At 48.6% G+C, this 141,692-nt stretch overlaps 4 protein-coding genes across 8 annotated transcripts; 2 read left to right on the forward strand and 2 right to left on the reverse strand.

Moving 5' to 3' along the window:
• Positions 1-13,455: 13,455 nt before the first annotated feature.
• Positions 13,456-24,979, reverse strand: LOC116820740 (caspase-7-like). Its single transcript, XM_032773412.2, has 4 exons — positions 22,780-24,979; positions 21,039-21,211; positions 15,022-15,151; positions 13,456-13,946 (listed from the first exon to the last, which is right to left on the reverse strand). The coding sequence occupies exons 1-4, from the start codon at positions 22,976-22,978 to the stop codon at positions 13,702-13,704; spliced, it is 747 nt and encodes a 248-aa protein (XP_032629303.1). The 5' UTR covers positions 22,979-24,979; the 3' UTR covers positions 13,456-13,701.
• On the forward strand, positions 15,104-82,346 carry ELMOD3 (ELMO domain containing 3). Of its 3 annotated transcripts, XM_032773408.2 has the most exons (12): positions 15,104-15,185; positions 18,672-18,755; positions 55,993-56,073; positions 58,385-58,454; positions 59,639-59,701; positions 60,659-60,750; positions 61,845-61,968; positions 62,454-62,576; positions 70,895-71,025; positions 72,174-72,250; positions 76,538-76,665; positions 78,474-82,346. In XM_032773408.2, exons 3-12 carry the CDS (start codon positions 55,996-55,998, stop codon positions 78,695-78,697), a joined length of 1,110 nt encoding a protein of 369 aa, XP_032629299.1. In that variant the 5' UTR covers positions 15,104-15,185; positions 18,672-18,755; positions 55,993-55,995; the 3' UTR covers positions 78,698-82,346. The 3 variants fall into 3 exon arrangements, with proteins under 3 accessions (XP_032629299.1, XP_032629300.1, XP_032629302.1); XM_032773409.2 differs by lacking the exon at positions 15,104-15,185 and having other exon boundaries at positions 18,268-18,755; XM_032773411.2 differs by lacking the exons at positions 15,104-15,185; positions 18,672-18,755 and adding an exon at positions 53,980-54,052.
• On the reverse strand, positions 26,521-53,875 carry RETSAT (retinol saturase). Of its 3 annotated transcripts, none has more exons than XM_032773404.2 (11): positions 53,803-53,875; positions 48,803-48,985; positions 41,289-41,530; positions 40,570-40,771; positions 36,115-36,312; positions 34,532-34,651; positions 33,203-33,341; positions 31,930-32,039; positions 30,749-30,915; positions 28,544-28,703; positions 26,521-26,814 (listed from the first exon to the last, which is right to left on the reverse strand). In XM_032773404.2, exons 1-11 carry the CDS (start codon positions 53,843-53,845, stop codon positions 26,669-26,671), a joined length of 1,710 nt encoding a protein of 569 aa, XP_032629295.1. In that variant the 5' UTR covers positions 53,846-53,875; the 3' UTR covers positions 26,521-26,668. The 3 variants fall into 3 exon arrangements, with proteins under 3 accessions (XP_032629295.1, XP_032629293.1, XP_032629296.1); XM_032773402.2 differs by lacking the exon at positions 53,803-53,875 and adding an exon at positions 51,677-53,764; XM_032773405.2 differs by lacking the exons at positions 36,115-36,312; positions 53,803-53,875 and adding an exon at positions 51,677-53,764.
• Positions 82,347-111,236: 28,890 nt separating the features above from the next.
• On the forward strand, positions 111,237-115,414 carry ADRA2B (adrenoceptor alpha 2B). Its single transcript, XM_032773414.2, has one exon. It carries the CDS (start codon positions 111,565-111,567, stop codon positions 112,873-112,875), a length of 1,311 nt encoding a protein of 436 aa, XP_032629305.1. The 5' UTR covers positions 111,237-111,564; the 3' UTR covers positions 112,876-115,414.
• The last annotated feature ends 26,278 nt before the right edge of the window (positions 115,415-141,692 follow it).

A 141,692-nucleotide genomic window follows, 5' to 3' on the forward strand; every position in this document is an offset into this window, starting at 1 on the left:
CTACAGTAGCAGATGGGTGCTCTTTTTGTTCTAAATTCCAAGAAATAAATTACATTCAAACCACTATTACCGTTTCTTTGCAAAGGGCTAGTCTACCCTGAAAACTTACATCAGCATAGTAGCTATGTCTCTTGGGAGTGTGAAAAATCCATCCCCCTGAGAGATATAGTTAAGCCGACCTGACCCCCATTGTAGACAGTGCTAGGTCGACAGAAGAATTCTGTCGACCTAGCTACTGCCTGTCGGGAAAGTGAATTGACTGTAGTGGTAGAATGCTGTAGAATGTCTATACTGAAGCGCTACAGGGGTGAGTGCAGCTGCAGCTTTGCTGTTATAGTGCTTTAAATGTAGACATAGCCAAAGATTTTATACCTTTTTAAACCCCAAATGTTAGAAATTCTGAAAACAAACGATAAAGGGGTTTTGCCTGGTCCTTACTCTTGTACATTCCTTCACTGCTCACTGTCATCCCATTTAACGCGTCTTCTAAGAAAATGTGGAAAGTAGAAAACAACAAATTAAAAAAGCAACTTCATTTTTTTTATTCAGGGGATCCATTTTCCATAATCTAGCAACTTGTGTTCAACCTTTTTGCATGTTTCTGTAAATCATATTGGGAAGCAGTGTAAGCTGAGTGGGGCAGTAGTGAATAAAGAGGAATTATACGGCAGCGTGGTACTGGCTATATCTCTTAGTGTAATAGCTGGTAATGTTCTGTGAACTCCTTTTGTTAACAGATGGAGTTGGTCCCCATGGAAGATGCATTATTGTCAGTCTTAATCCTTCAAAAATAACTAGATTGACTTTCAAGTCATTATTTTAAAAAATAAATCTTGGGTTCTTATTTGCTTTCTGATATGTGGCAACCTTTAGGTTCACATTTTCAAGCTTTTCACGACAATCATGGCTAGAAAATTATTCTTTAATTGCAATTCTCATGTAATATGACTTGGCAAGACATGGGGGCTTAAAGAAAAACATATCTTAAGACTCTGAGAATTGGCAACACAGGTTCCTGCTGAGTCATTGTGTATGGTGTCATCATACCCAGATAAAGAATGTGGGGGAGGCTTTCTGGAGAGTGACGAAACCTCTGGTGTGGGTTAGGCAGTCCTGAATTCGGAAATCTAGGAGCTGCCAATGCTGGGGAAAATAGGCTTTGGTCAGGGAGATGTTTCATTGCTATGAGAGTGGAACACAAGAGCAAAACTATCTGTCCCTGAAGTGGGAAAAGAGGATACTTATAATGCCAGTAGTTCTGCGTCAGCTCTTTTCAACCACCACAAAATTTGGTAACCTCTCGGGATTTGCTTGCTGATTTATTTCCTTCTCCTCTTTCTGTCTTCAAAGATCATTGCTTTTGCTCTGGAAGGAAAACGATCAAAACTACCTCGGCGGCCCAAATCCAGTGAATATCAGAGACTGGATCAAAAGGTAAGAGTGAATCGGGTCTTGATATAACAGCCCATCAGATAGGCAGGGCTTGAAAATGAACTCAGCTGTCTTTTGCCAGTAGCCAGGAAGTTTGGGGAGTAGGTGCAGCACTGCCTATTGTTGTTTTGTGCTGTGCCAGCTGAGAAGCAAGTGCAGCAGCTGGACTCCTTCAAGCCAGGGCCAGTCATGAAGCTGATGGGAAGCCAGCTTTGGCAAGAAGGTTTTTGGTAATGGCCCTGCCCTTAGTCTGATGAGGCTTTGTTCTGCCCATTTAAGTTATCTTTTGTTTTCAACATGCCATCCCTGAAAAGGGAAGTATCTGTGCTGATGGTTGGGCTTGTGGGCCCTATTGCAAAGAGCCTGATTTCTCACCTGATGTAAATCAGCAGTCTACACCAACTGAGGATCTGACCCACAGGATCCTGGAGGCTCCTTAAGGCACTGGAGGCTGATGGGGATCAGCCTGGCAGGAGCTGCTAAGCCTTGCTGTGAAGCCATTGTCATAACCTTTTCCAGCAGATGGAAATGCACTGAAACCTATTTAGTAGGTCCCCATCAATTCAGCGCCCCCATAGTTTTGCCCCCCCCCCAGCCCTCACCCCTCTGTCCACCCCACACAGCTCCCAGCCCCCCATTAGTTCTCCCCCCTCAGTCTCACTTCTGATCCTTGGGTTCTTCACCTCCTCCCAGGCTGGGGAGGGGGTTTTCAGTTCCCTCTCCCCCTTGCAAGCTGTGGGGGGGAGCTCCAAGGGCTCTGTACCTCCCTCCCCCTTCCCTGGCCATATGCTGCAGGGGGAGGGAAGAAGCAGAAGAGCCGTCCCTGTCCACAGAAGGGGAGTGGGAAGGAAAGAGTGGAGCTTTCCTGAGCTCATTCTGCTCTCTCTGTCCCCCTCCCCTCCTGTTAGAAGAGGGGAGGCGAAGAGGTGAGAGAGAGCGAGCACTCTGCTTTTGGAAACCACTGCCCTAGATCTAGGGAAATTTAGCACTACACTGAACTTTGCTTACCCTCGTATGGTCAAATATGAAGCATGTATAATGAGTCAGGTGCAGAAAAAAGGAAAAGCAGAGGAAAACTGCAGAACAAGAAGAAGCAGGAAGAACTTTAGAATGTTTGGATGGAAACCGGGGAGTGGGGAAGGAGAGAGAGACTGTAATCCTCCAGGTCCTGGCCTAGATGAGGCAGTGGAGGAGGATGAACATGAGCCATCTCATTTTTCTGTTGAGAACATTTGTTCCAGTGCAGGGCCTGTAAAACAGGATGGCATTGATAGACTTGTGCTTCATGACTGGAGATGAAAAATCCATCCAGAAAGGGATACAAAAGGAAAACGATTTCCCAATATACTTCTCTCCTGCACTCTTCCTAATGGAGAAAAAATGGGACGTGACTGGATAGCAGTGATACAGCATGCTGTTTGCTGCATTCCATGTTTACTGTTCCCCTGGATACAACAACTCAAGGGAGTTCTTCCAGGCTTAGCCATACTAACTGGGTAGACTGCAGATCGCAGCTGGCACCAGCTATGTAAGTGAATCCCTGATCATGAAAAAACAGCATCATGCAGAACATGCTATGTGAAATGGGTGGAAACAAGAAGACTGAAAGGTGATAAAACCTTCCCCTCGTTGTTGGAGACAAATTTTGGAAATAAAAAAGAGAAGTGGAAGAAAGTTCTGAAGCATATTTTAGATCTTGTGTTGTTCTTGGAGAACAAGGATTAGCTTTCTGTGGCACAAGTTACAAGCTAGGTGATAAATCCAAGGGTAATTTCTTGGGTCTTATTGAGTTGATAGCCAAATATAACCAGTTTTTGGGTGACTATGTGAAGAAGGCACAGGTGCAACATCAGAGAGTTCAATCCTACTTACCCCCTGAGACCCAAAAGGAATATATTCAAGAATGTGCAGGGCGAGTCATGAAAACAATCCTGGTATGAGGTTAAAGAGGTCAAGTACTTTTCAGTAATTTCCAGTGTAACTCCAGACACCTCACATGAGGAAAAAACACTGTTGATCAGATATGTTCATCAAATACCTGCTGGTAACTTTGTGATTCAGGAATGTTTTTTGTGCTTCAGATTTTACCAAGAAGACTGGTGAGGAAATAGCAGAAATGATTCACAATGCTATAATCAAACATAGATTAGATTTCCAGCGCTGTTGTGGACAAGCTTTTGATAATGGTGCTAATATGGCAGGAAATACTCCTGAGCTCAGGCAGTGCTTCAACAGACTCCTCAGGCATTTTTTCCCCCAGTGTGCATCGTGTAGGCCAGTGGTTGTCAACCAGGGGTATGCAGATGTCTTCCAGAGGGTACATCAACTCATCTAGATATTTGCCTAGTTTTACAACAGGCTACATAAAAAGATCTAGTGAAGTCAGTACAAATTAAAATTTAATAGACAAAATGAGAAAGTCAGCAATTTTTCAGTAATAGTGAGCGGTAAGCAAGGAGTTTTTAAATGAAGAGAAACTTGGTGCTACAACAAGACAAATCAGACTCCTGAAGGAGGTACAGTAGTCTGGAAAGTTGAAACTCACTGGCGTAGGCTGAACTTGGTAGGTGCTGGTTCGGCAGAGTCATTGATTTGTAGTATGTTCTTTGGCTGTCTTCAGTCATTCTACAATATTCCGTGCAAGTCCACAGCGATGTGAAATTTTGAAGAAAAATGTTTGATTCGCTCCATTCAGTGTCTGGTACACAGTGGGCTGCATGTGTGCCAAGAACCTGAAAGACTTACAGGTGGCATTGAACCAATTCTCTGAATTAAGCCTGGCTTCCAAAACCAGAAATGATATTGCTGGTCTAGTAAAATACATGTCAAAATTTAAATGTGTTCTATTTGCCTCAGTTTGACTGAAAATTCTACATCCCATCAATGAACAGAACCTGCTTCTTCAGCACTGAGATGCTGCACTTGATGTTGAAAGATAACATCAAGGGCATCTCACTGAATTGGCACAATTATTAGAAAAATGGAACAAAATTTATATTGAATGTGTGCATGTTGCAGCTAACTTTGGCATCAATCCTCCAGGGGAAACACACGCATCCAAAAACAGAGGTGATGACTCAGGTGATCAAGACAAGCTTGGAAAGGACTATCTTTGAGACAGTGTTTTCTTTTGCATTATGGACTCTATCATAGGTGGGCTCAAAGTGGTTTGCTGCACTCACCTGAATCTGTCAAAAATTTGAATTTCTATTGACCTTTCTTGAAAAGGTTGAAGTTGCTCTTAATGACGTTCTGACTCTTTATTCTACTTCTACCTCTGGTGATATAAAAAAGGAATTAGTGTTTCTGAAATGCATTTATAAGGAAAACATTGGCCCAAATACTGTCACCACTTGGTTTATTAAATAAGTTGCATGAAGTCTCTGCAGAACCTTTTCCCCAACCTGATGGTTGCACTTTGTATATTTTGCTTCATACCAGCCTCTGTGGCCAGTGCAGAAAGTGTGCTCAGACATATGAGGAAGTACCAGCATGCAACTATAGTTCAGTCTCGAATTAATGGCCTAGCAGCTCTTGCAATTGAAAGAGCTCTGGCAAGATTGGTCAGTTTCAGTTATTCATTTGCTATAAAAAAAAAAGGAAGAAAAGCACTGTTATAAGTTGAAAATTGTAATAATACAGAAACTATTTATTCTTCTAGCTTTACTGCATTCTTTGTTATCATAGACTGACAAGTGTTCTCTTTGCTGCTATGCAGCTTGTTCTTCAGTTTTGTATTGTCTCTTGGTCTCCACTTCCACTTCACTTGTTCTCTGCTTCTCCCCATGTCCCTCTGTATCATGCACTCTCCTTTTTCCATGCCCTTGTTCCATATGTCTGTCTCTTCTTCATTGGTATCCTTTGTCCCCATGTGTCCCCCCGAGCTCCTGGTGCATGTGTCGGCCTATGTCTTTTGTCCCATCCCTATCGATGCTGCAGCACTCTACTGTCCCCTTCTGCTTGTCCCAGAGTATCCTTAATCTGAGGCCAGGAAGTACAGCTCCAAATCCCCCTCCCCCATCATGCCCCTCTTGGATTCTTGCCCTGCCTCATTTTCCTCTAGTTTCCTACTCATGCCTCCCTGCCTCTGACTCAGCCCAGCAGCTGCTGGGGAGAACCCTGGTTGGCAACAGAGGAGTTCATAAACAATACCATGTATGAACTTTGTACCTAGTAATCCCATCTCTAGTCTCCACCAGAATACTCTGATCTCACCAGGGAGGTTGATGGGAGAGCTGCAGGAGGAAGGCAACAAGCTGGAGACTTCACTCAAAGGGGCCCTGCTCCTTCAGTCCTCTCTCTTCAAGTGGCTTCACCTTTCTTGCTGGTTCACTCTCCCCAGCAATTTCCCGTCCCCTCAGCAGCTTCCTGGCAAGCTGAGGCCTGGCTTCCTTTCTGGAATTGGAAGCAGCAGGTGGCAGATTTGATTCAGCTCCAATCCCAGTTTTCATAGCTGCCAGCCGCCAATCCCTGGCAAACAGCGCTCAGATCTTTGTCCCTGGGGCTGCAACCAGGAGGTGCGTCCAGTGTGGGGGTTCAAGGGAGACAAAGATTAAAAAAAAAAACCAAACCCAAACTTTCCCCATTTCAAAACCTGCAATATTCAGATCACAACCTGAATATGAAAAGTGTCACTGGCATGAAAAGTGCATGAAGCACACTTGAAAAGACAGTAGTCCAGTGAAAAATGTCACTTCACTCAGTGGGTTTGTTCCCTCACCAAGCAGCCAGGGCAGTTGCCTTTAGTGCCACAAATAAGGTGGTATTGCTCGTTGCTCCACAGAGCTAACAAGGAGCAAATGCAGTTTTGAGAATCAGCTGGTACCTCTTCCTTATTGTGCAGCACTAATTGTCATAAGTCAGAGCAACTGCACCTGTATTTCCCCTCATTTGTCCAGCAAGGGCTCCCCCTCTCAGGCTTCTGGCTCCCCAGCAATTGGCTGTCGTGGGTGGAGACACACGTCTGTCTCCCTTCTGACTGGGATGTTTCCAGGCTGCACAGACCCCAGGCTGGACTGTGAAATCCCAGCAAAAGACAGGCTGTCTATGCAGGTTTTTTGTGCCTTCTCTTCAGAGATGGTACACCATGTAATTGCCAAAGGTATAAGTTACCACTCAACTCTTTCTAAGCAAGCACATTTTACTCTTAAGGTAAAAGCATGACAGAAAACATTACAAACAATAAAAGAACCTGCACGCATGCTAATAAACCTACCAGAGATCACCCCTTCTTCTGGTTGGTGATTAGTCTTTCAGACCTAGGGTGACCAAATGTCCCGATTTTATAGGGACAGTCTTGATATTAAGAGCTTTTTCTTTTATAGGCGCCTATTACCCTCCATCCCCATCCCGATTTTTCACATTTGTTATCTAGTCACCCTGTTCAGACCCCACACAGGTTTTTCTTGTGGTCACAGTTCAGCATAGCTGCAGCTCAGAACAAGCACTCTTGAGTCACTCGGTTATCCAGTCTGGGTCTGTAAAGAGTATTCCCCAGCAAATCTACTTCAAATGTATTATCCCAAAAGGTCCTTTGAAGTTCCTAATACTTCCCAGGGATTTCATTAAGCATATTTCTTAGAGAAGTTACATACAGTTCCACAATAACTCATAAACTATTGCATTTTTAACATGACGGACTCCTAAAATACTTAATTCAATAAGGTTGAACTTCATTCCTTAAGATTGTTCAGGATATTGTCATATCTGTCACACTAATAAATTCCTTACTAGGTTCTAGTCATTCTCAGTGGGCTTACAGCCCTGTGTGCCTCAGTGTTGCACACATCACCAAGGGTGTAATTTGGCTTGTTGAATCTTTATTACTGGTGAGGATGCGCAGGAAGGAAATCACCCAGGTTAAATCTGCTGGGCTGCCAGTTAGAAAAGTCATCTCTTTATTTGAAACTGAATCAGAGAGTGGAGAAATCCAGAGCCCCATGCTGCCATTTTTACAGTAACTTTTCAGAATAGTGTGTGCAGAAAAGCTGCTCTGACAAATGATTGAAAACTCTCTCCTTTTTGTCTTCAGATCTAAATTTTCCCCAGAAATTCCTCCACACTGCTGACTCGGGTAAGCACCGCTGAAAATGAAGATACAAGGAAGTCCTGTGATTCCCAGCAGAACAACTTTGAATCCCTCCAGGTCTTGGAGTGTGAGAAGAAGAGAAGTGCTTTTAGTTTTGCACCTGCACTTTGGTAACATTGACTCCTCAGTCTCTAAATATTTTCCCCCTTGCCAGCTGGCTGATGATGAGCTAGTTTCCAGCTCTGGTCTCTTGCTTTCATATTGTGATGTCAGGAAAGCCAAGGGAAGACCCAACCAGTGGCAAAAAAATTTTGTGCCCAGACGATATGGATTTTGCCTTCTACTGTATTGACACACGGGTCTCTGTTTAGGAGACCTGCCTGCTGAAAGAGCCTTCTGATTCTCTTTCTCTAGAGTCATGGAGCAGTCTTTATAACCAGCATGGTTGGTCTTGTAGCTGGCATATGAACATTATCCCTTTCTGTCCATTGTATTTGGACTCTAAAGTTCACATCATGTTTGTTTGCACGAATTCAGAAATGTTTTTGCCAAGGACTCTTATTTGATCAGTTGTTTGTTCTCTGTGATGAAGACAGTGGTGGAAGTTAACAGCTGATTCTCTCTTAATGCACATCTTTGGAGATGGGGGTGGAATCAGCAATCCCTGACCCTTTGAATTTTCCTTGTCCACCTTAAATGTGCTAGCGGACTTGCTGATGGTCTGTTTGTCCTGATGTCATACCCAGAGTTCAGGTGATTGCACTAACGATGAGGAAATATTTAGAGAGTGGATGCTGTGAAAGAATGCAAGGAGTGTGTATGAAGCTCTGTGCCAAGCCTCCATGGCAAAGTCTTAATGAACTTTGCCTCTGTAAACCTTGCCACCTCCCCCATAGCACTGTGACAGGAACATGGCAATGTTCAGGTGGAAGAAAACATACCCCCTTACCACAAGTCTGTTCTTCAACCCCTAAATTTTCAACATAGCCTATTCTATTCAGGACTGAACGGACTGTCCTGCTGATAGAGGTCAGATCAATTGTACTTGCATAAGTTGAACCTACAAGTGTCAATTCCCACTTTGTCTCGGAGGTCCGTTTTCTTTATTCTTTGTCAAAGTGCAGAGACAGAGTGGAAATAGGGCAAGGATGGCTGGCGACTTGGTGCTTTGGACAGATGCTGGCAGCATTTCATACCTGTGGTGCGTAGCAGCAGTATGGCTCCCTTAAGCAGACAGCTGTGAAATGGATGTCTTTACAAGGCATTGTATTTGCACAGTGTGGAGAGCTGTGCAGTATGGGCTCTGGCCTGTGTCATTTATTCCTCAAGCTGGGAGTGCTGTTATGCCGTCGTGCATGGCAGCGCCCCCACAGAGCCCAGGAGAGAGGTTTGTTGGGCTAGTGCAGAAATATTTCCTCCCAGGTAGATGGCAGATTGAAAATATACAGAAAGGGATTTGTTCGGTGTAACAGAATATCTTCCTGCAGAGTCATCTGCAAGATGTCCCCTCTCCTCTTCCCTTTGACCTTGGCCTTCCTCAGCTCTGAGTTGTGCTTTGTTTAGTTGAACATACTTATAACCAGCCACTTCATGCAGAGCTGTTACCTGAGTGGTGTTGTGGAACTCTTAGATTCCTTGTCTGCCTAAACCAGGGACTGATGCATACTGATACTGCTCATATTTCTGATACAAGGCCGGGAAAAAGTATTGAATGAGACCCACTATGTATTCATCTCTTTATTTTCATATTCCACAAGGCCTCTATGTTTGAGACAAGGAATGTTTGGGAAATCTGTGTATGATGGCTGGCTGGCTTGTTCTTTGTCTGTGGCTGTTTTCTTTATTTCTTGGTTCTGAGTTTTACAGAAAAATTGCTGTGACACACAACTGCATAGGAGGAAACTTAGAATACATATCGAAGCCAGGATGTGAAAAGCCACATCTTCATTTTCAATACACTTGTCAGCTGATTGAGGCACAGGGAAAAACCTTGCCTCCATCTTGCGCAAATTGCTGTTTAGTAGTCGAGTTACTTCCCTTGGCATGTTGCAAAAATGGTGGTTGAGGCAAACCTTCCCCTGTCTCTTCCTCCTTGGTGTCAGCAGCATTTGGTGCCCTGCAGGAACACTACTAGACTGCAGTAATACTTAAGACTGCATCTGGGCTAAGAAATCTCCACATTTGGACATTAAAGCCATGGCTGATATTTTCAGTTTCATTTTCCACAGAGGAGGGAGAGGGATGTGTATGCAGAGCTTAATTTATTTTAAAAAGACAACCAAAGCAACTTACTTTTACTGAAAGACATTAGCTGAAGTGTGTGTGTGTGTGTGTGTGTGTGTGTGTGTCTTGGGGGGGACGAGGGGGAAATCATATGTTTGTTTAAATCTATTTGGAAGCTGCCCCTAAGAAAGATGACTTTTCTGGACTCTGATATGGGAGATCCTCACAGGAGCCATTTTTTGAGAGGTGAGGGGGAGCATCCTGCTTTCAGGAGGATAAATAGGTCCTGGAATGTAACCTCTGAAGGAAATGCACCTTCTCAAAGGCAGGGAACTTGTGTGCAACATAACTGCGCTATTTATTTTAAAGACAACACATAACGTGTTTCAGGACGCCTGTGATGCTGTGTTCTATGGCCCATTTATTTAAGGGGTGCAGAATTTGAGGCTGTGATTTCTCATGTTTTTATGATAGAGGCAAAAACTTGAAGACATGATAAACGTTGCAATTCTCAGCCATGCCTGCTTGCTTTCCTGGGAATTCCTGTTTTTATTTTTTACCTGCTTTGTCCCCCTTTGAATCGGAAAACATTTTGGAAGGATTTGTACCAACCTGTTTGTTTTGTCACAGAATCTGAAGGCGTCCTTACTTCAACCTCTTCAACTGACTGTTTGTTTTATTTTAATCTGAAAATCTGCTTTGTTTTGGAAACGCAGCCTCATAAATGTTCTTGCAGGCATGGGCTAACGAGGAGCCCTATGCGAGCCAGGTTCCTTCTGTCTATGTACTGTTAGCAGCACAGTCTGGTATGTGCAAAGAGAACTAAGATACAGGGATAGTTCCTATGCTTCTGTCAGACTAACGAGAATGTCCATAGCTTGTGTATAGAAGCATTTTCCAGTTAGCAGCAGTTTGCCATGTGTCTGGCGTGTGTGCTGGCTCAACAGACATGCATAGCATACAATACGTGCAAACTTCAGAGGGTAGTAAAGACACCGCATGTGGCCAGGAACAATCGGTATTTATATGACCGCTCTTAACATGGATCTCTGCAGCTACTGTGCTGTTCATACCCGTAGAAGCAGCTCTTCAAATGCGGTGCAGCTCTGTACATTTGCAAGCTATTGGTGAAAGATTCAAATGTAGTCCCCTCCTGCTATCCTTGCAATCTGAGTGTGTGCTATTACTAATGACAGTTGCTGTAATTCTCAAATTGTACGAAGTCTCTGGGAATGATCTCCATGTTTCATTGATTTCTGTGGTATTAAACTTTTATGTAAGATATTCTACAAGTCTTAAACAGGTAAAGGTACGAATAGTTTCTGCTGTGTTCAGAGATGGCACAAACTTCAAACTGACAGAGTCTGCTGGACACATTTCTTGCAAAATGTCATTATTCTGCTAGGCCAGCTACATTCCCAGGCTGACTTCATGAGTTGTTTGGTTTCTACTGCGGTAAAATGAGACTTGCTTTGAAGAATCAGAATTTTCTAATCCTTTGTACTTTTCTGTGTGGTGAAGTCAATAAATGGACACAATAAAGAAATGTAATTTCACTCTATACTGCCTGCCTCATTTAAAACCTCAGAACAGCAACACGGGTTGGGTTATTGTATTGTCTGAATACTAGGCTAGATCTGATGCCTGTCAGGGCAGTTGGATTCCCCATCTGCCTTCTGCCTGTAACAGACTCGATATTGGTTGTGAACACTTTATTAGGGTTGTTTAATTTATTGTATTCTCCTAGCACTATGCAAAATCAGTATTGTCTTGCTGATCCCAACCACCTACTGAGTTGAAAATAAAATCCAGTCCAACAAATTCTCATGCTCTAACCCCTACATTCCAGTCTTTCACCCTCTTGGGTTGCTTAACCAAATAATCCCAATTTTTTTTATCACAAACTCAGTAATGCACTAGAATTTACACTACACGTAAACCTGGCTAGGGCAGAGCAGGGCTGGACAGAGTTTACCTTAAACACATTTACTTCTAGTTTCAACACAGTGTACAACAGAACCACCCAAGACAAGACTTGGCAATGAAGGGGCTTTGATGGATGGCACACTACACTGACGGTAGTGGATACGTGCTCTCCTTTCATGTCGAGTTTTGATCTGGCGAAGAAATCTTTCCCATAGTGCTGGTGGTGGTAGCTCTAGGGTGAGGCCATGGATGAGGGGGTTGGGGTGCAGGAGGGGGCTGAGGCAGGGTATTGAGGGGAGTGTGGGCTCCAGGGGGGAATTTGGGTGCAGGAGGGGACTCTGGGCTGGGGTAGATGGTTGGGGTGCAGGAGACAGTTCGGGATGCAGGGTCCCGGCGGCCTCCTAGGAAGCGGCCACCAGGTCCTTGCAGCCCCCTAGGTGGCTCCATTAAGATGTGCCACCTAAACCAGGCTTGGGGTGTGCACCCTAAAGAGGGATGTATGTACCAGCGTGGCCCTTCCTGCTAAACTGAGAGTTCAGACCCTCCTGAACATCAGATGAAGGGTGCAGTGTGCTTGGGTGAAACTGCCACCTGCTTGTTTATTTGATTTCAATTTGCACAAGCTAACCACTGGCTTCCTGCAATAAACAAGACGCAAACTCACTTTAAACAGGAGCCCTCTTAGCAACTTGCTTATCTCCCATGCAAACAAAACCATTTGCACTTTGGTGCGGTTTGGCTGTAACTAGCCAAGCTCAGAAAGAGCTGATCAGGTGTTCCACAGTCACAGCAGATGGCAGCTTGCCTAGCAGAGGATACTGCTGATCTGTGTATTGACCACACAGCTGAGCTGAGGAAAATAAAGCTGAAGCAGAGCATTCAAGTAAAAACACTTGGTTGTGAACCGCGTTGTGCGCTGGAAGCTGCCGGCTTAATTTTCTGGGGAGCTTTAGGGTGTAAAACCAAAGAGAGCCTGGGACAGGGATCCTTATTCCCAGAAACTTTATAATCATATTTATGGCTGCGGAGCACAGCTAGTGTGAGAAGAACAACTCAAAGATAAGGAAGAAAATTTCCGCTTGCTCACTCAGCTGTGTAGAGCCAACCTCATGAGGAACTTGTGTGGGGCCCTGGTAACTGAAATGTAAGTCACTAAGGGCTAGGTGGGCTTCTGAGATACATTGAGCTAGACCCAACCGGTAGCACTGGGGTTGCACAGAGGCCCTTGGGTTTTGGCACACATACAACCAATCAGCACATGCTGTAGTCTTTGATCCTCACATGCAAAAATGTTAAGGTTCAGGCACTCAGCTGAGCCCTGAGCTCCTCTACCCCCTCTGGAATGGGAGTTTACTTCCCAAAATGCCTGTTGGAAAATGGGGAAATGCAGAGCAAAGGTGACACATCACACGCACCGCTGCCTCCCACCCTTAAGTCTGCCCCCTCCCGAATGCCAAGAGTTACTGGGATCATCACAGCACTGTACACAACCCTTATTATCATCCTTAGTATCAGGTACTAGAGTTCAAAGGAGGCATTCAGCTAGAAGTTTCAGATGGATCCTGCCTATAGATTTTGCCATCTCTGGAGAAAAAAAAAAAAAGAAAGAAAGTTGAAAGAGTTTAAAATAGCTGGGTGGCCCCTAACTCAGGAATTCCTTAACCAGATAAACTCAGATTTACTTCACCTACTCTACTTTGGGCTTGGAACTGGGCCACCAGTTTTCAAACTGCTCTGATTGTGTATGTGGATATTAGAGGTTGGAAAATGTAGTTCTAAACAGGCTGTTGCAACTTTTAACGATTGTGCAGCTACAAGCTGGCCAAGAATCAAACAGCTCAGTCTCTAGAACATGTTTTAAATAATAGTGCAATGTTCATTTTATTATCCATAGAGCACTGGAGAGGTGCATGGCCCTTCATTTGCTCATACAGCACAAAAGTCCTAGTCCCGTGGGCTCGATAAACTGTTGGGACAGAAATGCTGCTGGCCCTCACGTGCTCTGTGATTCCCTTTGCAGTCACTGACCATGCACAGCACTCCTGAAAGGGTTGGAAAGCAGCTGGTGGCTCCCTACGGCGAGATCCAAGTTCTCAGAGTCTGCCAGGCTCCGTGATTTGGGTGGAGAACGGATAAACCTCTCGCACCATGTTGGTGACAAAGCAGGGCATTTCCTTGTGCCCCTGGTGTGGCCCTTTGGCTTCGCAATGAAACGCGACTTTCCAGCTGATGCGGGTCATTAGACGTGCAAGTTCAAGATGCCGCTCATCGCCTTCCAGAAACTCCAGCAAGGTCTGGAGAAACATGGAGCCCAGCGGATTGAGGAAAGCGCTGTAGCCTGAAAGTACCAGAGAAGGGACATCGTCTCTTGCAGGTGTAAATTCCCAGAGGGCTGCTTCATTCAAATACCAATGCAGCTGCTCTGCTGGGGACTGGGAGGAGACTGGTTGACCCACTGTTTCCATGGCCCCATCTACACTACAGAATGGAATCAGGACTCCATCGTGCCAGGCGCTGTACAAACACAGAGCCAACAGCAGAAACGGCTGCACCTGTTTGCCAGCCATGGTGCGTTGCCCTGGTGCTAGAGGAGAAGCCTTCCTGGAGCCTCGTCTCAGGTCTTTCCAGCACTGTGTCATGGAAACCTGCAGGTTTTCAGTTTAAATTAACCTGCATCAAAAAATGTCTCCCTCCTTCCCCTTCAGAGGCCTGGTGGGGGGTGCAGGGCCAGCGTGGGAACAGGGGCAAGTGACTGATCGGGATGAGGGGTACACTATACCCATCTGGCTGAGGAAAGCCTTGGGTTGAAGGGCACCTGTGGGAGCCAGGGGTGTGAAGGGAAGGAACAGTCACTCTCTTCTTTTTTCTGTGTCCGCCGTCTCTGTGTCTCACCCCCCAAAAGCAAGCCAAGAGCAACTTTATTCCCTTCTCGGCCAGTGTGGGGCCCGGCTGGGCCCTGGGGCAGGGGAAGCAGCATGTAAAATGGCTGTGCAGCTAGTGTCATGACTCCCCCATCAAACCCCACATCATGGCCCCCCTCTTTGAACAATTCCCCCTCCGAGGATCCTGGGCTGAGACTCGACTCTGTTTCCCTATAAGCCTTTTCCGTGGGATTCTCCCCACCTCCTCCATATTTAACTGAGAAAAGTTCAATGTTTCTTTCCCAAAATAGCGTGAAAGGGGGCAGCTGTTGACTCCGGCACCAGAGCTACAGAGTCAAACTGGTGGCTGTTGCTGGAGACTAGACGGCTCCCTGTTGGGCAGCAGTTCTGCCCTGCGGCCATTGTCCGAAGGGGATGGCTGGCGCAGTGCAGACAGGTCAGAAGGGTGTTGGAGCTGAAGGAGCAGACTCGCCCCTGGGGTGACAGCCCTTTAAGGCCTCCAGTCCTGGGGCTGTCTCTGCGCTCACTCACCTGGACTGCAGGCGAACATCACGGCCGTGCTGTCAGGGATGGAGAGGTAGTGCAAGAAGCTGTCTGCTGGGGGCCGGCCGCTGTCTGTCTCCACCCACACACCTGGATCTGTCACATTCCCACGGCAGGCCTGGAAACACAAGTGCCACAATCAGCCAGCAAAGGTCTGTATTGGGTGCTGTTCATTCCACTGATATCCCCTCTGGTCTCCTCTGGGGCAGGAGTAAGCCCCTGTCATCTCCCCCTTCCCCCAGGCCTGGAGCTCCTCTTCATCTCCCCCTCTGCACAAGCCTGGCTGGAACCCCTAGCTATCTTCCCCTCCTCTCCAGGCCTGGAACCCCACTTCATCTTCCCCACCCCACAGGCCTGGAGCCCCCAGCCATCTCCTGTTCTCCACAGGTCTAGAGGCCCCATCTGTCTCTCCCTTCCCCTCCATGGCTGGCACAGAACCCCACACACCAACCCTTCTTGGCGGCAGATTGGGGGGGATCTGGAAAGATCAGCAATCTGGGCAGGGGCTAATCGAAGGAGACAGCTTGGAAAATGCCTTCCTTGGAGCAGACCCCTGCCATGCAGCTGCCAGGCTCAGTCTGACACTGAGGTAGTTGGCGGTGTACATTTATTACCTGGCTGTCTGGACTGCAAGCTCCTTGGGGCAGAGACTGGATCTGTCTAGGCTCTGTTCTGCAAGCGCTCAAAAATAGACACCACTGGCCGGATCCTGTCCCTGCTTCCAGCCACTCTATACTGCAGAGTAGCCAGAATCTGCCCTGGATCTGTCACATCCATAGTGAATGAGGTTCATTCACACCCTATGGCTGTTTGGTGGCCAGTTACCAAGGAACTAGCCCTTTAAGGAGTTTGTGGCTCCTCTGGGCCTGTAGCAGTCTTCACCCACCTCCCCAGGTGAAAGGAATGAGTTAAAGGGGCAGATAATGGGAGCATGTGATTCAGACCCATAGGCTAAATGTAGAGAGATGCCTCAGAGAGCAGGAAGGTCGTGTGAGGTTCTTACAGGGGCTCTGGAAGGGTCTGTCTACCAGTGAAAAGCAAAAAGCTGGCTGAAGTCCCCTGCAGTATGTGTTGGGGGCAATGGATTGCTAAGCCCGGGATGCATATAATGGCTTGGCAAGCCAGTCCCCACCAGGGGAGAGTAACTACAAAGCTCCAGGCATGTGGTCTCCTTTCCCTGTGGAAGAAGGGAAACTGAGGCAGTACCAGAGTCTGATGCCAGATGAGCCCTGGGTACGTGGCCCCTATGTGACACGTGTGTGGTGTCTGGGAATGGGTGACAGAGAATGGATCACTTGATGATTCCCTATTCTGTTCATTCCCTCTGGGGCACCTGCCATTGGCCACTGTCGGAAGATGGACCCTTGATCTGACCCAGTATGGCCGATCTTATGTCTCATTTGTTATATAGTGGGATGTGTGTCAACATGAGTCCTCATTACCAGCAAGGATGCCAGTCTCAGGTGAGAGGCATCCCAGGGGTGGAATGAGGCCTGTTGGCAGGGGCTTGATGGGGCAGGGGTTGCATTGCAGCTGTGCAATGCAAACAGGACCTTGGCTGCTAGCACTAAAGGCTTACACGTGGCTGGCATACTCTGTGCACTGCAACCTGCATAGCCTGAAATTGCCTCCCCCTTTCAGTGACCAAACTCTCTCTGGAGAGTCTCTGTTGTTATTACGCATGGTTATAATACTGTGGTCATGCCCAGAGGTTCTGAGCAGGTGTTTATTGCGCTAGTTGTTGTACAAACACACACATCATTAACAAGCTGACTTCTGGTAAACTCCAGCACAAGAAGCCAGCTCAACGCAAGCCGGAGCAGGCAAGTGGCGTGGGTGTGTAAGTGACCTTTCGGTACTGAGCAGGGGCCTTAATGGTGCGGCTCGTAGCGAGGGCATTTCTTGTACAACAATGAACGTATTCAGTTAATCCTGCCAATGGCATGGGCAGGGAGCGGGCACCTCCTGGGACTGTTCTGCAGTGGAGTCACTGCAGACACTCCAGCTCTGATGCTGCCTGCACTGTTCATTGCAGGGTGAATGCATTAGTAACCTGCGTTGCTCCGGCTTACATCGGAGGGTTCCTGTCAGGCAGGCCTATCCTTTTGACCCATGAGGTGGCATGTGCTGCATCATTTAAAAAGGCAAATCATATTTAAAAAACGGAGGGCTTGGAAAGTCACAGATGACACAGGCTACAGCCAGGTGCTATGCAAGTGTCTTCCCCGTTTGTGCTGAATGATAGAGGAACGACTCTCCCTGCTACTGCCTCTCCATCATGCCTTGCAGTCTCCAGCGCTCCCCTAGCCCCTCAGCTTGGACCTGCTGTGCCCCTTGCTCTTCCAGGCCTGGGTGTCTCGAACTGAGATGGCCAGTCATGCAGAACAGTGCAGTGACTTGGCCCCGGCTGTTGGCCACCAGGATGATTCTCACTTGTGCCTGGGGTGGGATCCGAACCCAAGATAGGGTTCCTTGGCCCTCTGTGCCCCCTCTCAGCAATTAGTTCTTGATGCCCCCCATCCCCAAGTCCACTTATTACCGGAACCCCCTAGGAGGTGATTATTTCTCCCTGTGTTTTGGGGAGAGAAAACGTCATATACTGAAATGCTGCACCTGTTCTCTCTGCAGTAGTAATCTGTCTCTGAGCTCATGGGCATGTGTTAGCTAAACGAGGTTCCCTCAGGCTACCCCTCTCCCTCCCCCTCCCAAGTCCTGTTCGGAGTGGCATTGGGGATGCCCTAAAGTGGAGCTCTTCTCGGATATTACTGAATGGATGCACCTGACTGGCACTAGACGGCGCTGTAGCTGTCTCGGAGCATGGCTTTCTGTCTTGAACCACTGAGTTCATGAAAAATGCCTTGACACGTTTTGAAAGAGTTGGCACATTAGCCCTTAGGCCCTGGACTAATTCCAACTGGTTAATTACTTTCCGCCTCTGTAAACTTCCCCTTAGTTTAGCAGGTAAACAGAAATCATTGTCTCTTTCCAAGTGGAAAAACCCAACAATCTCCCTGAATAGTGCGATGTTCTGCAGGAGATTCTTCCAACTGTTCCTAAGTTTCCAGCTCCCAACTCCTAGGCAAACAGACTGCAGACCATGGAGTCTGTGCAGAGCAGAGAGATTGCCTGCTAGCACTAAGGGACTAATGGACCAAGGCTGTGGGTGAGATTTTCTAAGTCACCTAAGGCCTCTTTTTAAAACGGATGTTTTCACAGGTTGCACTGAAGAGCCTCTTAGACACTATTGAAAACTTTGCCTGATCTCTCTTTGCTCATACTACTACATCCCACTGCTGCTTTCAGCACAGTGTCACAGAATATCAGGGTTGGAAGGGACCTCAGGAGGTATCTAGTCCAACCCCCTGCTCAAAGCAGGACCAATTCCCAACTAAATCATCCAATCCCCAACTAAATCATCACAGTAACTGCTGTGATTTAACTGGAGTAGATGCCACAGCTCTATACTCCAATTGTTCCTCTCCAACAGGACCCAAAGAGTATGAGGGGTCACGGGGAGCCCATCCCACCAGGACCCATCCTGTCTTTACTGCTCATCAATATCTACATGAGACCAGGTGGGGACACCTTCTGCTAAAGATATGCCAATGACATCTGGCTGCTTATCTCCTTGTTCACAGATGCGACCTGAAGCATCTCCAGGAAGCTGGAATGCCTGTAGATCAGCACCAGCATGAAGAATTCCTGACTCCAGGTGAACTCAGGTAAAATGGAAAAGATGCTGTCAGAAGGGTAGGGAAGGCTTTAGGGAATTAGCTAAAACTGTTCTTCATTTCCACTAAAGCAGGGGTGGCCAACCTGGGGCTCCGGAGCCACATGCGGCTCTTCAGAAGTTAATATGTGGCTCCATGTCTAGGCACCGACTCCGGGGCTGGAGCTACAGATGCCAACTTTCCAGAGTGCCCGGGGGGTGCTCACTGCTCAACCCCTGGCTCTGCCACGGGCCCTGCCCCCACTCCACCCCTTCCCGCCCACTCCCCTGAGCCTTCCATGCCCTCGCTCCTCCCCCCAAGAGCCTTCTGCACGCCACGAAACAGCTGATTGGGAGGTGCAGAGAGGGAGGGGCAGGTGCTGATTGGCTGGGCTGCTGGTGGGTTGGAAATGCTGGGTGTGGGTGGGGAAAGCTGCTGGGGGGCTGCTGACATATTACTGTGGCTCTGTGGCAATGTAAATCGTTATATTCTGGCTCCTTCTCAGGCTCAGGTGGCCACCCCTGCACTAAAGCCATCCATTGGCCATTCATGAGGTCTCAGGGAGCTGTTTGATTGCTCACTAAGTCTAGTTGGTAAGGTAGCATCACGGGCAAAACAATACCTTCTTCATCCGCTAGGTTACTAGGACACCCCATGATGAGGAAGTGGCCACGATAACCCACATGTTTGTTACCTCTGGATTGTGTAAATTGCAATGGGGAGTAGGAGAAGAAACCAGTGACATGAGTATATTCTTAATGCAAGTTTTTTGGTCATGCTACAGCCACCAGTCCCTGAACAGAGGTGGTTGCAAACAGCATGTAGGATGGGATCTCAGCCCAAACACCAATGCCAGTTCCCAGGGAGCTGAGGCCTATGTGAGGCAATGACTATGTAAGCCTTTAGCCACTAGACAGAGAACTGAGACTTGTGATGCTATCACGTATGCCACAAAATATCTGTGATCTGTGGAGCACTTTGGATCATCATGGAGCTGGTGGCAGACTGGCAAGATTGAGGCAAAGTGATCTGTTAGCCTCGGTCTCAAATGTTCCGTCCCCAGATTCACTCCAGAGCTACAGGAACTCCTTGGTGCAATGTAAGCCCCTCTCTTTGTTAGTGAGACATTGATGAATGACTCCGTCATTCATGGGATGTAAACATTCTCTGAATTGTTTGGATGGATCATGCTGTGGTCTCTCACTATTTGTATTGGGTGGCTGTTCACTGGCATTGTTTCTGCTTCTGGATGGACGACTGAGACATCTTCACACACAAAAATAATGAAGAACAGGCAATGCATTGCACGCTTTCGGGAGCTGATTATCAGCATCGTCCTGTGTAACATCTGTGAACCTTGCAGAGCCACAAATGCTTGCACAGATGGCTGCTTGTTAGAATACGTGTGGTTATCCAATGATCTGACCCTCCCTATCAGAGCTGAACTTGATTCTTCTGGTTGTGTAAATGTTTGTGAATTGGGTGCATTACTCTTCCACCAGCTCCAATCTGCCTGTTGAACACAGCTGTGAAAGAGTACGATCGCAGCTCGAGCGGACGTACCTGAGCATGTAAAGCCGGTACTGACCGCATCGTACCAAACGGATTAACGTACTGATGACAACGACTTAGTATAATGCTAGGCAAGCTTAACAGAATTCCATCAAAATCCACAGCACCATCCCGAGTCAAATGCACAGCACTATCTAAGGACCTGCTATGTCCAGAGGAATCAGTAAAATGTGCTCAGTAAGTGGGTTTTCCTTTTCTTTTCTCCTAAAGCTTCTTATGCTTCTCTCTCCCCCACTGCCCCCTTTTCCCCCCAAATACTTCCATGTCCCCCAGTGTGAGAACCTCTGGTCTAGAGACAGGTGGGAGCTTCTTTTCTCCCTGTCTGTAATAGGAGGACAAGGGGCCATTCAATTAAATTAAAAGGTGAGAAACCCAAACCTGAGAAAAGGAAATAGTACTTTAGACAGCATGTGATTAGCCTGTGGAACTCACTGTCACATGATGTCATTGAGGCCAAGAACTTAGCGTGATTCAGAAAAGGATTGGACATTCATATGGCTAAGAAGAATATCCAGAGTTGTTCTAAGTAACGACATAAGTTCTGGAAGGGATGTTAAATCTCAGGCTTAAGGGCTTAAACCAGGATGAGACCTAATGTGAAGGTCCCACATCTGCTGTTATGAGGCTCTTACACCTCTCTCTGAAGCATTGGTGCTGGCCGCTGACTGAATACTGGGCTAGATGAACCTCGGGTCCGATCCTGTCTGGTGGTTCCCATGTTACCTGTATAAAGAAGATCTTGGGCTTTCCTGCCAGCACTGGGCACCTTTGTGGCGATAACATCTGGAAAATCCTTGTTAGCTTGACCAGCTCTCCCCAGCAGTCGTATATGGCCCCCTCCTCGCCATGGCTGGACAGAATGCTGACAAAGCAATCACCATGCTCTTCTCTGCTCTCTGTAAAGACACATTAGTGCAGCAGCTCCTTAGAGCAGCCTGATATCTGGCTGACACACACGAGGAGAAAGGATGGGCCTGTGGGTCAGATACGAGCCCGGGACATAGGGGAGCTGGGGTCAGTTCCCTGCCCCTGACTCACTGTGTGACCCTGGGCAAAACACTTAGGGAAACAGAGGCCCAGAGAGGTCTGTAAAAATGGGAAGAATACCTCTTGCCTCCTGGGGTATTGTGGAAATAAATACACTTGCTGGGGTCCTCTTTAGGGTATGTGTATGCCCCCCCTTTCCATGAGCTCCTCAGTCCTTTGCAGTGGTGGAACCTGTCACAGATAGCAGAGGACTCTTTAACCTAGTGTACAAAGGCGAGGCAAGACCCAGTGGTTAGTCACTGAAGTTAGATAAACTCAGAGAGGAGATAAGTCATCCTAGTGGCCTAGCACCCTCTCTGTGAACATGTCATCTAGGGATGTGGTGGGTTCTCCATCACGTGGAGTCTCTCAATCAAGATTGGACATCTTTTTCTAAAAGATCTTCCCCAGCACCATCTTGAATGATGGGGTCCGATGTAGGAATCCCTGAGGGAGACTCTGGGGCTGGCATCTTTTCAGCCTGGAGGAAGGGTGTGTCAGAGAACGGAATGGGCAGTAGCTGTAATGCACTGGACTCAGGTTCTCCCCTGATGGAATATAATGATCCCTTAGGGACCAGAGCAGCTGGCACAAGCTAGAGCAGCCTCAAGACTGCTCTAAGCTGGGCTGGGGCAGAGAATCAGGGAGCTGTACGCAGTTGTTGGTTCTTAGTATATCCGGCTCTTTCTCCCTCTTGGGCTGTTGAGGAGGGGAGCTGTCCTCAGCAAGGAGCTCCCTTCGGTGCAGATGGAACCAGCCATGCTCCTTTCTGCAATCCCTGGGATCGCGCAGCCTGGCAAGGGAGCGGGCATTGCAACAGCCAGAACTAGTCTGTTCCCTCCTGTGATGCAGCAGGTCACCAGCTGGGCAGGGACAGCTGTTCCCTGCATTGCCATCAGGAGGTAATTGAAAAGACAGCGCAATGGTGTGGCAATGGTGCTGACTAAAACCCTCCTGTGTGGACTTGCTAGGAGCTCATTTTCCACCCCAAACTCAACCTTTGCCCCTTAGCACGGTCACTCTCAAGGGATTCTGTTTACAACCTCACTTGCTACAGGTTGGTCACCCCAGGAGTAAGTGATCCTCATGGCCCTTTCTGGCCATGATGTTTAGGAGTCTCCCCCTCTCATTCTTTGGTTGCTGTCCCGCTCCCCAAGACGTCCATCTCAGTCACATCTCTCCTGAGAGTAGGACCGAGCAAGGGAAGGGTTTATAAATATACCCTCCCTAAGGGGCTGGGGGTTGTGAGTGGCATGTGCTGCCTGGGATATGCCAGCCCAAGGGGGGGGGGGTGTCTGTTCCCCCCCCCCACACACACAATGACAACTGTGCACAATTGATGTTCCAAGCTGCAACAAATGTAATGCAAGCCCCATCCATCCACTGCTCCCAACACGCAGCTTCGCACACTGCCAGGAGCAAAGCAAGGGACACGTACCTTGCTGGTAGATCTCCTCTATGTCTTTGGCTGCCTGGTCATAGTACAACTTCACTGCATAGTTGAGTTTGGATAATGCTTTAAACAGCTTGTCTGCTTCTCTCTTGGCCCCTTTCCTGGGTTGCAGCGGCTCAGTCCTGCTGCAGAACTCGTAATTGACAATTATGACAGCCCTGTTCTTTCTCTGCTGCAGGGACATGCTGTGAAATCCCTTTGGCAGTGCTCAGATGAGGCCGGCTGGCAGCCCCTATCGCTTCAGCAGGAGTGATCTCGGTTTCCTCTACCTGCAATATCTGTCTTCTTGCTCAGCGAGGGTGGAGTACTCCTAGAAAAGCATATCCTGCTTCACGGGGTGACTCAGTGCCAACACAGCTGTCCTACCCAGTCCGCTCTCAACTCTGCAGAGCTCAGGTCATGTGCAAAACAGGGCCAGACTAAGGCATAGATGGGGCTGTAGACCTAGCTCCAACTCCTGGAGTCAGGAGATGACATTGGTGTCATATTACCTTTTATTTAAGTAAAAGGCTAAGTTCGTTGTCAAGCTTTTCCTCTGCAATGTGTAGGAAGTGTATCTAAAGCAGGAAAGTCTGTCTGAGTCTGCAGCCAGCGTGAAGTGAGCTCTGTGCGGCTGAAACATCTCATGTTCTTAATGGGGTGTTGGCACCAGGACTTGATACAAAGGCAGGGGGTGACCCTGGGGTCAAAGAGGTGCCTTTTGCTCATCCTCTGGAAAGCTGTTTAAATTTGGCCAAGCTCTAATCCTCTGAATGTAAATGTTTGCATGTGCTCAGAGCCTTAGAGAAGGCTCAACCTTGGAAACTACATTTCCCACAGAGAGACTTCTCCTCAAGGGAGAACCATCAGGGGTGCAGGGGCTGAGCCAGACTTTCCCCACCATTGCTGCTCCTGGCCACTGAAGCGTGAGAGCAGTGAGATTGTTCATGTGCTGTTAATGCTCCTGCTAGTTGCTTCCTCCTTCTCTGTTCCTCTCCTCTCTGCTTTCAAGGTGGCGGACAGGCGCAGAGGAGAGGGTAAGGAAGGCGGGGCAGGGGATAGTAGCTGTGGTGACAGGGACAGAAGGGGATGGGGTTGTAGGGATATGAAAGGAGCTGGCTCATGGGGGAACGGGGGTGGGGGAATGGATCTTTAATCACTTGAACTCTCCCTTCCAGAATATAAAAGAGAACAAGATTTCTGAGTCAACACTCCTCTGCTGTTTTGCAAATAACTGAAACCCACTGGCAAAGTGTGTGTCCGTGCCCCTTTTGTGGTGGTCTGCGTAAGAGAACAGCCTACTACTGCTACCGTTCCATTAGCTCAAGGGGCAGAAGTCTGTGCTGTGGATCTAAAGGTCCCACCCTTGCTGATGATCCATGTGTGATCAATATGGTTCCAAGTGCTGGAGCTTTTGTCTTGTCAGATTTACAGTTGTGCATGTCACCTGAATGAGGCAGGTGAGGGGGTATGGAACAGGATGTGGTTGTGTAATTAGAGGCTGTATAACACATATGCACAAAGCTGTATGCCTGCAGCTGCAGCCTTCTGGTAGGATAGCTGCTCTGAGTGAGAGATCATTGCTAAGTTCAGCCCCCTCACACCTGAGCCACCTCAGAACTCCCAAGTGTATAGAGCGACAGGGGCCTGGCCTGTGACTTGCTTCTGCTATACAAATAATGGCCTGGTGACTTATTGTGCCACCACCGCCTTGTCTGGGCCCTCTGGCTTTAACTGCACTTCGGCTTCATTACCCGGAAAGAGCAGGTCTGAGGTAGATATTCCCCGAACAGCCATGGCGATGCAAAGAAATCATTTAAGTTCTCAGCAATGTCCTTATCTTCCTTCCTTGCTCTATTTAAACCCTGTGATCCAGCTGGCTCAGAAATTCTTTACCAGGCTTCCTGCTTTGGATGCACTTAAATAATCTCGTTTAACTCTTTTGGCTGAGGAAAGGATTTTGGGGGCAGGAAGTGGGGAGGATTTTGGGATCAGGCTTTCCCCTTTATTCACTCTTTACTCTCCTCAACTTTTCTTTCTCTATCACCAACCCCAAGTGTATACAAACCATGAGCCAGGCCTCTGAAGTCAGGAGATTGGCTTTAAAAGAAAAAATAAATTTGGAGTTCATTGGGTTTGCTTTCTGAGCGTTCAGGGAGTTCTTGGGTCATGCTTTCAAGCTTGTTGTTTTCTGTGAAACCAGGAGGGCTAGAAACTTAAAAAAAAAATTGAAATCTGATAGTCTCACCTAATCACATGACTCCAGGAGCTGGGGCTTTAAGAAATGCACCAACTAGTGAAGTGGGCTTGCTTCAGGGCATGAGAGGAGTGGTGGGCAGCAGCCTCTCTGCTGCGGGGCAGGATCTCACAGACACGGGTCTTGTTTAGATTCCAAGTCTCACAGGCTAACTAAAAGCCTGGAGTATGCACAAAGCTCCTCCCTTTTAGGCAGAGGGGCGATTTTTTGTTTTTAAACTGATGTAGTGAAACCTGAGACAGCTTTGCATGTGGAGACTCCTAAATTGATTTAAGTCTGGGTAAGATGGGTTTAGCTTGCCCATGTGTAAATTTTCAAGGACAAGCTAAACTGCTCTAACCAGGTTCAAAGTGCTCCACACAGCTGTCTGCACTGGCTTAAGCAAATAAGCTAAAGGACCCAGTTGCAACTGTGTGTGTAGATGCCTGAAAAGACACGTATGTTAAACCAATGCAAAACCCTGTGTTGACACTTATTAATTAAGCTAAATCAGATTTTAAAATTTTGAATGAGGGAAGCTACTTTAGCTAAGTGGACATTAAATCAAATGGGGAGCGGAAGCATCCATATGGGGGTTTTGCTCTAGTTTAACTGAACCAATGCAGTTCTGATTTTGACAAAACCTTTGTCTCCCTGTATCCCTTCAGTTCTCCGGTGGCAGGATCCAACCGGTTCTGGCACCATGGTGAGTTGTGATGCAGGCAGGGAGCAGACACAGGCTGGGGAGCAGGGAATAGAGGTAAGGGCTTTACTAGTAACAGACCCTGTAGTGACTCAGAAGGGGCATAAGAGCAGCCATACTGGGTCAGACCAAAGGTCCATCTAGCCCAGTATCCTATCTTCTGACAGTGGCCAATGCCAGGTGCTTCAGAGGGAATGAACAGAACAGGGAATCATCAAGTGATCCAGCCCCTGTTGCCCATTCCCAGCTTCTGGCAAACAGAGGCAAGGGACACCATCCCTGCCCATCCTGGCTAATAGCCATCTTGGCAGAGCTATTCCTGGCTATAGGGAAGCCCTTGAGGGTAGCTTAAAATACTTCCCAGCAGAGGGTAAGGCAGGAGGGGGCCACAGTCCGTGAGAAAGGAAGGAACTGTGACCGTGTACAAAACGGCTGGCACCATTTGGTACTGGCCATCTTAGAACCAATTTCATAGGACTCCATGTTGCAAGGTGCTCAGCATCAGGCCCATTACAGGATCCAAACCTGTTGCCCTTGGATTTCTTGCCAGCTGATTATGAGCATAGGAACAAATCCCACTCTGGAGAAGGTCAAACCAGAAGCCGGTGAATGCTGCGGGGTTTGGACTCTGCTCCCTGGTGCGTCCTATGAATGAGATAAGGGGCTTGGGCATTAGGTGTGCAACTAACAGCCAAGGCTGAGAGCCGTTTGTAGATACGGACGGAGTGGCAGCTGGGTCTGTGCACCGTCGAGGTGGCAGTTACGTCCCTGGCTTAATCCACAGAGTTGAGCCTTTAAAATTTGTAGGTGGGTTTTTTATGGTTAATTTTTATTTAAAAACAAAAAAGTCTTACAAGTTACGCTGTTACCAAGTGCCTAGGTCAGGGCACATGCAGAGGGCAGAGCCATGGGGGACGGGGAACGAGGCAGAGAGGCGCTGGGTGGGTCCCAGGAGCTCAGTCTTTCTTCTTGGAGTTGTTGGCTGGGCTGTTTCTCCACAGACGCAGCATGTCACTGTAGAGGTTGCGCTGCAGGACAGCGCTGGCACACAGGACGGCTCCTTGCAGTGCTCCCATGAAGCCACACAAGCATATGTCCTGCCCTAGGAGACAAGCGTGCGCCGTCACAGCCGCTTTCCTGGGACCCGCTCCAAGGGAGCCCCTCAGCCTGGGGTTGTGCTGAACCCAGCGAGGCTGGTGGAGAGCCTGGCAATCAGCCACTCCTGCAGGGGGTTACCCTGACAGCCAGGCGCTACAGCCAATCCTGGGTCCTGCCTGACCTCTGCCTTTCCCCAGAAAACTCCTGCCCTATCTGCCCCCTGCTGAGAGCAGTGCTCCAGGACATGCACCCTTTTGCGTCTGCCTTCGTTGCTGCTGTATTCAACCTGCTGTGCCCTTGGCCTTCCCTGAGCTACTGGCATCTCCCTCCCGCCGCACGGCTGAGCCAGCTCCTCTCCTGGCAGGTGCTCGTCAGCATTCCTCCAGGCTAAGTCCTATGGGCACGGGAAGCTCCCTGCTGGTCACAGCTCCCCAGCTGAGCCGAACACATGCACTTAGGGCAGTTCTCCAGGTAGCCCGTTCGCTACTGGAAGCTGGGCACCTGGCTGCTATTTGTGCCTTTGGACTGTTCCCCTGCCTCCTCTTCTAGCACCTTAACTGAGGTATCAGGGAAGATGAGGCCCTCACTAGCCACTTCCTCCAACACTGATCTGCTCAGACTCACGGTGGAGACACCTACTTGCCAGAGGGAGACGCTAAGTGCCAGGTGGGCAGAAGGCAAGGTCCAGGGCTGCTGCTCCCAGCAGGTACTAAGGGGCAGGGTGTCCAGATTTCTACCCGGGTGCTGTCCTGTATCTCCTCTGGTGATTAGGTGCCGTTAGCAGCTGGAAGGAAAGACTGAGCCTCCAGTACTCCCTGCTGCTGCAAGGGGAGCGGGTCTGTTCTACTTGTGCCCTTGTCTCCATTGGGTGCCATCCTCCCCTTGGCTAACACCAGGCTCTGCTGCTCAGAGCTTCAGCAGCATGAAACAGAGGGGTCTTGATGGTTTCCCTGCTGCCTTTGGGGGCTTTGAAGAGCAGCAGCAGAAGGGCCTTGCTGTGGTCGCTCTGTGGCTTGGCAAAGCTCTGAGCAGCAGCACGGGAGCCGCCTGCCTGCTGGCTCAGTAAGACAGCACCGTGGCCGGTGGCCACGCTCAGCCCCTCTTCACTTGCTATGGTTCTTGCCAGAGATTTTGGTTTGCTTGTTTCCCCTCTTCCTTCCCGCTCCCCTGGCACTAACCTCAGCACTGCTCTTTCCTTACCCCAGCCCACCTTGCCTAAGACCCTCTGCTCTGACATGCTTGCCTTCCCCCAAGTCTCAGGTCTTGGAGCAAGTCTTAGTAGCTCACACGACATCCCTCCTTTCTCAGAGAAATCCTGGTCTGCTGTGCCCTCACTATCACACCCTTCAGGGTTCTTTGCTAGTGAACTTTAACCCCTTCATTCCTGGTTGGTTTTAAAAATTCAGAAAGAAGGAAGGGGTATTGGCAGTACTTGCGGGGGCGCAGTGGTGTCAGCTACATGAGATGTAGGAGAGCTGTTAAGAGTTGCTGGGGAAGCCTCTGGATAACTGAAATTCAATTTCCATACCTTCTTTATGGAGCATTGTCCAGTTCTTTCGCCCTAGCCCTGAAGACACTTTGAACATCACCCTCCGCTAGGTGAGGCATTCCCCAGTTTGAAAGTCAGCCCAGCAGATTGGTTCTGGGAGATGGAGGTGAAAATACAGCCATGGTCAGGGAAACTGAGTCAGGAATGGGGCCATCCAGTCAGAAACCCCTTCAGTGTAACATACCTGTCAGGTAGAGGTTTGGCACACAGGTCTGAGAGCGTAATATGGCAGTAGCTTCTGCCTGCAGGCGAGAGATGCTATGGGCAGCTCCATATAGCTCTCCTTTGGGGGAAGCTATGTAGTGCTGGTTGGTGAGCGGAGACCCGGATGATATGCACTCGATCTGTTGAAGAGAAAGGCATTAGGGGAGCCCCCAGTCACTGTGTCCTGCGCACAGGACTTGAACAGGACTCATGTAGATAAGGGGGCCTCTAGAGGTCTGCAGAAAACTGAAAAGCCGCTTCTGCCCAAGAAAGTGCATTTCCTGGAGTTGCTGCTGCTGCAGCAGCCAGGAACTACGTGGGATGATCTAATCAGGCACTTCTTATCCCTACTGATTTGATTCTCCCCCCGTTTCTCCTTGGGGACTTGGTTTTCTCCTAAGTTTTGGATGGAGCTAGGATGTTTGTTGCTGCTTTCATTGCTCCTTGTAGGGCACGTCTGGGTGTCTTAGCACCTGCGTTTCTGCCATGCCAGGTCCGCTTTGGGGAGAGATGTTGGAGCAGCTGTAGAAATGGTTGGGAGGGGGGTGCCTGACAGTCTCCCTAAGGGCTACAAAAACCAAGCAGCTGCTTTGCATTGTCTTCTTTTCACGGTGAAAGAGCAATAGAGTTTTAGAAAAAAGAAAAAAAATATTTTGGACCCCAAGGGTTTTTTCCCCATTGGCTGGTCCCTTCTGGCCTTTAAAATAGAGAGTCATAGATTTTTAAACATTTTCCAAAACCCAGGCACTTCAAACCATGTGGGGAAACTAGTCCAGGTTGCTAAAGGACAGCAACTCAAAACACTACCCCACCAAGCCTGGAAAGGCCATGTAAAGCTATAAATCCATATATATGCTGTCCATTCTCCTAGCCATTCAGCTTTAATTAGCCACTGTCACAGAATATCAGGGTTGGAAGGGACTTCAGGAGGTATCTAGTCCAGCCCCCTGCTCAAAGCAGGACCAATCCCAAACAGATTTTTGCCCCTGATCCCTAAACAGTCCCCTCAAGGATTGAGCTCACAACCCTGGGTTTATAGGCCAATGTTCAAACCACTGAGCTATCCCTCCCACCACAGCTATCCCTTTTGGGGAATACCATGCAGAAAGAATGCACAGGTCTATTGGATAATACACCATAATAAGCATACCAGAAATCAACATGTCCACACAGCTAAGGGCACATAGATAGCAGTGAGACTCAACTGCCAAACTAAAACCATTTATACACCAAAGCAACTCTGCATAACAGCTGGAGTTCACAATGCATAGTATACACTAGCTGTGGCGTACAGGGGATCACATTGCCAAAGCATTCCTTTTTGTGCAATTATTGCTTTCCAAAAGTGCAAAAACACCAAAACCTCCCACTATAAATACGCTGCAAAATGGGCTGTGTTGTGATAACCCTTAGGAGTCAGTCATTAGCCAAAACCCCACTGTGGTTAGTGCTGTACAAACACAGAACCAAAAGACGGTCCTTGCCTCAAAGAGCTCACACTCTCAATAATAAAAATGTGTCTTAAAAGAAGGTCAATGGGCCACACATCTGAAAAAAAAAATATCAGTAGCATATTCTATTTCCCAGTATTACAAATGTGTGTTGTAACAGGTGACTTTTTCTAACAGGGAATAATGCTGAAATCCACACCACAGTGGGGCACGCAGATAATACCACTGGGATACTGACCTCAAACAGTGGGCAGAGCTAAGGTTATGTGGGGTGACCTTGGCAGCCGTGATGGAACAGGACTGAACTGCTACGGGAATGGACCGTGTCTGTAGATTTTAGCTGTCACACTGTTCTCTGTTCTGGGGGGTGGAGTTCTACGTTGCTGGCCTGGGCTCACAAAGAGCCTCTGTGCTCCAATACAGAAGTTGGGATTTTTGTTTCCCCCCTCAGTACAGGTGGCTGGCTGGTCGGCCTCTTGCCACTCAGACCTGAAGAGGTCCCTGCACTGCGTCAAGGGAACTAGGAGGTTGACTCCCTGCAGGAGGTTTCCCCGATCTGCCAGCTCCCCGCTGCACTGTGTGTGGAAGTCAGTCTGGTGGCTCACCTAGGACATATCCAGAGGCCCCTGAGTCCAACATGGTCCTTTCCTATAGAACAGACTCTTATGCCATGTTATCCACAACGGAACACTGCTGACCAATGGTGATTGGGTTATAAATAAAGGTTTCCTTACCTTATCCTCTAGGTGAGGGTAGAGTTTCAAAACTGTCTTCAGAATGGACTCTACCATAGCGTTTTTCAGGCTCTCATATTCCGCTCCCCTCTTCTGGACCGTCTCCTCTTTCCATTCTTCAAACCATTCATACTGTGCCAATGCCAAGATGCACAGAGTCGACTTGCCTGGAATGATAGAGCGCTAGGTGTTAGGTGCATTGTCACCACTGGAGGGCAACCGTAGCTATGGCAGGTGGTAGCTCCTGCTGTCAGGTGCCCTGTGTCTCCACTCAAGCCTAACAGACAGCTCTCCCTCTGCCCAGACTGATGCTTCCATCAGTGCCGACATCCCTGCCTCTTCGGCTTTCCACGTTTCAGCTCCTTGGTTTCATTATTTCCTCTGCTTTTACCCATTCGTCTTGAGTCTCATCTGTAGATATCCAGAAAATGTCAAATAATTCTTCTTGGTGCACCCTCTGTGCCTGCTTGGACCAACGACATTGGTGCCATCTCAGCTCGGTGTCTCCAAGACAGAGGAGCTCCTCTTGGCCAGCAGGAGCCCTCGCCATCCTCAAGGACAAGGCTCTTTCCAATCTCTCATTTGCCTCCACTGCCGGGGAGCTTAACTTCTAACGTCCCCTTATAAGCTTATTAATTCCCACAGCAGAACAGACCACCTGTGTGATGCCCTGTCTCCAGCAATGGCCCATTCTAAATGCTGCTCAGGTAGGTGCAATGAAATGTGGTGTGAAGCAACTATGCAGCAGAAGTAACACTACTGGGGTAAGCAGCTAGGGTTTTGCATTTAACCCCCATAATTCCAGCCCACCCAGCTAATGATTCATTCTAACCCCATTGGGGTTTGACTGTGCTGTTGCAGGTTAATTTCCAGTTAAACCTCCATGGGGGTGAGCAATTGAGGGCAACGCAGTGCCGAACTGTCTCTTCTCGTGTCCCCTTGCTCTCTACATGAGCAGTAAGTTCTAAAATATCAGCTTCTGATGGAGAAAACCAGCTCCCCCCTCCTCCTGCCCATGGAAGACAGTTAACTTATTCTGCATTTGCAAAACTAGAAAGCGTCTGAAAAGACTGTCTCAAATGTCTGAGAAAAATCTCTCCTTGTGGCTGAAAACAAGGGCTAGAAACAGGCTCACCCCTATTGCAGAGTTGTTCTGGCCATGGTACAAAGACCATCCTTACCTGGGTATCTCTCCTGCCAGGTGGGGTCCTTGGAGGATGGAGATGTAACAAAGAGTATAGGAATGTTCTCTGCAGCTTCTTCTCTGGAGGCAGTAAAGAAGCAATTCATGCTGCAGAGAGACGTAGAGAAGCCTTTCCGTGAGTTTTGGCTAACAATCAACCAGGTTAGTACATGTGCACAAGGAAACAGGCAGGCAGCACCTCTCAGGCCATTCAAGACTCAGCAGCACCAGCCTGCTGCCAACACCATCCTCCTGCTCTGGGATCTCTGCAATGACTGTGCTGGCACTACTTCTCTGGGGTGTTTTATGCCGCACCAGAGCAGTCCCCAGCATGGTTGGGGCACCAGCAAACAGCGGCTCTCCTGCTGTTTAATTCACATCTTCCTCCTCTACAGCAAAAGTGGAGCCTAAAACCAGCTTGTCGTGCCCGGTCTCAGACTGATCATCACTTGAAGGTCTCACCATGCATGGAAGGCGGAGAGTTTTGTTTCATGTCAGCGGTGTGCTCCCTCTTTATCAGCCATTAGCAACTAACGCTGTGGGATTGTCTCTCACTGGTATTTATCCATTTGTTTTATCAGCTTCCTTTCTTGTGCTGTACAAAATCCAAAGACAGACAGCATCCCCTCAATGCCAGAATCAGCAACTGCACAGAAGAAAACTGAGGGCTTTGGTTGACCTGAGCGGGTTATATTTATAAGCCTTGGGTGTTCTGCTGGATACTATCCTCCTAAACATTCATCTGTTGAGTTCCTTGTCACAGGTCAGACTAGGTGACCAGCATGGTCCTTTCCGCCGGCATGAGGCAACCGTCTCCACCTTCCAATGTGTGTGACACTCATCCTGCTGTAACCTTCCCTGAAGTGGTGTTGCTATCCTCTCCCTGCAAGTCATCCCACATCTGAACTTAGCCAGGTGATAAATCAGGGGACCTGGGCACTTCTCTAACTTGGACATTATTGGAATCTCTACTGGGCCCCTCTGAAGAGATTCATGTCTTCTGAATTGGAGACAGACTCCTGGGCAAGAACCCAACAGTTTGCTCTGAATTCTGTCCATCACGCTTAACCCTGAAGTTGAGAAGGACAATTTTACAGCTGGGGACTGGGCGGACTTGGTCGCTTGCTCCAGCAGATCATGTAGGTGGGTTACAGTATTGTGGCAGTAGCCAGGGCATGCATAGGCAGCATCCTGGTAGTTAAATGTAAAGTAAATTGAACGCCAACTGGGGAAGGGGCATGCTGAGCTGCAGAAGCAAAGCTTCTCCTTACGCTTCATCCAGGTTCTGATGCGAGTAGATGAAGTAGTTTGTGCCTTCCAGTCCCAGTTCTTCCTTTGAGCCGTTGAGTCCTATGAAGACACTGAGCCCTGATATGCCATGATCCACCATGTGAAGCTGAGCCTGAATATCTGCACATGGGGGGAGCAAACAGAAGATTAACCTCCCATCCCCCATGGCTGCATCATGGAGAAGTAGTAGCTTCTCCCTAGTGAAGACTGAGCCCAGTTTCCACACCTAACTTAAACTCTCCCCTCTTCCTCCATAACTTTGGCTTTTCAAATGGGATTGGCCTCAGATTTACGCCAGAGGCAAAGGAAAAGGTTTCTGTCAAGTTTGAAGAATCTAGTCCAACTATTTGAGTTACAGGACAGTAACAGAGACCCTAATTTGAAATTTTGATTAATATTTGCCTCCTATTAGACCAGTGTTTCTCAAACAGGGGTCGCTGCTTGTGTAGGGAAAGCCCCTGGCAGGCCGGGCTGGTGTGTTTACCTACCCCGTCTGCAGGTCCGGCCAATCGCGGCTCCCACTGGCTGCGGTTCGCCACTGCAGGCCAATGAGGGCTGCTGGAAGTGGCGGCCAGTAAGTCCCTCGGCCCGCGCTGCTTTTAGCAGCTCCCAGTGGGAGCCGCACCGGGCCTGCAGACGGGGCAGGTAAACACACCAGCCCAGCCCATCAGGGGCTTTCCCTACACTAGTGGAGACCCCTGTTTGAGAAACTCTGCATTAGACCCTTGACATTTTCCATGTACTTAAATCTCCTCGAAACTTCAAGTACCAGAAGATCTAGTTCAAATTTTTTGCATAGAAGTTTTGTCAATAGAAAAATAACCTTGTTTCCCCCCAAAACCAAAAGACTTGGCAAAAACTTGTGGGTCATGCTTTTAAAATCAGTGTTTTTATCACAATGTGTTGAAGTCATTTTCAAAGTTTTTCACATACTGACAACCTTGTTCTTTAGTGTAAAAAAAAATGCAGTTTTTGATCAGAGATATGATAATTCTATAACTGGTTTTGATACAAATGTGATGAAAACAATGGGAAAAAAAAGGAAAATGGGTGATTTTGAACTCTGCAAAACAGAAACAACTTCAAACTTCCCCCCCACCCCCAAAAGCATTTGGAATGAAAACAGTTTTGCATCTTTAACTATAAGATTTGCTATCAAGCAACCCTCCTCTAATACTATGTGTAAACTCTGGTCCAGTATTAGCAGGGAACTGATTTGGGAGGAGATTAGTAGAACAAGGATTTTTAGTACGTTAGATCTCAGGAGCTGCCTGTTGTTAAGTGGAGCGGTAAAGCTTATGGTGTTTTACCAGGTAAAGTTCTTATCTCTGCTGGCAATAGCCGCTCATAGGTGTTAAATATTCCAGCGTCAGAAATCACAATAGGAGCAAAGATGTTCACGAGATCTTGGCCTTTCTGTACGCTAACACCTGAAAGGAAAGGGGGAGATTAAAAAAATTTAATAACCCACCCCGGGCCACTTTCCTCTGCACTGGACCAGGGCAGGAGCCCTTTATTCTCATGGGGCTGGAGTGACAGACCCAAACGGTGTGTGATCAGGTCAGATGCAGGAAGGAGGCGGGATCGAGTGTGGGGCAGGGCTTATCACAGGAGCATTTGGACATGGGGGAAAAACATAAATAACCAGGAAGAGCATTTATAGGCTTTTCGACGGCACTCCTAGCATTTCCATGGCGTTCACAGGTTGGGAAGTATTAGATCCATTCTCTAGATGCCAAGATACTGCTGTGGTGGATGCTATAGAAAACCCTTAGGCCACTGACGCTCAGAGATTAATGAGAGGGTTTCGTATCTCTGAAGCTGACCTTGGCTTCCTTGCCGCTGATGGGAGTCAAGGGGAGCTGGCATCTAGGAGGGGAATTGATTTGTGTGGATGGTTGTCAGAAAAGGGCCTTGGCTGGAGTTGTCAGGGGAGATGCTAGGACTGGGCAGTGGGGAAGGGGTACTTGTCACAAGGAATGGGGTGGGGGGTTGGCAACGTGGAAACAGTTCAGATCAAGAGCCGTTGTGGGTGAGATGTGTCTATTGGTGACTTATCCCTCCTTCTCCTCACACCCATCACCATTCAGGCTTTGCCCTCCCATCCTTCTGGTAAAAATGAGCTCAGGGCCCAGCTGCATCTCCATGGGGCCCCAACTCCTTTGTGCCTGTGCTGGGGTGCAGACAGAATCTAGCAGGCTCCAGATTCCCATCTCAGAGTAACCGAGACTCCACTCTCCGTCCAACAGGGTGCTGCTCACTTGCTTAGCCATGCAGGTTGCTATGAACACCCTGCCCCTGTGCTCTGCTCTCTATACCATCCTCATCACCACAAGAGCTGAGTGCCAGCTAGCAGTGCATTAGGCGACATATCTCTCACATGCAGTTCAATGCCTTCGCTATGAATACTGAACATATTCATTCAATATAGAGTCCCGCGCAGTGTCTGAGATTTGTATTTTTAAATACTGGTGAGGTGATCAGAAACCATGGCGATGGGGTCATATCAGCACCTAGATAGCTTGGAGGCCTGCATGGGCCCAGCTTACACGCAGCTGGGGTCAGAGCTCCTTGGAAGTAGGCACGGGGCAGTGTCAGGGGAGGGGAGAGATGATGGCCAGCTGGCTGTCTGCACTGAAAACAGAACAAAGCCCCAGTCTCTCTGCTCTGCCTGCAATGCGTTGGCCCATCTCCAGGAGCTGGTCAGCCCTTGTAGTGCTCATTGGCTCCTCTACAGGGCAGGCTCTTCACGTGTGCATATCCTCCCCCCGCCCCAAACACACACGCTCTGTACACTCAGCAGTTTGGGATCTGTGCAGAGTGTACCTTGTCCCGCTTTGATATATGGGCTGACTTGAGCTCAAAGAGAGAGGTTTGATCCAGCCTCACTCACCACAGGCTTTGCCGTCTGCATTCACCAAAATGCTCTGCACCGCCGCCTTGGTTAGAACAGCCCCGCCAGCCTGCTTGATCACCGGGATGGTGTGGAAGGCGATTTCACTGGGGCCACCTCGGGGATACCAGGCCCCTTCCATATAGTGATCCACAAGAATGGCATGTAGGGAGAAGCTGGTGCTGGCTGGAAGCACTCCTGGAAGACAGAGCAAAGAAGAGGGATTGTTCCCACGCAGAACTCTTTCATTGCTGTGTTTCTCCTTCTGGCAGCCTAACCGACGAGAGAGCTGTACTAAGCTGTGGAACAGTCTCCCATCGTTGGTGCTGTTGAAACCAGACCATGTGCAAGGAGAACCCAGTGCAAGGATCAATGCTGCAATGAACAAATGACTCTAACAGCTCTTTTCCTGCTATGGTTTTAAGGCTAAGGGAGACCATCATACTAATTTGGAGATGACACCAACTCTATCTACATCTCCACTGACCCAATCTCAGATGCACTCTGGTGGAGGAGGAGGAACGTCTTGGGTTAAAGCTTATGCTGAGGTTACAGGCAGTGGAAGCTAATGGAAGGTGCAGACTCAGAAAGGGTATGCAGTTCTCAGGGGAAGATGTCCCTTTTTTCTAAGGGGGGTATTCTGCTTTGGTGACAGCTGAAGGAAGCGGAGACAAACCAAGAGGTACATAGAGAGTGGACAGGGATGGAAGAGGGGATGAAAGGTGTGACCCATTAATACCAGCAGGGTAAACCTGCTAAGTGTAGAGATAATAGGTCAAAAAATTAGGCAGAGAAGAGTAGAGGGTCAAGAACTGCAGCACTCCAGAGAACAGAGGGCCAGACAAAGGAATAGCCTCCATCAGAGAACAAGCAGTTTGATCAGCCAGAGCACAGCCACCATAAGACGGTTCATATTTTCAAGTTTTTCTGCCCAACCTGGGGGGCGACAATTTTTGTTAAGTGAAAGCTAGGCTTAAGATGTTTAAAGTTACCTAATAACCTGATTCCAGGAGCTGGGGCTTTAAGACCGCCACCAGATATCACAAGATTCCGGATAACAGTGAAAGACTTGGCAACACTATCCGTTACTAGTTATAACTAATACACAATTAAACCTTTATAGAAAAATCTGGAGAAATGATAGAGAGTCCTAGGGCTAACTTTGTCTAGAACTTAAAGCCAGACAGATTCAAATGAGAGAGAAGACACACATTTTTAACAGTGAGGGTGATTAATCATGGAACAGATTTCCTAGGGAAGTGCTGGCTTCTCCATCTCTAAGTCTTCAGATCAAGACTGGAAGCTTTTCTGGCAGATATTCTTAGGTAGTTGAGTTATGGGGCTCAAGACAGGAGTTAATTGGGTGAAATTCTATGGTCTGTAATATGGTCAGACAAGAAGATCACAATGCTCTTAGTTTTTTTCATTTTTTTTAAATCTATAAATCTCTAACTAAAGGATGCCAATGTCTGAGAGCAGATATGCGTACTGAGCCGGAAGTTTTAATAATTTCCACAGCTACTCTGGTAGTAGAAATCTATGTGCACAGATGGCAGCTGGGTCTGCTTCTCTTTCTGTCAGGCTGGGTCATCCTGATTCATGCCAGGAGAGCACCGATTTTGCAGGCAGCTGGGGATAGGAACTTGCACAACTCGAACTGACAGTTGGTTTTCTCCCGATTTTAATTCTGCAGTCATCTGGAAATTTGCATGCTAGCACATTTTTTGTCTGACCCAGCCCAGCAAATGCCAGCATGAGTATGGGAGTCATCCCAACCACTAACTTGTATATTGCTGTCATTGTCTCTTCTCCAACCCCTGCTGGAGGTGGAGTGGAACCTAACATGCTCAGTCTTTGCCTTTTCTTTAAAAATAGGGTTTCACATGGTTTTTACTCTCCACTGATCTTCTTTTCTCACGCAATAGGGTCCTGATTCTGTTGTTGAATGGAGTTGGAAATGAACGTGACTTTTTAGTAGTTGATAATGAACCTTGACGTGTGTATATAGCACCTTTCATCTGGAAATCCCCATATGCTTGGTAGATCTGACAAAATTATTACAAACTCTCTGGTATAAAACATGTTTTAAAATGCTACACTCAAAGACTCATAGACTCATAGACTTTGTCAGAAGGGACCATTATGATCATCTAGTCTGACCTCCTGCACAACACAGGCCACAAAATCTCACCCATCCATCTCTATAACAAACCCCTAACCTATGTCTGAGTTATTGAAATCCTCAGTTTGAAGACCTCAAGCTGCAGAGAATCCTCCAGCAAGTGACCCGTGCCCCATGCTGCAGAGGAAGGTGAAAAACCTCCAGGCCCTCTGCCAATCTGCCCTGGAGGAAAATTCCTTCCTGACCCCAAATATGGCGATCAGCTAAACCCTGAGCATGTGGGCAAGACTCACCAGCCAGTACCCGGGAGAGAATTCTCTGTAGTAACTCAGATCTCACCCCATCTAACATCCCATCACAGACCACTGGGCATATTTACCTGCTGATAATCAAAGATCAATTGCCAAATTAATTCCAAAATTAGGCTATCCCATCATACCATCCCCTCCATAAACTTATCAAGCTTAGTCTTAAAGCCAGATTTGTCTTTTGCCCCCACTACGCCCCTTGGAAGGCTGTTCCAGAACTTCACTCCTCTAATGGTTAGAAACCTTCATCCAATTTCAAGTCTAAATTTCCTAGTGTCCAGTTTATATCTATTTGTTCTTGTGTCCACTTTGGTACTAAGCTTAAATAATTCCTCTCCCTCCCTGATAAAGTCAAGCCCTACAATGTTAGGAAATGCCAGATTTACAGTTGCCCATCCCACCTTAATTCTGCTCCCTTGTGTGTCTATCCTGCTCACTGAATGAGGCAGGGATCCTGGGGGAAAAAGATAGTATTTAATCACGTAATTAAAGACTGTCTCATATATTGTACGCACAAGGGCCAACTTTTGTTGGCGCCGGTGGGTACTTGTGTTCTCCCGGCCCTCCCCCGATTCCGCCCCCTCCCTGCCCCATTGGATCCCTCCCCAAATCCCCGTCCTGGCCCCACCTCTTCCCCAAGCGTGCTGTGTTCCTCCTCCTCCCCCCTGCCTCCCAGGCTTGCCACGCAAAACAGCTGTTCTGTGGCACAAGAGCTGGGCGTGAGGGGGGAGAAGCAGGATGCGGCGACACCCTCGGGAGGAGGTGGAGGTGAGCCGGGGGGGGGGGGGTGGGGAGCTGCCAGTAGGTGCTCCGCACCCACCAATTTTTACCTGTGGGTGCTCCAGTCCCAGAGCACCCACAGAGTTGGTGCCTATGATTGTACACATGAGGATCAGAATAAAGGTTGCCCAGCAACCTCAGTTTTAGCGTTGTTTGAGTGCTTGGCTTTGCAAACTAAATAACATAATTTTGATGCAGATTTTTATATGTGATTTCCTAGGTTTCTTTAAAGGGGGAAAAAAAGAGTAAATACAAATTCTGGTATGTACAACTATGACAACCCCTGAATCATCAGGAGAGTCTGAACCCTGAACCTTTAACACTGCGGCATGGATGGCTTCCGCTCAGCTACATTCACCGACAGCTGGAGAAAGCTGTTATTCCAGACAAGAGGATGGTCTGATGGGGCCAGAAGCTGGAGCTGGGGAGTGGTTGTGGGGAATCTGGCATCCCCTCCTCTGGTTCTGGGGGTAAGTTTCTGCCCCATGTGAGGCACCTAGAGGCAGGATGGGACACTGAAGACAAGTCCCATGTGTGTGATTGAAGGGGGAACCAAGCCAGGGTCTCCCCCAGCCCTGTCCCAGCTGCTCTGATAGCTTCCAGACATTCCCAGTGCAGTGTGGGGGAGAGCAGGAGCCCAACTCTGTAGAATGCTCAGGTTTGATTATTTTGACAGGCTGCCCACTTTACCTTGGGAGCACATGTGACAGAAGGGAAATGGTGGCATTCAGAAGTTTAACCTGAATGGAATTTCACCAGACAAAGAAAAGGCACTTCTCTAACCTGAGGGCTTTCCCTGCTGAATTTCAGAGGCCTGCTATAGACAAACTAGATGTCAGAACTTCTTAAAAAGAGCTTACAAGAGTCTTTTATACTGGAAAGTGTTAGACAACCTAAATATAAAGCTCACTACTAGCTCCCCATACAAGCTAACTGTTCCACCCACCTAAATGCAGCCATCTCGGGGGTTAGCAGCTCAAAGCAAAAATAGGCGTTCAGAACAGGATGTGAAGAAAATTGTGCCTGATGGAAACTGCAAGGAAAACTCAGGGCTGCAGAAAGTAAAGGTCTGAACTGGACTCTGACCAGCACCCCAGAGCTAAAACATGGACTTCTGCGAAAGGGGACAAGGAATGGACAAGATCCAGGTTTCCCATGCACCACAGGGCAGTCCATGCAGGATATTTTCAGAGAAAGGGGTTTATACCAGAAAACTGGTCTGTCTGCTAAAAACAAGTCACCTACCATAAGTGGGAAAGATATAGCTAAATACCGCTCTGAGCTCTTCATTTGTGGTGAGTTCATTGACCACGTCTGTCAAGCTTCGGGATGTCATCTTAAAGAAAGGGGAGAACCATGCCAGCAGGCCGGTGCGGCTCAGGAACTTGACCAGGGGCACTGGCACCATTTTCAGAATAACCATGTGCGTAGTTCCTTGGGCAACTCTCTGAAAGGGAAAAATGCAACGGGTGTGAAGAAACACAGATGGCTTCGGGGACTGAGCTGGAGCAGAAGCTCAGTGAAGTTTTGCCATCGCAAGGCAAAGGGCCAGAGAACTTGGCTTCATCGAAAGAGACATTGATCACACAGCGCTCACAGACTGCCCACAAGCTGCCTGTTGCCAGTCACCTGATAAAGTACTAAGAGGCCGGGAGTGCTGCTCAGTTACCCAGCAGCTCTGACATACAGGACACCCCAGGGATCTCTGATAACACCTTGGCCCAGAGGTCATTTCCTCTTACAGGATGTGCTTGCCCTTAGGCAGCCCTGGTGGCCGTACCAGCTTGAGGACAGTTATCGTCTTACACCCAAAAATTCAATCCTTGCTAAACCACGGCATCCCAGTGGGAGGAGCAGGACACTCATGTAGCCCTGTGTTTGAAGTGCAGGGTGTTGTTCTAGCTAGATGCCCATTGAGACTCTGAGAGGAGGAGTTAATGTCGTAAAGACAAAGCCACGATTACCTTTACAAGTCTCACAAATTTCTCAATAGCCACGGCTTCATCTGGAAACTGTTTCTTTAACCCTTCGACATACTCCTTATTCCCGCTGTACAGGCGATACGTTTTGCCATTTCCAGGCTCCCCCAGAACTACTGCATCAAAGACAGATGGCATCTTGGACCACTGCAGCTGCCCTTCCGTGAGCTGGTCCACAAGGAAACGCATCAGGGACCTCTCTCCTAGCTGCCCTATGTAATGAATACCTGGAAGGCAACGGCAAATGGTTACACAAGAAAGCCGCAGCTCAGAGATTAGACTGCAGTGGGATGTGGCTATGTGTCACGCTGGATACAGCAGAACCTCAGAGTGATGAACACCTAGAGAATTGAGGTCGTTCAGAACTCTGAAATGTTCGTGACTCTGCACAAAACGTCACGGTTGTTCCTTCAAAAGTTTACAACTGAACATTGACTGAATACAGCTTTGAAACTTTACTATGCAGAAGAAAAATCTTTTTTTTTAAATTTTCCCTTTTAGTTTTTAGTAGTTTCCATTTAACACAGTACTCTATTGTATTTGCTTTTTTATCTTTTTTTGGTCCCTGCTGCCTGATTGTGTACTTCTGGTTCCTAACAAAGTGTGTGGTTCACCGGTCAGTTCATAACTCTGGTGTTCTTAACTCTGAGGTTCTACTCTACATGCAAAAGGCTAGAGGGGCTTTTTAATAAATACATTTGTGACATGGAAGGCTGCAACAGGACAAACTCCACCCAGTCAAATCCTCAAAAGAATGGAAATAAGAAGGTAAGGGTAAGATTTCCAGTTTTTCTTGCCCCACACCTCCTACGACTCTATTGAAAACACTCCACTTCAACCTCTAACACCTACTGAAAAGCAGCATATACCCCACCTTCATCCCACTCACTGTCACACAGAACCTGAAAGGTGACCTCATACTCATGTATCTCAATAAATCAACACACCTGACAACATCAGAGCCCGTACCTTTGGAAAATTATTCTGCTTTCACATTGCTGAGGTCTCCGTTACAATCGTAAGTCTAATGTGTCTTTAAAAAAAATAAGTGTCAACTGAATTGAATTTAGGAACACAACCTGATTAAGGGTAGGGTTGCCAGGCATCTGGTTTTTGACGGAACACCCGGTCGAAAAGAGACCCCAGTGGCTCTGGTCAGCACTGCTGACTGGGCTGTTAAAAATCCAGTTGGTGCAGGGCTGGTAGGCTCCCTACCTGGCTCCACACGGTTCCCCACAAGCGACATGTCCCTCGGCTCCTAGATCAAGGGACGGCCACGAGGGCTCCGTGCACTGCCTTTGCCGCTCCCTGAGCCCTGGCTCTGCAGCTCCCAATTGCCAGGAACTGCAGGAGTGGCACCTGCGGGCAGAGGTAGCACGCAGAGCTGCCAGCCCGTGCCTCCGCCTAGGAGCCGGAGAGACATGTCACTGCTTGCAGGGATGAGATGAGCACGGCCTAGAACCTGCACCCCTCCCCAACCCCCTGCCCCAGGCCTGATCCCCCTCCCACACCCAAACTCCCTCCCAGAGCCAGCACCTCTCACCCCTCCCAGGCCCCAACCCCCAGCCCTGAGCCCCCTCCTGCACCCATACTCACTCAGAGCCCACACCCCAATCTCTGTCCCAGCCCTGAGCCTCTTCCCACACCCAAACTCCCTCCTGGAACCTGCACCCTCTCTGTGCCCCAACCCCCAGCCCCAGTTCAGAGCCCCCTCCTGCACACCAAACCTCTCATCCCTGGCCTCACCTCAGAGCCCTCACCCCCACACCTAATCTCCTGCACAAGCCTAGGTCCCCCTCCCACATCCTGAAACCCTCATTTCTGACCCCACCTCAGAGCCCACATTCCCAGCCCAGAGCCTGTACCCCCTGCCTCAGCCCAGAGCCACTCCCACACTCCGAACCCCTCAGCCCTACCCCCCAGCTCCTGCACCCAAACCCCTCATCCCAAGCCCCACCCCAGAGCCCACACCCACAGCCAAAGCCTTCTCCCCCCAATACACACCGCAACCCCCTGACCCAGCCTGGTGAAAATGAGTGAGTGAGTGAGCGACAGAGGGAGGGGGGATAGAGTGAGTGGGGGTGCCGGGGCCTCAAGGAGAGTGTGGGACCTTGAGGAAGGGGCAAGGCAGGGGTGTTTGGTTTTGTGGGTTTAGAAAGATGGGAACCCTAATTAAGAGCTGGGCTGGATTCTCCAGCACTGGCCATTTTAAAATCAAGATTGAACATTTTTCTAAAAATAGTCCAAACTGGAATTGTTTTGGGGAAGTTCTCTGGCCTGCACTATACAAGAAGTCAGACTAGATGATCACAGTGGTCCCTTCTTGGCTTTGGAAACTGAATCTACAATTGTCTGGTTATTGCATAGCGTCACTGCAAGGCGGAGTCAAGGTTGTTTGAGTGACTTCACTGTGCATTTCTTACCTTAATATGTCTGGATTTCTTTGAAGTTTAACCTTACCTGTGAATTCCCTGGGTTTGACGTGCTAGCTTTGGAGAGAAATGCAAAATCTCTACTGTTTTTACCTCTAAGTGACTTGTATGTACTCTCAACCTTAATTCCTATTAACTATGTTTTTAATCCAGGAATTAAAAGGTGTAGCACCAACATTAGTGTGACTAAGAGAAGTAGAGACATTCCCTGCTGGGTATTATTTCTGGCACTTCCTGCGTTTCTCAAATTCTGTTTGCTCCTATGAAAACAAGTCAGTATCTGAATCACAGTCAATCGATTATCTAGCTAACAGTGGGGAAAGGAAGAGTAGCAAAATCCATACTCAGAGCATCCAGGCTTCTCAAAATCCAGATCTAGGAGTGTGTTAAAAGCAATGCTTACATAATAATCATGTGTCAAACACTTGCACGTTCACAACTAATATGAAGACCTTGTACAGGGATTTTAACAATACTCTTACTACATCTACAGTTAGAGGGGAAAAAATTAAATTTGAATGTGAAATCAAGCATCAATACCTGTCTATTTTAAAAAAGGCGGGCATATTATAAAAATGTACCTTAACGTCAGGTGTTCGTATCTTGAAATCTTTCTTACTTATATAATTAGGTCTTGAAGAATAGTTTTCAGGATACGTATAAAATATGTTGCGTTTAGACAGGTGAATATATATTGTTTAAACAGTTCAAACTATTTCCTAAATTCTTGGTAAAATGTGTGTTCAGGAAGGCATGCTACATAGCATAGATATTTATAGTTATAGGGCCCAATCTAATTTTCATTTTAAACCAGTGGGAACCTTCTGGAAAAGGGTATTACTAGAGACGTGTTATTTGCAATTCCTTTTAAGCGCACACCAATTAGTTCCAAGGAAAAAAATATAATGGTAATAGGACCTTTTAGACTGCAAATGTCAGCATCTAAAAAGGAAGAAAATGCCATGATCAAGGCTACAAAGCTGATCATCCTTGCTGGGCACCTCCTTATGTCATTTACCTCTGTGCCAACTGGGCATAAGAGGCCCCCAAATCAGATTTCGACACTTGTTCTACACAGGTGTAAATGACACACCAGGTGCAAGGCCGCGGATTCAGATCCTGCCCCTGCTCCATGTGTGTATTCACTACAATTCAGTCTTTTTAAGTACACGAACTCGTTCTCAAATAATACAATACGAGATAAGCTTTTCTACAACCCCAGCCGGAGATGTGATTGCAGCATGTGTCGTACTAAGAGCAGCGAAGGAGCCTGAGGGGGCAGGTAGTCTGTGCTGCACAGCTTCAACAGCTGTTGGTATATCTTCAATCACACCCCTCGGCTGCAGCGCAGACTTACCCTTAGACACACACGGAGCTTCAGAGAATACAGTTTCATTCTTGAATCCGTAGACCTACTGCCAAATTCTCAGCAGCACCCAATGAGCAATGGGTTGCAACAGAGCCATTTGTATCTCCTCACTCACAGGACAGGATTTGGCCCCAGCCCTGTCCCCAGCATTTTTGTAAGCAGCACGAGGGCTACTCTGAGCTATGCTAGTTGCCAGTGACCTCCAGGAGCCATTCAGTATCTGCCGATTGCCAGAACATTTGGAAACCGCGTACTACGCATTTCTTTTCAGCCCTACGGCGCTGCCTTGCTCAGGGCTTGCAATGCAGGCGATGGAATAATTAAGCACGAAGCTAGCTTCCTGTGCCTACACCAGAGCCTAAGCTGTCTGCTACCACAGTAAATAGACATATATTCAGGGTGTTACTCCAGGGAGTGAAAATTTTGGCTTCCTTTAGCGGTGAGATGGGAAAACTGAAGGAGTGTCCTACCTCCTGTTGAGCTCCTGTTGAGCTATGCTTAGGGGTCGGTTAAAACCTAAAATCACTGATACAACACAGCTCACACTAAAGAACAGGGTTTATCCAATAAGCACTGCAAAAACATTGGCAATATCTATGCAATTCATGCTCCCTGGCTTGTATCTAAGGGCTGGTCTACCCAGAGCAGTGCTGTGGACTACAGGGATATGATTTCTAAAGGGCAGTAACGTGCATTAATTAATTGGACCATCTAGATCCTGCTGGTGCCCACTGTTTGAAAGAATATGACGTTAAAGCGCACTAGGGAACATTAGAGATTACTCATTACAATCAGACATGCCAAACCCGCGGGGGGAAAAACCCACAGAAATTGGGCTTGTTTTTGGCTTAATTGGCTTGTGAGTTGCTTGTTGGCTAGTTTTTGGCTGTTGCTTTTTTTTTTAATTAGCTCCTGGCAAGCAGTGGGAAGGGGAGGAGAGAGTCAGGGGTACACAGCAGGCCCACCACAGTCCCAGGCTGCATGCCGGGGGGGATCTAGTCACATAGAGTGTTGGGATTCTTAGGAACCGGCTTGTTTTGAAATGGAATTAGCTCGATTTTTGGCTTATTGTGAAAGTCGGGGTGCTTATTTACCGTGTGAAAGTTGGCAACTGTGATTACAATATATATACACGTTACTCATTACGGTATATATGAGGAGTGGCCAAACCTACTGACCCTCTGAGCCGCATACAATAATCTTCAGAAGTTCAAGAGCTGGGTGTGTCTGTTGGGGCTTGGGGCTTCTGCCCCATGGGAGCCGTGGCAGGTATGTCCTGTGGGGCTAAAGTGCCAAGACCCCTCCTTCCTGCTCAGCAGAAGCCCCTAGCCCCATCACAGGGCAGAAGCCCCAAGCTCCCCACCCGCCTGGTAGGTGGAGAATGCCGTGGGGGAGCCTCTGCGAGCTGCACTTCAACTGTAAAAGAGCCACATGGGCCTTGCGAGCTGCAGTTTGGCCACCTCAGTATATACAAAGAGAAAGCCCTGAAACATCCACACACAACTCAAAAATTGCTACAAATAAACCCTGAAAAACAGAAGCCTACCGATGCTGCTGTCTGGTTTCCCCTTGGGATGGGAGAGAGTACACGGCATTCTGGAAAGGGGTACCACAAAAGTATTTAGGTGCCTAACTCCAGAGAATCTCAGCTGGAAGTCCTTGAGGATCTGGACTGAAGTAATGTATTCCCCCCCACCCTGCGCTTCTCCTGCCCCCGCACCACAAGCAAGAGTGGAGTAGGGAGGGCGAATTGTGCCCCAAAGCACAATCCCTTCCCAGAGCTCCTTCTTGAGGCGGGACAGCGACAGGCCACCTGTCAACCCATCTCAATCTAGTCCTTAGGGAACATTTTACAAACTCAGCTAACAAGCCTCTCCCTGTGCTCAGGGGGTGATTTTTCAAAGGCGTGTAATCCAAGCAACATAAACCTGTTTGCCTCTTGAGTCCAGCTATGCGCTGGTGTGTGAGGAGGGCTAGCTTCACGCCAACTTCGCCTTTCGGCACCCCAGCCAATGCATCCGCAGGGAGCCTTGGAAGAGTCAAGAACGGTTTTGTAACTGGGAAGCCGGTTGTCGGCCACTCCTCTGGCTCAGAGCCGGCTGAGCTGCTACCGCACCCATCACCAGATTTCTCCAACTTTATATAATCCACCTTTGACGAACAAAATGTCAGTCCCAACAGCGAACATTTCAAATAGTTCTGGGCACACTGCAGGGGAAATCCTGCAACCTATTTGTGAATAGTCCAGGACAGGGCCAGTGCAAGGATGTTTCGTGCCCTAGGTGAATTCCACCTTGTGCCCCCCCCTGTGCCCCCGCCCTGAGGTGCCCCCCCCCACAGCAGCAGCTCTCCCCTCCGCCCTGAGGTGCCCCTTTACAGCAGATCCCCACCCCCCACCGCCCCTGAGGCACCCCCCCTGCCCCAGCTCATCCCTGTTCAGCGCACGAGCACCCGGAGCACTCTGTTGCTGCTTCACTTCTCCCGCCTCCCAGGCTTGCGGCGCCTAAGCTGATTGGTGCCGCAAGCCTGGGAGGCGGGAGAAGTGAAGCAGCCACGGCATGCTCGGGGAGGAGGCGGAGCAGGGGTGAGCTGGGGCGAGGATTCCCCTGCATACTGCCTCCCCCCTTACTTGCTGCAGGTGGCCCTCCCCGCGCTCCCCTGCCGCAGCGCCCTTCGCCTCAATGCCGGCAGTGACCAGGGCAGCCGAAGATTCAGTTGCAGCGGTCGCTGCTGAAGAAAATGACCCCCCCCAAATACCAGTGCCCTAGGTGACCACCTAGGTTGCCTAAATGGTTGCACCGGCCCTGGTCCAGGAATCTCTGTTTTCGTTTATTAAAAAAACCTTCCAAACTGCCGACATGCTGTTTCTGCCTCTTCCCATCACCATTTGTAATATGTTTGCCTGAAAAGTAACTTAAAATAAAAGTAATTATTTTTATAGTTATACTTTTAACTTTTACTTAAAAGTAACATCCTATAGTGTTTCTGTAGCACCTTTGACTGGTTGGCCTGAGCTGTTCAATATCCTCTATGTAGCAAAAAAAGAATGCAGGATTACTTTATCCCATGCACTCACACACAAGCCAATGCTAGTCTGGGGCCAGTGAGGTGGGTGTTAAAAATCACAGACCTACTTATTAGCAGGGCAGGTTTACACAGCGTGTTTAGAGTGAGTAGGAGGGAGCTAGGGAATCGTATGCACAGAACTCACTTCTGGATGGATGGGCCAAGGAGCATACAGTGACTTTAACAGAAGTTGAAGTTTAGAGTCCAGGACTTAGAAACTCTGCAAGGCAGGACCTCCAGCTGCAGGGCTTACATGCTCACAGAAGTCCCAGTCACAGACTTTCTCTGCTCTTAGCTTGCAGAGTTTATTGGCACCATATCTGGACCAAGTGGGTCTCTGTGCTCTTGCAGATAGGCATGTTCCTTGCTTTCTCCTTTCCCACTCCTCCTTGGGCTTGAGAGGATTTTAATACAGATCAAATATTGCCCTTTCACAAACCAGCCCTCTATGTGACTGACTGTTCTGTCACACACTTCCTTCTGGGAATGCTCAGGAAGAGTTCTCTCAAGACCTGGGCCTGTTTGTTCGCAGTCGCTACCGAGGAAAGGCACTGCCTGCCCCCTCCGCTGGGGCCCATTTCTCAACTGGTGCCATCTGATTTCCCTGCTGGCCGGTTTCTGAGCACACTTACCTACATCAAACTCAAAGCCCTTCTTGCTGAAGGTGTGGCAGCAGCCGCCCGCCTTCCCATGCTGCTCCAGCACCAGCACTCGCTTCCCAGCTTTGGAGAGGAGCACAGCTGCGGCCAGCCCCCCAATGCCACTTCCGATCACAACAGCATCCAGATTCTCGGGGACCTTGGCAGCAGAGAAAGCTGAAGAAGATAGAGAAAGTTGTCATCAACACATGGCCAGCTCCAACAACTGGGTCAGGAACTCTCCCGCTGTCTTCCCTGAGTCATTCCTAGGACCAAACCTAAATTGGGCCATTGTTTACGTTCTAAAGGACTTGTGTGTTCGAGGCAGGCGCATTAGCATTCTCTGGCTGCTGTACAAATAAGTACAGGAACTGCTGTTCTTTCCAAACCTGTTGGGACTGGGAAGTGCATGGTGGGTCATAAGGAAACTGCTTCTCAGGATGGAGGCCCAGTCCCAGCTGTGCAGGTCCTGCACTCTCCAATTTTGGGGAGAGGCATTCTTGTAACAGGGGTGTGAGACTCTTGGCAAAAGAGCTGGGTTACATATTCACTGTGTAAAGTGCAAGACTGTAAGACAGTTTTGTGATGGTCCTGGCTAAGCTGGCAAGATCAACCCATTATAAAAGATGGGGCACTATCATGTATCCTGGCAGCAGATTACCCTCCAGAGAGCGGAGCTACGAAAGAAGCTCAGTTTTGTCACCCACTGGTAAGGTCATTACAAATTGCCCCCAGAAAAAGCCAGGGTGACATCAGCCTTTCACAGCCAGGCTCAAGATCAACATTCCTCCTGTTTCACCAGTTAGTTTCACAGACAGAATCAGAGCTAGAAGAGCATCCAGACCATCCTCTAGGGACCAGTTAGGGATTGTTCCCTACAGGACATTAATAATTATTTATATTTCAATAGCACCCCCAGGCCCGATGAAAATCAGGTCCACTGGGTGCTGCCTAAACAGTCCTTGCCAAAGGGCTTATCATCTAAATACACTCTCCAGGCAAGCTGTAAATGTCCCATACAATAGGATTGTCCAACTGGTCCAATAAAATTGGTCCCCCTCCTTGTCTCACATTTCCCCTGGACAAACCTTTCCCAGAGGACCTTTCTCTCTTCTCAGTTTTACCTTTATACTCCTAGCACCCTCATACCACACAGTCAACTATTTCTCCAGCTCTTTGGTATTTATAGCTTTCATCTACACAAATAACCGGGGGCAGAAGTAGGCTGTTATCTTCCATGTGGAGCAGGCTGCTGAGGAAGACCTGATCCACTGTCAGTGGGTTACACAGCGGGGAATGCTGAGCATTAGGATTCCTGGCTCTGGGAGCAGTGTGTTCAGTAGCTGGATAGCGCACATCCAAGCACATAGTTTGGCACATTCCTTCTGAAAGGCAGCGAGGCAAAGTGGGGAGGACTTGGGTCTGTTATATTAGAGATGGGTGTTCTATCGCAGCTCTGTCTGACGTGACATTGCATAATCTCTCAGTTATCTCATCTGTATGATGCAGCCATGATAGTTATTGCCCCTAAAGTAGTGGTCTGAGGTCTTGGTTAGCAATGGTTATGAACTAATAGCAATGGTTAGGAAGAAATATTAACAGCAGCCCCAGGGGAAGAGAACTCATGGTGTCTTGGGTTGCAGCTCAGTGCAACTTCTCCTAGGAGATCTCCAAAGCCATGGGGTATTTTGCAATGGAATCTGACTCCCTTGACATTTTTTTTGGATGTTGGCACACATGATGCTTGGTAAATCTGATGAAAGATAACAGACAAGCTTGGGGCAGTGTCTCTTCCTTCCCCATGATGTGGAGAGAGAAGCGCAATTTCCAGAGGTGAAAATTGACAGTTAATGTTCATGCAAGATTCTGTTCCTAGCTCTGCATTCCCCCAGAGATGGAACATGCCCCTCAGTGCTTTAAGAAAAGAATCTGCCCCAGAGGCAAAGGTGGAAGTGGGCAGCTGTGCAGGAAGAACCAAGGAGCAGAGTTATAGCCTACCCTCCACAAACAGAACACTTATTTCCAGACTTTGGAACATGAGTGAAATGTATGTGAATGATTAAGCTGCATATCAGCCCAGTGATTTAGCATTACCTAACAGGGTGTGGGCATTACCTGGAGTCAGTGAGGGTCGGTTACAGGCGTGGGATCACAGAGGTTTAATTCTGAGTCACAGCTCTTTGACTACTATAGAGAAAGGGGAGGGAATGCACTTAACTTGAGGAACAGCAGCCTTAATTTCAGGCAAATTACCCAGTCAAGGGATGAATTAGACCAGCAGAAAGGGATAGGGGGTGCTTTCACCACAGGCAGAGGAAAGGCTGGAGGGTGCATACAAGTACTCCTGGCTATGGAGAGAGAGAGAGAGAGAGTGTGTGTGTGCATATATATGGGTACAGGCAGGTGAGTGTGTGTTGGTGAGTATGGGGTTTATGCAGGCACTGGCATTCAGATATTGATGGATGTGGAAGGTAGGGTGACCAGACAGCAAGTGTGAAAAATTGGGATGGGGTGAGAGGTAATAAGAGTCTATATAAGAAAAAGACCCAACAATCAGGACTGTCCCTATAACACTGGGACATCTGGTCACCCTAGTGGAGGGGTGTGAGTGGGCAGGCACTAGTAGGTATAGGGACAGAGTGTTTGTGTGTGTGTACAAAGGTGATGGAGGTGGAGAAGGAGATCTGGAAAGCAGCTAATGAGTGCCCAGCTGTGCAGAAAGATACAGATCCCAGTTCCAATCTTTCTTGGCTTGCCTCTTACTGCTAGTGTAAGGGGCTGCTTTCCCTCTCTACATCCCCCAGCACCCCCACCCCTCTTCCAGCTGTTACTGGAGCAGGTGCTGCCAGCACAAGCACTTTCAGGTACCTTGTTTGATAACCTTTTTCCGAACATCCTTGTCAGTCACCAAGGGGGCAGGTGGCCTCCTGCAGTCAGCAGAGAAAGGGTTGGGGGAGCTGCTGCCCCTGAGGAGCCTCCTGAGTAATGCGAGAAGCAGAAGGACGAGCAGGATCCAGTATAGCCACATAACTGCTGTGATTTCTCTCCCAGGACTACCCTTGAAAGCTGGGCAGCCCTTTGATAAGGGCATCTGCTCCTCCTTCCAGTGGGCTGTCCTCCGCTCTAGTTCAGAAACTTCCGCTTAAAGGCACAGTCAAGAACTGAATCTGTGTCAGAACCCCGAAGTGATTTCAGCACCTATTGAGTCTCCCTCTCTTGGGGTTAATTTTTAGGGCTTGTTTACATGGGGAAACTGACCAGCATAGTGATACCAGCACAGTATCACTCTAGCTATACCAGTCTAATTCTCCATATGGATGGTGTATCACAGGAGTCGGCAACCTGTGACATGCGTGCCAAAGGCGGCATGCGGGCTGATTTTTAGCGGCACACTACTGCCAGCTGGGGTCCCAGCCACCGACCCCACTCAGACTGCTGCCGGCCTGGATTACAGAATCCCAGACCAGCAGTGGGATGAGCTGCTCAGCCTGCCGCTGATCTGGGGTTCTGGCCACCAGCCCCACTCAGCCCGCTGCCGGCCTAGATGGACGAAACCCGGTCTGGCATGCAAAACCTTCTACTGGCATGTGAAACCTTAAATTAGTGAAGACTTGGTATACCACGTCCCAAAGGTTGCCAACCCCTGGTCTATCAGTATACTTATACCAGTGTAGCTAGGCCAGTAAAACCCCCTATGGGTATGTGGTTTTTGGGTATTAAGAGTGCCTTTTTTCAGTTTAGTTTAAACCACTTCCAAAGAGATGTGAGCTAAAGGGACTCCATATCAAGAACATCCGTCGGTTCCCCTTGGTTCAAAGTAGGGTCGCAAACAGTCCCGTCTTACCAGGGACCTCCTGTATTTTTTCATCTCTGTACAAGAAGATCCAGAGTTGCTGAGTGCTGCAAGAAATACCCCTGAGGAATGTATCAGAGGGGTAGCCATGTTAGTCTGGATCTGTAAAAAGCAACAAGGAGTCCTGTGGCACTTTATAGACTAACAGACGTATTGGAGCGTAAGTTTTCATGGGTGAATACCCCCTTCATCAGATGCATGTAATGGAAATTTCCAGAAGCAGGTATAAATACGCAGGGCAGAATCAGTCTGGAGATAACGAGGTTAGTTCAATCAGGAAGGATGAGGCCCTCTTCTAGCAGTTGAGGTGTGATCACCAAGGGAGGAGAAACTGCTTTTGTAGCTGACTAGCCATTCACAGTCTTTGTTTAATCCTGAGCTGATGGTGTCAAATTTGCAAATGAACTGAAGCTCAGCAGTTTCTCTTTGAAGTCTGGTCCTGAAGTGTTTTTGCTGTAGTATGGCTACCTTAAAATCTGCTATAGTGTGGCCAGGAAGGTTGAAGTGTTCTCCTACAGGTTTTTGTATATTGCTATTCCTAAGATCTGACTTGTGTCCATTTATCCTTTTAAGTAGGAACTGTCTAGTTTGGCTGATGTATATAGCAGAGGGGCATTGCTGGCACATGATGGCATATATAACATCGGTGGATGTGCAGATGAATGAACTGGTGGTGTTGTAGCTGATCTGGTTAGGTCCTGTGATGTGTTGCTGGTGTAGATATGTGGACAGTTGGCATTGAGGTTTGTTGCATGGATTGGTTCCTGAGTTAGAGTTGCTATGGTGCGGTGTGTGGTTGCTGGTAAGAATATGCTTAAGGTTGGCGTTCCCCTGAGGAACGTAGGTGAGTCCTGCTTGTTGTTATTAACGATGATAACAGGGTAATAACAGCATGGGGAGGAGGGCTGGGGCAGGGTGCTAAGAGTCCCTTCTTTGTGCAGTCATTGTCGTTGAAAGCAAGTCGGTGCGGCTCCTTGCACTAAGAAGCCCTTTCTCCCAAGTGTTAATAGGGCATCTGAGTGAAATGGATTGTAACTGGAGAAAGGCCCCCTCCCAAAGGGCCCTGGCAGCCCCCTCCATGTCAGTGGGGATAAGGCACTGGGGTGGCCGGGAGATGGGCCCCTGGCTGGGGCGCAGGTACCTTTAAGAGCTTCCCCGGACGGAAGCGTCGCCTTTTCGTTCATCTGGGATTGTCCCTCCTAGGACGCCGTAGATGTTGCCGTGCAGGGGTTTCTGGGAACTGTAGTCGGGCAGGGGAGGCGGCAACCTCGCCGACTGGAATCCGCGGGGTCTTCTGGGAGAGAGGCTCTTGGAACCACAACTCCCAGTGTGCAGCGCGGCACGCGCAGGCGTCTGGCGGTGGAAGGAGCCGAGGTGGGGGAGAAAGTGAGGTGAGGGAAGCCCCTGGGTCTGGGGTTGCGAGGAGGGGGCAAGGCTAAGGAACGGCCTGGGGGGAGGGAATGACTGAGGGGTTCAAAGGTCACAGGTGTCTGCAAAGGGGCAGAGAGGGGTTGTGGCTGCAAAGAGGGAGCGGGGGTCTGCAAAGGGGGAAGGGGTTGGGGGAAAGGGGGCTGCAAAGGGGCAGAGGGGTTGGGGCTGCAAATGGGTAGGGGAGCTGCAAAGGGGGGTGGGGTTGGGGCTGCAAAGGGGAAGGGGTTGGGAAAAGGGAGGCTCCAAAGGGGCAGAGAGGGAAAAGGGGGAGGGGTTGGGGCTGCAGAGAGGGAGCGGGGGTCTGCAAAGGGCTTGAGCTAGCGTGCTAAAAGTAAAAGTGTGCCTGCAGTGGCACACACAGGGGTCAGGCTCGCCAGCCACCATCCGTACATAACTAGGACCTTGGCCAGGATTGTATTCAGGCACTCAGCCTGAAACATGGCAGCCCCACTGCTATTTTTAGCGTGCTAGCTTGAGCACAGCTAGCCTGTGTATGTCTGCCTGAGCTGAGAATTACACCTCCCAGTTCCTGGGCAGACATACACGCAGCTCTGAACTCAGGCAGCAAGGAGCATGGCTAAGCTCACCCTTATCCTTGGCCCTGCCCAACCATCTGAGGGTTTTGAACCAGGGAGAAAGGATGCGATGCTGACATTTAAGAAAGCAGGAAAAAGTTGTTACATTTGCACATAATAGAATTTTTTATCTTGCTCCTTTCTAACCCCTCCCCAGTGAATTATATACAAAAACTGCGCTAAACTGAGAGTTTGTAGCCACTGACGGCCACTCAGTGGCTCATTGCAGAACTGGCTGGTGCAAGTCTGCCACTGCCATGCTTCCTCCAGCCCCCAATGTGCCCCCAGTCTTTTGCCTGGATCCTGGAATTCCCCCTGTGTTGGGGCAGTTTTGTGAACTGGAATACAAATCACAGGCCCAGGAAGCCGATTTAAGTCACAGTTTTCCAAACTTTTGCAGCATAGACTAGCTCTTACTTAAGTGATTTTTAGTAGTTATTTGCTACGTGACAACATTAATGTTTTCTCTAAGAAAACATCTTGAGGCAGCCGTGAAGCTATTTGCCAGGATGCGTGACCATATTCTTCAGCACACAGCTTTGCAAACCTAGGTTTTATTTCTGAGAGGGTGCCATGTAGTTCCCATTCACTGCTGCTGACTTGGGTAAAGTATTTCGTCTTGAAGTCTGCTACAGAAGAGAATCCTGTCTCACAGCGGCAGAGCATTGCAACATATAAGAGCATATCCATTGCTTTGGAATTCAATGGAAAATACTCCCTGCTAATGCCCAGTAAAATTCTGGAAGTAATTTTATGAATGAATGAGACAATTCACACCTCAGAGCTAATTATACTCTCTGCAAACACAGGCATGTATCACTACATGTAGGTCATGTTTTGAAGGGTTTTTGTTTTGTTTTTTTTTACAACCATAACAACTAGAGACATAATATTTTTAAAAAATGAAAGCTGAGAGTCTGAAGAACAAATGAGAGGACTGTTAGCAGACCTGGGCTAGTCCTTTGCACTTTATGCACACCCCACATTGTGGGAAACACAGATTTAAACAGACTTTTGTTTATTGTAACAACATTAGAAAGTTGTTTGTGCTTTGAACTTTTCCTTAGAGTACTTAGCTTTTACTCTTTCACTAAACACACAAACAGAAGAAACAGCAGTTAAAGCAACTGACACGTTGAAAATGAGGTGAAATTTTCATGTTAACAATTTTTCTTATTTCCTTTCCATTTGATTGTATCTGCCAGAACACCCAACTTGATGCTTGCACTGTGTCAGTATTATACATGCATTACAGGAACTTGGGCTACTTCAGGAAGTGACTGGTGGTTTGTTTCCTGGTGACTTTGATTTAATTGTTTCATTAGGGCATGAACAGATGCACCGCAGACACCCACCAGTCTGAAGAGCAAGATATCTTCCTTCCTCCAGCTGTCAAATCCGTACCTGTGCGTATCTCAGATATTCTCATACTTTTCAGCGGCCTGAAACTAAACTCTAGCATTAGACATGTCTCTCTACATTATGTGCAGAGATCTGCATGGTGGGGAACATTAGGAATTAATTGTAATTGCACAAAGAGTTGGGAAAGTCCCATTGTGTGAGTGTGTGTGTGTTCCATCAGGGGCTTTCATGGCACCACTGTCCCTGTGTATGCATTTACAAAGTGGTATGGACTGTACTCTTCCCTAACTTTCACTGTATGCAAAAGGCGTTTTTGCAATGTCTTATAGCCACGGTAAAATCATACTGTGGCTCATTGTGACATGATACTGGTGCATATGGTGCCAGTGGTGGGCCTGGGACTTGCAGTTGTCAAAAAGCACAAACCTCTTGCATACATGCTTGAATGTGATACAGTAACTCCTCACTTGTCCTGGTTAACTTAGGTTGCTGATCTATTAGGGAACAAGCTTGTTTAAAGTTGCGCATTGCTCCCTTATAACATTGTTTGGCAGCTGCCTGCTTTGTCCGCTGCATGCAGGATTCTCTGGAAGAGCAGCCCCTCCTTGTGGGGATTAGAACCGGGGGAGTGGCAGTCCCCTCCATCAGCTCCCCTAAATTCCCTGTAAGGTATGTGGCTCGCAGCTGCCCAGCAGCAGTTCAGCTGTCCCTCCCCCCACTGCTCTGCTGCTCCTGCCCTGCGCTCTCTGTTAGAGCTGCTCCCGGGAGCTTTCTGCTTGCTGGGGGATAAGCAGGAGAGGGGTGCTGATATCAGGCTGTCCCCCTGCTCCTGCCCCTTACCCTCGCTTTGTCCCCCCCCCCCACAAAGCAGAGGAGGGGGACAGGGCTCAGAGACAAAAAGGAGGGAGCTTTCTGGAAGCTGTTGCTTCCTGTCTGAAGAATTGATCTGCTTAAAAGGGCAACATACTGGAAGTGGGGTCAGCATACTAAAGGGGCAGTGCATATCTCTCTCTCTCTCACTCATGCATGCACCCCCCAGCACTTTGGAAAGTCAGCACCTGTGCAGCCGTGCATGTGCTGTCAGGAGAAGGGAGTGCTGCACTCCAGCTGGATAGCGTGGGCTCATTATCATGTTCAGTTTTTGCAGGGAAGTGTTTGCAGCTACCACCCTGCATGTCTTGTGTTTCTTTCCTCCTGTCTCAGTCCATGCTGCCTTGTAGAGTGTGAGGCTACGTTAACAACAGCGTATTAACCATTGAGGGCTCAGCCGAGTGCTAGTTCATCATTTAGCAGGAAGGCATTCCCTGGGAAATATCCCTCCCTCTGACTGCAGCACCTCAACCAAGCTTCACAATCATTCATTGCTGTGACAATATTAAACTGTTTATTTACAATTGTTTAAAACTTATTCTGTATATGTACATAATGTCTTTTGTATGGCAAAAAAAATTTCCCTGGAACCTACCCCCCCACTCCATTATGGGTAAATTGGATTCGCTTAACATCGTTTTGCATAAAGTGGCATTTTTCAGGAACAGAACTACCATGTTAAGTGAGGAGTTACTGTACCAGAAAGCACGCTAGCTTAGGCGTACCTGCCCTTCTGTGTCAGCTTTTCTGGAGGCCTAAACAAGGGCCTCCCTAGTTCTTCAAACAGCTCTCTTCACGGGGGATGTGTGGGGTAGATCCAAACTGTCCAAGGTGCTCCCCTGTTGCTTTACCGGCTTGTCTTTGGTGGGCTAACCTGTTTCCTCCAGCAGGGACACCATTCCTCTACAAACCCTTCTTATGATGAGGAGCAGACTATTTCTCCCTGACTGGCTACCCCATTCCCTGTGCAGCTTGTGTCATGGCAGGAGAAAGGGTGAACTCAAGCAGCTTCAGCATGGGAATGCTGGGGAAACCTGTGATGGGTGAGCAGGGTGGTGTCTGTGGGCTGTTCCCCAGGAGGTTTGTGTAGCTGTTGCAAGTTTGTCTCTTGGCTTGTGCAGGATCTGGGAGGGTATCACATTGTGCTAGCCGCAGAGAACCTTCAAAGGGTTCCTTTGTTTTCCTGGACACCACCCCGCACACAGTGTGTCTCCAGGCTGTGGACATCTTCTGTGGTGTTCTGGCGTAACAAGAATAGTGCGTGCTGGGATATTTCCCAAAGTGAGAACAGGTCATTATGGCTTCAGGGAGACCTCAGGTGTGGGGAGGGAAATAGGTCTTTAAGATCGCTTCTGTACTGAAGACCCCACTTCTCTGCTGCTGCTGTTTGGGGCCACTCAGCAGATCAGGCTAGAAAAAATTCCTTTAAAAACTACAGGAGGTGTAAAGGGCATCGCTCCTCCTGACTGTTCTCTCTCTGCCTAGATCTCGGTGCTGAAGCAGAGTGGGCCCCTGCAGGCTCTGGCAGAGGGACCCAATGGGTGCACAGAAGCTGGTGAGCTGTGTTTGAATGTTTCCGCTTAGTATCCTATTGCTTTCCAATTCTGGAGGGGACCGACGTGCTCCAACAGTGGCTGTAACAGCATGGCGCTGCTCTTTCTGCCTGCTGAGCGAATCCTGTCCGTTCTGCTGGCGGACTTAGCTAGAATCTTGCTATAATCAACCAGTTCAGATTGTCATGATCCTGATACTCTTGGCCAAGTATCTCTCCTCATTGTCGCTAGACTGTCCAGGACCCCTCGCGGCATTGCTCCAAGGCTTTGGTCAGGCTTTCTGTCCTGTCCGCCTGCTCTGAAATTGTGTCTCCAACATGTGGGTCTGCTGTTGTCCTGTCTCCCCAAAACAACATCCAGTTTTTCTGTCTATGAACTAAGCACATGTCTCAGAGCCATGATTCCGAGCCTTTCTGCTGGGGTGCTGTGTCAGTGGCATTTTTAACTCTGGAATCCCAATCAAGTGAATGGGGTTGTGCTCTCGTTTTTCTTCCCCCACAGTTCAGGCCTCTTCCTGTTCATGGAAGAGATATGGTACTCTGAACTTCCTTTCCTTCTGCAGTGTCCGGGGTGGTGTGGGGGAAGTCAGGCTGCTGAGTGAGACATGAAAAGGCTCTGTGGAATTCCCCTCTGACTTTCTGTACTATCCTTGGGCCTGATTGTGTCTGTTAGGCACTGGCCTGTGTTGGGACTGGGTCAGAACTGCATTGCCCCCGTGATGATGTAGTGGAGGCTGGCCAGAAGAACTGCTTAGTAGGGCCATGACCCTTCCTTCCATGCCCCCTTTGGGGTGGCTTGGACTATTGTACCTAGCCCGTTTGCAGGTGTGCAGTGGAGAAAGGGCCTTACCTGCAGCACCCCTGAGAGAGCTAACCACAATCTCCTTCTATGCTTGCTGATATTCTCTCCTCTCTGTGGAACTGGGTGAGTTTGCTGCAGGCCTTTGGATAATCAAGATAATCAAGACAGGGGCTGTCAAGGAATCTGCTGCTGTTGAACTTTATATCGGAGAGCGCCCAACCTGATCTGTGATAAAACGGAAAATTAAGTGAGATCCCAAAGATGGCCAAGCGTAAGGTCACAGGAACTATCGTGCTTTTTATCTGCTGGCTGATGGAGAAACAAAGCAAATAGCTGGCCTGAGAGTTCCAGCTTTAGCTAATCCTCTTCTTGTCTCTTTTGCCAGATCCTAGCACGGAGGTGCTGCAAGCTCAGAAAGAATGGGAGGCCGTGGAAAGTCTCCAGACAGGTACAGATAACTGCAGTGGTGCTTACCTGGTATCCTTGCCAGTTGGTACTAATTAAATCTCGTAGTGGCACTGAAGAGGGAGACAGATGGTTTGTCAATGACGAGGGAGTTGGGGAACTGTAGGGAATGTAGAATGGGAAACTGAGTCACACATCCACTCAATTTAGGCTTAATCAGTTTTGCCTTTGTTTAATACAATTTCAGATAGAATTGTCATCACTTAGTGTCTGGACATACATTTATCCCAGATAAGTAATAACAGACAAGATGGAATATAGGTAAATGGGCCCAAGTTACCGCATTCTGAGACACTGAGAAGTCCTCCTTTCCTCCATGATGGTCATCATCTTTCCTGGTCTCCTGGTCTGGTCCTGTCTCATTCCTCAGTTTCTGGTCTGGAGTTTCTTCAGATTTTGTCCCATTTTCACAAGTATTTTTAACATGCTTGATTACCTAATTTTCCTCCAATCAGCATTGAACGCATTACTCATTGATATTTAGATAACCCGTACATTCAGCATGCGGAAGCTTTAATCACCTAAGGTCTACATTTTTCCTGCTAAGTTTGCAGTTTCTGAGTTGGGTTGCCCTGGGTCCCCCCTGTTTAAGTTTTCCAGAAAGGGAGGTTTTGTTTATCATAACAGTACATACTTGTATCTCTTACTTACAAGCTGTGTGCCTGCTGTTATACATGCAGGTCTAAGTTTGGACGCAGGTGGAAAAAATATCAACTGGAGAAGATCTTAAAAGAAAAGAGAAATTTTGTGGGAAAGTAAGAGGCCTGGCCTGCCACGAGCACAGCATCTCTGTAGGGCCAACAGGCAAAGTTTAGCATGGCGGATGTGGGAGGGGAGTTGGTTGGAGTGCAGGGCTTTTTGTGGAGCGGGCTGTGCCTCTTTCAGTGTAACAAGCTTTGTCGTGAATCCCAGGCAGGGCCGTTTTCTTTCATATTTGCAGGGCTCGTGGGGACGTCTGCAGGTCACGTGCCCCTGATTGCCTTCAATGAAGCACTGCAGTATTTCCAGACAGCTGACCTGTCAGAGTGCAGGGTATGTACGAACCACGGGGATTGAACAATGTAGCGTTATGCGTGTTCGTAGCACTGTGCAGACAGGAACTCAGTCCCTGGGATGCTTCCCTGCAGTGAGTATTTTACTGAGGCACAGGGAGGTGAAGTGGCTTGTGCAAGGCCACACAGTGAGGGTAGGGTGGGCTGGGCTGAGGTTAGAACTCAGAGTTTCCTGGCCAGAGAAAGGCTTCCCGATTTTGCCCCCGTTTCCTGTTATGCTGTCTTCTGCCCAATCCCAGTCACCCCCCTTTCCGCTTCCAGTCTGTCCCTCTCTGGTCCTATCCTTCCCAGCTTATGCCCGCTACTATTTCTGCCCCTTACCACCCTGCATTTGAGTCAGGTTGCTTCCTCCTCTGTGTAGCTTGGGCGCTAAGAGAGAGAGCACTGGTAGCACAGGAGGGACTTGTCTTTCACTCACTTCTGGTGGTTGGTACCCTAGTGCCTGTAAGCTGGGAGCAGCAATTCCAGGAAGATTGGTGTCCAGCCCCTTCACTTCTGGGGTGGAGCATGCTCAGTGCAACAGAATGTAGCTGTGACAGTCTTACAAACCTCTTCTGAGCACGTTCAAATGGGATTTACAAAAGTGTGTAATGCACCTAAATCTTGGTGAATTTTCATAGAGATGACAAAAGGCACCTTTCTGACCCCACGTCTTCCATGCTGCCAAATTTCAAGTCCTTCCTGTGAAGCATAGAGATGCTATAGCTTCTTAAAGAAACAGTTGTATGAATTTTATTAATGTTGATTGACCAACCTATTTTTCTTCTAACTTCATTTTCAGAAGCAGCTGAAATGTTTTTGCTGTAACTTTCCAAAAATTTTCTGTCTGAAGTCAAGACCAGGAATGGGAAATTTAATCTTGAGAGGTTAAAGTTTGGCAAAATCAGAGGCAACTGAAAACAGGGTCTTGTAATGGAAACTGTTAGGCAACCTCAACTCTTGGTGTCACTACCCAATTAATTAACAAATTCTCTTGTGAAACAAGGTCTGCTGCCATGTTTTCTCCCAGATGATTCCAAGGGAGACTGCACCACATACCCCGACACCTCTCTTTATATATCATCCTTTTTTTAGAAAAAGATCCAGCCAACAGTGGAAAGGCGAGGACTGTCTGCCATGGCTCACTTCTTCTTCGGCCCCCCACGGCTCCATCAGCAGCTGCGAGGCGAACGGGATCTGGCCCTGGCGATAGCCCAGTGTGAGTATTCCCGTCTGGTAGCGGACAGTAGGGAGGATTGGGGTGGTCCCTAGTTTCTTGCAGAATTCTGGGTCTGGCCCCTGAGAAAGTTCAGTTTCCTGCACAGAGGCTCTTTACCCTTACTGGGGAGCTCCATTGTGCAGTCTCTCTTTTTCAACGTCCAGCATCAGCTGTGTCATCGGAAGGTGCAAAGAACCCCTGCACCAGGCTGTTAACTTACCTACAGGGAAAGCCTCTTTCTAACGCTGTGCAGTATGAGGATTGGCTTGTGCTCTAAAACTTGGAGGTTTCCATCCCTTTCAGAACTCCTTGGGTTTTTTCCTAACTGGATGTTCCTGCTATCCACATAAATGTCTAGTTCTTCTATGAATCCATTTAACCTGCAGGGTTTTTGTTTTTGTTTTTTTGCTATGTCTCCATTGTTGGTGCTTTAGAGAAGAGGGATGTTCAGTGTCACAGAGAGATGATCAGTGTTTTCCGTACAGGTGGCTTGGATAATAATGAGAAAGTGCACATGAGGATCCTGCAGACCATCTACAAGAAACTAACAGGCTCCAGATTCGATTGTCCCCGCTACGGCGCCCACTGGGAAGAGCTGGGTTTTCAAGGTATGGGAAGGCAGTGAGGAGAGGGTGGGCTCTGAAGTACAGAACTTTGAGGGTGGGGTCCCCAGCTATCACTCTGGCCCTGTGGCTGAAGTGACCCAACACCGACTTAAAGGAGTCTGGGTTTGTTGCCTCCATCCCCCTGCAGCTGCTCTACACTTTGTGCTTTTCATTGCAGCTGCTGATCTGGCATCTGTCACTGTCTCAGCCAGCTGGACAGTCAGATGCTGATATACCAGTTTCTGCTGCCACCACTGGCATACCTAGTAATTTCCCAGTGACTGCTGGCCCAGTGAGATGCCACTGGCATTGCTGGTTCACCGTGTGTTCCTGGTTGGCCACTGCTGCTTGCTTGTTGGTGATCTCTGAATAATAAGCCCTTTCTGAGGGTTTGATTTAGTTGAGAGGCACTGGTTGCAACTCCATAGCTAAGGCTGCATTTCAGTGTGCATATAAAGCAAGGATTCTACCTCTGTTTTGTATATTAAAAAAACACAGCACTTATCTTCAGCTACAGACAATTTTCTGAGACGTTACAAATAAATCCATTAATGAGAGTTGCACTTTTATTAAAAACTGGATTGTTTAAGAAATGTAGCATGTGTTAGTCTTTTCTTTGTCTGGAGTGGGTTTAACAACAGAATAACACTGACTCTTCAAGTTCTCCACATGGTTAAAGTTAATCAAACTCTTGTGCGTAGCCTGCATTTGAAGAAATGAAGTTGTAATTAAGGAAAGTTGTTAATGATTGTTGTATCTAATTGTTATGATTATATGGAATATGGACAGACAAAAGACTGGTCTGTACTACAAAGTTAGGCTGATGTAAGCCATCTTGCACCGACCAAGTTGTGCATGTGTCTACACTTAAATTTGGTTCCCATCGAGGTGAGCGCCCCATTGTAACACCGCTTCCCTGAGCTGTGTTGAGCCCTGGACAATTAACCGAGGTCGATGTAGTGCGAGTGTAGACACGGCATTACCTATGTCAAACCTAACAACCCTCTAGCAGCTGTCCAACAATTCTTGACTCTCACTGCTCTGGTCACAATTGTGAAGTCAACTGCCAGGGATCATAGAGACCGGAGGGCCGGCTTCCCCAGCACCTTAATTGAAATGCCTTTTTCTGGGGGGAGGGATAGCTCAGTGGTTGGAGCATTGGCCTGCCAAACCCTGGGTTGTCAGTTCAATCGTTGATGGGACCATTTAGGGATTTGGGGCAAAAATCTGTCTGGGGATTGGTCCTGCTTTGAGCAAGGGGTTGGACTAGATGACCTCCTGAGGTCTCTTCCAACCCTGATACTCTTTGTTTCTTTGATTGTCCAGTGTGACAATCACACCTAGCATCTCTCCATTATTGTGTGCAACTGCCCAGCCACCCATGCTGGCTACGCACTCCAGATACACTCTGGCCTGGAGTAGACAGGAGATATTGGATCTCCTGGGACTGTGGGAAGAAGAAGCTGTGTGAGCACAGCTATAGACCAGCTGTAGAAATGGGGAAATCTACGAGCAGATTGCACGGGGGATGCAGGAGAAGGGGTAGAACAGGGATCAGCAGCAGTGCCATATGAAAGTGAAGGAACTGCGGCTGGCATACCAGAAGGCCAGAGAGGCCAACAGTCATTCTAGTGCTGAGCCACAGACCTGCTGCTCTTATAAACAACTGCATGCCATACTTGGTGGAGACCCCACCAGCACTTCACAGACCACTATAGGTACCGCTGAGGAGCCTGAGATACAGACCCCTGCCATGAACAGCACAGAAGAGGAGGCGGGGAGACATGCAACTAGCAGGGTCCAGCTATGCCACAATCCAGGACCTCTTTGAGACGCCCCCACAGTCCAGTCAGTCCTGGCACTTGAGCATGGGTGACCCAATGCCAGAGAAGGAACTTCAGGTAAGTGTGTAAATGTATTTCACGTTACAGTGATGTACCGGTAGTGCTCCCTACTTAGCAGGACATCGCTATCAACTTTTCGTTCATTTATTCATACCAGAAGAGGTAGCAGAAAAACCAAGAGAGGTCGTTATCAGCTCTTCAGTCCCCTGTGGAGTTAGGCAGCGGGTGCCATGCATAGCAGTTTGTTTCATGTACGCAGGGATGGCTGTTGAATCTTCCTGAGAGATCTTGATGAAATTTTCATGGAGGTATCTGCAATCCTTTCCCAAAGGTTTCTAGGATGACGGCCTTTTTTCCTCTGCCATGGGATGCTTTCCCATGCCGATCGGCAATAACTTCTGCAGGTACCATTGCGTAAACAAGCTAGTGGTGTATGGGCTCAGGCAGCTCTGGAACACCAGCAGCAGCTGTGTTTTCTGTGCCTCTGTTATCCTCGGAAGTGAGATGTCAGCTACAATCACCACCACCTGTGGAAAGTGCTGCCAGTATCCAGCACCAGTGCCCTGTACTCCTAGTTTCATGCAACTGAGCAATTCCCTCCTCATTTAGGGTGACCAGATGTCCCAATTGTATAGGGGCAATCCCGATATTTGAGGCTTTTTCTTCTATAGGTTCCTATTACCCCCCATCCCCATCCCGATTTTTCACACTTGCTGTCTGGTCACCCTATCCTCGTTTCCCTTGCCCCTTGTGGGCCATAGTAACCACAGCTGGTGCCGTGAATGATGCTGGGCACAAGCATTCCGAAGCAGAAGTTGCAATAAGCAAGTTGTGTTTAAAACTTTAGGGCAGCAAGGGAAAGGAGTTCAGAACCTGAATTTTTGCTTTCCGTTGTGACTATGCTAACAACGGTACCTCTATATGCTTTATCTATAGCCACTACTGTGGCCTTGAGGGGTTCCCCCTCCACACCTGCAGGATGCCTGAAGCAGATGAGGAGAAAGAAAAGGACTCAGGATGACATGTTCAGCAAGATCCTGCAAGCCAGAGCTGCATCAGACTGTGAGCAGAGGGCCTGGAGGGTGAATATTGCAGACTGTAAAGAGAGGGAAAGAGTGGACAGGAGAGAGGTCCAGGAGTTCCAGCAGGCAAAGGACAGGGAGATGCACCATGACATAATGTGGCTTCTCTGGAAGCAAACACAGATGTTGCAGACTCTTGTGTACCTACAGGTTCAACAATAATGGGCTCACCTCCCTCTGCAGCCCTTGGAGAATTCCATTGTAGCACGTCTCTATGGCCCCTCCTCCCCCTCAAACGTTCCACTGGGCATCAGGGGTTGCATCCCTACCCCTATACACCAACGGACAGTAAGGACAACCACAGCTTCACATAACACTGGCCTGTGAGAGCCACAGTTGCTGCATGTGTAGCCAAAATGGATGGGAATGTTCTTTCTCCTTGTTAAGCTCTGTTCTGTTAATTTATTAGGGTTTTAATGTACATGCTTTTAAATTGCACAGATTTTTTTTGCACTGGTTTTGTTACTCAATAAAATTACTAGCTGTACTGAAAGCACCCACTTACTTTGTATGGTGTAATAGATGCCTGAAGGGTGTTCTAGTCATGGATGTACACCTAACAGGCCCTAAAACTGCAGGGCCAGGTAGAGCACAGTCCATCACAATGCGTTATTGTGGCTTACTGGCAAAGGGTTCTTTCAAGGCCTTCTTCAGCTGTATAGCTCCATGTTGGGCACTTCTAATGGGCCTTGTGTCTGGCTGTTCAAATTCAACAGACAGCTGCTCCACATCTACCTTCCACTCTGGCAGCAGCTTTTCTCCCTTTGCCTCACAGATAGTATGCAGGACACAGCAAACAGCTATAACTACTGGGATATTTTTCTCACAGAAATCCAATCAGGTGAGTAAACAACGCCAGCCTCCTTTCAACTTACATTCAGCTGTCACTCTGCACCAGCTGAGCTGGGAGTTGAATCTTATTCTTGGTGCATCCAAGGTGGCCAATGTATGGCTTCATGAGCAAGGAGTAGGCTGAGTCCTCCAGGATCACTGTGGGCATTTCAACATCACCAATGGTAATCCGCTGGTCATGAGAGAAAGTCCCTGCTTCCAGCTTTCTGAATAGTTTTATGTTCTTAAAGATGCAAGTGTCATGCACCTTCCCTGACCTGCCAACGTGGATGTCAGTGAAGTGTTTCCAGTGATCAACCAGCGCTTGCATAACCGTAGAAAAATAGCCGTTTCTGTTGATATATCCTGTGGCAAGGTGGGCTGGTGCCAAAATAGGGATATGCGTGTTGGCTATTGCTGCACAGCAGTTCAGCAACTCAGTTGCCACAAATCCATCCAGTATGTCCCGCACGTTGCTGAAAGTCACAGTCCTGCGTAGCAGGAGACAGTTAATGACCCTGCACAGTTGCATGACAACAGCCGGTCTGTGGATTTTCCAACTGCAGAATGATTTTCCCGCTGACATGTGGAAATCCGGCCTTGCAAGTTTCCACAGTGTTATTGCCACTTGCTTCTCCCCTGTCAGTGCGGCGCTCAGTCTGGTGCCACTGTGCTGAAGAGTTGGGGTGAGTGTGGCACACAGATCCAGGAATATGGCCTTTTGCAGCCAAAAGTTCTGCGGTCTTTACTCATTCTATCAAAAAACCTGCATTATGATGTGATCCCCCCAATCCGTGCCCATCTTTTGAGCCCAGAAACGATGCTCCACCATCTACAGCAGCTCTGTGAATGAAAGTAACCACCTTGAACTGGCTTTCGTTATGTCCCACAGCTATCTGTCGTCCATGAAAGCATCATATTCCCTGCTGATTCAGTTCTTCTTGCGTCTGTGCAAATACCAGAGGATCGTGTACCCTCTGCGTGCAACTCTTATGGCAATAACACAGAGCTGTGCAGGCTCCATTCTTCTGTCACAGATGGCAGACAGTGAGGAGAGACATGTGGGTTCATAGAATTTTTAAAATAAGCATGAAAATGATGGGGTATGGATAACATTCTAGAATGAAGAATGTTGCATGCTAGGAAGCTGACTCTTTGCTCCTGGCCACCCCAAAAGACAGTGCGCTGGAAGATGGTGATTTGCAAACTGAGATACCTACCCATAGTGCATTGACACAAATACTCCTGGTGAGTACGCACATTGCTGTCGCAAGGAGTCAAGTATACACGTGCACAAGCAGCATACTAACTCTGGCAGCTTTATGCCAGCATAATGTGCGTTGGCCAAAGTTTGTGGTGTAGATGTGTCCTAAGGGAAATGACTTGGGCAACTGTTAAGTGACATGAGAACTAACTCACCAATCCTCAGATTTCCTCTGCAGCTAATTTGCATGTAGGAATTCCATTGGTTGTACTTGCTGAGAGCAAATTAATTCTCACTGTCTTGTATTCAGAGATTATCTCCCTGATATTGGTTTGAGTGGCCAGTTAATTTTCTTTAGTCTTGTCTGCTTTCCTGGCTTTGCAAGCCAGGACTTACCGGCAGACATGGAATCCTTTTCATGCAATGAGCCTAAAATGCTCTTGGATGTTCCTTGTGTTTTTTTTTTTTTTTGTTTTGTTTTTTTTTAATTTTCAGATTCTTTGGGAGGTATCCATCTTCTGGTCCCTGTTGTCTGCTTTTGGGGTGGAGGTTGAAGTGTGTTTAAGGAGAGAATGAAGACAGCTTATTCTGTTGTCCCTTCAGAGCCATAGATGCCTGTTCAATACTGTAAATACATTTGCTTGCTATCTGTGCTATAAAGTGACACCAGGGAAACTGCCATAGGGTTTTTGTTTTAAGGAGAAGTTGCCACGGATTCCTTTGCTGCCTCGTACTGTGTAGATGCTGCTGTTTGGCACAGGTTGTAGCAAACAGAGCGTGCCCTAAATGAGCTTGTGTCTTGTTCTCCTGCAATAAAAAGTGCTTTTGTTTTTATACTTAAACTCCTTGCAATCTGTATGTCCTCGGATACATAACAATAATAATAACATGCTCTCATATAGTGTTTTTCATCCAGAGATCTCCAGGCACTTTACAAAGAAGGTCATTTTTAGCCTCATTTTACAGATGAGGAAGGTGAGGCAGAGACCAGTGCAATGACTTGCCCATGATCACCCTGCAGGCCACTTGCAGAACTGGGACTAGAACCAAAGTCTCCTGAGTTTGTCCAGTGCTCTGTCCACTAGGCAGTACTGCTTCTGTTCTCGTGACTATTTTCCATTACCTGAAAGTGGGTGAACGAATGAGGGGAGAATTGGACAGGATGGGACTAAGCAGCATTGCATCTCTAGCATAGTGGTAGCATAAGGAGGGTTGGCTGAACCAAAATAGGGATAGGTAATGGGTGACAGGCAGGGAAGACCATGACAGATAGTCCTTTTCTGTGGTTGGGAAGAAGGATGGAAAGCAGTGGACAGGAGAGAGGTAGAGCATTGATGACGAGAAACAGGAATTGATGCTTCTGCTTCTTCTGTAGTTATATCTGCTCATTTGCATATTCTAATCATAGTTCCCAGGAGAAAGTTTTCCTCAAACTTCTTGAAACCTTGTCCTGCCATGTTGCACGTTTGTTGGTTGATGGAGTTGCTTCAACTTGACTGTCAGCAGCAGATACTACCTTAATGTTGAAGACATTTGAGAGACAGAGTACATTCAGTGTTTTTCCCCCCCGTCTGTACGAGGCTTGGCAGTTCTCACTAGTCGCAGTGACACACGAAGGGGTCTTCGACATGGCAATTCAAGGTGGAATTTCCTGCAGGGGTGGACGTGTGCATGCGAGTATTGATCATGCTAACATGCTACAAATGGCAGTTTAGTGGCAGTGCGGGCAGTGTGACGGGCTAGCTGCTCACCTGCATACCTAGGATCTCAGACAGGATGGTACTTAGGGGCAGCTAGCCTGTCTCGCTGCCTGTGCCGCTGTGGTTACGCTGCTATTTTTAGTGTGCGAGCTCAATCAGCGCTAGTGTGCACATGTCTACCCAAGCTGGAAATTCACCTCCAGCACCAGTCCCTTCTGTGTCATGTTTGCAGTGCTACATGGCCATCATCGTCTCCTTTTTTCCAATGCCCAAGTTGGGTAGGCCAATGTTATGAGCTGCGTTCGCCTGTGTCTGTTTTGAGCCTGCTGGGGTACGACTATCTTCTTGGATGTCCATGACACACTCTCCATGCAGTCTTCCACAGAGAACTATTTTAGGCAGCTGGGACAGGGTCACTCTAGCAAGATGGCCCATTGGTTGGAGTTGGGACATTTTGATGATTGTAGTCACTTTTAGTCTTCTACAGATGTAATTATATTGTAGTCTACCAATCCTTGCCATGCCTAGGATAGGGCCCAGGCACTTCATCTCCAATGTTTGCAGCTTTTGCTCCGGACACTTTGTCAGTACCTACGTTTCATCACCATAAAGTAACATTCAACTCTCATTGTACCCACATTAATCTGACTTTAGCTGTTGTGGATGCTGAGTTAAGGTTCCAAACATTTTATTCAGGCACGCAAATGTTCTGCAGTTTACTAAAACAGTCCTCTGAATTTGTAAACTCACAAGCTTTTGCTTGAAGAATTCAGTGAATTCTTTTGCAAAAATGATCTCCAGTTATCCAGAGTCTTCCAGGCTTGATAGAATTCAGCTCTTCTCCATCCTATAATCTAAAAAATAAGCATTAAAAAACAAACTTTGAGCAACCTACCTACCAAACAACAAAATGCAATCACCTCATTAGTCGTCATAAAAACACATCAAACAAAGCACCAACCCCTTTTTTTCCCCATTTGGTCTCCAAATGGCTCGCTACTCCCTCTTTTTAATGGCCATAGGCACATCCCAGAATCCTTTGCTAGCTGGTGTGGCAACTCTTCTGAAGCATCAAGTGGCTAAAAAGCATTCTGGTGCATGCTTGAGCCTGAGCCCACCGGAGGGGAAAGTTGATCTGCAAATGATAGATCCACAGAGGAGAGAGGAAAAGGTAAGAAAGGGAGGGAGATTGTGACCCCTCTACTGCCTGGCTCCATGGAGCAGAGTGGGGAGCCAGCTGTGGCATCCAGTTAACTTCTCCTGGATGTAAAAACTAGAGAGCAAGAACAGCTGCAGGCAGGTCCTGGCAGACAAGGGAGACAATATATTGGGTGCCCAGTTGCAGCAGAATGGTGAATTCCGTGGTGGAAATGCAGAATTCAGTGGCTGATTGGGGAAAAATGCCAATTCCACAAGATGAATGGGGCAGTTCACACCACTTGTTGCAGGCTGACTGCAAATTCAGGCAGGTATCACTGCATCATTTGGTTGATATTTTTGAGGTTTTCTCAGCAATCATAAGGACTGGCAATGGGAAGAGTTTGTCAGAATATATATCATGCTCCAAAGCAGGCATGTAATAAGACAGGGAGAGCATATACTGAGTGATTCAGGACAGGAACGTGCCCGGCTTACCTGGCTGTATGTTTTTATATTAAAGGTATGGATCCTGGGACAGACCTGCGTGGGACTGGATTGCTCGGGTTAATGCAAATTCTATATTTTGTAATGGACTCTCGGACATTACCCCTAGCTCGAGACGTTTTCAAGCTGTCCCATCATGAATCACAGGCATGTCCTTCCCTCTTCAACTCTGACTCTGGATTGGTATTTATTTATTATTATTAAACTTCAGGGAAAGGTAAGTGTGGAATCCTGCTTTTCAATTGGCTGTTAGGAAAACTCTTTCACGTCCCAGATTCTCTGCTTCATCCAGTTTCTGATCAATGGTGCTGTCTTTCCACAGCCCTGAGAGATGTTGGCTACTCTCCACCTTGAATAAATCTGATGTTGCCAATTCCACAGCCTCCCTTTAGCCAAACTGTAGTCCCATTGGCCAAACAATTCTCACTTATAAAATGTTCCCCATGGTGTGTGTTAATTTTATTCCCTTGTTTTACACCCATCATTGCTTATTCTGTTTTGGTGAGGGAGCAGATGTTTTAATCAAAGACAGGCTCAAATCATATGCCAGAACCAAACCCCAGCTCTGTTTGGTCGTAGGCTCTTCAGTCAAGCAGACAAAGCTATAACCTGATCCAATGGATGGAAGTTGAAGCTAGACAAATTCAGAAGGGAAATAAGGCACTAATTTTTAACAGGGAGGGTAACTAACCCCTGGAACAATTTACCAAGGGCCATGGTGGATTCTCCATCAGTGCCATTTTTAAATCAGGATTGAATGTTTTCCTAAAAGATCTGCTCTAGGAATTATTTGCGGGGGAATTCAATGGCCTGCGTTATACAGGAGATCGGACTAGAAGACCCCAGTGGTCCCTTCTGGTCTAGGAATCTGTTAGTCCAGATCCAAACTTTATATCTTCATAATGGGAATGGGTGGAACCAAACCCTCAGATTAAAATGTGGGTTCAGTAACTGGAGCCAAACTGAGGGTCAGGGTTGATTTGGGTTTGGCCCAATAGAAAGGGGTTTGAGCGACAAACTCTGACCCGAGTCTGTATCTGTATTTATTGATATCACCAGAGTGCCTAGGAGCCCCAGTCATGGATCAGGGTCCCACTGTAGTAGATGCTGTACAGACCGAACAAAAAGGCGGCCCTGGCCCCAAAGAATTTACAATATCCAGGGTTTAGATCTGGGCCCATCTCTGACTAGAACAGAGACCCAAGGAAGGACATTGTTCGGGTGCTGGAAGGAAGAGAGACCTTAGCCGGGAGAACAAGTGTGGAATAGCTGATTTCGTTCTGTTTCTTTTCCAGAATTTCCCTTTCTGTGTCATGTCTATAAATATCACTCGCATCGTAATCCAGGTCCTGAGGGAAGAACATCTTTCTCGGTGAGTTCCCAGCCCAATGTGGCCCTAGAGCAGGAGTGGGCAAACTTTTTGGCCCAAGGGCCACATCAGAGTTGCGCAATGCATGGAGGGCCGAGTAGAGAAGGCTGTGCCTCCCCAAACAGCCTGCCCCCTATCCACCCTCTGACTGCCCCCCTCAGAACTTCCGACCCATCCAACCCCCCCTGCTCCTTGTCCCCTGTCTGCCACCTCCCGGGACCCCCTGCCCCAACTGCCCACCGGGATCCCACCCCCTTATCCAACCCCCCTGCTCCCTGTCCCCTGACTGCCCCAACCCCTATCCACACCTCTGACAGCCTCCCCGGGATTCCCACTCCTATCTAACCACCCTCTGCTCCTCGTCCCCTGATCACCGCCTCCCGGGACCCCCTACCCCAACTGCCCCTCAGGATCCCACCCCCTTATCCAACCCTCCTGCTCCCTGTCCCCTGACTGCCCTCCCAACTCCTATCCACATCCCTGCCCCTGGACAGGCCTCCCGGGACTCCCACTCCCAACCCTCCCTGTTCCTGATCTCCTGACCGCCCCCCCAGAACCTCTGCCCCATCCAACCACCTCTCTGACTGCCTCCCAGGACCCTCTGCCCCATTATCCAACCTCCCCGCCCCCTTACCAGCAGCAGGAGCTCGCAACCGCGACACCCGGCCAGAGCCAGCTGCACTCCCCATGCTGCCCAGCGGGAGCGACTGGCCAGAGTGCGGCCTGTGCGGTGGCGGAGGGACAGGGGGGAGGGACTGGGGACTAGGCTCCCTGGGCAGGAGCTCAGTGGCCTGGCAGGATGGTCCCGCGGGCCGCACATGGCCCACATCTGCCCTGGAGCCCTGTGTATAGACCCCAGGCTGCATTACTAAAGGCTCGTCTACACTTCATGTACCACCATGCTGAGAGACCCAATTACCACTTGGTTTTGACATGCTGCTTTGTAGCGCAGGTGGTTTTGAAATGTAAGCATAGGTAGAGAGGAAGGAGTTATAATAATTGGAGATATGCCAGTCTCCTAGAACTGGAAGGGACCTTGAAAGGTCATCAAGTCCAGCCCCCTGCCTTCACTAGCAGGACCAAGTACTGATTTTTGCCCCAGATCCCTAAGTGGCCCTCTCAAGGATTGAATTTACAACCCTGGGTTTAGCAAGCCAATGCTCAAACCACTGAGCTATCCCTCCCCCAACCCTGAGTTGTACCCCAGTAAAGCAGGCAGGGACTTTCTACTTAGTTGTGCATCTTGAAATAAAGGGATTGTATGTCTAAGGGTATTGTATGTGCTGGAGGATTGGTTATGTCTCTGTCTCAGACAGGTTGCTGGCGTAGGGTGTATATGTATTTAGCACTCTGATACGTAAATGTGTGTGTGTTCCAGTATCTCGTGTGGCTTGATACTGAGGAGAATTGGGACACTGCAGGACAGGGGTCATATCCAGGCTTGGGTATAGTTAGTTATCTAGGTTAGTCAAGTCCTGAGCGAACTGCAGGGAACTTCAGTGGGACTTACCCGAGTTGGGTGTGTGGGCAGCGTGGTGGCAGAGGATTTGCAATGTTGACAAATGCAAAGAAATATTTGACCCTGGAGGTAGGGATAAAATCCGAAAGGCTAAGCCACAGAATGAGTTACACCTAGCAAGGGACATAGGTGTTGATAAGAAGTTGTTTTATAAATACTTTAGGAGCAAGAGAAAGATGAAGGAAAGTGTAGGCCCTCTACTTAGCAGGGAAGGAGAGCTAATAATGGACAACACCAGGAAGGCTGAGCTGTTTAATGCATATTTTGCTTCAGTTTTCACTGAAAAGTTTAATTGTTGACCAGATACTAAATACAGTTAATATTAACCACACGGGGGAAGGAACTCAAGCTACAATAGAGAAAGAATGGATTAGAGAATATTCAGATAAATTAGATGTGTTCTAGTCAGCTGGGCCCTTTGAAATTCACCCTGGGGTATATAAGGAACTAGCTGGAGCAATCTCAGAACCATTAGCAATTATCTTGCAGACCATTTCGAGAATGGGTGAGGTCCCAGAGGACTGGAGAAGGTACTGTTTGCTCTATCTTTAAAAAGGGGAACAAAGAGAAATTACAGACCAGTCAGCCTAACTTCTCTGGGACAAATAATGAAGCAATCAGTTATGCACCTCGAGGATTATAGGGTTATGAGAGGTAGCCAGTGTTGATTTGTCAAGAACAAATAATGCCAAACCAACCTGATTTCCTTCTTTGACAGAGTTACAGGCCTAGTAGATAGGGAGGAAGCAATAGATGTGATGTATCTTGATTTTAGTAAGGCTTTTGACACAGTCTTACATGACACTCTCATAAACAAACTAGGGAAATGTGATCTAAATGAAATTACTATATGATGGGGGCAAAACTGGTTGAAAACCTGTACTCCGAGTAGTTATCAAGGGTTCACAATCAAACTAGGAGGACACGTGTACTGGAGTAGTTCACAGTTCAGTCCTGGGTCCGATATTCAACATTTTCATTAATGACTTAGATAATGGAGTAGAGAAATGCTTTTAAAAATTGCAGATGCCATCAAGCTTAGAGGGGATGCATGTACTTTGGAGGACAGGAGTAGAGTGCAGTACACAATGACCTTAATAAATTGGGGAATTGGTCTGAAAGCAACAAGATGAAATTCAATAAAGACAAGTGTAAAGTACTCCACTTACGAAGGAAAAAATCAAATACACAGCTACAAAATGGGGACTAATTGGCTAGGTGGTGAGTACTGCAGAAAAGGATCTGGGGATTGTAATGGATCACAAATTGAGTATGAGCCAACACTGTGATTGAGTTGTGAAAAAGGCTAATACCCTTCTGGAGTGTATCAACAGGAGGTAATTGTCTCCTCAGCTCTGGTGAGATCTCAGCTGGAGTATTGGGTCCAGTTCTGGGTGCCACACTTTAAGAAGGATGTGGACAAATTAGAGAGAGTCCGGAAGAGGGCAACAGAAATGGTAAAAGGTTTAGAAACCCTTACTTGTGAGGAAATGTTTAAAAACCTGCCTGTTTAGTCTTGAGAAAAGAAGAATGAGTGGAGACATGAGAGAGACAAGGTAGGTGAGGTAATACCTTTTATTGGACCAGCTTCTGTTGGTGAGAGAGACATCCTTGAGCTCTTCTTCAGGTCTGGGAAATATACTCAGAGTGTCACAGCTAAATACACGGTGGAACAGGTGGCTTAGCATAGTAGTTAACAGGTATTTCAAGGGACCGTTCAAGGTGAAATGATCCCAGCTACAACTGCATGGGGACATGAAAACAGACTTCAAACATATGAAGGGCTGTTATAAAGAGGTCTGTGTTGAATTGTTCTCCGTGTCCACTGAAGGTGGGACAAAAAATAATGGGCTTAATCTGCAGTAAGGGAGAGTTAGGTGAGAGATGTTGGGAAAAACTGTCTAACTATGAGGGTAGTTAATGTTTGAACAGGTTATCAAGGGAGGCTGTAGAATCCCTGTCATCGGAGATTTTTAAGACCAGGCAAGACAAACATGTCAGAGATGTATTTCCTCTTGCCTCAGTGTTGGGGGATGGGCTGGATGACCTCTCAAGGTCCCTTCCAGCTATACTATGATTCAGACACCTTGCAGAGTTCTAAATTCACTGGAAAGGAAAGGAACCTGGGGATCATTGCGGACAGGCTAACAGAGAGCTGTGGTCCGAGTACAGCTGTAGTTCTCAGAGTTATAGTAGTTAATGTCAGCAGAAAGAGTATCGGAAGGGAGGAAAAAAACTCATGTTTCAGGGTTTAAGCCAATCTCTGTTAGAGATCAGGGTGAGACCTGATGTGGGGACACGTCATCCCCTATCTACTATTGCAGGGTTTTTACCCCTTCCTCTGAGGCATCCATGATGCTGCCCTTGTCCATGTCAGGAAACTGGGCTAGATGGACTTGGGTCTAATTCAGTCTGGTGGTCCCTGTGATGCTGAAAATTAAGCTTTTAAAAAAATGAATTAGTGGCAGTGTCCAAGCATGGGAAACTTGTGCTGGAAAGGTGAAAGTTTGTCGAAAGTATAAACAGTTCTAAAGGGGGTTATATCAGAAAGTGTTAGGCTGATTTAATAATAGCCATCATAACTACTGTACCAGGAAATTTGTTTCCTGTGTTAACTCCCTGTGTTTGCAGGAATGTGTCTCCAGCTGGTGTAAAACTCTGTCAGGTGGATCTCTGGGGTGGTGTTTCTGTACCTCGTGCCCCTTTGTGTCTCTGAATTTGCTGGCAAGGCAGAGGGCAGAGATAAGCATAACCGTCCTTGTCTCTTTCAGAGAGTGTAACCGCAGACAGCAGGTCATTGCAGTGCTGAATGATTTGTATGTGGCCACCTCCCTGCGTCTCTACATCATCTGGAAAACACAACAGAAAACAATTTCTGACTCTGGCTTCGTTCTGAAAGGTGCGTTTCCCTGCATCTTTTCTAAGCAAGGGACAATAACTTCAATGTATGCAGGACAAACGCTGCTTGTTCCATACACCATTTGTGAGAGACTGGCCTGTCGGCACCCAAGCTGGGGGTAGAGGAGGGAGGGCCTTAAGCTACCAGTGTCCTGACGTTGTAATTGCTTACATGATGTTCAAACCCAGGGAGTCTCCATTAATACTTGCTTGAGAGTCATTGGGCTTTAAAAGATGCTATACCCAAGGTAAATAGGATTTTAATAGCCACATGGGATTGTCTATAGCTCCACCTAATCACCTCTGGTTGTGTGGTGTAATTACAGTGGCTGCTCTTTAGGGATAGGGCTTTTTAAGATTACGTTTTGGAAAAAGTAGTGTTTCTTATGGAGGGAAGCTAAGACTTCACTGCACCCTGCTTTACGCTGCACCTCTGCTCAGACAGGGAAGGCTCTGTGTGTGTTACATGATTGCAAAATATGGAGATTGGCTGCTAGCTCCAGGGGAAGAGTGAAGAGGTTGAGGTAAGCTGGCTGCTGTAGTGGAAGGTGTATGTGGGGAGAGAAGTAGGTGTTATATATTTTAGGTGTGTTGTTAACTCATTTCCTTGCTTGTGTGGTTTTCTACCAAGTATGTTTATGTGGGTGTGAAAATTTCAATGTTTCACCCTGAATTGTAAGCCAAATTGGCAGAGAGGCCTATGATTAAGGTTGCTTAACACTTTCCATTCTAAGACCCTAAGATTTGGTTAAGACTTTGCCAAGATTGAACCATTTGGGCTAAAATTTTCCAAACTAGGTTTCTGCTTTGGGCTGAATTTTTTTATTTTGAATAGTTCAACCATTTCTGAGGTGAATATTTGTGAGGTGTTCAGATATTACAGCAATGAGCACCCAAGAAAACCCAGGAGGAAATTAGCAATCGTGTGCTCCCTGCATAGTGAGAATGGTGTGCACCAAATTAGGCCTGCAGCATTCACTGAGTGGGATTAAAAAGAAATCTTGAATAGCCACCCATTCAGGCCAGGGTCCTGTAGAAGAAATAGTACGTGATCATGTAATTAAAGATTGTATCATAATGCATGTACAACACAAGGGGGCTGAATTAGGGTGTTGTGGGGCAACCTTAATTCAACCATCTCTTTAACTTTTCTGTGCTTGACTTTACAACCGTAATAATAATGTTTTAATGTATTTTTAATGTAATTATGTATGCGTTACTTGTAGCATTGGGCCTTAGCTACAACAATCAATGCTATTTTCTCTCTGTAAAAACCAAATTAGTGTCTCAGCAGGGTTGTTTATCTCTGCGTGCAAAAAATAAAAAGAAGGTAAAACCTGCCTGGTGAGCAGAGAGATGGATGTGTTTATTATGGCTGAAAAAGCATCTTCAAAAAGTGAAGCTCAGGTAACCACAAATAGATTGGGATTTCTCCCTCATCCCCACATGTGGTCTATGCTCTTCCCTGGAGCTGTGAGGCATTTCCATCTGTTATGATCAGCTGGGTGTATCACATTTGGTTTCTGGGTGATACCCCAAACTTGGACAATGGGGAAATGATTTTTCCAAAGGTGTTTTGTAGCTACAAGTTCCAGCCCTTCATAGCCATTGTGGTTACGTGCTCTGTCCTGCGAGTGAAGCACATGCCTAAGGAGACACTGGGCCAAACTCTAGGGGGGTAAAGCTTAAAAAATATACCAGAATAGTGTTCCCCAGAAAACATGTGGGGCTCAGACTGCCCCTCCTCCATCTCAGCATCATCTCTTTTCATGTGATACTAGATTTTTTTCCCCTTCTCCCTCTTCCCAGAACTGGAGGCATTTGCCAAAAAGAAACCGAAGCAGCTTCTGAGATATTTGGAGATCTACATGAGTGGAAGAGCTGTGTCAGTAATAGATGGTGGTTTTCAGCACCCTTCCTCCTCCTCCGGTGTATACCTCAGCTCTGCCATCAGCAACAGCAGCAAAGAGATAAACTTCACGGGAGTGTGCGACCCACAGATTGAGATGGAAGGAGAGGCCCGGCTGATCTGAAACCAGGGCAACACTGCTGGCTGGGAAGATTCTTGTAAGACACTGACAGAGGCTCCCGTTGGCAGAGCTCATTAGTGGCTGCTAGTCCCCTGCCAGTCTGTTCACAGTCACTTGTGAAGGGATGGGAGGTCTGAGATGGTTCTAGAGTAAGTGCAGCCTCAGAGCCTGTAGGCCAGATGTAGTGGGACATGCTGGGGGAAGTTGGTGGAGTTGGCAATGGAGATCTAGACACCCTGCTTCATTGTAGATGCTGTAATGGGTGGTAGCAAACGGTCCCCATCCGTAGTAGGCTTTTATTCTGAATCCACTGAAGTGTGGATTGACTGGGAGGCCCTTGTACATACTGAGAATAAAAAGCTGCTTCAGTTCTCAAGGATTTCCGTTCGTGAGGGGTGTTAAGAAACCCACGCTATTGTTGCTGAGCCCTGTGGAAGGTGGGCAATCAAAGCAAACTGCAGGCCTGAATTCCCTTCAGCTAGGAGTTGGCAAGCGGGTAGGAGATGCAAAGCTGGCAAGGTGTTTTAGTCCAGCCATTGGGCACCCACTGAGAATGTGGCTCATGGTTTGTATGGGATCATCGGTGTTAAGCACTAGACATGCTGGAATTGGGGTCTGCCTGTCTCTCATGGGCACTTCTGTGCTGCCACTGCTGTACCATCTGTGCACCTCACGATATTTAATGTATTCGTGCTCACGCTCCCCCGTCAGGCTGGGTAGTGCTGTTGTCCATGTCTTACAGATGGGACCTGAGGCCCAGAGAGACTGTGGCATGCCCAGGGTCACACAGCAAGTCTGTGGCAGAGCAGGGGATGGAACCCAGTCTCCGGAGTCCAAGGGTATTGTTCCAGTCACTGCACAGTAAGGTCCCGCTGTATGTGCCAGTGAAATGTTCTCCCTTGTAGTGTGTTGTGTAATGTGGTGTCTGAACAGTTCAAACCCCCTGCAGCTTGGGCTTCCCTACTCCAGGTTAATGCTGTTCTTACCATCCCTGCTTGTTATTCTGTGCAACTGCTCAGGAGTCTTCGTCCAGAGTCTCAGTAAAGAATGATGAGCTTTACTGAAACTCAGAATGGGCAAGATCTGTCTGGATTAGGGCCTGAGGGAACAGTAGTGAGACACAGACCCTTGGCTTCCAGCATTGTCATGGGCTATCAATTCAGACACTCCTGACTCTAGAGCAAAGTTCAGGAGAGTCGTGGTCATTCAGGTACATGGCATCCACCTGGATAGCTGCGGATGGGAGCTCTGGTCTATGAGGGTATGTCTGGGGGAGTCAGGCTTTTGGGCTCTGTTTTTCTAAGCTCATGCTAGAGCTTCCACACTGCATTGTAAACCTGGGTTTACAGTTGCTGGACCTGAGTCTGACAACCGTGCCAATGCGTCCATACTGCACACAACAGACCTTCTGACTTGGATCTGCGGCTTGACCTGTGTCCACACTGCACAATGACAGGGATTAGATCTGAGTCACAGTCAGAATTGGGCTCTGACCCACCTCCCTTAGTAGGGTCCTGGGGCCCAAGTGCCTGCTGATCTGAGTCCGACTGATCTGTGTGTGAATGGAAAGGGGGCTCAAACCAGAGTTAGAGCTTAGGCTTAGCGTGCCTGAGGTATACACTGCAATAAAACATCCACACTTGGCCCACGTCAGCTGACTTGGGCTGCAGGTTTATAAAATTGCCGTGTCGACGTTTGCACTTGGGTCCAGGCCAAGCCTGCATGTTTACACTGAACATGTGTAGCTCCGCAGCCTGAGTCCCTGAGCCAGCTGATGTGGGCCAGCTACAGGTGGTTTTTTGTCATGTAGACAAACCCTGAGAGGCTAAGGCAGGGAGGAGCAGAATCACGTGAAGTGTTTGACTTTATGGACTATTGTCCCCTTACTCTTCTGTACTCAGCAGTAGTGGCCTGCAGGAGTCATAAAAGCTTATTAGCTGCCTGGGAGAGAACCCCCCCGGCACAGGCACTACATAGGACAGCTGAGGGCTAGTCAGGCCCTTATGCAAGCCAGAATGGGGGGGTGAGCTGGGCCAGGGAGAGCAGTCCCCATAGGCAGCCCCGGGGGGACACATGGGAGATCTCTAGCACTACAGTTATGATCACAAGAGAATTCCCTGTATTGTTTGGGCTCAGAAATTCTGAAATTCTTTGGACCCCTGGCTGGGTCTCAGCTCAAAGGTGAATATTTGCTGGAAAGTTCCAGGAAATTCCCATTCAGACATTTTTGAATGATTGACGGAGAACAGATTTGTCAGCTTTACACTTGTCCCTGCCCAAAAACGCTTGTCCCACAGAAACGCCGGTGTTGCCTTCTCTTGTGATTTTATCGCGAGTCTTGTGCTATTTGGTGTTTCCCTTAGGTTACTATCACAACTGATCAGCACGGAGGTCAAGGGGAGGTAGGTGCCTAGGTGCTTTTGAAAATCCCACCAGCTTCCTATCTTCATCTTTAGGCACCTGAACGCCTTTTAAAAATCAGGCCCTCGGAGACTTGCCCAGCATTTCAGGGGAATCCAGGGTTTTGATGTGATCACCAGCCTGTAAGTACCTACGTGGGGAGAAGATTTCTGACAGTAGAAGTCTCTCTAAGCTTGTAGACAAAGGGATGACAAGATCTGGTGTCTGGGAGGTGCGGTTTCAATTGGAAATAAAAAGTAATTTCTGAACAGTGGATTAAGAACAGTAGAGGCGATTAAATGGATAATAATTAACCAGCGGAACAGCTTCCCAGGGGCCCTGATACCCTATATCTTCCTAAAAGTTTCAGGGTGCAATTCTGGGCGGTGGAGGTGCATGGCTGAAGGCACAGCCCAGGGGTGGGGTGGGGGGCGGGAGATAGCTCGGTGTCAGCTCTGCCATTCTGCGCTGCTCCAGTGGCCAAAACGGTCTCTGCATAAGTCACAGCACTCGGCAGTAGCTCACATTTGCAGCCCAAGATCCTGTCATGTTGGAGACCTGCCTTCCTCTCCTCCCCAGCACTGATCCCAATAGGCTAGGGAAGGGAGGGGAGCAGCTTACAGTAGTGCTGCACTGGGGAAGTTCTTCCATGGTGTGTTACTCTCTTGGAGCAGCAGGTAGGGTCCGAACCTGCCTTAGGCTGTAGTTCAACCCCAAGTTAGCACAGCAGGGAAGAATAGTCCCCTCTGCTGCAGGCATGGTCGGGTGAGAGTCTCTGGCCAGTGTTCTGTAAGAGGTCCACTGGCTGATGAGAGGGCTCCAGCTAGCCTGAGCTCTATGAAAAGGCCAGTTAGAATGAGCAGCTTATTGTAACATGCACTTTGCAGCGTAGGCAGGGAGATAAAGGGGTCCAGACTTTGTGATCCTACAGGGTGCAGGGCATGTTCCTTAGGGGATACATCTCCTGAGTGGCAGAGGAAGTAGTTTGCTTTCATAGTCGCCTTGTGCTTGATGGAAATCCAGTGCGTTCCTACTCTGCTGAGGCCCCATCCCTAAATTGGCCTTTTCAGTTGAACCTTGTGCCTCTTTAGCACAGCACATAGACCTGTTGTCTCATATCTTTGGCTTGGAAATCTCTCTGTCTCTCTGCAGTGCGGTGCATGCAGATTCTCTCCGTGTGCCGCTACTTTGGGGCCGTGGACACTAATTGTAACGGGTTAGGCGCTTTCCAATAAACCATTGGCGTACCATTTCCTCGTCTCCGTGCTTACTGAGGACAGGCTTGATGTTGTTTACATGCCCGCTCCACTCACATAGCCTGCAAAGGGAATGGCCTTCCGCCGCCTACAAGTGCCGAGTCGGCAGGAAAACAAAAGGGGAGCCCTCGAGCCGAGTCTCTATGGGCCTTTGCAAGATCTCCCTCCTGTAGGCGGTGATAAGCACAGCAGTTAATGGTGATGAGATCTGGGAACGATGGCCACCTTGGAACCCGTGGGCCCTGAGACCCTGGTTTATTTTCATTCCCTTTGGGTTAGAATCCTGAGCTGGAATTGTGTGGCGTGTCTCGCAGGGGTACAGCGCAGAAAGGCACCGCCCGGGGGATTGGCTTTAGGCCACCTTTGCCCACCCATCTGGTTCTGGGATGCCCTGGCTGTGCTGTGGCCCCTGGCATAAAGCAGAGCAGCCAGTAGCCGAACACACACAAACCCAAGCAATGGGGCCGATGTAGACCAAACACATTGCACACGCCCCAGCACCTTCCCCCTCAGCCAAGCCAGTTATGATCTATTAGGTGTATTATGGTAGCACGTAGGAGCCCTGGTCATGACAGGACCTCATTGCGCTAGGGGCTGTGCAGAAACAGAACAAAAAGATGGTCCCTGCCTAAACAGTTTGTAGTCTACCTCAGCCAGCGCAGAACATGCTCTGGGCATGGAGGTTCCCTTCCAACCCATACTCACCCCCACTTGCAATTGACCTAGTGATGTTTCTCCGAAACTGATAAATCAATTTACAGTACTCACAGCAGCTGCTGCACAGTGCTGGGTATAAATAATAGAACTGGTCAAAAAAAAGGGGGGTGAAATCTTATAGGAACACCCCCCCCTACACACACATTTTACTTGGTTTAAATTTCCCAGCAGCTCAAGGGTTGGTTGAAAAAAGATTGTGAAATTCTTGTTGAAGATTTTCCCCATTTCTAAAATTTAATTTCAAATTCCAAAACAACTTCACCCATCTCCAGCAAACAGCGCTTCCAGTAAGAGTGGAAGAATGGCAAACAGCCCCAGGACTCAGTCGCCCTTTGCTGAGTTATCGTTTTCTTCCTATCAATAGCATTCGGGTAGGGGGCTGAAAAGGACTAGGCACTGGCCCCAGTGAAGAATTACGCCTAGGCTGAGCATTTCTGAAAATTTTCTTTCCCATCAGCTGAAAAGTATCAATATACCATATTTGAAAAGGGAATTTCAGTAATTGATAAAAGATACCTGACCTTGGAGACCGAAATCCTCAGAACTGGGATAGCATGGGCAGCAGGCGTTGATTGTATTCCCATAGGCCCAACTTATTGTGCTAGGACAGTGATGCTCAGAGCTCAGTGGTTCAGGAGCCAAATTAGTGATCATCATCACCCAAAAGAGCCACAGTGATGTGACTTCATTGTTTCATTTAGTAGTTATATATTTTCTCGATTATTCTGACAAAGTAGTGTTATTTTATCCATTATGGTTGGTTAATAACATAGTAAAAACATCCTGATTGGTTAATAATTTGGATTGGTTAATAATCACACAGTGTTTTAATATCACTGGCTTCAAAGAGCCACAGGAGACACATTAAAGAGGCCATTGCGGCTCCCGAGCCTCAGTCTGAGTATGACTGTGCTAGGGGCTGTACTGTGCTAGGGGCTGTACACACACAGTAAGAAGCCATTCCTGCTCTGAAGGGCTGGATATCTAAATAGGCAAGACAGACAAATGGTGGGGGAAAGGAAGTGTTTTAGCCATCTTGTAGTTAAAGTGGAACTGAGCTTTCTGTTTAAGAGCTGGGTTTTATTTTCAAAGCCGTCTGAAATTCAGATGCACAGTCTTGAAAATTGCAAATTTGGTGTCAGATTTGATCAGTGGGCTCCCAAGATATTGTGCCTAGGGAGAAAAGGGGCTGTAGGTAAAATTTTTCCATTCTAACCATATTTTTGTGTGCAATCCTGTGACTCAAACTACAGCACTGATCCCCTGCCAGACTGACACATCTCCTAATCTGGTTTGATCTCAGCTAGTGTGCAGCCCTCACTGCCACGTAGGCCAAACAAGATAAAGTTATTTGGGGTGGGAGATGCGATTGAGCCCTGCAAACTGGAACGTGCCTGGGATCCACACCAGAGAAAACAATTTGTGTGTTGTGACACTGGTGAGTGAGAGTTCATAGAGACACTCATTCCCCAGCCAAGGGCCCTAACCATTGGGCTATTGGCTATTCAGGGCTGGTCTCTCTCTCTCTCTCTCTCTCTCTCTCTCTCTCTCTCATTTCTGTGTGAAAATTTCTAAAGAGCTTGCGTTTGTCCCATAGTGGAATGGGAAACATTTTCAGAATCGTGAGAACGTTCATGAGTTGGGTAAACAGTTTCCTGACCAGCTACAGTAGATGCCAGAGGCTGCACATTTTGTACAGATGAATACGCCGTGCGGGGCTGGAAACGGGCTCCTTTGGGATTTGTCTTGGGGAATACGGAGAGGATTCCTACCATATAGATATTGTTTGAACCTCAGTTTATGGTTCAGTGCTGAACACTGGTGAGGATGCGCACAGAGATGCGGGCAGGAAACAAACTCTACCCCGTGTTTCCGCAGTGGTGGAATGCAAAAGTGGAAAGCGTAAGCAAAAGGATCATGCAAAACCTAATATCAAATCAGAATTCAAAGGCTTCCCCTGCCTCCTGTCCCCATGGCCAGGCAAAATCTGGAGAGTTAAAGGAAGTAGTGCCTTTCCTCTTTGACCGTGATCAGTTGTAGATGGGGAGTGCTCTGTTTGGGATGATCTTTTATTCAGAATCTCTGCATCAAGGCCACCCATGCGCCGTCACAGGCCTGTTGGGTGACCTCTGGCGAGTCACTTCCCCTCTCCGTGTCTTGGTTTCCCAACAGCAATAATTACAGCTCCTTTGTAAAGTGCTTTGAGATCTAGAGAGGCAAAGTGCTAGATGAAAGCTAGATAGTGTTATATGCTGCTTCCTTACCCTGACCACCCTGCAACAGCTACGTCCACCCAGCCTGTTCCTGCTTATGTTCTCCACGTACGCTCAAGTGTGGGTGGAAGGCGACCTCGGCAAAACCTAATGAGAGAAAAGCACCGAAATAATCTGCTCACTCCAAATGTTTCGTTGTGTTTTCTTCCCAACCACTGCCTGGCCTGGCCACATGATGTCGCCCTGTGCTCACAAACTTCTCAAACTGCACAGAGTGACTGGAAGGCCTCCTGCGCTCTTACATTAGATGAACACACGGTGATACTGCGAGCTCCTTGTGCACATGAGCCTCTCCACCCTCACATGCCTGCGGATGTGTACCCTGAGCCAGAGCAATGCGCCGCCACTCCCTTAACATCCTGCTCCTCAGAAACTCTGATCTCAGCTGCCTCCTCGGCACAGGTGTGAATGAAGCATTGGGCTTGCTAATGTTCTGCACGAGAACAAACCCAAGGACGTTCCCAATGAGCAGGCGGCTGCCACCATTTATTTACCAGTGGTTAGAACATCTGCACGGCCACCACGCAGACTAGCCACGCTACTGTTCTAACACATACACAACTGCCGCCATGCCAGTGCTCTGAGAATACCCCACCCTTGCAAACACTGTTACACGTTGATGTAGCTGGAAATAGGTAGCCTCTCAGAAGCAAACTCTTCCCTTCCAGGGCACGTCTGCCGAGATCCTTGCGTTCCAACGGAATACACTTACTTGTTGTAGATCCCTGGATTCAGTCTATTCATACAGAATGGAAGCGAAGCTCCCTAAATTCACATACATCTAAAGGTCCCACGCCCATCATGTTGACACAGAGCTGAGCATTTTCAGGCGATTTGGGAATTACTTCCCAGTGTTCAAAGGGCCCTGCTGAAGAGCAGGGCCTGGGAAGACGGGGAAGAGATATGGGGCCTGAGAGGTGGCAGCTGGAGGTGGGGGCAAGGTAAGGAATAGGGGAAAGCAGTAGCTGAAGAGAAGAGACCTGAGATGCTACGGTAAATAGCTTCCCACTAGGGGCATCCTGATGTCATGTTTTGGAAGGTGGGGAATTCCTCTTTCAGGAAGTGTTTGATGAGAGAGGACAGTGCATGTGGCGGAAGGAATACAGCCTGAACGTAGTGCTCGCGCACAGGGCATGTTGTCAGAAGTGAGTCGGCAGCCGCAGGGACGTGACATCAGAAGCTAAAAACATTGCAAATCAAGCAAACAAAAAAACAGAGACAATAATCCCGGCGCTGTCCCAGATTCCCATTCCCAAGCAGACAGGCACAAAAGGGGATGCATTTAGCCATGGGACATTCTTTTTTAGATCACAACAGGAAATTACGAAATTGTAACAGGGCTGAATGAAAAGGAAAACAAAATAAGAGCAGTCACGCTTTAATTGCAATGGGTAAAGGCCCTTGCTTGTGCTGATAGCACCTGGATATGGCAGCAGCAGAGCGGGAGGACCCATGTACATTTCTAGAATGTGCCCAAAGTGTTTTCAGCCCACAGAAAATGTCAGATACGAAAGAGATCTTTTCAACAAGTGTAATCGGGAAACTGGAGTAACAATAGATGAGTATATTGCCAAACTGCACCAAATGGCTGATTCATGTGATTATTGACTCTCACAAGATGAACGAAACTCGTGATAGGTTAGTAATGGGAACGAAAGACGCAGGAGTTTGAATGAGAATGCTCAGCAAGCCCACGCTAATGCTACCCAGAGCTGTAGACATGCGCAAAGCTAGTGAACCAGCTCACATCCAAATGCAGCACATAAGTGGAGCAGGCACAGAGATAATTCACCAACCTGCACAGAGATAATTCACCAGAAAGCATGAAAACACAAGGGAAAATATCCCCAAATCCCTATGAAAGCGAATGCATCAACGCAAAGGAAAATCTGTGGGGGGCGTGAAATATGATGCTGGAAAAGGCTCTGCAGCATGTGGGGTCATATGCAATAATTGTGGCAAGAGAAATCATAATGCCGAAGCTTGCAGACCAGAAGAGGAGAGATGAAAAATGTACCATATCAAGGAAGCAAGCAGTGACTCAGAAGATGAGATTTTGCACATATGTGACATTAACGAGGTACAAAACAGCAAATATAAATGGTTTTTAAAGCTCAGCCTAACATCCAATGCAAAGACAAAGGCAGCAGCACACAAACAGGAACCTGAATGCTCCTGAATGTATCAGTGAACGTAGGAGGCTACAAAGACGACTTCAGCATTGTTCAAAGAAGAAAGTGAAATTGCAGCCAAGCAAAGCCAAATTAAAATGATCCGGTGGCCCAAGCTTAATACTACCAGGACAATAAGTTACAAGCAAAATACCAAGAAAAAAGTATACAGGCTGAAATGTCAGTTTGTACAGACCACATAGAAGCCATTGCTTTCCCCTAAAACAAGTTAATTCATGAACCTGCTAACACTAAATCTGGAACAAATGATTCACACAATAAACACAGAAGCAAAACAAAAAACTGCTCCAGAGCAGGCAGTACAGTACTTCCTGGGCTATGAGTGTTACGGGGAAGTGTCCCTACCCTCATTAGTGCCCTTTCCCCAAGAGTTACCTCCCATTTCCTTCTTCCAACGCAATGCATGTCATTCCTCTTCTCCCTTTTCCCCCACCAAATCCCTGTGGTTCTACTTCTGCAACAACCAAAGTTGCTAAAAGATGCACATTATAGCCTTCCTCGAGGTCACAGATGTCTGGCTGGGGAAAGGTGTCCTGGGAAAGGTGTCCTAGGACAGGAGGGGGTGAGCTGGGGCAGGTCTCATAGACTCATAGAAGATTAGAGTTGGAAGAGACCTCAGGAAGTCATGTAGTGCAACCCCCTGCTCGTGGCAGGACCAATACCAGCTAAATCATCCCAGCCAGGGCTTTTGAGAGCAGCTATCAAATCCCCTCTCATTCTTCTCTTCTGCAGACTAAATAACCCCAGTTCCCTCAGCCTCTCCTTGTAAGTCATGTGCCCCAGCGCCCTAATCATTTTCGTTTCCCTGCATTGGACTCTCTCCAATTTGTCCACATCCTTTCTATAGTGGGGGGGGGGGTGTCTAAAACTGGACACAATACTCCAGATGTGGCCCCACCAGTGCCGAATAGAGGGGAATAATCACTTCCCTCGATCTGCTGGCAATGTTCCTACTAATGCAGCCTAGTGTGCTGTTAGCCTTCTTGGCATCCAGGGCACACTGTTGACTCATATTCAGCTTCCCATCCACTGTAATCCCCAGGTTCTTTCCTGCAGAACTGCCACTTAGCCAGTTGGTTCCTAGCCTGTAGCAGTGCATGGGATTCTTCCTTCCTAAGTGCAGGACTTTGCATTTGTTCTTGTTGAACTTCATCAGATTTATTTTGGCCCAATCCTCCAATTTGTCTCTGGACCCTATCCCTACCCTCCAGCATATCTACCTCTCCCCCCCAGCTTAGTGTCATCTGTGAACTTGCTGAGGGTGCAATTTATTCCATCCTCTGGATCATTAATGACAATATTGAACAAAACCGGCCCCAGGACCGACCCCTGTGGTGCTCCGCTTGATACGGCTGCCAACTAGACATGGAGCCATTGATCGCTACCTGTTGAGCCCTACGGTCCAGTCATCTTTCTATCCACCTTATAGTCCTTTCATCCAATCCATACGTTTTTAACTTGCTGGCAAGAATACTGTGGGAGACTGTATCAAAATCTTTGCTAAAGTCAAGGTATATCACATCCGCCACTTTCCCCACATCCACAGAGCCAGTTATTTCATCATAGAAGGCAATCAGGTTGGTCAGGCATGATTTGCCCTTGGTGAATCCATGTTGACTGTTCCTGATCACCTTCTTCTCCTCCAAGTCTTTCAAAATGGATTCTTTGAGGACCTGCTCTGTGATTTTTCATTGAGGTGAGGCTGACTCATCTGTAGTTTCTCAGATTCTCCTTCTTCCTTTTTTAAAGATGTGCACTATATTTGTCTTTTTTCAGTTGTCTGGGACCTCCCTTGATTGCTGCAAGTTTTCAAACATAATGGCCAGTGGCTCTGCAATCACATCAGCCAACTCCCTCAGCACCGTCGGATGCGTTACATCCTGCCGCATGGACTTGTGCATGACCAGCTTTTCTAAATAGTCCTTAACCTGTTCTTTAACCACTAAGGGCTGCTCACCTCTTCCCCATACTGCGTTGCCTAGTGCAGTAGTCTGGGAACTGACCTTGTCTGTGAAGAATGAGGCAGAAAAAGCATTGAGTACTTCAGCTTTTTCCACATCATGTGTCACTAGGTTGCCTCCCCCATTCAGTAAGGGTCACACACTTTCCCTGATCATCATCTTGTTGCTAACATACTGGAAGAAACCCTTCTTGTTATCCTTCACATCCCTTGCTAGCTGCAACTCCAATTGTGCTTTGGCCTTCCTGATTATACCCCTGCATGCTGGAGCAATATCCTCCCTAGTCATCTGTCCAAGTTTCCACTTCTTGTAAGCTTCCTTTTTGTGTTTAAGCTCACCAAAGATTTCTCTGTTAAGCCAAGCTGATCGCCTGCCATATTTGCTATTCTTTCTGCACAGCAGGATGGTTCATTCCTGCACCTTCAGTAAGGCTTCATTAAAATACAGCCAGCTCTGCTGGACTCCTTTCCCCCTAATATTAGTAATGTTCTGCCTGGTGGCACGCTGGGGTAGATGGAACAATTGGGGGCAACAGACAGTGGCAGGGAATGTGGGAAGGGAGCTTGAGGGCTGCAGAGCTAAGGTGATGCCATGTCATAGAATCATAGAATATCAGGGTTGGAAGGGACCTCAGGAGGTTATCTAGTCTAACCCCTTGCTCAAACCAGGACCAATCCCCAACTAAATAATCCCAACCAGGACTTTGTCAAGCCTGACCTTAAAAACTTCTAAGGAAGGAGTTCCACCACCCATTCCAGTGCTTCACCATCCTTCTAGTGAAATAGTGTTTCCCAATATCCAGCCTAAAACTCCCCCACTGCAACTTGAGACCATTACTCCTTGTTCTGTCATCAAGTACCCCTGAGAACAGTCTGGATCCATCCTCCTTGGAACCCCGTTTCAGGTATTTGAAAGCAGCTATCAAATCTCCCCTCATTCTTTTCTGCAGACTAAACAATCCCAGTTCCTTCAGCTTCTCCTCATAAGTCATGTGCTCCAGCCCCCTAATCATTTTTGTTGCCCTCCATTGGACTCTTTTTCCAATTTCTCCACATCCTTCTTGTAGTGTGGGGCCCAAACCTGGACACAGTACTCCAGATGAGGCCTCACCAATGTTGAATAGAGGGGAATGATCTCATCTCTCAATCTGCTGGCAATGCTCCTACCTATACAGCCCAAAATGCTGTTATCCTTCTCGGCAACAAGGGCACACTGTCAACTCATATCCAGCTTCTCATGCACTGTAACCCCTAGGTCCTTTTCTGCAGCACTGCTGCCTAGCCACTCGGTCCCTAGTCTGTAGCAGTGCATGGGATTCTTACGTCCTAAGTGCAGGACTCTGAGATATGTGAACGTGTGTGCGTGAAGGGAGTGGGTTTGGGGGATGACAGCAATAGCCCAGAGCAGGCTCTGGGTTTCATGTTAAAGAGAGACAGCCAACCCAAAAGATATTGGTTTAAAAATAAATGAGTTAACATAGTTCCAGAGGGCCTCCCCCATAGCACCTTTCATTTCCCCTGATGTCTCTGCATTTACAATCTCAATTTCCTCTTTAGCCTTGTGCTTGTTGCTGCATGAAAGACCCACAAGAGGGGACCCTGACGGTGTTCAGGAGAGCTGCAACATGGACCTGCTGCAGAGACTGCAACCCAAAAAGACCTCTCCCAGTTGTAGGCACCCCGACACTACCATTGTCTGACGGTTGTGAAGTTGTTGGTGTCCCGTGAAAGACGGGGAGCCCAATTCAGCTCTGTCACACCAGTGTAAATCTGGAGTGACTCCGCTGATGTTGGGGCTGTTACTCTGGAAAGAGAGGGAAGTGGCCTCTTCGTGTCCCAAAATAATCGTCCTCTCAGCCACCATGTGCTGCTGGGATTTAAAACTTGGTGTCTTTATGGAACTGTGTCATGCCCCAGGAAACACAAGGCCAGTTGCATCAACAGCACCTAGACGCATCAACTGAAGCAGGACAGCAGCCGAGCGCCTCCCGCCAAGCCATCCTTTGAGAAGGACCTGCCTCCACCCCACGAGTGCATTCTGCTCCTTTCTCTCAGCTCCATGTCCTCCTGGGGTCCTGGAGCAGGGAAGAGCCGTTCTTCCAGGAGCTGGACATGTCGCTGCCCATCTCCTGGCAGCGGAGAGGGACACGAGGAAGAGGAGAGCACAGAAGGAGAGGGAGCTCACTGCCCAGTCCACGGCCCTGGGGAAGAGAGAATTCGTCATGTAGAGAGAAAGACCTGGCAATAGCTGAGGAGTTTGATTACATCTGATTGCGTATGTAGCTCTGAGATTCTTTACCTCCTTCAATGGCCCTTCCCCACCAGTCATCTCCATTCCCTTCTTCCAACCCAATGCATGTCATTCCTCCTCCCCCTGTTCCTCCACCCAGTCTCTGTGATTCTGCTTCTGCATTGCCCATTTTCTGTGCTTTCCCTCTCCCCACCACCTATTTTGATATTTCAGTCAAGCAATTAAATAAACCAACTCCCTTCACGATGGCTGTCACGAGCTCTTTTGACATCAGGTTGCGGAACGAAAGTCAGGCTTTGAGATTCCTTAGGAATTTGATCCACTTTATTAATCAAAACAGAATTTAAAAAGAAAATGGGAAATTAGCGAAGCCAGAGCAGAGGTGCTTTTAGATACTGTCATAAAGTTTAAAATATTGAGTGTAACACAGAATGTTAACTCTTCTCAAGAAGGAAAGATCCAGTCATTGCGAGTTTTCTCTTATTCCTTGAACCTAATCAAGCAGTAGTGAAATTACCACCAAATTTAACCCCTGGGCTAAACTTTATCTTATGACTACGTCCTAAATTAATCACATAATAGTCAAATTATGCCTAGTCACTATTCGCTGAACGGGCTGTTGATCCTAAATATGGATCCTTCACTTGGCAATCCAATTATGTGCCACTCAACTATAGCACTGCCTCCTAGGGTTAAACACCAATCGAGCTCTATTCCAATCAGCAATTTGTGGGACTGTATAGGACAGTATGCCCAACGGTAGAGATAAAGTTACTATCTGAGGTTTTAGACAATTAATTACAGAAAAGCATCAAGTTAATTTAAAATGGCTTTTTCAGGCAATGAAAATAAATCAGAGACCAAATCTTCATCCTAAAAATACTAAAATCATATGTACTTAACCATGGGCTGCTGATTGTTTACGTTTATTTTGATATATCTTATAGCAGAATTCTAGAATCCTCATCTTAACTTGCTACAAATACTTAAATAACAGGGGTAAAGGTTCAGCAATAGTTACTCCATTAATCTAAAAAATCATTTCATGTTTTAAGGGACTTGTCACTTTCTGGTGCCCACAAATCATGTGTCTAGGAGCTGGTTACTTTAGCCATTAAGCAGACAGCTTTCTTTGAGTTCTCTTTGTAATGTACTTCTTATTAGAATCATGCTATTCTGAATCAGAATAGCAAGTTATTCTGTCTCAGTGTGTTTCAATCACTCAGTGACTTAATATTATTTCTAGACATTTACTGTCAAACTTTTTTCTTCTGCTAGCAAACGGCAAATGCATTTTATCCCGAGAACAGTCACGGAGTTTAGAATGCATATTTTATAATACAAAGTCCTCAGTGGGGTGGTTGCCTTTTGTGAGCTTCCATCTGCAAGCTGGACGCCCTTTCTAGAAGTCTCCATTTTTCACTCTTTGATCTTCGGCAGTTTTCCTGTCTTCTTTGAAGCTTTAAGACTCGAGCCGTATAAAGGCCAGAAATGAATTAGCCCGTTTCTTGTCACTGGGCTTCGAAGCAGAGCTGAAGATAATTAATGAAACGGCAGGGCACAATTGCTGCTCTTTCCCTGCTTCATCTCTGTTGGATTTACCTTTCCTGCATGCCATTAAAATTGCCACGGGGAGGAGGAACGACGAGCCCAGATGCCAGGGAGATTGGGTTGGAGAGGAAGATGTTCTGCCACAGCCAAAATGAGGAATAGGCCATGTTCACTGCATTCACCCAGGGGGTGGGTTAGGGGATCTGAGCCTCCTGCAGGGGCAGATGCTGTGCTAACAACCCCAGCCCAGCTGCATGTGGGGTCGGTGAGGGGCTCTACTTCCTGTGACTCATCTGTAAAATGGGGGCGGTTCTGCCTTACCCCTCAGGGATATGATGAGGGCATGCAGACTTTAATCCTACAAGTGACACGCACATGGTATTAGCTCCAGGTTATAGAGGTGACACTATCAGCTGCGTTGGGTGGGGTGCATCCTCCACTGAGGCAATGCTATAGCTTAAACCTGCCCATGCTGACTGGTCCTAACTGCTCCCTGGCCCCTTTCTAGCAGGAATCAACAGTAACAAAGAGGATGAGGATTCTCATGGTGCATCCCGCCTACGCTCCCACTATCCCTGTTGACTGCCTGGCCTTCCAGTTCTGCCGTGGTGTGTCTGACTTACTGACAGGTTTCAGAGTGGTAGCCAGGATAGTCTGTATCAACAAAAGAAAAAGAGGAAGTGCCACAAGTATGTCTCATTCTTTTGACTTACTGACGGCATTTGTTCCGAGTCCCACAATACATCTCTGGCACCCACGCAAATCCTCTGAGGCTGACACAGCCCAGCAAAGGTATTTAGCATGATCTGAACTCTTGCCTCTAATACCTGGGCTTCCGGCCTCTTTTGTTAAAGGTCTGTGTGTTGGGGGAGGGGGATAGATATTCAGAAGAATTATGGGCTGCTTGTCTCTGGGAAGGGGTAGGAACAGGCATCTTTCGTAGAATCGCCAAGTGACAATGGACCTACCCCTGGGATTGTATTATGTTGGTGCGGAGGGGTCACTTCTGTCCTCAGGTACCAGCTGAAATCTGTATCTGTTTGCAGATCTACCCGAAGAGGGGTAATGTTCTGGAAAAGGGGGTGAACAGCAAACAGTGAAGTGGCAAAGTTTGCAGACAATACAAAGTTACTCGAGATAGGTGAGTCCAAGGTAGACTGCGAAGAATTACAAAGGGATTACACTAAACTGAGTGACTGGGCAACAAAATGCCAGATGAAATTTAGTGTTGATCAGTGCAAAGTAATGCACATTGGAAAACATAATCCCAACCACACATACACAACAATGGGGTTAACATTAGCTGTTACCACTCAAGAAAGTCATCATGGATAGTTATCTGAAAACATCTGCCCCGTGTATAGTGCCAATCAAAAAAGTGAACAAAATGTTAGGAACCATTAGGAAAGGAATAGATCATAAAACAGAAAATATCATAGTGCCACTATATAAATCCTGGTACGCCCACACCTTGAATACTGTGTGCAGTTCTGGGAGATCCATCTCAAAAAAAGATATATTTGAATTGGAAAAAAGTACCGAGAAAGGCAACAGAAATGATTATGGTTATGGAACAGCTTCTATATGAGGAGAGATTAAAAAGACTGGGACTGTTCAGCTTGGAAAAAGGAGGAGTAAGGGGAGATATGGTTGAGATCTATAAAATCATGACTGATGTGAAGAAAGTGAACAAGGAAATGTTATTTATTCCTTCTCATAACACACAAACCAGGGGTCACCCAGTGAAATTAACAGGCAGTAGGTTTAAAGCCAAAAAAAGGAAGTAATTCTTCACACCACCTGTGGAACTCATTGCCAGGGGATGTTGTGAAGGCCAAAAGAATAACTGGGTTCAAAACAGAATTAGATACATTCCTAGAAGATAGGTCCAGCAATGGCTACTTGCCAAGATGGTCAGGGACACAACTCCATGCTTTGGGTGTCCCTAAATGTCCCTAAACTGTTAGAAGCTGGGACTTGACTGTCACAGAGTCATCGGGCGATGCTCTGGAACAGCTCCCCACAAAGCCAGTCAGGACTTTGAGGAGCCTCCTCTCCCCTTTGTTTTACTGCTCCCCAGTCACTTACTGCAAGCAGTGCCATTCACGGGGTGCAGTACATCCCACCGCTACCACCAGTAAGTGACTGGGGAGCAGTAAAACAAAGGGGGAGAGGAGGCTCCCCAAAGTCCTGACTGGCTTTGTGGGGAGCTGTTCCAGAGCATTGCCCGGTGACTCCGTGACATTGACAATGGGGGATGGATCACTCAATAAATTGCCCTATTCTGTTTACTTCATCTGAAGCGTCTGGCACCACTGTCGGAAAACAGGATACTGGGCTAGATGGACCATTGGTCTGACCCAGTATGGCCGATCTTATGTTCTCATAGACTCATAGACTTTAAGGTCAGAAGGGACCATTATGATCATCTAGTCTGACCTTTTTCTGATGAGCATGGGGGCCAGGTTTGTATAATTTTTGGTGGTGCCCAGAACAGGTCTAAGCAGAGCAGTCGCATTCCATAGGACAGACTGGGACAACTACCCCAGGCCCCACGCCTTGGGGGGCCCCATGCTTCAGGGGGACTTGAGGTCCAGGGCAGCCCGGGGTGTTAGCAGGGCCTGGTGCCAGCCGCAGAGAATGATTTGGCCCCAGCCGCCCCTCCTCCACCCGTTGGCTCTGGATCACTTGGGAGGGTTGGATGCCAGAAAAGGGCAGGTGGGGGCGGGGGTGGGGAGGAAGGAGGGGAATGGGGGGAAGATGCAGAGTAGGGGGGGGAAGTGGTGGGACAGAGTGGGCTGGGCACGGGTTGCCTGCTGCTGCCAGTGCCAAGCCCTCTGCTAACTCTCCAGGCCGCCTTGGACCCTGCATCCCCCTGAAGCACGGAGGGCCCCCCCCAAAGCGCAAGGCTTGGGGCGGTTGTCCCAGTCCATCCTATGGACGGGATGGCTCTGAGAACATAAGCCCAAACATTGGCGGAGCCGGGCCCACGTTCCTGATATTGGTGGAGTACAGGCATCACAGGCCCTTATAACTCACCATCTGTGCTGATGAGGGTGTAAGAATTAAACTTACTGGTGGGAAATCGAGTTCTTCACCAGCCTGATCTGCCTGGACTCTGTGAGAGCCTAGCAACAGCTGGGACAATCTAAATCTTCCCTTTTCCCCTGTCGGTAAGTGTGGAGGGCACCGTTGACCCTGAAGCAAGGAGCAGGGTTGGCACTGGGTCTGTCTATACTGCAATCCCGTGGTGGAGGTATACCTGAGCTAGCTTGGATCCTGGAGCAGTGATGCCGTGGTAGTGCCGGCTTCGGTGGGGGCCAGCACCAGGAGTAATTACCCAAGGCACCAGCTGCTCGTGCAGATCCTGCACTGAAGTATGCACTGGTGCAGCTGCCCTGTGCCAGGACCTGAGCTAGCTAAAGCAGCTTGTCAGCTCAAGTTGTAGTCACACCCTGCGATTGCAGGATACACCTGTCTGCAGTCAGGAGGCACAAGGGTCAGTGAGCTGCTTGTCAGTGAGATGAGAGCCATACCAAATGAACCACAGTGTGAAAGGCGGAAGAGTCTTGTTTATGGGTCTGGAACGTGTCTGGCTCAGACTCTTCAAACGCACACAGCAAACACAACCTTATGCTACCCCAGAGTGTCAGCGTTCTGTAGGCTGCAGGCTTGGGTATCGCTCACCGGTCCAGTAGAAACTGGAGCTCTTGATTGCAGCGCAGGGACCTCTTGGGCTGGAGAGACTAGAGAGCTGCCTTGGCTAACATGGCTTCAAACGTCCCTTAACGTGCAGCACAGATGTCCTGGGAGTCGTCCCTCTCTCAAGGCAGATGTACAGTTGCACCTCGCTGTAATGGAGTGTATATCCCACACTAGCATTGAAAGGGTTAAGGGGAGCTGGTGCACTCAGTTAAAGCTCTGTTTGCTACCACAGGCTGTGACGGGCCCAATTAAATAGGGCGCCCTGGGGGAAAGGAGCTGGGGTGATTATGAAGGGGAGAATTCCAGAGACAAGGGAGCTGCAGGGAAAGAACTGTGTAGTTCCTTTCTGGGCCAGGGAAGGACTTCTGGGCAGCAGAGGAAAGAGGTTCAGGGAACATACTTCTTGGGACCCTCTCCTGAGAATCAGTTCTGGTGAAGGGTCAGGGGAGACACAGAGCAGCCAAGGGGGTGTGGGTAGGGTCTGGACTTCCAGAGGAGAGCCCTGGGAGGTGTTCGGTTGAGGAGGGGAGCAAGGGAGACTTAAGAGGGAAGAAAGGCTGAGCCCGGCCAGGGCAGAAGTCGGTTTAAGTTTATATTTCCATTTGGGGGATTCCAAGGGAATGGGAAGTAACTGGCTAGATACCAGGACTGCTGAAAAGGAGCTGGGGGCTCCCGAGGATCACAAATTGAATAGGAATCAGCACTGTGATTCAGTTGTGAAAAAGGCTAATATTCTTGGGTGTAAAACAGGAGTGTTTTATGTAAAATGGGAGGTAACTGTCCCAGCACTCGTGCAGCCCCAGCTGGAGTAATGTGTCCAATTCTGGGCACCACAGTTTAGGAAAGATGTGGACAAACTGGGGAGAGGCTAGAGGAGAGCAACAAAAATAATGAAGGGTTGAGAAAACCTGACCTCTGAGGAAAGGTTAAAAAATCTTGGCATGTTTAGTCTTGACAAAAGCAGACTGAGGCGGGACCTGATGATAGACTTCAAATATGTTAAGGACTGTTATAAAGAGATCAGTTGGTGCTGTGTCCACGAAGGTAGGACGAGAAGCAATGGGCTTAATTTGCAGCAAGGGAGATTTAGGTTAAATACAAGGAGAAACTTTGTAATGATAAGTGTAGTTAAACTCTGAACTAGAAGAGGAGGCTGTGGCATCACAGTCATGGGAGGGTTTTAAGACCAGGTTGGGCAAACTCGTCTAAATTGACTTGGTCCTGCCTCAGCGCAGGAGCCTGGACTTGGTAACCTCTTGAGGTCCCTTCTGTCGTAGCTTCTTATTCAGATTTGAACCTTAGTGTTCAGAAGACAAGAAGCTAGCCTGAAACCTCTGAGCTTAATAACCAGCTTAGATCTGATATCGCTGCCACCAGCCAAGTGATTTCCATGGGCTGGCTCCTCTCTGGGGACCCCAAGATCAAAGCCCCGAGTCTTACCACAAAGGAAAATCCCCCCTCCCCTTGTCTTCTCTTTACCCCCCCAGGTCTCCCTGGAAGATACAGCTTCCAAGTCCTTGAAACACAAGCACGAGAGATTAGGTCTCCCCCCCCCTTCCTTCTTTTCCCGAGTTCAGATCACCTCGCTGAACTAACACAAAGAGATTTCCCCTCCCTTCGTTCCTTAGCCTACCCAGAAAAACTCAACAGGTTTTAAAAGAAGTAAAGAAAAAAGACTAAAAAATAGTCTCTGTATCAAGTTGACAATACAGGGTCAATTGCTTAAAAGAAAAAATGAATAACAACCTTATTCAAAAAGAAATACAATTTAAACATTCCAGCAACTACACACGTAAAAACAATAAAAGCCTATTGTCTACGCCGGAACAGGATTAGTCGGATAGAAAGATCCCTCTCATAGCCGAGAGACAGACAAAAGGCACAGACCCAAACATTCCCTCCCTGAGCTTTGAAAAATCTGGTTTCCTGATTGGTCCTCTGGTCAGGTGTTTGGTTCCCTTCGTTAACCCTTTACAGGTAAAAGAAACATTCACCCTTAGCTATCTGTTTATGACACCTTTCATCCCGACATTTCTCTGATTCTAGGAGTGCCCCATGAGTCCTGGCTCTGAGAGAAGGGTGAATGTAGAGTGACTGGGAAAGGTGGAGGTTGTGGAGACTGAGAATAATGCAAGTATGGAGTGGGCCTGAAGGAGCTGTGGTAGGAAGAAGCCCAAGAAGGTAGTGGAGGTGAGTGTGAATAGACAGATCCTGCTGGCTCACTACAGAACCTTGGGCTGGAATCCAGAGGAGAGGGAGGGCCTGGGCTTCCCTGCCAGTCCCCAGGAATCTGGACTGAAGACCTGACATAAGGACACAGGACACTTGTTTGTTGGACTCTCTGTTACCCTGGAAGGGGTGGGACTGGATGTGACCTGGCCGGAGAGTTGGCTTGCAAAAAGAGGCAAAGCACTGGAGGGCTGCTTGGCGGAGAGAGCTCACTATGGTAAGTCCCTTCTACACCCATCGTCTGGGAAAAGCATGTTGTTAAGGGTTATGGCTTTACAACTCTTAGCTGGGCATGTGGCAGCACAGGGGAAGCTAACCTGGCAAAACTGACCTCTCTGCCTGCCAGACATTAACCCTGATAAGGAGCTTTGTTTTTCCCTATACAGGTCTTTCGCAACTTACGCGCATTTAACATGCGCGATTTCAGCTTTATGCTGAAAGGCCTGGAGTCTGGGAAGGGGGATGGCCTCAAGTAGAAGAGGCGTGGGCTCAACATTTAAAGGTCCTGGGGCACCAGCTGTGGCTGGGAGTCCCAGGGCCTTTAAATCACCCAGGGGGCTCTCAGCTGCAGAGGTGGCTAGTAGCCCCTGGGGTGAACTAAAGGGCCCGAGGCTCCAGCCACGGTGGAGCTCTGGGCCCTTTAAATGCCAGCCCCAGCCTGGCTGCCAAAGCAGCAGGCGGGATTTAAAGGGCTCCCCCTGGCTCCCTGCCTGCAGTGGGAAGCCTGGTGGAGTCCTTTAAATCCCCCCGCAGCTCCGGCAGTGGGATGGGGGTGGCATTTAAAGGGCTCCACAGGACTCCTCAGAGCGGCGGGAAGCCTGGCGGAGCCTTTTAAATCCCACCCGCAGCTCTGGTGGTGGGATGGTGAAGACCTTTAAATGACCCCCCGACCTCACTGCCGGAGCTGCGGGCGGGATTTAAAGGGCTTGGGGGGTTGACTATACGCGGTTTTTGCTTTACGCTATAACCGCGGAAATGGAACCCCCACCTAAGATGCGACAGACTTGTATATACCTCTACCCCGATATAACGCTGTCCTCAGGAGCCAAAAAATCTTACTGCGTTATAGGTGAAACCGCGTTATATTGAACGTGCTTTGATCCACCGGAGTGTGCAGCCCCCCACCCCAGAGCACTGCTTTACCGCATTATATCCAAATTCATGTTGTATCGGGTCACATTATATCGGGGTAGAGGTGTACCTGTGAACGCCACTTGGTGTGGGCCAGTGGAATTTTGCCAGGCTGGGGTTGCCAGGATCAGGGTTGCATCATAGGTCTGTCGCTAGGGTTTGCATTGCTAACTGCTACATAGGGAGGGATGGTCCACGGGATGTGCACTGAGCAAGGGCCATTTGAAGCGATAGTCAGCGTAAGCCATATTAAACTCTACGGCTAACTCTCCAGCTCTACACTGCTGATCTTGCAGAGGGTGGATTCTGCTGTTGGGAACCTTTCGATACTTTTTAAAAAATGACCGTCTGTGCCTCCATGCTTGTGTGATGGGAAATGGAGTGACGCCTAAACTTATATGGCAGATACCACCACCTGAACCAGTGAAGCCAGCTCTGTAGGGCAGTGTGTAGCTTATATGCTCGCTGCCCTCTCCTGTAGAGACTGGGTCTTGGCCTTCAGCATTATTGAAGCACCAGCACTAACATCCCATAAAAGGATCAAGTCCCGCTTTCGAGTGATGGGATCCTTGCTGCTGAGACCCTGTTCTGAACCGCGCACATAACAGAGAAGAAAGGGTTATGAGACAGCAGGCAGAGCGAGACGTCTATTGGAGGCACTACGCTGGGAGTTAGGAGACCAGGGTTTGATTCCTAGCTCTGATAGCAACCTGCTGTGTGACCTTGGGCAAGTCACTTCCCCTTTCTGTGCCTCAATTTCTCCTCCCACCCTTTGTCTGTCTTGTTTATTTAGCCGGTAAGCTTTTCCGGGCAGGGACTAGTTGCTGCGCATGTGTAGTGCCCAGCATAATGGGGGCCCTGATTTTAGCTGGAGACTCCAGATGTGACTGTAACAGAAATGAGAGGCTGTGGCAGGGCAGGCGTTCCTGTAGCTGGACTGGGTTGGAACTGCGTGGCAAATAACAAACGGGAGGCGGAAGCTGAATCCGTGTTAGTGGGGTCGTGGCCCGAGCAAGTTTAAAGAGACAACAGGAATGACCAGAAGTTGGGCGTTCAGAGCACAGATGAAGGTGTGAGATGTGGTGGCCTTGGTTGGACAAGGCCTGGGGTAAACTTTGCAAAAGCACTTGAGTGATCTGGGAGCATGAATCTCATTGAAAGTCAATGGGACTCAGATGCCTAAGTGCCTATGAGCATCTCTAGAGATATTTAAGTGTAGGTTAGATAAATGGCTATCAGGGATGGTCTAGACAGTATTTGGTCCTGCCATGAGGGCAGGGGACTGGACTCGATGACCTCTTGAGGTCCCTTCTAGTCCTAGAATCTATGAATCTGTGAATCTGGGCCTAAGGTATTTAGGTGCCCAACTCCCATGAAAGCCATGGGAGTTAGGCACCTAAATACCTGCTCTTGAGGTTGTGGGTCTGTCATAAACAGATAGCTAAGGCTTAATGTTTCTTTTACCTGTAAAGGGTTAACAAAGGGAACCAAACACCTGACCAGAGGACCAATCAGGAAACAAGATTTGTCAAATCTCAAGGGAGGGAAGTTTTGGGTGTGTGTTTTTTGTCTCATCTCTGTTGCTCTCTTGGCTCTGAGAGTGATCTCTCTATCTCCAGGCTTTCTCATCTCCTGTTTCCAAATTGTGAGAAAAGACAATAGGCTTATCTGTTTTTTGTATTACATGTGTTAGTTTGCTGGAATGTTTTAAATTGTTATTCTTTTTTGAATAAGGCTGTTTAATTTTTTTTTCTTGTAAGCCAATAACCCGTAATTGTCACCTTGATACAGAGACCATTTTTATGCTTTTTCTTTCTTTTATAAAGCTTTCTTTTTAAGACCTGTTGATTTTTCCTAGTTGGGGCTCAAGGGGATTGAGTCTGCAGCTCAAGGAATTGGTGAAGGAATTGAACAAGGTGATCTTTCAGGGTCATCCAGGGAGGAAGTACAGGAGACAAGGGAGGGGTTGTTTCCCTTTGTTGTGAGACTCAGGGCATCTGAGTCTTGGGGTCCCCCAGGGAAGGTTTTGGGGAGACCAGAGTGAGCCAGGCACTGGAATTCCTGGCTGGTGGCAGCGCTATCAGATCTAAGCTGGTAATTAAGCTTGGGGGTTTCCTGCTAGCATCTCATTTTCTGAACTCTAAGGTTCAGATCTGAGTAGGAAAGCTATGACAGGGCCTTAAATCACTTTTGCATTTAAGTTGGCATTAAGTAATTAGGAAGTTTGGGCGTTAAGTAATTGGAAGTTTTACCTCTTATCTTGATTTGGATTATAGCCCACAGCAAAGGCAACCCCTCCCCCAACTGAGTCACTGCCCTCGATTAAAGGTGCAAGATGTAACAAGAACATGAGAATAGCATCCAGACGTATCCTGCTCCTCCCTGCACAGTGAAAATATACACCTTTTCCTCTACCCTGGGCGGCTGTGGTGGGTGAGAGTGGGAATTGACCTGTACTGGATTCCCCTCTCAGGTCATGGCTATGCCTCCTCTCACAGGGAAGGGGTTTGGTTTTTGTTTGGGAGGCTGATTCTTTTCAGGAGGAGGCAGTTACCTATGCTCAGATCAGCCACAGGTAATTGCCTTCCTTGGGGCTGTCAAGTGGTGCCGATTTGAGTGCGGGAGATTTTTAACGAACGGGAACATAAAGCCCCGCTGAAACACGAAGCATGGGGGTGCGGGGGAGGTGCTCCAGACAAACCTCCTCTCCTGCGGCTCCCCAGTGAGGAAATCTTGGCAGGGAAGAGTGATGGGGTGAGGAGTAGGAGGAACGCTCCAAAAAGGAACAATTTGAGCAATTTCCATCCCAGATGAGAGGCAGCTTCTCTTCCCCTGGGTGCTTGCCACCACACGAAGCGGCACAGGAATATCTGGCATAGACTCCATCTCTCGAGCAGGAGGACAGTCACTGCTCTGATACAGCGCCAGAGCAATGCAGGGCACTTACCTGATAAAAAACGGATGCATCCCTAATATTTTTGTTTCCATGGTGCCTAGAAGTATCAACTGAGATTGGGGCCCTCTTGTGCTGGTTGCTGTACAAACATATAGGAAGAGACAGTCCCTGCCCTGCCCCAACAAGCAGGGACAAGATAAAGGAAGGAGCAGTGAATGGGTGGTATCATTATCTCTGTCTTTTAGATGAGGTCTAGACCCTGAAAAGTACTTAGGCTCCTAACTTGCACTAACTTCACTTGAGGATTCAGGCCTGTGGCATATAAACCATAGAATATCAGGGTTGGAAGGGACCTCAGGAGGTCATCTAGTCCAACCCCCCTGCTCAAAGCAGGACCAATTCCCAGCTAAATCATCCCAGCTAGGGCTTTGTCAAGCCGGGCCTTAAAAACCTCTAAGGAAGGTGATTCCACCACCTCCCTAGGTAACCCATTCCAGTGCTTCACCACGCTCCTAGTGAAATAGTGTTTCCTAATATGCATCTGGAAGTAGAGTTCAGATCTCCTTAATAGCAACACCATCTGTCTGCTCAAGTACATGTGACCTGTCCTCTTATAGTGGCTGATCCACAGAGGATAAGAGTCTACTGTAGCTACCTGCTAGAGGAATTATGACTTTACAGAGTTGGTCAGAAAAATGGATTTTCCATCCCACAAAAAATCTGATGTTTTGACTGAAAAAAAAAATTCATCCTCAATTGGGATGAAAATCCAAAATGTTGAAATTTGGGGGTAGAGGGGGAGGGGACAAAGTCCTGAAAAGAGAATCATTTTGAGTCTGCTGAAACATTTTGGTGGTGATAAATCAAAATGCAGCATTTTGAATGTTCACCCTTTTTAACTTAAAGAAATTGTACATAAAATAGAGAATTTCAAAACAAGAAGTCGTTTTGGTATGAAAACTCGCAACTTGTTGTCAAAATAAGATGTTTAGACATTTTTCAAAACATTTTTTCCAATTTTTGTAAATGAAATTTTGTCAAAATTGTCATGATTCCGTGAAAAAGATTGGTTTAATCAAAATGGCATTTTCCAATGGAAAGCTGTTTTGACAAAAATCTTCTGACTGCTCTATTTCTTTAGCTTAAGTTTTAGAGGTTTGTGCTTTTAGTGTTGGAGTTCCAGGTCCTCTGAGCCTAGGCAGACGAGAAAGACAAAGCGTGGGAGAAAGGAAGAATTATTTATCCACATTTTACAAGTGGGGACATGAGTTGCTGATAGATCAGAGTCCAGAGATAGATCCAAATCTAAATATGGATTTAGAAGCTCACATTTAGTATCTGGCTTTGAAAATTATGACCATGTTACTTGCCCTGGCGAGGTCAAGGGCAAAGGTGGAGACAAGCTTAATAGTGATCGATTGAGCGCTTTGAATCTATTTAGCTGACCAAAGAGAAGATTAAGGGGCGACTTGGTCAAAGTCTATCAATACCTACATGGGGAACAAATATTTAATACTGGGTTTTTCAATGTAGCTGAGGAAGGTGTAACATGATCCAGTAGCTGGAAGTTGAAGCTAGACAAACTCGGACTGGAAATAAGGTGTAAACTTTTAGCGGTGAGAGTAATTAACCATAGGAACAATTTCCCAAGGGTCACAGTGAATTCTTCATCACTGGCACTTTTTACAAGCAAGACTGGATGTCTTTCTGACAGATCTGCTCTAGGAATTATTGTGGGGACCTTCTCTGGCCTGTGTGATACAGATCAGACTAGATCACAATGGATCTTTCTGGCTTTGGAATCCGTGACGGGGGGTTTGGGACAGAAGCACTATTCCAGGCGTATGGGGTGAAGCAAAGGAGACACGGCTGCCTGTAGGAGCAGATGAGCTAGCTTGGGAGAGCGGGGCGGGTGCGAAGGCTCCAGATGAGCTATAGGCAGGGGCAGAGCTGGGCAGGGCTTTAGAGATGCCCATTCTGTGAATGACGCCAGGTTGGTTAGGGGGCCTCCTTCCTCCTTGTTACAGGAGAGCAGTCCAGATCAGCCTGGCCCATCCTCCAAACACCCACCCCGTCCTCCTTAGTGGCTAGAGAAGGGCAGGGCACAGGGCTTCTCTGATGGCGAAACCAGAGCCGGAGCTGCTTGGGCAGATCCTGGGACACATCTGCTCTTCTAGGGGAGGAGTCATGGAGTATCTCAGGCTGTCCACGGTGGGAGAAAGTAGGATGAACCCTGGTGTAGAGAGGAGACTGGCCAGGAAACTTAAGGTCTTGGTGGAGGCTGGTGCTTCTCCATCCTTTTCCTGGAGCCAACAAGGTTGCCAGGTGCCAAGTGAGATGAGTATGAAGTAGGGGGAGGGGATGAGTGCTGGAGATAGAGTTGCAGGGGGCTCTATGGTGTTCAGTAACATGGGTAGCTTCCCCCTCCCCCCACCCCAGGAACTGGTCATCATGCCCTTGTCATCCACCCAGCTACATTAGCACCTGGGATAGGTCTGGGGTAGGGGGCACAGGCCACGTAGAGTTCCCACTAGGCAGAGATTCCCAGAGCTTTTCACTGGGCAGCCCCCTTTGTGGTTCCATGTCCCATGGACGCCCATCTCTTTCTCCCCTCCTCCTTCTCAGCCAAGCCCTGCCCCCAAGACCCCAACTTGGCTCTGCCAGCCCCCTTGCTCTCTTTCCTAGCCTGCTGCCCCCTCAGGCCACGATCCCTACCAGGGTGTGCCTGCTGACTCCATCTGGTGGCTTCAGCTGCTTCCTTCATGTTGCAGCTGCCCATCCACCACTGCTGCCTGTTGCCGCCAGCCCAGCACTGGGGGCACGTGCAAGGTAGCAACGGGTCGTACAGAGGCGGGCTAACTCTCCAATCCTTCCCCTTGTGCACCAACTGCCTCCTGCTCTTTGGCAAGTAGCAAGGATGTGGGACTGTCCGACTTCACATCAGGTCCTTGTGCGCCCCCTGATAACCTCCATTGGTCCCCCCAGTTTGAAAACCTATGCCTGGAGGGATCAAGCCATGGTGCTAACGTAGCTCTGCTGAGCCAAAGGGGAGGAGGGGAGGATACAGGCTACTGCTGATGGAGTGGCTGAGATGAGAATATTGAGCAGGGCTATGTTGATCAGATTACTGGGACAGAGCCCTGCTCATGATCAGGAAGGGGACGGGTGCTGGCGGCAGGGAAGGAGCTGCCTGTGGAAGGCAGGGGGATAAGGAAGTATCCCTACTTGCTTTGGGAGCAGCTCCTGGGTATGAAGTTCTTGGTTTGTGCCTTGTTTTCTCTAGACTCCACTTTTTGGGGACATGGAGAACGAAGATGTTTAAGCAGGTGCATCTACAGATTAGAGTGGTCACTCAGAGACTTCCCCCCTACAGTGAATAGCATCCTACCCTGCTCCCAGCCCTGGTGTCACTGCAACCCCCGGGGGCTGCAAGAAAGTCCTCCATCTCTCTTCCACGGGCTGCACCAAGGGCCTTGCGAAAAGGATCCGTTTCTGGAGAGCTCTAAGCAATTCCTGGTGCGGCAGAGGGCGCTCCTGCCCCAGCTCTTCCCGTAGCTCCAGCTCACACAGATTGCTCCTTTAACTTTCTGTGTCCAGAGGCATTGCAATGAAGGCGCTGGGTGAGGCTTTCAGGAAGCTGCTCCAAGCTGAGCTGGAAAGGGCCATAAGAAAGAAGGGGTGGAGGGAATTAACCTCTGACTAAAGTGCTGGAAGCCTGTGATGAATGAACTGTGTCTGAGCGGCTGGCAAAGCCCAGCCCGAGAGTGGAAAGGTGTCTAGACCAAACAGCTGGTCTAAGAGCTGTCCAGTGCCATGTGGCAGCTGGGAAAGAGATGTAGGGGGCGAGCCTGGATTGCTGATGTCCTACCAGGGGACAGCCTGGAGGATCACAGTGGCTTTTAAAATCAGAGTGAATTCTCTCAGGAAAAGATGGGAATAAAACACTGAAAAGATCTTTATAGGTTCAGTTCAATTCTTGCTACCGTGGTCACAGACTGTCCCTGTGACGTCCCAGGGCAGAGAACCAGTGCAAGGCCATGAACGACTTAAGTACTGTTTAACTGACCTAAGCCACACAGGGTCATGTGCTGGTCCCACTGCCCAAGGGATAATTTCACCTTGTCTGGGAAGCAAATCGGTATCTAATTGTCCCTGGCTTTGAAAGACCATAGTGGTCTCTTACATTAATAGGTAGTGGTGATGTGCAGTCAATACTTTAATATGGGGCTTCCTGTGAAATATACCATGACAACTCCCTCTGCCCCCGTCAATTCATAGAATCATAGAATATCAGGGTTGGAAGGGACCTCAGGAGGTCATCTAGTCCCACCCCCTGCTCAAAGCAGGACCAACCCCAACTAAATCATCCCAGCCAGGGCTTTCTCAAGATGGGCCTTAAAAACCTCTAAGGAAGGAGATTCCACCACCTCCCTAGGGAACCAGTTCCAGTGCTTCACCACCCTCCTAGTGAAATTAGGGTTTCCTAATATCCAACCTAGACTGCCCCACTGCAACTTGAGACATTGCTCCCTGTCTGTCATCTGCCACCACTGAGAAAGCCAAGCTCCATCCTCTTTGGAACCCCTTCAGGTAGTTGAAGGCTGCTATCAAATCCCCCTCACTCTTCTCTTCTGCAGACTAAATAAGCTAGTTCCTCAGCCCTCCTCCTAAGTCATGTGCCCCAGCCCCTAATCATTTTGTTGCCCTCTGCTGGACTATCTCCAGTTTTCCATATCCCTCTGTAGTGGGGGCCCAAAACTGGATGCAATACCTGACCATCTATCGACTCCTGCACAGCACAGGCAGGAGACTTCCCTGAATTAATTCCTGTCTGAACTAGAGTGGATCTTTGAGGGAAAAAAACCATCTTGATTGAATGCTGCCAGAGGGAGAATCACTCTGGGTAATTGTTCAAGTGGTAAATTACCCATGTGCTGAGTACTTCAGTGGAGCTAACACTCTATCATAAAGCATAAGTCCCAATTCTGAACCTTAGCATTCAAAATGTGGGTGCCTGCATGAAACCTCCAAGCTTAATTACCAGTTTGATCTGTATGACGCTGCTACCACGGCCAGGAATTCCAGTGCCTGGCTCACTCTGATCTCCCCACAACCTTCCTGGGGACCCAAGACTCAGATGCCCTGAGTCTCACAACAAAGGGAAAACAACCGCCTCCCCTTGTCTCCTCGTACTTTCTCCCAGGCTTCCCCTCTGGATGGCCCTGGATGATCACCCTGTTTCAATTCCTTGAAACGCAAACCAAGAGATCAGGTTCTCTCACCTCACTCAGATCCCTGCAAATGCAAGCTTTGTAACTCTACACAAAGAGATTTTCTCTTCCCCCTGTCTTCTCCTCCACCAATTCCCTGGTGAGCTGCAACTCAATCCCTTGAGCCCAACTAAAAAAATATCCAACAGGTTAAAAAGAAGCTTTATATAAAAAGAAAGAAAAAGACATAAAATGGCTCTGTTCAAGGTGACAATATACAGGGTTATTGGCTTACAAGAAAAAAAATGAATAAACAGCCTATCCAAAAAGAAATACAATTTAAAACATTCCAGCAAACTACACACAGTAAATACAAAACAATATAAGCCTACTGTCTTTCTACCTTTGCACTTACACTGGAAACAGAAGATAGAAAGCCTGGAGATAAGAGAGATCACTCTCAGACCAAGAGAGCACAGAAGAGACAAAGAACACACACCCACTTCCGTGCTCCCTTGAGATTTGACAAATCTTGTTTCCTGATTGGTCCTCTGGTCAGGTGTTTGGTTCCCTTTGTTAACCCTTTACAGGTAAAAGAAACATTAACCCTTAGCTATCTGTTTATGACACACTCATGTACTCCAGCGGAGGAGCTGGCCCATTGTGTATAAATGAAGATGCCCTTAAAACAGTTCATCTCAAAGGAGAGGACGAATGGTCCAGGCTTAAGGCACCAGGCTGTACCGTGGGAGGCCTGCATTCAATTCTCAGCTCTGCTGCAAGCATCCCTGGGCACGTCCCGTAGCCACTCTGGGTCTCAGTTCCCTGTCTGCACAATGGGAATCAGAGCACTGCCCTGCCTCACAGGGATGTGTGAGGTTAAAGACATTTACCCACTAATTTGAAGGTGCTTAGATACTAGGATATGGCATGGGGGAGGTGTCAGATAGGAGGAAGAGGGGACATTTTGCCAAATCCTGCCATTTGAAATAATCCCTGCCACTGGGCTCTCACTCTCCATCAGCATCACTGAGAGATAATCATGTCTGGCTCTCCAGTCAAGACAGTTTCTGTAATGCTGTCCTATTCCTGCCCTTAAGCGATGCTTCTTGCGGGCACCAATGTCAAAAAGTGACGGGGGGGGGGGGATGTTCTGAAGGCTGGGATAATGTGATTTCATTGGCAAAGGGAGGGGCCGCAGGAAATATGGGATGCTTGGCTAGCGTTTTGAGGAGCAGTCGTAAAGATGTTTACTCTCAAAAAGTACTTAATTCAGTCACAGCGCCCGGAAGATGTTTCCATTCACCGTGAGAACTGGGGCTGGGGTCTGGGGGCAGCTGCCAAGTGCAGGCAAAGCAGAGCTGGTTCTAACCCAGTCCTGGCACTGGCATCATTTAGGGTAACCAAAGAGCTGCTAGAAATCGCAAGAGTGCAGTGTGCCCCTCATGGGTCCCTGTTCTAGGGGCTGCCGGGGGACGGTGGGGGTGGCTCTCTTGGCTCTTCACCAGCTTGGGATGGACTCCACAGCTGAGGAGCTGCAGCTGCTTTCTGTTTTCTCATGCCACTCAGAGGAGGAGGGGCCTTGAAGACTCTGGTCCTTGATTTTAAATATGAAAGCAGCATGAGTTTGGGTTTTTTTGTTCTTGAGCTCAAGGGCTGGGAGAAGGGGGGGAGGAAGAGGGGGTGTTTGAATCAGCCTGGTAACAGTCCGTGTTTGCAACCTTAAGGAGGGACATGCTGACCCCACAGTAAAACAGCCAACATCTGCAAAGCCAGCACTGGTACCAGAATCCTTTAAAACACCAGACTCTCCCTCTGGAGCTAAAGGAAGACCCAGTGATGGCGCTGTTTTTTTGAAAGTGCAGCCAGCCATCAGAACACCCCAGGATCATGCACACCCTGCATAGTGCCCAGTCCTGCTCCTGCTGAGTTCAGTGGCAAACATCGCCCACCAGCATGTACAGGATTGGGACCTTGCCATCCACTGAAATGGGTGGAAACTGCATTGGTTCCAGCAGGGCCCGTCAGTTCTAGGGTTTGTCTCCCAGGAGTGCCTGGAGGATTCGGATGTGGTCAGAGCCGCATTGTGCCAGGCGCTGCACAGACACAGAGAGAGAGATGCTCACACTCTAAATAGACAGGGGCGGGGCATGGGAAACAGAGCCGGTGACTTGTCCCAGCTCAGAGGGCAGGGATGGGAACAGACCCAGGCATCCCATGACCTATCTAGGCCCAGGCCACAGCGCACATGGCTACTCCCCACTTTGCTTCATTGCAGCCTTTACTATCCTGCCAGCCCGGCTGGCACCTTCCTTTCCAAGGCCAGTGAGTTTCAAGGGGAAGCTGAGGCAGAGGAAAGTCTCTGGGGGTCCACCCTGGGTGGTGGCTTTACCGCTCACATGGTTCAAAAGTGCTTGGCTGGGTTGTCCTCAAACTTTGCAGCAGGGCCCCTCTTTCCCTGCCCCAAACCCCAGGTCTCTGAACCTAAGCCCTCGCGGAGGCTAAAGGCGGACTTGTGCCGGGCTATGCGTGGAAACGGGAGGATCCCCCCGGAGTCCGTTGTGGCTCATCCAGGGGGCTGGGGGAGGCCGAACCCCCGGGGCACCAACTTGCAGCGAAGTGGGTGGATCTGGCTGCTCTGCAAAGCGGCGGCAGCTTCCCTCCTCCCCGCGCCTTCTCCCCGCCCCAGCCCGTGTCTCCTCCCTCCTCGCCCCGCTGCCGGTGCCTGCCAAGGGGATGGCGCGGAGCTGCCTGACATCACACGCCGGGGATGGGGGAACGACCACACAGCCCCTGCCGCGGCTGCCTTCAAAAGCGGCGGAGGCGGCTGCCGGCTCGTCCCGCAGCCCAGGCAGGCGCAGGGGCCGGCGGGCGAGACTTGAGCAAACTTCTTGCGCGCCGGGGAGCGCAGCCGGCGAGGGAGCGCGCAGCCTGGGGGCTCCCCCGCTGATGCGCCCCGGCCCCGATGGGGGCTTCTGAGTGCGGGAAGCTGAGGCTGCAACCGAGCCCGGAGCGCGGGGCGAGCGGGGCGCTCCCCACCCCTCCCGGATTTGCTCTTTAGAAGCCCTCCATGCAGCCTCATTTGGGGGGCCCCAAGCCATGGACAGCCCTGAGGGCTACTCGGTCCAAGCCACCGCGGCCATCGCTGCCATCATCACCTTCCTCATCCTCTTCACCATCTTCGGCAACGTGCTGGTGATCATTGCCGTGCTCACCAGCCGGTCCCTCAAGGCCCCCCAGAACCTCTTCTTGGTGTCCCTGGCAGCGGCCGACATCCTGGTGGCCACCCTCATCATTCCCTTTTCCCTCGCCAATGAGCTGATGGGCTATTGGCACTTCCGGAAGACCTGGTGCGAGATCTACCTGGCCTTGGACGTTCTCTTCTGCACCTCCTCCATTGTGCATCTCTGCGCCATCAGCCTGGACCGGTACTGGTCCGTCAGCCAGGCCATCGAGTACAACTCCAAGAGGACCCCCAAGAGGATCAAGGGCATCATCCTCATTGTGTGGATGATCGCGGCCTTCATCTCCCTGCCCCCCCTCATCTACAAGGGGAACAAGAAGGACAGCCAGGATGGCAGGCCGCAGTGCAAACTCAACGAGGAGGCGTGGTACATCCTCTCCTCCAGCATCGGCTCCTTCTTTGCCCCCTGCATCATCATGATCCTGGTCTACCTGCGGATTTATTTTATAGCCAAGCACCGGACCCGGCAAAGCTCCAGGGGCAAGAAGCCCAAGGCTGAGAAGAAGGGGACATCTAAGAAAATCACTGGCCTGACCTCTGAGACCTCTCCCCAGCAGCTGGGTGCAAGCGAACCCAATGGGCATCAGGTGCCCAATGAGGATAGTGACCAGCCGGTGACCCCCACACTGCCTGCCCACAGGACGTCTCTCCTGAGCCTGGAGGAGCAGCAGGAGCTGCCGCCATCTGCCACTAACCCTTGCCAGCCCCAACCGGAGAAGAAAGAGTCTTCTGGCTCCAGCCCACTGGAACGCTCCCTACACTGCAACCTCAAGCAGCGCAACGGGCACCCCCAGAGCTCTGTCAAGGGCATGAAGACCCTGGCCACTGCCAAGGGGGAGGTGCTGCTGGTGAGGAGGGTGAAGACCCTGAGTGCCAACCCTTGGAAGAGGAAGACCCACCTCAACCGGGAGAAGAGGTTCACCTTCGTCCTAGCTGTGGTAATGGGGGTCTTTGTCCTCTGCTGGTTCCCTTTCTTCTTTCTCTATAGCCTGGGGGCCATCTGCCCAGAACTCTGCAAGGTCCCCAACAGCGTGTTCCAGTTCTTCTTCTGGATTGGCTACTGCAACAGCTCCTTGAACCCTGTGATCTACACCATCTTCAACCAGGACTTCCGCAAGGCCTTCCGCAAGATCCTCTGCAGGCAGGGGACTCAGACTGCCTGGTGAGAGAGCAGAGGGGAGGTGGGAGACTGTAGGTTGAGGTGTGGGGGCGAGGGCCGAGGGGGGGCGATAGTGGCAACTTTCCACCGATGCTATTTAAAACACGTCTATTTATTCATCAGCTTTTGTGTTTGCAAAGAGTGGGGACGGGCAGTGGATACAAAAGACCATTTTAAAGACTGTTTTGGATCAGCCTTTTTATATCTCTTTCTCTATATTTCCTGCAAATGAGTTAAAACCCAGGACCGTTTGCCAATGTATTTTCTACCGAGCTGGGAGCCTTTAATGTGCATGCCATTCATATAGGTGGGATGAGAAAAACTCTCTTCCCACCAACTCTGCAGAGGAGAGTGTGTGTGACCTGCCTTCCAGGTAACCACAAGAGAGTCTCCTGCCAGTCTCTTTTCCTTCTTTCTGTCTCCCATTGGAGGTTGGTGTGGTGAGACTCAGAAAGAAATCTGCCCCAGGCCACACGTTCTCTCTGCTTAGGAAGGCAAGGGCCAAATTTGATGCTGGTCGCAGCTGCATTGTGCCCTTTTATGCCAGCTGAGTGGTGGGTCGCAAACATACTTGTACAGAGCTCATGAGATCATGGAGGTTTAATGTAGTAAAGGTTTCAGTTTGCATGGGCCAGATTCTGCTCTCAGCTTCACTGGGGTAATTCTTGCTAAATCACAGGGCCAGAGTTCTCCGAGTCCTTCATACTGGGACCGCCCCCCCATGGAACCTTTCTCCAATGGAGCTGGGATCTAGCTCAGACATGTCTCTCCCATTTAGCAGCATGAAGATGGTGGGGTGGTCATCACCCCCAGACTGAGAACCCATGCCCTAGGATTTCTGGGTGACAGTTCCCAGTGTGGGGGCCCTAGTGTGGACAAGGCTCCCGTGACAGCCTGTGCTTTTAACACCATGTTAGCATGACCTCCTGTGAGCATGGGGTTAAAAGGCCAGTGGCGGTAGGTGCAGCGTCTATGCCAGGGCTCCCACTAGTGGAACTGCTAGCGGGGGCAGGGGGGACTTGCGGAGGGACAAGCTGGTATGGACACAAGGATTTTTTTAGGGTTGACGCACTTGGGACCGAGAGGAGAGTTTGGGCGTGAGGATTTTCCTTCCTTGGTTCCTTTTTTTTAATGAAAAGAAGAATTCTTTCTTTTTTCCTCCTTTCTTTTTGCTCAGCCCGCACAACGTACACCCCCCTTCTCTGTATCTATCCCAGTCCGTCACCTTTCTACGGAATTCAGAACAAAGCTTGTGGTCAAAGTCGCTCACAGATCCTGGAAACAGACAGAATCTGGCCCCATTCTCCAGGATGCCGAGTCTTCTAGGACTCTATTTTGCTTGATACCTTCTGTTATTACCTCTGGGATCTGTAGCTCCTTCAGGAGTTTGTCTCCCCATTGTTTGTCCCGCCCCCCACCCCCCACACATACTGAGCTCTCCAAAGCAAATAGTATCTGTTTGCAAGGAACAAAAACATGCAATCAAAGCATCTATGGTATGAATGCAAGTGAGAAAGAGAAGGTGGTTAATTAAGGATGTGTTAGTAGCTTTGATATGGTGTTTCTAAGCCTGAATCGTTCTTTTAAAAATGACACAACAGCCTAATTTTGCACATCAGAATGGGAGCTGTGAGCAGGAGACATCTTTCTGGTTCTCACTCCTTGGCCATTGTGGGAGCTTTGTGTCACTTTCCCTTTAGACCCGTGTTTAATAAGATCATATCACCGCCTCACAGCAGGGATGGGATCTCCTTTCCCGGGTCTCTATGTCACCCATACACTCTAGGTACAGAGTCAGCTGCCTGGAACTCTGCAAAAGTGGGATCCAGAACCAGTAAGAGTTGACACTTGCACGGAGCTTTTTAAATCCGTAGAACTCTAAGCACTTTACAAGCCTGAGTGAGTCAAAATGATCCTCATTTTACAGGGGGCAAAACTGATTCTCAGGGGAGGAAGTAACTTGCCTGTGGTTCAGACATCAAGTGGGTATCAGACGTGAGAAAAGAACCCAGGCGCTCTGACTCCCAGTCCTGTGCTCTTTCAGTGTGGACCGTTCTGGCTCCAATTGGTTATTGAAATTACAATTAGCCAGTGCTGATTTTAAAGTATCTTGTTACCACTTATGGACTCCGCATCGAAATGCAGCGTTGCCCCCTTTCCAAGCAGTCTGTGGAGAGATGAAAAATAGTGGGTGTGGATTTTTGCCCCTGACCCTGTACAGGGAAGAGAGTGGAGGAGAACCTATAACATCCAGTGGAAGCAAGAAGCAGGTTTGCTGTCTCCGAATCTGTCACCTGCAGGGATGGTGGGATGATGCATGCCACTTGAGCTTCCTGTGTTTTGCCTCTGGCTGCATGTGGCATTGCAACATGGGGTGGGTTATGATGGGCATGATCTCTCTTTGGAGCTGCTGTGAGTCTCTGTGCCCCGTAGCCATATCCCCTGTGAATGGCAGGAGTTGTGTTTTTCCCCGCTGTAGTGTGTGTGGAATGATGTTAATGAAAAATCTTGAGATATTTTAACAATAAAAGATATTTTTTAATAAGCGAGTGTGTGTACTGTCTGAGGGCCATAATAGCTCTTAGCACTCTCCAGCCATTGACTGTGTAGCATTAACCTCGAGAGGGGGCATGGGGCGTAATTAGGTATCACAAGCCCCATTCTGCAGCTAGGGAAACTGAGGCACAAAGAGACCATGTGACTTGCCCATGGTCACTCAATGAGTCAGCAGCAGAGCTGAGGATAGATTCCTAGATGTTAAGGCCAGGAGGAGGGATGATTATGATCAGCCACTCTGATCTCCTGCATAGCCCAAGCCAGAGGCTCTCGCCCAGGGATGCCTGTATCGAGCCACATGTCTTGTGATTGAACTAGAGCAGATATTTTAGAACAGAACCCAGGAATCCTGGCTGCCAACCCTGGGCACAGTTCCAGGCTGAGCCTCAAAACCAGACATGTTTTTTTAGCCCTTTAAGAATATGCAGTTAAGGGGGTGAAATCCTGACCCTGTTTTGCTGTTGACTTCACCCACTCAGCTGGGGCATTCAAGCCTAGGTCAGCTTGAGAGGTGTGGCAGGGGCTTCACGCACTGCCAGGACTGTGCGCTTTGCATCAGTTCCATGTAGGGCGATCAATAGGAGCCTCGGTGATAAGGCTACACTAGGTCCCATGAGGTTCACACGATTCTGCCAGGCTTCGCAGGAGAGGGGCTGGCTAGATCCCAGATGGGAGAGGGGCTCTGTGGTCATGTGTTCTGTGCTGGCACCAGGGAGATCTAGTGCTAATCACCAGGGCTGGGGACCGGAGAAGCGCATTCTGGAGCCTCCAGGCAGAACTGATGACTCACTCTCTCTGCTTTCCGGCTGGAGCTGGGAAGGAAACAACTCTCCAGCAAATCCTACCCTTGGGGCCGCAGGACTGGAACAGGAGGCCAAGTGAACCTCTTCACCAGAGCTGGGCTTGGATCTCTCTTGCGGGGGTCTCTTCTGAAGGCCCTATTTTCCTGCACTCCTAAGGGCGACCCCAAACTCTCCCCTGCACCCCTAACACACCTGCAAATCTAAAGCGCCTCCATTGAAATCAGCCAAAGGACAGGGGTGTCAAACTGGTGCTGTGAGAACAGAAGCAACCCTGGGTTCTTTTTTTAAATAAAAGTAGAAGTCAAATGAATTCAAACTACATCTCTAGTGGACTGACTCTGTTACTAATCCAGCTACATACAGTCTAGAAATGCTCCTGAGTTCCCACTGTAAATGACTCGGAGGCTCCGAGTCCGTGTTGGACTATAAACCCCGAGCACCATGCGCATAAGCCTTTTCCCGGGGCTGGTTTATTTACTGAAAGCTCCGCCAACACATTTTGGCCTCTTGATAAATGACTCTGTGACCCAACATGGGAAGCGGGCAGCAGGGCCAGACGAGAAGAATGTTCACGGCGAGGAATAGAACAAAATGTTTTTTTGGAAGGTCAAGATACAGTTATTTATGGAATCGCATGGAAAAAATAAAAAATAAACAAAAAATGATCCACTCCAAGGAGCCACCTGGCCCATGTACTGTCTCAGCCCCTGGTCCTGCACACAGGCCCAGAGACTACAGGATCAGAACCTAATGCCACGTTCGCCTGACCTACTTGTAGTAGGACACAGAGGTTCCAGCCGGGTTAGCCCCTCTATGTGCTGTTTTCACGCAGCCCTTGCCCGGAAGGGCTTCCAGTCTAAACTGGATGGAGGGGAAATGCCAGCACAGAGAGATGGAGCGATTTGCCCTAAATCAGTGGCACAGACTGGAACAAATCTGATGCCTAAGTCCCTATGCATTAGCTGACACTGCCTCTCATCCCTGTGCCCCATGCGCGCCCCTTTGCTGCTGAAGTCATTCCTGGTCCAGTTCGGAATGTGGCCGTATTGTGTTTTATGGTGGTGGGACGCAGCGTATGTCTAACAACATTTGGGAGTGTGCTTCCCGGCACAGGGAGACGGAGCCGTGCTAGCAGCATAGCTATGGGCTAGTTGTCTAAGTCCGTACCCAAGGGGTCACGCGGTCTGTACTGGGGTGGCTAGCCCACACCACTGCCCGGGCAGCTGCAGCCACGCTATTTTCACAGTGCTAGGTTGAGCAGAGCGAGCGCGTATCTGTCTTCCGTGCTCCCAGTTGCTGTGAAGACGTCCTTGCTGACAAGGTAACAGACAATGAGTGGGCCTGTGCGGTCATCACTGTGCCTCCTGTCCTGCTCCGGAGGCCTCTCGCACCTCCTGTCACCCAGCTATTGAACAATCCCTGCTCCTCATCCACCAAGCACCCTCGGCTGCCCGCTCCTGCCTGCCACAGGCTCCTGACCTCATCCATCACGAGCCCTCTGGCTCGCCTGCTGCCAGCCCTTCCTTCTCTGTCTCTGGCTTGAACTCTTCTCTTGGGTCCTTGAGTCTTGTTTAACATGGGCCTGATTTTCCTCTAACTTAAATTGCAAATTAGGATTAACTCAAGTAAAATCGATGGAGCTTCTCTCGGTGTTTGGCCTCTGCATGCTGTGGTCATGACATGCCGTCAGGGCTTGCGCTATGGTTGTCGTGTAATAACTAGATCTGGGCAGGAGAGTGAGACCCATCCCAGAATAACTAGGTTCAGGGCAGGAGCTTGAGCCTGGGACTCCCACGGGGCTATGGAATCAGTTTCTCTCCGCCCCAGTGACTATGTAGTTATTTATACAAAGAGGACCAGCTTCAAAGGGAGAGATTCGCAGCCCACCCCAGGGTCTACCCCCTACCCACCTGAATGCCATAGCCAGTGTCAGGGCCAGCTCCAGCTTTCTTGCCACTCCAAGCAACGAAGGAAAAAAAAAAAAAAGATAAAGCTGCAATCAGTGGCAGCTCTACTGCGCCGCTTCATTCTTCGGCAGCAATTCGGCAGCGAGTCCTTCGCTCTGAAAGGGACTGAGGGACCCGCTGCCGAAGACCCGGACGTGCTGCCCCTTCCCATTGGACGCCCCAAGCACTTGCTTCCTTCGCTGGTGCCTGGAGCTGGCCCTGACCAGTGTGCTATTCCTGGGGGGTGGGGATGAAAAACCGTTAGGGCCACAAATTCCCAATCATCACCCATCGAGTTGGCCTTACCAGAGGTCAAATTTGCCCAGAGCCCATCACATGCACATACATCATCACCAGAACAAGGCCAAAGTTTTTTAGATGAAAACTGCCTTTTGGGATGATGTGCAATGTGTTGGTACAGTTAGAAATTTTCCAGTTTTTGCTACTCGCGGAGGGGCCTGGGTTTTTTCATTCTTTCTTTTTTCCATTTCCATTTAATATTTTTCCTTTTTCCCCTGAGGTCGAAAGGGGGAAAGTGTGGGAAAATCCAAAAATGTGCCCTCTCGGTCCCACTCAATTCAAGCGGAAACAGACCCTTTCATTTTCAGCGGTGCCACCGTGCCATCAGAAGGTGTTCCCTTGCGTTTGAAACCCTGTCCAGTTTGCCCTAACGAGGATGTGAACTCCATCTCCCGGCACACAACATCGCCCTGGGAGAATGCAGTGCTTGGAAAGACGCCAGCCTGTTGGATGACTGGGATTAGTGGGCGGAAGCAACCGAAGGCCCTGCCCGCTCAGGTATTGGAATGGCCACTCAACCTGGCTATTCACTTAGCAAAAACTGACCCAGCCAGGACAGGGGCGAAGGTCACAGGGTCAACCCAAAGGATACTCTGCAACTGACAGCTCTGCAAACTGTGACCCATCCCATCGCCCGCTCTAGGGAGCCAGTCCTGGCTGCAGACTTTCCTAGGAGGGGCCCTGGCACAGAGGAGTTAACTCCTGGAGCCTGGCAGGCAGAGCGCTTCTTCAGCAGGGAAGTGCCCTGGGAATTGCTGCTCCCAGCCTTCAGCAGCTTCCCACATGCTGTGCAGGGTTTGCTCCGTTTTCTAGAGCAGGCGGGGTGCCTCCCCAATGCAGAGCCGGGTTCCCACAGACCTTAGTCAAGCCTCCGAACCACTGGCGCAGTCCTGCCTCTCTCCCCTTGCCGTTGGCACTGGGACGCAACTGTTATTTGCAGACATTATTAAGGGCTTCCCGACAACCAGGCCTCCGATGACTGGGAGATGGAGATTTAAGTGTCTGCGGTTCCCACTCCATTTGCACCTCCCTCTCCCCTTCTCCATCCCCCTATCTTCATCCATGTCTCTTGACTCCCACTTTCCCCCTCTCCCACATGTCTTTGTCTCTCTTTCTCCCCCTGGGACCATGCACTTGGCTTCGAGACCCACAGCCTCCCATCCCAGGCCAGGATCCAGCCCCTGGGATCTGATGCTTGGGGCCAGGCCCTCTGGGTCAGGGTGATATTAATCAGCTGGAGAGGGTTTCAGAGGAAAGGAAACAAGTGACCCAGGTGACCCAAGAGGGTGAGGTACACAGCTTCCATCGGCCCTGGCCTCTTACCCTTGTGGTGGTCTCTCTGCAGACAGGCTCTCTGCATCTCTCCTTTCTCCCATGATCCTCTCCCCTTGCGGAAGGCCTGGGGTGACCCCAGGCACGAGGGATCCAGAGCTGGATAAATGCATTAGAGGAAGTTGCGGTTTATGCCTGGTGCCATTTCCAGGGTAGCCGTGTCGCACTGGGGATTGTCCGGCACCATGGTTCTCTGGCAGGGGAAGGAGGGGGAGGCTGAGACCCATGGGAACTGGGGAAACTTCCGTTCCTTCTTCGGATTCCAGGCCAATGTTCTTTCCCGTTGAATGAGCCCAGCCCTAGGGATCGCCACATGGGGCTTGCCAGATGCTAATCTCAATGCACGTATTGCAGTGTACTTAACCCACTGAGCACCACAGCTGCAGCAGCATCCAGCCAGGCGTGTGGTGGTTTGAATCATGACATGCTGCCCCCATTGCATCTCATGCAAATCCCCAGGGAACTCTGAGACCATTGCTATCAAATCCAGGGTCACTTAGTACCTCTAACAGCCACAGCGATGGGAAGTGGTAAAAGCAGGAACATAGGTTTGCCAGAATGGCTTGATCCGCAGATCCAGCTGGCCCTTTCTCTGACAGTGCCCAGCACCAGCTGCTTCAGTGGAAGGTGCAAGAGGCCCTGCACTGATGGGACAACCTGTCCCCAGGGGAAGATTCTTCCTGACACCTATTAGTTAGAGGTTGGCTCATGCCCTGAAGCATGAGATTTTATATCTCCTATTGTTGTGCTTGTGAATTGTGGCTTGGTAGGCCATAATCTATGGCTTTGAGTAGATAGTAACTTGGAATTGGATGGTTCCCTGTCTGTGTCTGAATCACTGATCCATAGTGAAGGGGACCTTCCCCTGCTTTGTTCTTTCTCTTTGTGGCTTGCCTGATGCTCAGCTGGGAGGCAAGGGACCAGAGCTCCTTAAGCAAGGCCTTGAGAGCCAACAGTGACATTCTGATCTAAAGCCAATGAGAATCTTCCATTGACTACAGACCCTTGTGACATTTATTGATTTTGTCCACGCAGCACTGGCTAGACTCCCAAAGTCCTGTCCTAGCAAGCATAACACCTGGGACTGGCGCCTCTCCTCTGATTGATCCAAAGTCCTGCTCAGGGATCTGGATGGGGGCTTTAGCAGGGGAGACATGTGCAGGCAGGACCTGCTAGCAACACAAAGGGAAGGAGACGGAGGGGAAACATTTCCAACAGGACTCAACTTCCTTGTGGGGAAAACAAAATCTTGGAGTTGGAGGTGGGACTGGGCTGCTGGATTCAAACTCTTTTCTCCAGCCTGGCCCACCTCCTGGTAGAGTTTGTCTAGGAGGCCAAAGACCCATTAACCCCGCTTGCGCCAGCAGTCAGCATGCTGCTAAGACACTCTAGGCAGCATGAGGGACATGTCAGACTCAAGCGCCTTCTTGAGGGACTCCTCCTCCTACCACCAGCTGGGAGGTCAGAGCTCAGGGAGCAAAAGGATTTCAGAGACCCTGAGAAAAATCTCCTGGTGCTAACATCCGGCAGGGAGCAGATGGCCTGGATGCGTGAGAGAGATGCGGCTTCATGATTGGGTGGGGATCCTACATGGCTTGTTGAGCGACAGCAGAGCTGTGAGGGGCCTGAGCAGAGCAGAGCAGAGCTAGCCCGTGTATCTAACTTCGCAGCTGTTGGCTCCTAGCTGGTGTGTAGACATATCCTCAAGGTATGACTACACTCTTTCTTTCTTTCTTTCTTGTAGCTCTGGTAAAAAAAATTGAGCAGAAGAGTTTTGCATCAGAAAAATGCAGTTTCATTGCATGTGTGAATTTCAACAAAAGTTTTGATGGCAAAGTGTCGACGTGAATCCTTTTGACTTTCTCATTTCGTTTAGATAATGTCAGAAAAGTTCCTTTTGACTTTATTGTTTTGAATAATGTTATTGTCTTTTCTACCATATTAAAATATGAATTTTACTATCATAGCATATATAGCACATATTTACTTACATTTATAATGTTTTATACGAAATTATAACATTTCAGTAGTATGAAAACAAAATGATTCAGTGGTTCCAAATCCTATTCTTTCCCAAATTTCTGTTCCATGAGAAATTTTGAGGTTTTGTTCCAAATCAAAACTGAAACAAATTTCAAAATGTCCAAATTCCCCGTGGGACGTGAATCCTGTTTTTGCTTGGCTCTACTTCCATGTTATTGATCATTTTAAAGGCTTGCCATCTTTGAATGTACATCTGTAATGGCTCCAGGGCCGTCAATTCCCATCAGAGACCCGGGGCCTGCTTTGCAGAAGGCCTGAGTGCTAACCCCCTGTAGTGGAGCAGTTACCCCGCTCCTAGGGGAAAAAGTAGGCTGACTGGGGAGGCGGCCACAGCTGTTGCCAGCCCTGATATAAGGGCTAAGGGGGGAGCTGGGTCAGTCTCACTCCAAGGCTGGAATGAGAAGGGCCTGGCTGCCCGGGAGCACAGGGTACCTGGAGCGGAGCAGGGCTGGGGAAGGGCAAGAGGCGCTGAGGCCTTGCTGAAGGCTGAAGGTGGCACTGGGGCTGCAGAGGGGCAGCCTGGGGGTAGGCAGAGGCAGCTGGTCCAATCCCCTTGCCAGTGATGAGTGGCCATGACAGACTGCAGTTTGTCCCAGGTAGTGGGGGCTAGATGACAACTGGCAGTAGCTGCTGAGACAAGGTGGGTATAGTGGGTTGGGGGTTCCCCTAGGAGGGGAGACCCAGAGTGTGGGGGGTATTGCAGGGGGGCAGAACCCCAAGGGAAAGGGGCACCAGGATCCAGGAGGGACATGGGGGCCTGAGGCAGATGAAACAGCGGCCATCAGGGGGCTCTGCAAGGCTGAGGAGCTCATTCCTGGACGACCAGCAGTGGTGAGTCAGAGATCTGCTACACGCCCCTTAAGTGGATTTGTTGGCGCTCAACACTCCTGAAAATCAGTCCCATGGTTGATCAGGGACCAATGATACTCTGGGAGAGTTGTGAGGGTGCAGCAGCTCTGGGAAATCAAGTGCTTGACCTTAGGTGAATCAGGTGCCTGACCATAGCCCTTCACTTTTGCCAAGTTTGGCTTACATTTTTAAGCTGCCCCCAGTGCTCCATGACCAAATATGATAGCCTTGGTCTCCAATTCCTAGCTTGCTGGCTTCCACAGCACAAATGGCAGGACTTGGCCCCTTTGGGGCAGCCTTGGGGCAAAACTGGGTGATTGGGCAACAAAATGGCAGATAAAATTCAATATTGATAAATGCAAAGTAATATACATTGGAAAACACAATCCCAACTATACATCTAAAATGATGGGGTCTCAATGAGCTGTTACCACTCAGGAAAGGGATCTTGGAGTCACTGTGGATAGTTCTCTGAAAACATCCACTCCATGTGCAGCAACAGTCAAAAAACCAAACAGAATGTTGGGAATCATTAAGAAAAGGATGGAGACTAGGACAGAAAATATCATATTGCCTCTATATAAATCCATGGATAGTGAAGCAGTTTGATTCCCCGCCACCCCAGGGAGTCACGAGCCCCTCTGGCCGCCAAAGTGGGCGGAGCCAGTAGAGTCTGCGCCTGCCCCCCAGAGGTCAAGGCGCAGGACAGAAAGCACAAAAGCCCAACCCCAGAGCTCACTAGAGACCCAGTCGCCTGTGGACAAGCTCCCGGTGGGGAGACCTGGGCAATTGGTGGCCCCGGCCCTGGAGAAGCTGTTAAGCCTACCTGTGCCAGTTACCCGGAGGAGCTGCCAAGCCTACTGCTCTCCGGGTACCCAGAGGAGCCCGTGGAGCTGGATACCTTGGAGGACACCACCCAGACGCAGGTACCTCTAGAGGGGGAGGTAGGAAGTAGCCCGGGGTAGTCAACCTTAGTTTGGCTGCAGCACTGCCAGAGCCTATGTCAGTGTGTTGCAGCCAGGATCCCCACTTACACAGCAGCGGGTCTTCTGCCACTGCTAGGTCCCCAGGCTGGGATGGGGTGGAGTGGCTGTGCCTGCGTCCCCCCTGCCACCCAACTTGTGGGTGTCAGTCTCCCCCTCTCCCAGGCCCTTCGGAGCCAGGGCCTGGCTTGTTGCTTACCGGTTTGCTCCACCCCATCTGAGGACTGGAGTGTGGGACTCGCAACTCCCTGCCAACCTGGCATGGGTCACTGTTTGTTTTGCCTCTACTGATGCCGTGGCATGAGAGCTCACGGCCAGACTAGTTCCCTGACATAACCGGATGGATGTAGCGAGGCGGTGTGGTTCCCTGCTGCCCCGGGGAGGGGGACGAGCTCTGGCCAAACCCTTCTACACCATGGTAGCCCACATCTTGAATACTATGTGCAGATGTGGTCGCCCCATCTCAAAAAAGATATATTGGACTTGGAAAAGGTTCAGAAAAGGGCAACAAAAATGATTTAGGGTATGGAAGGGCTGTCGTATGAGAAGAGATTATTAAGACTGGCACTTTTCAGCTTGGAAAAGAGACAATTCAGGGGAGATATGATAGATGGCTATAAAATCATGACTGGTGTGGAGAAAGTAAATAAGGAAGTGTTATTTACTCCTTTTCATATCATAAGAACTAGAGGTCACCAAATGAAATTAATAGGCAGCAGGTTTAAAACAAAGAAAAGGAAGTATTTCTTCACACAATGCACAGTCAACCTGTGGAACTCCCTGCCAGAGGATATTGTGAAGGCCAAGAAACTAACAAGGTTCAAAAAGGAATTAGATAAGTGCATGGGGGATAGGTCCATCAATGGCTATTAGCCAGAATGGGCAGGGATGGTGTCACTGGGCTCTGTTTGCCAGAAGCTGTGAATGAGCGACAGGGGATGGATCACTTGATGATTCCCTGTTCTGTTCATTCCCTCTGGGGCACCTGACATTGGCCACTGTTAGAAGACAGGATACTGGGCTAGACAGACCCCTGGTCTGACCTTGCAGAGCCGTTCTTATGGATACTGACCTCACCCACATCAAGGGTCCTTTCAGGACAGACTTTTCTCAGCAGTACAGGGAACTCATGCCTTGCTGCTGCCTGAAATGGCTTCACTTGATAACAGATGGACTTTGCTCTCCAGGGTTGTCAGTACAGCACCTTTTGCCAGCGTTAAAGTTGATCAGACATAGTGTTTCAGAGTGTCCCTAACTCAGCATCAGCATTTACTGGCACTGATTTAAAGAGACTCTGAAGTACTTGATGATAGTTTCACATGGATAAACACAGCTGGGACACCCAACCAGGGCCGGTGCTACCATTTAGGCGACCTAGGCAATGGCCTAGGGCGCCAGAATTTTTTGGGGGACGCTATTTTCCCTAGGGGGAGGCACGCAGCTCGGGGGGACCTACTGCAGTCGTGCCGGTGGACGGTCCGCTGCTGTGGCGGCTCCAGTGGAGCTGCTGCAGTCATGCCGGCGGACGGTGCGCTGGTCTAAAGGCTCTGGCGGACCTACTGCAGTCATGCCTTTAGACCAGCGGACCGCCCGCCGGCACGACTGCAGCAGCTCCACCGGAGCCATGGGGGGCAGTGAAATGGCCGTCCGCCTAGGGCGTCTGAAACCCTGGCGCTGCTCCTGCATCCAACCATTGACTCTGCTGATTTACACCTCTGAGGATCTGGCCCATTTAACTCTAGTGGTGCTACACCCATTTACACCAGCTAGACACAGAGGTGAAAGTAAGCTGGTATAGTCCGGTACAGCGTACCAGTAAGAGCCGGTACACAGCCGAGTGTAGTGGTAGGGTCATTGATGAGAGTGGCCAAAAGGGACAGCTTCCCTGGGGTCCCGGCAACTTAAAAGGGCCCAGGGCTCCCGGCAGCAGCTGGAGCCCATGGCCCTTTAAATCGCTGCCAGAGCCTCAGCCACCACTGCCGCTATTGCTACCATGGGGCTCTGGCGGTGATTTAAAAGGGCCAGAGCTCCTGGCTGCCGCTACCACACCAGCAGCTGAAGCCCCGGGCCCTTTAAATTGCTGTGAAGCCCTGACGTAGCAGTAGTGGCAGCCAGGAGCCCCAGGCCCTTTTAAGTGGCAGGCCGGGCAGCACCAAATAACTGGCTGGGGGAGTCTGGCCCTAGCCCCGCCCATTCTGGTTGAACGCATTCCCCCCACATCTTGCACAGGACCCCAGCCACCATGAGTACTGGTAAGTCCCTTAAGTTACTTTCACCCCTGGCTAGATACCATCTCTCTGTTTTCCTCCAATACAGGAAGGAAGAGTTTCATAGTTCTGGTAAGTTTTGAGATCTGTTTAAAAATAAAGACAGAGGAAATTGGCAAATTGCTCCATCCTGACAACTATGAGATGGGGAGGAACTACACTACAGTTCTCTCCAGGCATGGTTCACAGAAGCAGACAATGCAAAGAGGTCTCTGGGGACATAACTTCCCTCAGAAAGTCCGTGGGGGTTTCCTACAGTTCTACCCACCCCCATGTGATGGGGAATCTGATAGATATGGCAACATTCTGCCAGATACTTGAGAGACTTTACTGAATTAAATTGAAGTATCTTTGGGGAGCCATTGTGTTAAATTCAGGGTTTATGTATTATAGATCGGGATAGTATGTCACCTCTCTGGGGGATGGGGGAGGTGTTACAGAAAGGAGACCTGGGGGTTCAAAGGACTATATTGAAAACGTGCCAGACAAGAATGGACTTTTGGGACATAAATAGTAAGTGGCTTTCCTGAGGAATACCTAGGGAGAGGTTAATGCACTTTCCCCACTTTTGGTTATGCAAAAACTTGCCTCCTGAAGCTCCACCCTGAGGAGAGGGTGATCTGCTGATCAGCTGTTGCCAGAGACTGGAGATCAAAGGCCTGAGCTGTACAGAGAAGCAACTGATCTGCCCAGCTAGGGTTCTGGTTTGGAATCTGAGAGTTACGAACATATAACCATGGAGAAAACCCAGTCGTGGGTGTTGAAAGACTGACACCTACCAGAGCCTGAGGATGGAATTGTGGAGTGACCTGAGCGCTCTAGAAGGCATGTAGGTTCTTTTGATTGTTTCAGTGAGTTTTCTCTGTCATGCTTTTACCTTAAGAATAAAGGGGGTTGCTTAGAAAGAGCTGCATGGAAACTTCTGACTGCTGGTAATTACGCTGTTCGTAGCCTTCATAAAGAAAGCAAAGCGCAGGCACCGGCCTGCAGCCAGTCTGGCTTGCTGGGGTATCACAGTGTGAGGCTGGGAACTGGGCAGCCTTAAAAAGCTCCAAGCAGGGAGGAGAGAGCTATGGGTTGCTGCTGAAGACAGGTGACTGGTGGGAGCCAAGAGGCTAGAATGGTGGCCTTGGTGGACTATGAAGGTGGAATACAGGTGCAGTGTCCCTGAAACTGTGACTGACTGGTCCAAATGTTTCCTGACCCCTGCTCGAGGCCCTGTCGCTTTGGTGCAACCTTTTCTAAGAAAGTGTCCTGCTGGAAGGCAAGAGCAGCCAATTTGGACCTTCCAGGGATTGCCTAGAGAAGCCTCCTATGATCATCTGCAGGCAGGATCAGTGAGAGTTGGTCCTCCAGCGCCTAGAAGAGCTGGAAGCAGGTGGAAGCCAGTCAAGGCTCAGCAGGCCAGATAAAAAGGGCTGGCTGCAGCTACTAGGTGCCAGTCCTGGGAGAAGCCAGGACTAGGAAGGCAGGCACTCTTACCCTAATGCAAGGAACCTGGTTGGCCAGGCCCCTAATCTTGACAGTGTTTGCCTAGGATGTCTGCAAAGGAGTATTGCTTATATTAAGCACTTTAGTGCCCATGTGGCCATTTGAGTTCAGTGTTAATTTGTTTTTCTGCAGGGTGCCTGGCACAGGGGAGCCCTTGACAACCCATCATTCTAGTATCAGAGCATCTCATGGTCATTAAAGAATGTGTCCTCCAGGACAGCCTAATGAGTGAGCACAGTGCTATCATCTCCATTTGACAGATGGGGAACCGAGACCCAGATTGGGTAACTGACTGGCCCAAGGTCATATGCGGAGTCTGTGGCACAGGTGGGAATTGAAGCTAGGTCTGCTGAGTCATGACAGAGCCCTTACAGGCTGAGCATGCTGGCCATAGAGCTCTCCCAGCCCACTGGGCAGGTGACACTGGTGAAAAACTACTGCAATGTGCTTGGGGTTTCATTGCTTTTGGCCAGTTTCCTTGCTGGTGTAAATGGGTGTCCTGTCAGCTGCACTCAATAAAGCTGTGATGGTTTGCACCAACAGATTATACGGCCCTTTATTCCCTTCTAATGGGTTTGTTTCAATTGGGTGCCCAGTGGAGATTATTAGCAGGTATTATTGCAGCATGTCATTGGAGATGCACCAAGGGTCCTGATTCTCTTCCCAAGTACACTGATGTAAACTGGGAGTCACTGCACTGAAGTCAGCAGTGATAACCTGGTGAAAGTGATGCATGAACCATGCCTGAGGTTTCAGATGTGATATGACCCTAAAGTGTGGCTCTCTGTGGCTGGGTGGGTTTATACAAATAGCCACATAAGGGTCTGTGCTCCAGGTCTCACTGGATCCCATATCAGGGTTGGTCATTTTGCAAGGAAAAAGGCATTTGTTCTCATTGCTTTTCTTGGGAGCTTTCCCTGGGAGCTGAGAGTCAAGCTGGGCTCTTTCTGTCCCACACATCATCATCAACAACAGAGGTTCTGCATGCCAAATTACCTCCTTGCCTTCTCTGTGCAAACGTAGTCCCCACATTATGCCTCCAGTGACATCTGGGCACATACTCTTAGCGCTAAGTGGGCTACACAGGTGTCACTGAAGGTGACGGGGTTGTATTGATGTGCTGTGGCTTTGAACTTGTGCACTATGGTCTGGGACAGCTGCTTTTGCGCAGACAATAGAAGGTGGAAGTGCTAGGCTATGAAAGTAACAGCTGTGCATGGCATGCAGAAGTGGGATGCAGGGTGTATGGAATTTGCTCAGGATTCGGGTTCTCATTTTTCAGAGTGCCCCAGAAGGGCCTGGTGCACTCCACCTAAAGCAAAATGGAACCAAACAGCCGGTGTGTAAAATTAAAAGGGCTGTAGAGGAATTTTTAAACAAAGGTCTGGGGGAAAGGCGACAGGTGTGGAGGAGCACACAGTTCCGACAGACATCCCTTAGGGGAGGCTCTATTAACGGGGATTCTCTATATCCTAGTAAAGAGGAGAGGATAGACGTTGATAAAATACAGCTAGGAACGGAAGAGAAACAGTCAAATGAAAAAGAGTCCCATTCAGTTACATCACGTGAAGGCAGCCAACTAAGTATTGACAAATATTATAAGTGCTTGTATGCAAATGCTAGAAGTCTAAATACTAAGAATGGTGAACTCGAGTGTGTGGTATTAACTGGGGATATTGATATAACAGGCATCACAGAAACTTGGTGAAAGATGATAATCAATGGGACAAGGTGAGACCAGGATACAAAATATATAGGAGTGACAGAGTAGGTCGTGTTGGTGGGGGAGTGGCAATTATATGTGAAAGAAAGCATAGACTCACATGTAGTAACACATTTAAATGAATCAAACTGTACCATAGACTCTCTATGGATAGAAATTCCAAGCTTGAATAGTAAGAGTAGCAGTAGGAATATACTACTGACAGAGGTGAAAGCAATTTACAGGATTTAGCAGTACTGCCAGAGTCCTGAGGGGTGTGGCCTCATCTGGAAGAGGTGAGGCCTCAACTGGAAGAGGCGGGGCCTCTTGAGATTTAAAGGCTCTGGGGCATTGGCTGTGGCTGGGAGCCCTAGGGCCTTTAAATCAAGGGGGGCTCCCAGCTGCAGAGGTAGCTGGGAGCCCCCGGGGTTCAGGGGCAAATAAAAGGGCATGAGGCTCGGCCACCGCAGAGCTCCAGGCCCTTTAAATCCTGGCCCCAGCCTGACAGCCAAGCTCGGGTGTGGATTTAAAGGTCCCGGAGCTCACACCGCTGCAGGGAGCCCCGAGCCCTTTAAATCCCGGCCCCAGCCCGGCCACCAAGCCGTGGGCGGGATTTAAAGGGCTCTGAGATCCCTGCAGCGGGTGGGAGCCCAGAGCCCTTTAAATTCCCACCGCGGAAGCCAATGCAGTCCGGCACAGCGTACTGGCTCTTGCCGGTACGCTGTACCGTACCATACTGGCTTACTTTCACCTCTGACTTCTGACCACCTGACCAGGATGGTGACAGTGACTGTGGAATGCTCAGGGAGATTGGAGAGGCTCCAAAAACAAAACCCAGTAAAAATGAGGGATTTCAGGTATCCCCTTATTGACTGGGAACATGTCACCTCAGGACGGGATGCAGAGATAAAATTTCTAGACACCATCAATTTAATGCCTGCTTCTTGGAGCAGCTAGTCCTGGAACCTACCCAGAGGAGAGGCAATTCTTTATCTAGTCATAAGTGGAGCACAGGATCTGGTCCAAGAGGTGCATATAGCTGAACTGCTCAGTAATAACAACCAAAATGTAATTAAATGTAACATCCTTGTAGGGGAGAAAATACCAAGAAATCACAGTAGCATTTAAGTTCAAAAAGGGGAACGACAGAAAAATGAGGAAGCTAGTTACATGGAAATTAAAAGGAACAGTCACAAGAGTGAAATGCCTGTAAGTTCATGGAAACTATTTAAAAACACCATGATAAAGGTGTGACAGAATTCCCAGGATGCAGCCTGGGACTGTGGGACCACTGTGCCCCCTTAACTCCACAGCCTGGGCTGTCTCTCACAATGCTTTGCTAGTGACAAGCAGCAAACCCCTCCAGGTACTGTGATCACTCAGCACAACCATGTGTGGAGCATACCCCAGTGTGTCTCCTGTGAGTGAGTCATTGAATTGTAACTCCTCTGCTGGACAGTGGCTGGTGATGTCTATTCAGCACCTGCCTGGGTGTTGGTTACCTCCCTGGTCATTGTCTCTGGAGAGCTAGTATCTGGGTGCCTCCCAAACCCACAGCATTTTTTACTGACAACCATACAACACAGTCTCATAACTTCATACGCACTAATGATAAACGTATTTAGATAGAACAGTGACTTTCACCAGATCATAACCTTTCCCCTGGTACTTTACAAGGCCTGCTTTATATGTGAGATCACGATTATACATAAATTAGGAATATGGGGGTTACAGGGCGCTCCCTGAGGTATAGAATGTCACAAGAGGCTCAAACTAAATGTATACCCCAAAATAAAAAAATAATAAGAGGATCAAAAATATGCCATGGTGGGTAAAGAGCAGAGTAAAAGTGGCTGTCTGTGCAAAAAGATATCCTTTAAAATGGGAAGTCAGTCCTACCGAGGAAAATAGAAAGGAGCATAAACTCTGGCAAGCCAAAGTGTAGAAATATAATTAGGCAGGCCAAAAAAAAAAAAAAATTTAAAGAGCAACTAACAAATGACAGACAAACTAACAGCAAAATTTTTAAAAACACATCAAAAACAGAATCCTGCCAACCAATCAGTGGGGCCACTGGCTGATCGAGGTGCTAAAGGAGCTCAAGGAAGACAAGGCCATTGCGAAGAAGCTAAATGAATTCTTTGCATTGGTCTTTACTGTGAGGAAGATTCCCAAACCTGAGCCATTCTTGCTAGGTGACAAATTTATGGAACTGTCTCAGACTGAGGTGTCAGTAGAGGAGGTTTTTGAACAAACTGATCAATTAAACAGTAATAAGTCACCAGGACTAGACAGTATCAGCAAGAAGGCTGAAGGAACTCAGATATGAAATTGCAGAACTACTAATGGTGGTATGTAACTTATCACTTAAATCAGCCTCTGGACCAGACGAGTGGAGGGTAGCTAAAGCTTATTTTTTAAAAAGGCTTCAGAGCTGATTCTGACAATTACAGGCCAGTAAGCCTGACTTCAGTACCAAGGCAAATTGGCGTAAACTATCGTAAAGAACAGAATTATCAGACATATTGATGAATACGTTATGCTGGGGAAGAGTCAACATGGCTTTTGTAGAGGGAAATCATGCCTCACCAATCTATCAGAATTCTTTGAGCATGTCAACAAGTGTGTGATCCAGTGGATATAGTGTACTTGGACTTTCAGGAGGTCTTTGACAAGGTCTCTTACCAAAGGCTCTTAAGCAAAGTAAGCAGTCATGGAATAAGGGGAAAGGTCCTTTCATGGATCAGTAACTGGTTAAAAGATAGGAAACCACAGGTAGAAATAGATGGTCAGTTTTCACAGTTCAGAGAGATAAATAACAGGGTCCCCCAGGAATCTGTACTGGGACCAGTGCTGTTCAACATATTCATCAATGATCTGGGTAAGAGGTAAACAGTGGTAAAACAGGGTAAACAGTGAGGTGACAGAGTTTGTAGACGATAAAAAACTACTTAAGACAGTTACATCCAAAGCAGCCTGCACAGAGTTACAAAGGGATCTCATGAAACTGAGTGACTGGGCAACATAATGGCAGATGAAATTCAATGTTGATAAATGCAAAGTAATGCACCTTGGAAAACATAATCGCAACTATACATATAAAATGATGGGGTCTAAATTAGCTGTCACCACTCAAGAGAGAGATCTTGGAGTCACTGTGGGTAGCTCTCTGAAAACGTCCAGCAGCAGCAGTCAAAAAAGCGAACAGAATGTTAGGAACCGTTAGGAAAAGAATACATAATAAGACAGAAAATATCATAGTGCCACTATATAAGTCCCTGGTATGCCCACACCTTGAATATTGCCTGCAGTTCTGGGAGCTCCATCTCAAAAAAGATATATTTGAACTGGAAAAAGTACAGAGAAGGCAACAAAAATGATTAGGAGTGAGGAACAGTTTCCATACAAGAGGAGATCAAAAAGACTGGGATTGTTCGTCTTAGAAAAGAGACAACTGAGGGGGGACATGTTAGAGGTCTATAAAATCATGACTGGTGTGGAGAAAGTGAATAAGGAAGTGTGATTTACCCCCTTTCACATAACACGAGAACTAAAAGGGTGTCAACCCCAATAAATTAATAGGCAGCAGGTTTAAAACAACAGAGAAAGTACTTTTAGAATCATGAATACAGGGTGGAAGGCCCTCACAGGTATCAGCCACACCCTGCTTCAAAAGCAGACCAATCCCCAACTAATCACCCAACAGGGCTTATTCAGAAGCCTGACTTTTAAAAACCTCTAAGGTGGATCCATCCAAACTCCTATGGTAACCCATTCCAGTCTCCACTAGCCCCTAAAATGAAAAATTTTCCTAATTCCAACCTAGACCTCCCCACTCGAACTTGAACATTACTCTTGTTCTTCACTGCCACCACTGAGAAACAGCCGAGCGCCATCCTCCTGAACTCCCTTCAGGTATATTTGAAAGCATGATAACCCTGCCCCACCTTCTCTTCTGCAGACTAACAATCCAGTCCCTCAGCCCTCTCCACATAAGTCATGTGCTCCAGGCCCCTAATAATCTTTTTGTTGCCCTCCGCTGCGAACGCTTTTTTCCAATTTCTCTCCACATACCGACCTTCTTGTAGTGTGGGCCACAACTGGACCACAGTACCCAGATGAAGGCCTCACCATGTCGAATAAGGGAATGACCACGCCTTGTTCGCTGGACAAGCCCCTACTTATACCCCAAAAGCGTTACCTTCTGCAACAAGGGCACGTTGTTGACTCATATCAGCTTCTCATCCACTGTAAACCCCTAGTCCTTTTCTGCAGAACATGCTCCTAGCCACTCGGATCCCTATCTGTAAGCAGGCATGGGATTCTTCTATCCAAGTGCAGGTTTCTGCCACTTGTCCCCTTGTTGAACCACAGCAGATTCTTTTTCTTTTCGTTTATGCCCTTAGTCCTCTAATAATTGTCTGAGGCCCTCTGAATCCTATCCCTACCCTCAGTTATTCTACCACTTCTCCCAGTTTAGTGTCATCTGCAAACTTGCTGAGAGTGCAGTCCACGCCATCCTCCAGATCATTAATGAAGATAATGAACAAAACCAGCCCCAGGACCGACCCTTGGGGCACTCCGCTTGATACGAGCTGCCAACTAGACATGGAGCCATTGATCACTACCCGTTGAGCCCAACGATCTAGCCAGATATCTATCCACCTTCACATAATCCACAGTCAACCTGTGGAACTCCATGCCAGGAGATGCTGTGAAGGCCAAAAGTATTACTGGGTTCAAAAAAGAAATAGATACATTCATCGAAGATAGGTCCATTGATGGCTATTAGCCAAAATTCACAAGGATGCAACCCCATGCTCCGGGTGTCCTTAAACCTCTGACTGCCAGAAGCGTGGTCTGGATGACAGGGGATGGACCACTCAATAATTGCCCTGTCCTCTTCATTCCCTCTGAAGTATCAGCCACTGGTGGAAGACAGGATATGGGGCTAGATGGACCCTTGGACTGTATTCTCTCTCTCTCTCAAATTAGATGTATTATCTGTCTAGATTATTGTTCTGTGTCCAAAGACAGAACCGCTCCCCTGCAGCCCTCGATTCTGACATTGCACCCAGGGTGGGCATAGGAAGGTCTGGATGTGCTCCCAAGTGGGTTTGTTTTCCTTTCCAACCCCTGTTTGGGGCCATAGCAGCAGCACAAGGCAGTCGTAGTCTCCCCCTCCCAATGGTGTTTCTCTAACATAGATTGTTTTGTCGCTTTCTGTTACTATTAATACGCTGAACCTTAGTTGCTCCTAGTTCCAGGAAATTGGAATGGGGGACGGTCATCAGGGGAGCAGTGTGAGGAGGAGTTTGCCAGTCAGAAGAGTGCAGAGTAAACATGTTTGTTTATTTTCCTTTGTACTCCCATCATCTGTGGTTGGGCTCCTTTTGATTCCCCAATTTTTTTAAAAAAGGGAATAGGCTGACATTTCCTTTCTGGGCTCAGTAGATGTTGCCCTCTGGTTCCCTCTGTAGCGGGTGTTCTCTTGGCACGTGCAAGGTCTGTCTCACTGAGGACTGGGGGATTGTAAAGGCCGCAGGTCAGGTTCGTCCCACTGATGTCAGCTTGACGCCCAACAGCTGCGCTCCTCTGAGATGGTGCAGATCCCAAAGCTCAGGAGTAGGCATATGAGAGCTGGGGCAAAGCACCTGAGTGGAGAGTATCTGGCTACGGAACAAGCTTTCAGAAAGGATCAGACCAACCCAGAGACTGAGTGTCTTTAGGAAACGCTGCAAACCCTTCCTCTTTGAGAGAGACTGTCATTCCTACAGTATGTAGGAATGACAGTCACAGCATGGACAACCCCCTTTCTGCCACTAAACCCCAACACTGACCCCCCCACCCTCCACCCCAGCTGACCACATTGATCCACCTTCTATCCTATAAGTCCCAACACTGACTAGCCTCCTACCACCAAACCCTGACCCCCCTTCTGCCCCTAAGTCCCAATGCTGACTCCCTTCCCAGCCCAAATCCTCACATTGATCCACCTTCTACCAAATACACCCCAGTAATGACCCACCTTCTACCACCAAACCCTAACACTGACCCTCCCCTTCTGCCCTGACCAGAACACTGATGCCCCCTTTCCTCATAAACCTTAGCACTAGCCCCCCTTCTGCCACTAAACCCCAACCAACCAACTGACCGACTGACCAACCAACCAACCAAAAATAAGAGACAAAATTAATAACATCTAAAACAAATTACAGATCAACCCCCCAAACTCTTGAAAGGAAGAAGTGGCAAAGATGGCAGTACAAGACCCTGATAGCTAGCTTGAAGGGTGTGTATGGAGATGAATGGATAGATAGGTGTGTGTGGAGGTGGGGCAGAGGTGGATGGCTGGATAGACAGATGAGTGCATAAGGGGATGGATGGATGGATGGATGGACAGATAGATAGAAGGGTGTGTAGGGGGATGGATGGATAGATAGGTAGGTGGATGTGTAGATGGATGGATGGATAGATAGGTAGATGGGTTTGTAGGTGGATGGATGGCTAGATAGATAAGTGTGTAAGGGATGGATGGATAGATTGGATTAGATACAAGAATGCATGGGGGATGGATGGATAGACAGATGGGTGTGTAGAGGGATGGATAGTTGGATGGGTGTGTAGAGGGATGGATGGATAGTCAGACGAGTGTGCAAAGGGATGGACTGATAGAAAGGTAGATGGGTATGTAGCCGGATGGATGGATAGATTGCTGGGTACATAGGAGAATGAATGGATAGATAGATGGATATGTAGGGAATGTATAGATGGGTGTGTAGAGGGATGGATGGATTGATAGTCAGATGGGTGTGTAGAGGGATGGAGGGATAGATGGATGTGTAGGGGGATGGATAGATAGGTAGATGGGTTTGTAGAGGATGGATGGATAAATGGCTGTGTAGGGGGATGGATGGACAGATAGATGGATGTGTAGGGGCATGGATAAATAGGTAGATGGTGTAGTAAGACGAGGCCCTGAAACATAAACTCTTGTATCAAAGACCCAGTCTGAAGCCTGAACCAAAGTACTTCCAGGCATTGCTAAGCAAAAGCTGGGCTGTGAGCCAGAGGCAGGTCCACTCACAGAAGTTGGCAAGAAGAGGGTTGCTAGAAGCAGGTGCATCCACACATAAGTGCTAATAAGAGGAATTTGTGCCAAGATGGCAGCTGGACAACCCAATACGAGGACATTCCACAGAGATAACAAGGAACAGGCAAGTGCATCTTAAAGACAGGGTCAAAAGGACAGCATGATGGCTAGATCTGTTCATTTGAAACAACGTGATCAAAGGGGGAGACAGCACCCTGAGTCAAAAGGCTGTACCTCACTACGTCAGTAGGGATGAGTAATCTGTCCTGTAACTGTATAAAAGTAGGCCCCGGAGAGCGCATCTTTGTCTGGCCTACGGAGCAGTGGAAAGTCCTGCCACTGACTGAGCCAGTCCATTGCCAGGGGGCACAAATTTATAGTATGTCTTGTAGAGTCTACGGAAAACTATTACTGTGCTTCGTTTGACAATAAACCTGGTTTGGGTTCCTTTGTACCTTACTAGAGTCTGTGGTCTTTGGGGGTTCTCTCAGAGTCTGCGGTAGAGCTGGGGCAGCACACAGAGGGAACACGCATGCAGCCGAGTGTTATCATCATCGAACAGGAGCAGAGCACCACACCGGTAGCTACTAACAACAGATGGGTGTGTAGGGGCCTGGATGGATAGATAGGTAGATGGGTGTGTGGATGGATGGATGGATAGATGGATGGATAGATTAGATAGATGGATGGGTGTCTAAGGGAATGGATGGATGGATAGATAGATGGATGTGTAAGGGGATGGATGGATAGATAGGCAGATGGGTTTGTAGGGGATGGAAGGATGGATAGATGGGTGTGTAGGGGACAGATGGATTAGATAGGTAGATGGGTGTGTAGGTGGATGAATAGATAGATGACTGTGTAGGGCATGGATAGATGGATGGATAGATTAGAAAGATGGGTGTGTAGGGGGATGGATAGATAGATGAATGTGTAGAGGGATGGATAGTTGGATGGGTGTGTAAAGGGATAGATGGATAGATTGGATTAGATAGATGGGTGTGTTGGGGAATGGATGGATAGACAGATGGATGTGTAGGGGATGAATGGATGGATAGATGGATGGGTGTGTAGGGGATGAATGGATGGATAGATGGATGGATGTGTAGGGGATGGATGGATAGATTGGATTAGATGGATGGATGCATAGGGAGATGGATGGATGGATGGGTGTGTAGGGGATGAATGGATGGATAGATGAATGAGTGTGTAGAAGATGGATGGATATATGGGTGTGTAGGAGATGGTGGATGGATAGATTGGATTAGATAGATGGATGCCTAGGGGGATGGGGGGATGGATGGGTGTGTAGGGGATGAATGGATGGATAGATGGATGGGTGTGTAGTGGATGGATAGATGGATGGGTGTGTAGGAGATGAATGGATAGATAGGTTACATCAATGAGGGAATTAATTTGGCCCCATGGTGAAACGCCAGCTCTGAACGCCTCTAAGCATTGTGGGCACTTGGAGCTGAGCATTGTGGCCCATCCCTCGTGACTTTGATTCAGGAGTCATCAGGGCGGCTGGCATTGGAATGGATGCAAGTCAAAGAGGCAGCCTCAGCATTCAATCAGGAGCCAGTATCAACAGGTGAATCCACCCAGACAGGGCAGATGGCAGTGGGGTCAGTTGGGAGTGCAGAACTGAGGTCAGAGTCACTTGTAGTCAACCGCACAGCAGGGAGGATCAATTTTTACCATGCAGCTGGGACTGGACCTGACTCTGGTTAGAAAGCGAGCGCTGGAATGGATCCATCTCAGAGAGGTGGGGCTGGATTCTCTGCCATCTTGCTCCCTGTGGCATCCTTTCAACCTGTGCAAAGTGGGCTCCCCAGGCGGCCAGCTCAGCATGATAGTGCTTTGCATCTACCTGGCACAGGCATGAAGGACCACACAGCTGTAGAGAATCAGGAATCAGTCAATCAGTGGCACACAACTGGCACTGAAATTGGTTGGAGCTCGAGAACTGGCCTTGGTACCAGTTTGCATAGCACAGCAGAGGACTGGACGTGACTTCCTGGGTCAAGTCCAATCCTCTGCTATTGTAGGCAAACCTGGCTGGATCAGCCAGCCGGTAAAGGGACTTTGCCTCCCTGTGGGTGTGTGTAAACATTATTCTCTCTATTTATTACACTAGGAACTAGAGACCACAGCCACAGTCAGGCCTCCAATGTGCTATGTGCTGCATGGATGCAGTAAAAGCCCAGGGCAGTCAGAGGAAGGATTATTAGCCTAGCATTACAGATGGGGATCTCAGGCCTGGCAGACTAAGTGATTTGCCCAAGGTCACACAGAGTGTCTGGCAGTGCAGGAAATTGAACTGACTTCTGAGTCCCAATGTGGCGCAGGGACTCTTTGCAGCATGAAATGTGATGGAGCCTCACTTCTGAGCCATCTGGAAAATTGCTGCCCAAACTTTTTCTGGGTCTGAAAAGGCCCATTTTTTGGCAGCGGGGCGGGGGTGTCACAGTTTTGAAATTGGCCTTTTGACATTTTTAAAACGAAAATAGTTCCGTTTCTCTGTCCAAATGGAAATTTTGTTTAGAAAGGTAGGTTAATTTAAGAGAAAACAGTTTTCCCCAAAAAGGATGAAATGAAACATTCCAATTGACCCAATCTACAATTCTTTTTTATTTTCCAGTTGCAATTTGTTTGTTGGAGATTTTGACTTTTGGCCCCAATTTTGGATGGGAACATTTTTCAAAATCTTGAAAACGCTCATGGGACGGGAAAACCGAATGCTCCCCAGCTCTGCCTCTGGACGGGGATATTGTGATAACTGTAATGATCAGGGCTCCGATTGGGAACAGAAGACTGGGCCCAGGGAGAATCCAGGTCTCTCTTCCTCCCTCCTCCCCTTTCTCAGCCTGTCATCCTTTTACAGCCTCTCTGTTCATTGGGAAATGTTCCAAGTATCCCAGCTCAAGAAGTTGCCTCTCTGGTGGGTCACAGGGTCACTGAACTTTTTGCATCCTCTCTCATCCTTCTCTGTCTCCCTATCACTCTTCCCTTTCTAGTGACATGGCCCAGCTGGGGAGTTTGCAGCTCCGAATCTGGTGTCCTGGTTCTGCTCCACCTCCTGGGACCCCTCTGTGCTCAGCTGCTCCTAAGCACGTGTGTGTTTGGAGAGGGCAGAATTCTGATCTCCTGCCTTCTGCACTATATCCTCCTCGCTGGGACACTGCTCCGGCCGGGGTTACTCCGTCCGTGGGAGAGGGCATGTGAAAGGAGACAGCAATGCTAGTCATGACTCAGATATTTAGTAACAGGCCTGTCCTCCTGTGCTCTCAGCCAAGCCCTGGTGAGAGTTTATGTAGGTTGCCTGCATGCTGCTGCTGCCAGAGAGTTTCAATTCCCTAGTGTGTCCTTAAACTGCACTGTGCTCTCTGCCTCTCTCTCTCCCCACCCTGTTTATCTCTATATCTCATATTTTGTCTGTCTTTAGCTCTGTCTGAGTAGTGATAGCACTCTATCAGGAGCGACATATTGTTAACCCGAGTGACTAGTCAAAATGCGGGGTTTTTGGGGTTGTTCCAGATGGGGGCGGGAAAGAGATATTAATGATGGAGTCCGGTATCTTTGATGCAGTCTGGTGTATTTACTGAGAATGGACAAGGTCCTGCCTGTTTCCCTGAACTCAGGAGGATCTAAACAACAAGAAACAACTAACGAACCAGAAACTCTTTCAGCCAGCTCTCCCCAAACGCTCTTTCTAGGCCTGGTCTACACTGGAAAATTGGCTCGACCCTAGCTCCGTCACTTAGGGCTGTGAAAAATCTCACCTCCTGCACGATTTCGTGAGGTTGACTCCTGGTGCCGATCTGGTTAGGACAGCAGAAGAATCCTTCTGTCAACCTAGCTACCTGCTCTTGGAGGGGTGGAGTAACTGTATCGACAGAAAAACCCCTCCCGTCCATGCAATGGTGCCACAGTCACACAACTGCAGTACAGGAGCTGTGCAGCTGTCCTATAGCCATGAGGCGGGGCAGGAAGTGAGGGGGGTGCAGGCGGAAGGAATGGGGCAGGGCCACAGGTCTGGCACGGGGAGCCCCTCACTTGTTCTGACTCAGGGCCCCAGGAAACCTTGATCAGCCTCTTTATGGGGCTCGCATTCCCCGTTTGTCTTAGATGGGGCTGCTTAGCTGTCTAGGACAGGCATCTTAAATGTAGGGCGGAAGTCACAACAGTTTAAAGGAGATCGAATCCAACCCCCAGCAACATCTATTTTAGGCTATGTCTACATGACAGAGGCTGAGCCTATGCCAGCAGAGGCTCCTATTGTCAAGGCAGTTGTACCAATCCAGTATGGCCTGCCCCAAATGTTCAAAAACCAGGAGTCAGGCTCACCAGAAATCAAGAGATTGGCTTTAACATCAGCAACTTATGTAAAAAATTATCGATTTTTATTTGCCTTCTGCTTTTTGAGCTGCTAGGGTCACATTTTGAAGCTTTCTCCACGGCCGCATGGGCCAGAAACTTACTTTTTCTTTAAGAATGAAGGCTGAAAGCATCCCATATCCACTTGACTCCAGGAGCTGTGGTTTTAAGGGAAACAATAATTATCAGGATACTTATGACAAAACCATGAGAGTTGGCAACACTGCCAATATAATTTTTCAGGGGAGACCAAGCCTTAGGGTTTTATTCTGCCGCTATCACTGGAGTATCTGGGCGACCGTCTGACATGAAATCGATGGCAAAAGCAAAGTCGCCAAGGCCCTTAATGGAGTCTCTAGCCATTGTTCAGGGATCTTTGGCCAGTGTGAGGTCAGGGGCACTGCCGCTGTTCTAGCCACTGGCTGGAGAACAGTTGTACACGTGTACTTAACAATATGCCCTGTCGTGGGAGAACAGGGCCCTGTGTGTGAAGATCAGGTCACCAGAAAACCAAGATCTCCCCAGATTCTCATTGTAGCTGCTGAATCAAACCGTAGCTCGCAAAATGCAGCATTGTCTCCCTGTAAAAATGGCTGTGTGGGGCTCCATGCTGATCACCTGTCAGTGGATTACCCCAGCTCAGGTTTGCTCAGTTTACAAATAAAGCCATGCTTTTTCACCCCACAGCCTCAGCTATGAGTTAAGCTATCCTACCGGCTCTCCCTCAGCCAGCAGCAAAGGCTCTGCTGTCAGAATGAGCCAAAGTCCAGGAAAGGCAATGGAAAGATGCCTACTGATTTTGATGACTTTTGGATCAGGCCTTTAGGGGATGATTCTGTCGCGATTCATGAGCTGGAATAAGGGATCCGGCTCTACGTTGGCTCTGCACGGCTAACAGGAGTAAAACCTTGTTAGACTGGCTTGAAAGTCAGCAATCTGGCTCCGAGACACCCCATGGGGGCCAGTTTCACACAAGCGCATCTCAGCGCGGATGACACACAGCACGTGCAGTTGCGTTTCAATTGTTGCATTCGCTCCCTGCTTCTCCTAAACCAGCCAGAGGGTGTTTTAGCGGCGAA

The sequence above is a fragment of the Chelonoidis abingdonii genome, chromosome 2 (genome assembly GCF_003597395.2).
Source record: "Chelonoidis abingdonii isolate Lonesome George chromosome 2, CheloAbing_2.0, whole genome shotgun sequence".
NCBI classification, from domain to species: domain Eukaryota; kingdom Metazoa; phylum Chordata; order Testudines; family Testudinidae; genus Chelonoidis; species Chelonoidis abingdonii.

Coding starts and splice junctions, on each gene's coding strand:
- ADRA2B (XM_032773414.2), top strand. CDS start 111,565: ATGGACAGCCCTGAGGGCTACTCGGTCCAAGCCACCGCGGCCATCGCT.
- RETSAT (XM_032773402.2), bottom strand. CDS start 51,899: ATGCCCTTATCAAAGGGCTGCCCAGCTTTCAAGGGTAGTCCTGGGAGA. Junction 33,342..34,531: donor AGAGATAAGAACTTTACCTG/GTAAAACACCAT, acceptor CCCCATGTGCAG/ATATTCAGGCTCAGCTTCAC. Junction 32,040..33,202: donor CATCAGAACCTGGATGAAGC/GTAAGGAGAAGC, acceptor GTCTCTCTGCAG/CATGAATTGCTTCTTTACTG.
- LOC116820740 (XM_032773412.2), bottom strand. CDS start 22,978: ATGTCCCTGCAGCAGAGAAAGAACAGGGCTGTCATAATTGTCAATTAC. Junction 21,212..22,779: donor AGAGGAGATCTACCAGCAAG/GTACGTGTCCCT, acceptor GTGTCTTTACAG/AGAGCAGAGAAGAGCATGGT. Junction 15,152..21,038: donor CCAAGATCTTCTTTATACAG/GTAACATGGGAA, acceptor TTGTGTTTCCAG/GCCTGCCGTGGGAATGTGAC.
- ELMOD3 (XM_032773408.2), top strand. CDS start 55,996: ATGAACAGATGCACCGCAGACACCCACCAGTCTGAAGAGCAAGATATC. Junction 60,751..61,844: donor CTGACCTGTCAGAGTGCAGG/GTATGTACGAAC, acceptor TCCTTTTTTTAG/AAAAAGATCCAGCCAACAGT. Junction 76,666..78,473: donor CTCTGGCTTCGTTCTGAAAG/GTGCGTTTCCCT, acceptor CCCTCTTCCCAG/AACTGGAGGCATTTGCCAAA.